This window comes from Telmatherina bonti, assembly GCF_933228915.1.
Source record: "Telmatherina bonti genome assembly, chromosome: 6".
Classification (NCBI taxonomy): Eukaryota; Metazoa; Chordata; class Actinopteri; order Atheriniformes; family Telmatherinidae; genus Telmatherina; species Telmatherina bonti.
In genome coordinates this window covers 23,658,128-23,802,306 of record NC_136624.1, presented here as the reverse complement: position 1 = coordinate 23,802,306, position 144,179 = coordinate 23,658,128, and the positions used below count along the sequence as shown (strand labels likewise).

The window sequence follows — 144,179 nt, the reverse complement described above, 5'->3', positions numbered from 1 at the left end:
AGACGGAAGCATAAGAAAAGAAATAGATAAACTAGCAACTGAGCCCTCAAACGTCATATATGTATATATGGTGAACAAATGCAGACTGAATCTGCTCCTTTTTGGAGGTTGCCGATAAAGAACATCTGATAAACAATAAACGCACAAAAGGAACTGATGTATTTAATCTGTTTATGATGAATTTGTGAATCTCACAAATGACTATCTGAACAAATCCAAAGACAGTAAATCATGTCTGTACAGTTCTGGAAGTCTGTAAATGTAAAACATTTGGGAGGTGGTGTTTTGTTTTCGTTTTTGTACTAGCAATTTCCAAGTTAAAAAGGAAAGAGTGAAACTCAAAGGAGTAGTTCACACAATGTATTTGACTTCCAAGGTCAACTGCAGCTCTCAGTATGTCTGACTGACTTGTTTAAGCCTGCAGTTGTAATTGAGCATTACTTCTGCTGAAATTTTGCATATCTTTAACTGACTTAATTCGCAGACTGAAGTGCAGTCCCACTTACAAATAGCACATCCCGTGTCTGGTGCTTCACAGGGTGAGAAAGCTAGTCCTTGATTCAACATTATCTGCTCTGTCCTGTTCTTACCAAGCGCTCCTACAAAACTAACTGAAATAGTGTCACGTTTGTATGAATTACATGGTATCTGTATCCAATATTAATCCCCAAAGAGGATAATTAGGAATAAACTAGCTGGATAAGCTGGGTAGAATGTCCAGAAAGACATCCATAAACACTATTTTTTTTTTTTTTAATTTTATCTAAGAGCACGTTATTTATTGTATCTTTTTCTCTGTGTCATTTCAAAGCACTGCTGCACTTTGCAATTGCAGTAGAATTTGGGGTCATAATCAATCTCAAGAGGCAGCAGGGGTCATATTAACCCTTTATCAGGTACATTCGTTCATTAGACATACAAAATACCTCTGCATGGTAGTCCATAAAATCATAGAACCACACAGAGCTCTCCACAACAGTCATTGAAGATCAGGCCAGAGCTACTTCAGATGCCAAATACTTTATTGACATCATATTGCCATCTTCAGAATAATGTATGAAAAAAAAATCTTGGTATTGACCACAAACTACAATGTAACTTATTGTTATTTTATTTTTAAAAAAGTATTGAACATTTAAAGTCTCATATTATATTAACACCATTTTTATGGTTGAAACTTAACATTATTAAGTATATTCATAGAATCACTCATTACAGGGTAAAATCCATGTGTGAGAGATGGCTAACTGTTGGTAAACACATTACTCTACCCACTATCAGACTTTCACACAGACAGTACATGCAAAAATACATTTGAAAATAATAAATAAATAAATAAATAAATAAATAATAAAAAATAATAATAATAATAAAAAGAAAACTTAAAAGAAAAAAGTGTAAAAAAAAAAAACATAACATTTTTTTTAAAACAAATAAAATAAAATAAGAAGAGGAAAAACTACAGGTATGTGCTATTTACAAAGAAATGTCTATTTATGTCAGGGTCTGAATAGGTCTGGTCCAAAACATCAAGTTTTGTATTGCTGGTGGGTTGTTTTATATAATTCTTCATAATATATTCTGATGTTTTATTCCTCAGAAGTTAGTGTACATACACAACTTACAAATATGTTAAGTATATTCAGCTTGCTGAATTATGTCAGGATGAACCTAAAATGTACATAAACCTTTACAAGTAAGATTAGTTTGGCTTTCTCTAAAGCTTTGAGAGCAAGTGTACACCTTTTAATGTTAAAGTAAAATTATTGGTACATTATCTCCATGCAGCTTGTGGATGTGGTGTATTGGCAATGTTTTTGCAAACAAAACTTAATGGTTTATTAATTTGTCACCTCCAAACACGATTGTCTGAATCAAGGTCCAACACTGTAACACGATGAAGTGAAAAGCATCAACAATGCCACACGCAAAGCATAGAGGAAGAATAAGTGATGCTGGTCTGAACAGAGCTATTGGGATGCAAGGAGGAATATCGCAAAGGGGAGTTTCAGCTGCTATTGGGACAGCACAAAGTGTTATTTGTGCTTTGTCATTGGTGAACAACATAGAATCACAATATCTGTCCATGACAGATTCCTCACCCTACAAGCCCAAAGAAACTGTTCTTGCCTGCAGTCAGCCTGCGGAACAACAGCAGAATGCAACAGAAGTGCGTGTTTGCACTCAAACAGAGCAAAGACGACTGCATGAAGCTGACCTGAGGGCTCAAAGACCAGCAGTAAGGACACACATGCAAGCATGGCTGCAATTTGCTTGACTGGGCGATGTGCTCTTCACTGATGAGTCTTGTTTCTGCCTGGACTTCTTGGACCGGTGCAGGAGAGTCTGCAATACCCTGGAGAGTGAAATTTGCAACAGAACATTGTGCAGAATGACAGCTTTAGGGGAGAATCTCCATGAGAGGCAGGATAGATCTTGTGATTATTGAAAATGGTGGCTTCACTGGACAGAGATACAGGGATGAAATTATAGGGCCTGTTGTTCGACCTCATGCAGGAGCAATGTGGCCAGATTTCCTGCTGATGGATGACAATGCTCGGCCAATCCGGAGAAGGTTGGTTGACAAATTTCTTGAAGAAGAGAGCATCGCAAGAATGGAGTGGCCAGTTTGGTCCCCTGACCGCAACCAAGTTGAGCTTGTTTGGGCTGAATCACAGAACTGTCTAAGTGTGCAAGATGAACTGCACAAAGCTTTACAGGAAGAATGGCTAGCCATACACTCCACAGTAATGTTCACACTGCATTGCAGGCGCTGAAGTGTCAGATGTATTATTTAGTTGATTCTGACACTGTTTGAATCACCAAAGCTCTGAATTAACCCCTCTTTTTTTGGTTTCACATTGCCTTTACTATTGTGTGACAAGTAATTGTGCACTTTGCTTCAATCAATCATGTCTGATGACCATCACCGTTATTGAAGCATGATAATCTTAATTAAACACATTGCCAAGACGTAAAGTTAACATTTTATTCCAAAATTTTGCAACAATAAATTATGTCAGAATTGCGGTGATGGAACATCTTCTTTCAGCTAAGAACTGGTGAAGATGCCACTTAAGTTTCTGCTGTGAGATTTACCATCATGCAGACCATTAAGGCTGAGCTGTCGGAGCATTTCTGTCAGAAGTCTGCTCTCTGAGGCCAGATGGCAGAAAGAGCAAAGGGGAAGAAGGAGACAGATGACAGAAATGGCCAAATCAAGTGTGGTATAGGACAAGATGACAAACTGGGTGGTTTGGGGTTTCCCTGGCATTCTGCTCCATAGAACAAAAAACCACACACACACACACACACACACACACACACACACACACACACACACACACACACACACACACACACACACACACACACACACACACGGACATACACACACGGACATACACACACAAAAATCCCCATTTATAAGGTATTTGGTCCAACTGCTGGCTCTGCTCCAACATTAACACCATATAGTTTATAACCAAGCGTGGCACCATGGAGTGAGACTGGTTATCCTGCCAAATTTCTTCTTCTGTGGTAAAGCTGGCATTTGGAGTCCTCGGATAGAGCCAGCAGCATCCCACCATCCCTGCCAAACCTTACCCTCTTTTTTTTTCTTTTTTTTTCTGTGGTGGGTGTGGTGTCAAGGGAGGCCTTCACTTGACTGCATTGTCTCGTCAGGGTCCTTATATTAGAAACTCAGCAGGCTTATTATTTTTATTATTAACTGCCTGTGTTTTCATCCTAAGGATGCCAGGCTTCAGTGCACACAGCTGTTTCTCCTCAAGTCCTGTGTTTTCTTAGCTTAAGAGGTGCTTTTGTAAAATGCCACTCAGATATTTTTCTTCAATATCACCCCCTCTACATGCCTATCTTTTCACTAGTTTGGTTTGTTCCTTATCCAGGATTAGGTTAAATTGAACAGCAATGTCTTCAACTTCAAGCCAAAATGACAAGCTAGTAAAATTATGTTGAGTACAGTGAGCCAGATAGTCATTAGGATATGAAATAATAAATCAAAGTCCGCCTGGTTTGTCTCAAACAAGACACATCGGAGTGGCTGAACATTGAAAGTGATGGTCAGAAAGTAAAGCTGGCCTTCTTCAGTACTTATAAAATATACTTCTAAAAGATGGCTAAAAGAGTCAAAGGTGATAAAGGTTAAAAATATAAACACTTGCTTTTTGTCTAAATGATGAAATTATACAGAGAATTTTTATGTGCTATAATATATAAACCACATTCATTCATCATTCATATCATTCATCACACCCCCACTTCTTCTGGGACAGGGTCATAAAGTGAACGTGGAGACATCAGGCTGCTAGTTAACAACCTGGAAGTCTGATCAATAGCACAGCTCAGGTTTCCCTTCTTCATCGCAGAGAGAAAGTGAAGGAGCAGCTGTTTAGAGCTTCAGGTTTGATATGTGCAAAGCTCAGAAAAGGGTTTAGAAGCATTTTTCAATGAGGCCTGACATATGAACACGAACACTTTGCCCATTTAAAAGATGACAGTTTGGCTCAAGAGGCAACTTTTTTTTTTTCAGGGGTGCTTGAGAAAAAGATCCTCTATTTTCCCCAAAAACTATTTGAATGGTCATTTCATGACATACATGACATACAATCTAGCCACACTCACCACAGAGAGCAAACAATGAGTTATCATGCACAAACAATAAAAGAACATTTTTAGTTACTATCAGCTGTCTTCTACTCATTTTAAAACAGCAGTCTAATGAAGGCAAAATAGTTTTAACTGAAATGCATAATGCCACCCATTTTGTACAACATATGAGTATCTTTTTATGCACATGCAATGGCCTGTTGACTACAATAGGATAATTGCATTAGCTTGGAACAGGCTAAACCAGGCAAATGTTTGCATTTGTGATATTTTTGTCTGGTAGTCTTTTACGAGAAAAGTAGCTTTGGAGGTTTGAGCCTCACTCACTTCCAAAAGCACTTGCCAAAACAATATGATGTCTAAAAATGAGAAAATGTCACTTAAATAGATCCGTATTTGATTAATTGTTACATGTGCTGCTTCCCAATTAAAATCATTAAGTATGCTATATATAAATGTACAATCTTAAATAATTTTTGGCCATGTGCCAGAAAAACCTTAAATTAGCACATTTAACAAAAGACCAATTACAGCCAACAAATTATTTTATTTCTTTTCACAAGGGATGTCAAACTCCAGTCCTTGAGGGAATTTATCCTGCAAGTTTTGAATGCTTCCCTGCTCCATCAGCTTGTTGTCAAGTTCTGCACAATGACAGTTAACTTGTTTGAGCTGTTGAAGCAGGGAAAGCCCTTTGAGGACTTCCCTGCTTCAAACCAACTATATTTTCTAACCAGGTTGTTATGGTGATAGTGCCACATCACCAAGTGGGAAAAAGAAAGGTCAATTGATGAATCCCATTGACTCTAAGGTTTTTTAGTTAGCTGATAAAGCTTGTGTTTGTGCAGATTATACCGTGACATACATTTGGGCCTCTTACCAGAGAGTTTTCTGATATTAAGTATGTTTGTGATTAAAAAAAAAAAACAAAAAAACATTAAATTTACAGGAAAGCAATGTTCGAATTACTAGTTTAGATGAAAAGACAACAGACAAAAATAGCACCAATCAAAGCTCCAAACCACAGTTAACCTTTTAAAGATGTTGCAAATTTGATTAATTTGATTAATCTGACACAAATTCTGTTCAAACCACACAAAACATAAGCAAGTTCATGAGCTCCCTCACACCATCTGAAGACAATGAAAGCAGATTCAATTCATGAAGCGCAAGCTGTGTTCAGAAGCACAAAACATGATTCACACACTTAGACATTCAAACACCCTTGCAGCCGTAACTTTATATGAATCCCAATGGTCCCATTTTCACTATTTTCTTGCCTGAAACAAGCACATATTCTCCAAAGCCTTGTCACTAAGCCCAGTGAGTCAGGCTTAATACAAACTGTTCCACTGTGCTTACAGTCCTCCCAAAACTGTTCAGACTTGTTAAAATCTCTGCAATTTCAGCGTGATTTTAATCTTAGAGGGACTTATCGGTAAGCGGTCAGACCAGAGCTTAAATCAAAGAGTGGAACTGGAGTGAAGAGGAAAACCTTGTTTCAATAAGGTAAATGAAAGTATAATGTTTTCCATTGAAAATGAGCACAAACCTTGAGTATAGAAAGCCTGATAGAATTACACAACTTTTTGGGGGAGGGGCCACCATGTAAGTTAACATTTTTCTGAACGTCTTTATTTTTGTTTATGTGTGTGTGAGAGTATGTGTGTGAAAGATAGTTTTTTTTCCCCCTCAAACCAGGCTATAATTAACTACTGATTCATACTTTTCTCCTCCATCACCACAACTCGATGGTGGTAAGCCTAGACTTTGAAAAGCTAGGGGAGGTGGCCAGAGTAGACAGTGTCCCAGGGTTGGAAAAAAACACTCAACATCCATCAGTGGTGGTCCCAGGACAGCTGGCTTTCTATACATCCTGGTGGTTTGTCAATAGGGGGATTAGCTTAACAGAGAAACCTGTTTCTTTTAAAAGCCTCATTACTTGTGACATAATTAAACCAACCAACAGAGAGGCTGGTCCTGATCAGATATATGAATTATTGATAAGCTGGTGGAATCATGGTTTCATTATGCATTGGTTTATTGATAATTCATGCCTTCCATTTCGATTAATGTGCATGTGTCATGGCATTTGTCGCTTTGTTAACCAGGAGAGAAGGTAATTTGTCATTCATCCAGTATTCTGAACATTTTGTTTGCTTTTGCTGTCAGTAGGCCATCAACAGCAGCAACAAAAAGCAAAATGCAGCAACCATGACTTTACATGTTCGTCTGATTTCAATTGCTTGAAATTTCCCTCAGTGGTGTGGAGAGTTACTGAAACCAAGCCTGTGTCCTTCAGTTTGAGTAATAACAGGGTAATGCAGTAATTCAAACAGCCTTGTTCTAATTATGGGTGGTTGCGTGTGGCGTTCCAGCTCTTGTCAACTGCTTACAGACATGACCGTAAACATGTTGGCCTCGACACTTAGTGGAATCATAGCACAATCCACAGGACATAGATGGATCTCATTTAAAGATTTTTGTCTTAAGTTTTCTAAGGGAGAGAAACAGTCATATGGAAATACTAATTAAAAGAGAGGAAGTAATGGGTCTAAATGTTTCACTTGTAATCCAGGAGTCCGTACTCATCGCATCATGTTTTAATTGTAAAGTTTTCATTGTTCATTACTCCAGATCTTGAAAAAATTAAAGTCACATGAGGAAACTGGATCTCAAATTTAGCCATCGATCAGCTTGCTTGCACAATTTGTGGGATCTCACTGACAAGTGTGGTTTTGGTTTTCATGTGTTTTGCAAAATGACAAAATGACACAGCGGGCTGAAGCTGTGAACTGACATGATGACAAACTGCCCAGAGCCAATGTTTAGTTAAAACCAAAAAACCTTTGCTACATCCTCATATTTAAATGATTACAGAAACTAGTGAGTTTTTTAAAAACTGAATTATATCTACAGTCATCAAAGCAGTTGTTTATTAGACTAAATGATTAAGGGTTTAAATTGTTTAATTTAAATCATTCATCAAACAATCCCCAGAGGACATCTGTGCAGCTTTGACATTGTTGCATTTGGGGACCAGAAAATAGGTAATTTACAATGATTTCCAAAGCAGCAGTTTTCAAACCAATGGCTAATTAACAAACTACTCTTTTATAGAGAGGGGGCGGGGCAACCTTAAAACAAGGAGTGAATTGTGTTATTTAGACAGACAGACAGATAGAGATAGATAGATAGATAGATAGATAGATAGATAGATAGATAGATAGATAGATAGATAGATAGATAGATAGATAGATAGATAGATAGATAGATAGATAGATAGATATGGTTTGTGATCATGTGGAACCTATTTCAACATTTCCACGAAACACACTGATAATAGCATGCAAATCATTCTTGTGCATTACTTACGAGTATTATATAGCTTTTTGACTGCCTCAACTAAAGGCTGGAACATTAGTCAACCCCCCCCAGGGATAAAAAAAAAAAAAAAAAAAAAAAATGGATGGGGGGGGGGAGTGCAGTGCATTAAAAGCATTAAAACCATTTGACAAATTATGATGTTTCCTGATCATACTTATAAAACCTAAAAAGCAATGTTTTGTATCCAGCGTTACTGAAATAAGTTTGAGTCAACAAAAGTAATAATAAATAAAACTTTTATGAAAATCATGATCTTTCTTTTGAATAGTGGTTCAGTTGTGGTTTAGTTGTGGTTAAATTAAAAAAAAACAAAAAACAAGCAAACAAACACAAAAAACAAAGCTTACATCATTCATTAACTAATATTTTATTTTGAACAATCCTGCAAGGCAATTACTGCAATCACTAGTTTTCTGTGACTCTCAGTCAGACTTCTGTACCCATCGACAGGTATCTTGACAGGTATCTTTGCTTAGAAGCAAAGTGCTGTAATTTATTCCCAGACTGGTTTTTTTTTGTTTGTTTGTTTGTTTTTGTTTTCTTTTAAGGTATAGTGTGTAGCTTATTTGGGCTTCTTTACACAAATATTTTATCAAAGTCTAATCACAATCCCATCCAAATGAAAGCATTCTCGTAGCTTAGAATGAGCTGCCAATGAATACACAGGTGGCGGCGTACAAAATCAAAGGCTGTCATGTTGCATCACCATTGACATACGGTAGCTGAAAATGGACAAAGTTGTTAGTCTTACATGTGTTAGCTGCAAATCTACATGTGTCATTGTGAAAGGAGGATGGAGACAATTCATGAGGGAGAGGGACTTTAAAACATCAAACCTGACATGGAGGTTGCAGCTTTCTGCTGGACAGGTATGTTAATTCAATCTAACAGTGAAGTTTATTTTGGGATTATGTTATAAATGTGGCAGGTAGCCCAGGGAATACTTTATCCTCCCATGCAAGTTGGATAATTTACTGTTACTTGTTATATGAAATGCAGAGACAACTAATTTGTTAGTCAGCCTACAGGGAAACAGCTCCTTTACAACAGTTTTTGGATGCTGTTACACTTCACAGAAGTCATACTAGCAGAAAAACATGTTTTTCTTTCAGCCATATTTTCTGAGAGTTTCTTAATTTGTTTCAGGGGATATGTTAATGAGGGTGGGGGTTGATGCCCTTCCTCTAATCAGACAGAACAGACCAAAATAATACCAGTTCAGTAGGTAACAACTACATGGAGGACATGCTTAGATGTTATCCGCATCAATAAATTTTTATGAAAGTATAAGTAACCCCCCTTCGTTTTGCATCATTCCACCCACTGTTAAATTTTTAATATGTCCAAAACTGCTGGTGTGGGGTTGCAAGGTCTGAGGGATAGTTTAGAAGGTGGAGAGACAGAAATTATTGAATGACAGACAGCAACTCAGTGGCCACTTATGAACTGTAAAGCAATACAGATTCATGGAGCACCTACTCCAATGAGCAATCTTTGAGGTTGCAGACTTTTCCCAGTCAGAATCCCTGCAGCTACACAACACAGTAGTGGAAAAACAAGGTGGTCCTGAAACAAATCCGTCTGAGCTGTTTGAACTGTTGTGCTGGCCTGTGGCACCACTGCAGTAATATTTTCTCAACAGAAGTGTAAAACGCTGAAACTCTAAATCTTCTGTTATCTGACATAGTAAATCTATGACAGATAATAAGTTCACATCCGCACATATGTGTCAGTGGGCACAGTTTTCATGCCTGCAAGGTAAGTACCTGCCTTTTTGGTATCTGGAGGGAGTGGTTGTGTGTTTCTAAAAAGTTTCTCATGAGGTAGGAGACGAACCAAGCAGCTACTGCTCCACAGTACAAAAAAACCAAAGTTGGTTTTGTTCTGCAAAGGGAAGTTTTGAGTACATTTTGACCCAAAAGATCCTCACTTTTAAGGAAATTTTAAAAATACTGCATTGTCAACAGTAGCTGTTTTTTGTCACAATTAGGTAATACTATGTTGCTGACAGCTAAAGATAAACACTTTATAGGGCAGTGCCTCTTTAAGCCTCACAAAGTTAAACATTGAACATTCACAAACATCAAATTATTAGGAGAATTACAGCTGATTTTTATTTTTAAATACATTATATAACATTTTAAAGAGACTAACCATATAGGTTCATATCTGCTGCTCTGGTGTTTGGTGCTTGCATACTACAGTATTTTATTAAAATATAATCTGTGTGCATATTATTGGGTTTTACTAAGATGTTCGACATTTTTGTCAATTTTGTTTATTATATCGGTGGACTAACGACCATTTCTTCCCATAGATTTTGTTCCCCATCTTTCTCAGAAAATGTCTTAAAATATCCAATTTTTCTGAACTGAACATCCAAGTAAACTAAAAGAAAAAAATTAAAAAGAATGAATATCATCTCCCTCTTTGGTCTTTGAAAGAGCACATTAAAAATGTATTGTTGTTAACTTATATAAATGATATGTGCAATAAAAAAAAAAGCACTAAGCTACCAGTTCTTAGTTACATAATTTAGTTCATTCTTTCACATTATTTTGTGAACACCATTGTTCATGCAAGTGTTCGCTCTGCATCTAAGTGTTAAGTTAGACAGTCTTGCTTTCGTTCCCTATGCTTTCAGCTTGTTGTGGGTGGAGTTTTCACACACTTTGCTTTGACAAGACAATGCTCAACAAGGTGAGGCTTTGGTGAAAATCCACTGCCTGAAGCAGAGTGGAAAGGAAATGAACACACTGCTTCTTTACCTTTACCCAAACCTGTCCCCACCTCTCGTCTCCTTTACTCCCCGTCTCTCTCCCACTCATTCACCCCAGGCAGTGAACTGATAATCTGAAAGGTCACCTGTGGCCTCCTTTCTTTCACCCCTCCCATCCACTGCTCCTTTACAAAGAGGAAAAATAGGGAAAGAGAGAAAACAAGCCTGAGGGAGTTTCAAAGCTCATCATTCTATGCAGGTGACTCTGGCAGTCAAACAAGTGTCTCCTTTTCTCAAACACGTACACACACATTTCCTTATTCTGTGAGATTCTTTATTCTTCATTCATAAAGGTGAAAATGTGACTAAAGTCGTTTCAGATTTTGCTCAGATAAGATCACTGCCTGCTAGTATCAGTAATAGCCGACATGAAATTTTTCTCTTCTTGACTTTTACCTTTTATGATAATATAAATCCATACAATAAGTAACATCAGATACTTCAGTATATAGTACACAAACAATGTCAGCATTCATAGTTTATGTTTCTATTCGAGCAATAAGAGGAATATGGGAGTAATAGGAACTTTAATAATTTATTTTCCATTTTTAAAAGCTTGAATCCAGGTAAATGCCAGTCTTTCTTATTATTGTCTCGTGGTTTTTGCCATACCTGGCTTGTATGTGCCTTTGTGAGTTTTCTTTTGGAAATTGTCAAATCAAGTCTTTCAAGAGGGAAACCATATATTCTCTTTGTTACTTTTGGAACAACCCATGTGTTTTTGTATCTGGTTTATTTCTGTAAGACCACTGAAATTATCACTGCATTGTTTTCCATCGGAACATCTGTACGTTACTATTTCATTACACTATTATTTGCAGATACAGTGCTGATGCTTTTTTAAAATTATTATTATAGATTTGTGTTCATTTTTTGTTGTAACAATGCTGTTTCTATGTCTTTTTGCACATCTGTATCCAGTCTTATTACTTTTATCACCTTATTATTTGCTGTTACTGTGAAGAAAAAGTTAACTTCAGAAGATATATAAAGTATCCATCTATCTGTCTTATAAACATGAAAAAGTTCTTAATGAAACAGCTCTAAGGAGCTTCATACCTTAAAAAGCATGGTTTCATTCTCATATTTCACATTATGGACTTGGAAAGATCAATTATATGGCTTTGTGTAAACTGGTTGGGATAAAGGGTCAAAGGATGAGGTTAAGTTACCCCCAAAAACTTCATTTGCAATAAATCAATATTTACATAGTCACAGCAGATGGGTGATTTGGCAACAGTAATTTGTCAGATTTGGATTTTCTATAGATTATCTAATCACATTGTTAATTGCTTTTGGAAAATATGTACAAGATTTTTTCAACCTGCTCAGAGACACTTTGAAAATAAAGATATGTTTAGTCATAATGCCAAGATAAATCTGCAAGCTTTGTTGCCTCAGATGTACTGCAGCCTTTTTATTATCTACATCTTTGATGAGCAGAAAGTATTTTGCACATAAACCCTCAACATGTTGGACAGGAAAAACTAGCAGTAGCAACTGTAACATTTGTCTCATGACAAACTTTGGAGTATCAAATTGCTTTCATTGTTTCCGTAATACATTTAATCATTTTCATGCAATGTAAAATCAGAATTCTGACAGCCATCTTCTGCCTTTTTGTGATCATTTGTGTCTTGATTCTGAGCGGATTTTTATTTCTTTTTATCTTAACTCAATATGATTTCCTTATTTAATTTTTATTATTCTGTCTTTTTTATATAACTCTTGAACCTCTACAAACCACTTCCTCTTGCTGACTTTGATAAAAACTCTTTGCTTGCCTTCAAATAAAGGCATGCACACACAGGCCATGTAATGATATCTTGCTTCCTTCAGCCTTCTACCCTTGGGAATCCAGCACAACTTTGGAAGTGATGCTATCAGGCAATGTTTCAGGGGTCATAGATTTGAACCTATTATTGCATTAAGACACCAACCATCAAAAAGGTTTTGTTTTAAATTCATGAGTAATTAATCATGAATGTTGCAGATACCTTAGCATACTTTTCCTACAATAGATAAATGGTGCCACCAGGCTCATGTGATAAATGTTTTCAGAGGTTTTCATCTTTCTGCCATTTCACAAAACCCTGAAAAAGTGTGTTTTTAAGCAACTAAATCTTACCATACAAGTTTTGCAACAAACCTCACCTAACAAAGACTCAAAAATGATGTACAACTAAACAGATATTGAAAAAGAAGGTAATAATATGCCTATAAAATGAGTAAGCAACAACGCAGAAAGCAAACCATTTGTAAGCAGCCTGACAACAGTTAATTACATGTCACAAGTATGCAAGTGTTGAGACGTTATGGTTATTTAACTTGTTTCTATGAGATCATATTGAATAGACCATGACCCATGTATTTTACCTGTTACTAGTTTACCCCAACTGTGACCAGTCCATCCAGTTAAGGCTTCTACAGCCCAGTCTAAAGCAGCTAAACATGCTTTATTATTTTAGGAAAAATAAGTTTATGTATTGCATGTTTAAACATAATACATTTTAGGGGGACTCTTTGATCGTAACACTTTGGTACAACTGCTTCAAATAAACAACCACCTATATTCCATTTATCCTTTGCATTTAGAGATAGGTATATATTTACGTTTATGTTAAACTGTAAAATCTATTCAAACAATCAGAGCTGATTTTCTTTGTCAATGTGGAGAATGGCTTGTTGACTTATTAGGAAAATATTTCATTTATAAGAAGAAGTCTAACAAAATGTGGAAGACCTAAAATATCCTCAATTGTATTAGAATAATATCGTAATGCTGTGATCCAGCAACAAACATAACTCACTCATTTGTTAAGAATCTTTATCTGTTCATCACAAAACCATTACAAACTGAAAATGCTTTCAGAGTAAAAATAATTACTTCTTCGGTACAGCATTTATCTCTCATCTTTACCCCCCACCCCCCCACCCCCCCAACAAACACACACACTTACACAAAAATCATTGTCCCTAAAACAATAGACTGTGTTCTTATGAAAGTATTTCACACCATTCCTCAAGTCGCATGGACAGAACAGAAACACAATACTCTCAACACGCCTGGTTTTTGTCAGACAAGACAAAAGGGGAGTTTCAGAATTTCCCAATGCTTTCAAGCTTGCTTCTTCAATCTGATGTGTTCTCTGCAGTCGTGGGAACTTGTAACACTACGTGTGAATGAATTTGTCTCAGCCCTGAGCCCGTGTGCTGAAATGGAAGACCTGGAAGTGTGTTTTTGTGTGTCTGTTTGAAGTGTGGGTAGTAGGTTTCAAAAAGCAAAAGGTTGTGGAATTTTTTCAGGAGATCATCAATCATACGAGTCTAGCTGAGGTTTTGCTTTATTTTTTGTTCATAAGGGAATAATAAATCAGCAAAAGTGAGAATAAGTGTCAATCACCAGTGTTGGCAACTGTGTTTCTGAGACATTCGTAGTATTCATCATGACCGAGAGGAGTTATATGTACCCTAATGTTGGCTGCACTCTTTGCAGAGAAGGGCTTTCTCTTATTAAAAGCAGTAATTACTGTTAACAGAACCACGTTGATGAACCTGTGTTGATACACACATGCTATGTAACACATGGAGCAAAAATGCAAGCTATTTTCACAGAAGCTGACACTGCCACAGTTTTGTTTTTATGCATGGGAAAACGCACAGAAGAGTCAAATGAATACCTACCCTCAGGATGTGCAGTCTGACATTTCCACCGAGACATTCCTGAACCTTTAATACAGTGTACAACTGTCCTTGTCTGTGGTGAGAAAATTTTCATTCAACCAAACAGTTTCCCACGCTTTAACAAGGAACCCAAGGGCAAGCCAAGCAGATGAGTTTTATACCTGCTGCTTGAATTAGAAATACCTTTTTCATGGTTGTGGAGATTTAATGACAGTTACTGCGGCAAGAGTATGATTTAATCACGATAAAACAAATAGACTTTTTATCCGTTCTACTGATGAAAATTGGTTAAAGAGAAAATATTAAGTACAAAACAATAGATCAGACACACAAATGATTAAAAAATGACCAGCAAAACAACTAAAAACCTAATAATATTTTTATAAATTGTATTGTACTGCCCAGCAATGGCACGCTGCTGGGAAGTACAATTAAAGTTTGTATTTCAGTGCACTTCTGCTGTGTTTGTGAAAGTAGACTAAATAAAATAACATGGGCACCATTCAGTACATCAGAATACAGTCCAACACTGCAACACAACAAAGCAAAGACTCACAAATGACATAACGTGAATTATCACATTTTTGACATAAAGCTGAAATTTCTTGCTGGTTAAATTCACTGCATTTTGTCATCATTTCGTATTTATGTCACCAGGACAACACCCATCCTTTATGTTAGTTAAAAAAATGAAGTCAAAATGTCTTGGCAGACTCATTTTCTTAATGATATTAATTCCATTAATGTACATTTAATAACAGCCCAAACTGTTTACAAATCCTTTGTTCACTCATATAAGGAGTAAACTGGAAGACCTTACATGCAGTGTTGTTGTACATGCGCTGTACAAACATGAGCCTTTTTATACAGTATATCAGACCAGTGGCAGTTCCTGCAGACTGGGATTTCATCCTGCTGTGGAACCAACTCTGAGCCTGAAACATCTGTTGTAATTTCTGTCAAATTGAACTTTTATTACCTGGTCATTAAAGCCTCGGCGATGGCAAAACCAGATGGGTTCTTGCTGACCTTACAACTGCTTCTTTTTTATGGTGTTGGTGAAAATTGAACCAAAGGAAGCCGTGCGCTTTATAAAATTAAGGCAATCATTCCCACATTCCTGAGACATGGGGGAGCACTGAAGAGGGCAAAAGGGGGGTACAGAACTCCAGGGTAGGAGTATATTTATGTATGAGTTTGTGTGTATGTGTCCCTGTCCAGACAGAAAGAGAAATATAGCAGTGATAGCCTACAGTATTTTAAAGCTATAAACTGAAATAATCGCAGATTACCTGCAACATTTTCACTTGTAGATAATCACAATATCTAACATTTGGAAAACACGCGTTTTTTTAACCTGTACATGCCTGTGTTCCTGAGCGCCTCTGGTTAAAGGCTAGGGTCAGTTAAATAACATGCACAGCATACAACCAGTCTTGATTAAAGCTGTCTTATTGGGAAGGAGAGTCGCTCCATCACCAATCCCAGTGGGTGGAAATGGTGGGATGCTGGGTGTTTATTAGAGACAGAGAGAAGAGGGAATACTATGAGAAGAATGGAGGGAAAATACGCCTCCTGTCTTCTTACTATATAATAAAGTTAGTTGGTTCTTCCAATCATAATTAGCTGATTCTTTAATAGGATGTTTGCCTTTACTAAATGCTCTATGCTAGGAAACATGTTTATAAGATTAGAAACACAATAGAAATATAATAATTTTAGATCCTTGCATCAAACCGGATTGATCAGAGAATACTAAACCTTAACAAGCCATTGCAAAGTTAAAATTTAGCCCAAGGACTTATTCTCAAAGTACAGTTTGGTGATTAAAGGAAAAAAGTTAAATCAATGAAAGGAAAACAGAATGAGTCCATATGCTTCCACACAGGACACAAGGGGCCCTGGATGTTTGGAGGAATATGACAGTGATGGTAATCATGTGCATTGACATTCATGACTGCCAGACCTCGACCAGAGTGGGGGTCAAAGCTTTTACTAATTTATCTCATTGTGATATTTTCTCAGTCTTGTGTGAACTATAGTGTTTTAAAGGATTGTTTAATTAAAGTGAAGTTATCTTAAGTTAATAGTGGGACTGAAAATGCAGTCTAACTAAAAAAAAAAAAAAAGGAATGAGTCACTCAATAGAGAACTTCATTCAAGATAATCTGTATAAAAGTTATATTGCCTCCTGGCATAAATTTGAAAAGTAATGAGTTTCAGCAGGACATCGTCATTCTAAACTTATGTCTGTAAAGCTGAGGTATGGATCTCAGCAGCGAGTAATCCAGTTATTATAGGATCAGTTTTGATGCAAACCATAATATTTATTCTAACCTTAATGGTTTCAGTTTTAATATCATCATAGCAAATTTCATATTAAGTATATTGTGTCTATTATCTTAATTTTTCATACCTGAAGTAAACAATTTAACAAATATGATCATTGACGATTTCTTTTTGTATACTACTTTTACCAAGTAGTTTAAAATCTGAAAAAAGCAACACAATTAGTGCAAGCTCCCCTAGTGTTAAGTATTTTCCTCTTATGTGTGAAGCAACACACATCTGGGGATTATTAGACAACTTTCTGAGATACAAGTTTACTAATGCTGAATATCTGAAGTACATTTTTCAATAAATCAGATTCCTTCAAACACAGGCCTTTAAAGTTAAGATACTTAGGCACAGATGCATTTCCACTGTTTGGTACTGCACAGCCAAACTGCAACGACAAGTATTTGTAAACTCAATGTAATAAAAAAAAAAAAACTGTGTATGTGTAAAAGAACCATTGCATTGTGGAAAACGACATCTGGAAAATGTTGAAAAGTCACATGACCTTATTTTATTTAAGCGCTACTCGCTGTATTATTAGGTTTATGTATCTCAGTGGTGTGAAACGCCATTCCTCGAGGGCCGGTAACCGGCAGGGTTTTTTTTTTTTTTTTTGTGTCCCTCTACTAATACAACCTGATTCAAATCCATCCAACAGATTCTTATCAGCTCTTTGTATTAATTTCGGTCAGGTGTGTTGGAGCATGGAGACAACAAAAACCTACAGCATACCCCTCAAGGACTGGAGTTTGACACCTGTGATGTATCCAGTTGGAAAAATTTAGGTCACACAGTTTCCTGGTGAAGCTTTGTAAGTAAACCTGCAGGTTTAGGGGGGGAAAAAAACCTTATCATATCACTTTAAAATGTTAATCCAATCTACTGGGTAATGATGCCAGCCCACACCAGTTCTAAATATTTATTAGGTGACAAAAGCATAAGTAGGCTGTATGACACTATTGGAATGAAAAATTGCTTCAGAATCCTAATCTTGCCAGTGCTAAAGCCTATTAAAATTCTGTTTTCTACAGAGAACTAGGAATTATTTTATGCACAAGAGCTCTGCTGGTTTAGTCTGTTGCAATTTGCTGCAATCCAGCAAACTAGCAGGCAGTTGACGAGATTGATTTCAATGATTTATGCAGGTAAAGATGTTTACAGTTGAATTTGAGTTTGATGTTGCAGGGTAGATGATTGACCATGGTTTTACAATCGTGCGATATAGCTTTTCTGTATAGATATTTGAATACACATGCGGTTGCTATGGGCTTCCTTCTTTTCTAATAGCCCTGAATGGTTTAATTTTACATCTTTACATCTCGTAAAACCGTCTTTTCCAGGTTCCAGCATCCGTCAGATCCTGGTCATGTGACATTCACAGAAATATTTCACACAACAAAGTATCTGCCAGCAGGTTTACAGTTCAACACAGATTCCTTTTGTTACTTATAGTCCCAGCTGACACTCAAAACAGTCAGCCAGCCTTTTCCCTGTAGCACAACGGGAGGAACACTGACGGCCCACAGTGACAGTAACTGTGTGTCAGTGAATAGACAGACGGCCAACTGAGGCCTTCAGAGGAAGACAGAGACAATGGCAGCTTTTATTTCTGCACTCCACATTCCAGTCAAAGAAATGAAAGAGTCATGCTCGCCTGCTGTGTGAACCAAAAGCAGACCAGTTCATCATGCCTGAATTTCTGTATATCCCAGAGCTATTGTCATTCTGTGCCTACAAATGTGCTTTAATTTCAAGTAGTATAATTTTCTAAAAAGCCTTTAATTGCTGGTATATTTAACCTTCAAAAAAACTTATTCAAATTGAGTATGGATTCTGAGATTCACATCTTTCTGTTAGGATGATTTTATATCACTGGTAATTATTGTCCATTGTTCCGTTGAAACTGAATTGAAAGAACAAAGCAAACAAAGGTTTTACTAAGAATTTGGCACATTTTCTGCAAAGTTAACAGAGAAAAATATTAAAGTAACCCAAAGTAGCTTTAGTGAATGATCTGTTCTTACCCAAATTCCTATCCCAGCTATTAACAGGCGAGAGGCAGGGTGCAGGTCACCAGTCTATCACAGAGAGACAAACGACTATTCACACTCCCACCTAGGGAAAATTTAAAGTGGCCAATTAACCTAACATGCATATCTTTGGATGGTGGCAGGAAGGCAGAATACCCATAGAGAACCCACAAATACCCAGAAAAAACGTGCACACTCTGCACAGAAAGGCCACTGTTCAAACCTCCCTCCAGCAGAGGCTTGAACCAGCGACTTCCATAATGTGAGTCTGCGGTGCTAGCCACCACATCACCATGCAGCTCGCATGTACAATATTTAGAGCAATATTTGGTGGGGTGCACAGAATTTTGTTTATGACCAAAACCATAAGCCTTCTTTTATGCTTTGTCTCAGCCTGATTATAGCTTACTCAGCCCAACTGTGGCCAGGAATTATGTAGTCTTTGGACTTTTTCTTAGTCTAATGTTGAAAATAGTTTACATGTGGTTATTTATCGTGGTCATCGCTGTCACATGTACTTTTGGTTTTGAGTTATTCTGGTAAACAAATCTGTGACACATTTTGAAGTTTTGTAGAAATGGCTTTTAATAGTTTTCCTAGTTGTTTATTCCTTGATTCATCTGATCATATGTACACAGCATCTTGGTCACATACAAAGCAACATACCATCTTTCTCCACATAGCCTGATCACGTGATCGCTATTATTATCAACATTATCACACATTATCCACTTGTGTTCCATACACTACCTCAACATTTTACCACAAGACTGGCACACTTAAAAAACACACACTTCCACTTCGTGGACTTTTATTATCTTACTTTTTAAAAATCACAAATCGCCATCCAACTTCTTTGTGGACAAGCACAAACACTCAGGTTGCTATACTGCATCACAACATCTAATGCCCTTATCAATAACCCTTTCATGTTTCCACTAAGAAAATGTTTTATTTTGGGTCTTTCTTTTTGCATTGTTTTATTTATCTGTGGCAATAACAATGAAAAAAACATTTTTTTTTAAAAAAAGCTGAGATAACAGTTAAATATATGGTAACATTTAAATGATTCAAATATGAAAAACAAATGGGATATAAGCCATTACTTTTGGCATTACATAAGCAAACTTAGTGGTAAAAATGTCTCAAGTAGCTTTACTACCACTTTTATTCTTCAATTTTGGTAAATGAACAATGGAGCAGTAAAGCTTAATGAGCTCTTTACTCTGTTGTGCAGGGGTGGGCAACTCCGGTCCTTGACGGCCGCAGTCCAGCAGGTGTTGGGCGTTTCCCTGCTGCAACACACCTGACTCAAATCAGGTAATTAGCAGACTTGTGAAGAGTTTAATCTGAAGTTCTCCACAAGTCTTCTAAGTGCTTGGTCACACTGGGCTTGTTTTCTCAACAGTATTTACAATTTCAGCTCAAATGATCAAACCTGTGTCTTAAACTGCATTGTTTCATCTTCTGCTGACAATGCAGCCTTGTTCATCATGAGTAATGTCTAATGTAAAGCATGTCATTAAATTTATATGGTTAGCTGCAATGGTGTAGTCCAGGGTATACACGGGTATGGGGAGTGTAGCCACTTCTTTTTAAGTCAGCATTGAGTATACCCACTTCTAAACTCCCTGTTATGCTGCTTTTACAATTACAAACGTCCCAAAGCATGTACCAATGTCTATACTTTTTTTTTCTGGGTTTAAAAAAAAGGATGAAAAACTGAGAATGTAGCCACTTCTCGATGAACCACTGGTTAGCTGCAAGAGCTGGTCTGGAGAATTTTTGAATGGGGGCTGGCCAGGGGCATAGACTGGGTAAAGGGTCACACACATAAACGTCACATAAAATCTCAGAAAGATTTAAGAAACAATGAACATTTCAGTTATGCAAAAACTAGTTATGCAAGTAATCATCTCATGTGAAAAACAAAGACAACCTTAGACAGTGTAAAATGTCAGTGGCAGAGGTGGGAAAGTTACTTTAAAAGAGTATTTTGATGGAGGTTTAAATTATTTTTAGAGATCTGACAGTAAATATGCAGAGGATCGAGCTGCAGAACCGTTTTTTTCCGTGAAAACACTGATGTTTGGGGTGTCACAAATACCAGCTGATTGGTCGAATGGCACACTGGCATTAACAATAGCAAGCTTGATCTCCACTGATTGACTAGGTCAAATTACATTATTCTAAATGCGTGCAAAAACCCGTGGTCCCGTAAGGTAGGACGACTGAGGAAGTGATCAAAAATAGTCACTTGCCCTATAAAGGCTTTGTCACAAGTCCAAGTCTTTCGCCAGTGAACACAAAAGGTTGCTGAAGCATAAAACCCCTGCATTTTCTGAATAATTTTTTTTCTTTTCATTTTTGTGGAGCTTTCTTTAAATTTGGTAAAAAAAAAAAAAAAAAAAAAATTGTGCTATGATTGGCTGCCAACATGGTTGTTCCACATACATCAATAGATTATTCTGCAAACGACCAAATCAAAACACAAAAGCTTAGAAAAATGTCATAACTGCCCAGCAGCTATCAAGTATGTCAATGCTGATGGTAGACCTTAAAGTCTTTTGAATCATTTGAGTATTTGTTTAGATCTTTTTGTGACAGGTAGGTATACCATTCATTATTATATCAGTGTTTAAAACTCATGGTTGTGTTTCATAGATTTTTTTTTTTTTTTTAACTCTGTGAAAAAGCTGGTTACTGTAGCGATAAAAAATGTCTTTTAGTGGCATTTGTGAAATTCTTGTTAGCAGTTTCTTCATGAAGTAACTGCAGATAGGCCTGAGGGCTTTCATTCACTCCTGCCACTAGCATCGCCTCGTATCTCACCCTGCACTGAGCTTCTCAATATTACTCCATGCCTTTATGGATCATTTTCTAAGGCTTATGGAGAAAAATTAAAACTATGAAAACAAAATGCACATTTCTACACAGTCACTGGTATGACAAAGGGGTTGGTTTCACCAGCAGGTTGTTCATGGTCACATGATCATTGGGTTGTGATGTAGGATTGCACCTGCCATGGGGATATTTTCTATTAGAGCTTATAACTCAAAACCTAATGCTCACTGTAGTTAGCAGTATAAATAAATAAATAGACATATAGAAACAATAAAATTTATTTGGAATTTATTGGTGGGCGCCCCATTTAGCTCTAATTTGTTTAGTAACCTCATAAGAAGAGGCTGAGCTGGGTTGTAGGCCTGTATAAAAAAAAAAAAAAGCTTGTGTTCCTGTCATTACTCCTGCAAATGTTTTCATTCTTGGACAAAACAATCTTGTGCTAAGTGCAACATGTTCAGACTCATGTTTTGTGGATAATTTAATAAGATAATTCTTGACAAGTGTGAATGAAGGACTGAGGTTGGCAATTACAGTGAGACATATAATGCAATCTAATGAGGCAGGAAATTCCCCCCTGGGGTTTAACTAATACCACAGAAACCTAAATAATCTTTCTTAGGCTGAAGCTTCTTAGGAATTATGGATGATTTATTATGCTTTTATACCAGTTCAGTTTCTGTATCTTTGTTTCACCTAGTTTTGCTTGTTTTTTTTTTTTTTAAATCCTCTTTGTACCGAAGTCAGCATTTCTGAAAGTTACATTTCCCTCCAAGATGGTCTTTTCTTTCATTTGGAAAGGTCAGCGATGCCAGCATGACCTCAGATATAAAGAAGCATGACTTTTTCCTTCCTGGTGCCCTCACATATTCATGTCTATGACTGAGGAGAGGCTGTCAGTGGGCGCATCCTGTTGTTCCTGCTCAGGAGAACCTGTTTCCTCCTGAATCATGGCTCTCAGCTCCGACCCAGTCCTCCTCATATTACAGAAAATACACAGAGACAATGGCACATGCATTGGTCACACATAAAGAAAGCATAAACACGTACATTCTCATTATATAAAGAAGAAAAAACAACAGATGGGCAGAGGATGAAACACCTGCACTGTGCTTCCTCAGATTTAGGGCAGTTTGTTGAAGATGGTTGTCTCACACGGATAAGAAAAATACTACTTTCCTGTTCAGCAGGTGCTGTTAAGAACCCACATCCACGCAGCCTGTTATTATAACCTTGGCAGATACATCATTTTTCCATAAACACAAGCAAGACCAAATTCTTCAGAATGTCGTAAAAATAAAATTACCGTTCCAAAATAAATAATCAAATAAAAATAAAGCTAAATTTATCCCTGATATAGATGTGGAAATATTTATAATCTAATATTTTTGTCTGTAACAAATATGGAAATGATACATTTATATATAATTAAATATAATAAAATTAATATAACTTTACCCATCTGTAGCTTTCCTTTCTTTTCTTAAACAATGGCAAAAAAATAAATAAATAACGTTTCAGTTGCCAAGTCCACACTTTCTGAGGAATTGACATTTTTGAGATATTTAGGGCATTTCCTTGGGTTTAGAAATATTTGTTTGTTTGTTTGTTTTATTAAACTTACAGTTTAACTGTGTTGCATATAAAGCCATTTTTTTCCATGTTTTTTTTTGTTTGTTTGTTTGTTTGATTGATTGTTTGTTTTCGGGTTTTTTTTTTTGTTTGTTTGTTTTTTTGTTCTTTTTTGTTTGTTTGTTTGTTTTAAGTAACGGCTTTTCTGAATCTTTTTGCCGTAACTGTATAGTTTCCATGACTTTTCTGTGAATTTCCCTGCTGCTCCTGTTGGGCTATAGGCCTACTGGTAGCATGGCCAGGAGTTTACCTTGGGCAAGACTGACAGAAACAAAGGGTAATAAAAAAAAAACAATTATTTTCCACTTAAACACAGCTAAGATAAACTCTCCTGATAAACCTGTCAACAGCCACAATCAGGGAAATCTTCACATCTGCAGCTCACACAGAGTCTGCATCACGCAGTCACGGTGAACACTTTCACACAAGAGTCTTCAACCAAACAAAAATGTGACGTAGAGATACCGAGGGAGGAAAAGCTGAGAAGGGGAACACTGCTGCCTGCTAATAAAGGGGGCACGCGCACGCACACACAAACACACGAGTTCAGTCTGCGCGCTGTGCTTTCAGAAGGAGGAGGAGGAGGAGGAACCAGAAATCTTCCCTCATTTACTTAACATCACTTCCCCATCGCCGGGAAAGCAAAACACTCCTCCTGAAGCTGCAGAGAGACAGAAGTGTGAGATCGATGCGGGCGAAACTGTTGTGCAGAGAGCCGTCACCCGGAGACTCTGGAGCTGCGTGCGTCCGTCGTCACTGAGGCAGCGCGAGCGCTCACTTCTGCGTTGATTTGCGGGAACTCTTGGAAAACCCTTCTGCGGGTATGGGGAGCCAACTGTTGTGATAACCGGATTTTTCCAGCATTCGGTTTATTATAATGGTAAGTTTTTTTTGTTTACAAATCAAATGAATGCAATAATGCAACGCGGTCACAAACCCGTGAGTTCACTGATAATTTAAAAGCACAACTGCCTCAAAAGACCGGCTCGTGTTGAGCAACCATATGTGCCTCCAGGCTGTTTCTTGTAGGACATAACACGGAATTGATCGAGATCATTTGATCAATGAACCTATTTGATTTACTTCCAGACTGCATTTATCTTATCAGACTGAAAATTTAGTTTATGGAGTCCATATATGAACTTTTTGATGATCACAGTATTTTAAAATAAATTAGTGAAGTTTAAAGTAAACTGAAATAGTTATATGTGCTTTGGGAAAAGAAAAAAAATATGTAGACCTTATTTAATATTAGATCAATTCTTAAATGCTTGACGCAGATGATGCAGTTGATTTGAATATTCTTGAAAATAGCACAAACTATGTTATTATTATTATTATTATTATTATTATTATTAAAAATATGGTATTGTTTTAGTCACATTTTCTTGTAGTAAAATATGAGTTATTATTAATTCTCATATTCTATTAACACAGAAAAGCTTACAAGTGGTCATCTACACAGAGATTTTATTTGTCTTAGTGAAAAATTTAAAGATCACAGGTAAGCGTGTGTGAAGTTCCTTATCTTTTAATTGAGCCCTTTTGTTTTTCTTGGTGCCGGTTGAATCAGTGGACACTTTTTACTCAGACCTAGCTACAGAAGATTACGCCCAAATCACTGACACCCCCTTCAACGCCCATGCAGGGACCCTCATTAAAGGAAATTAGGGGCACCTTGCTAAGCATTTTTCAAAGGCTGGTATTCATATTTTTCAAGGACCCCTTCATTGCTTCAGACTAGAGAGTCAGTCTCTGTGTTTTGCCAGCCATTTAAGGCCCATTCAGACATTTCTCTCCGCTGGAAGAGCAAGAGGAGCAACAATTAATGGGGCACACTCTCGCTTTGGTGGAATGGTGAAAAAAATTCAGTTAAATGAAATGAAATGACATTATACTGTCTTGTGTAGGACTTTGTGCTGTTTTGGATGTTTATGTTAAAACAAACTTTTTAAAAAATACTCATTCAAAAAAAATGTTTCATTGCAAAAAAAAAAAAAAAAATTGTGGTATATTTAGGTCTCAAGAATTATGATATGTTCAAACAAATTCTCAAAAATGCTATTCCTACTTTGTTTTATCTTAGTTAATAAACTGGACACAAACCATTTTCACTTCCATTTCATTATTTTAAATAAACCAACAGATGTAATGACCAGCCAAAGAAACTATTTCGTATCATATTCAGACCCTTAATGAGCTCTAAATCTAGCTACATATCCTGTATTTTAACCCTTGCAAATAAAGTCCAAGGATTATGTGTAGACAGTCCAGAGTTGTGCTCTGACTGCATACCAAAGGTGTGTGGTGGAGCGTATTTGATTTAACACTGTGGTTCGTCTCCTAATAACATTAGGTCCCATTTCTCGACTCCCATTCTGTAGCTGACCCCAGAGCCTCTCTGTCTTTCTCCCTCTCTCCCCTCCACCTTCATGGTTCTTATTACGTGCTCTAATAAATTGTGAATAAGCAGCAGCCCAAAAAGTCCCAGCTTGTGGAGAATTCCCCATCCTGTAGCACAAGGCACCCCCTCTTAAGAAAACACAAATTAATTCCAAACCCCTCTGTAGCCAAACGTTTCTGGAATGATAAATATTTTCATAGGAAGTTCTGCTCTTCCTGACTTTATCTGCACCAGTTTTATTATATTTCTCAGCTGCTCGGTTCTTGAAGTTTCGCAGCTTCTGTATGTCTCCCTCCTCCACCTCATCCTGTCTCTGTCCTACAGAGTCATGTGGTCACATTTAACCTGAATCTACAGTTAAAACTGGGATGTCAGGTTGCGACTAAATAGCTTTCATTTTCTGCCCTTGAGGGATTGTACACAGTTGATTTGATGCAGAAAAGTTTTAGTATTACTTGAATACATATCTCTATTTCAGCTCAAGTGTTCATTTACACGTTTTCTTGTGTTGTTTCCTGAACATCACGTAGTAATAACACATTTTCTGACATGTGTAGACAAAACAATTCCACTGCAGAATGTTAAATTGTTGGTTTTATGCTGCACATATGACAAAAAAAAAGTCTTGAGTTTTGAATAATTATTCACTTGTTTCCAACCTATATACTGACATGACACAATTTTTTACAAGTGATTGAGGGTATGAGTATTGTACCCAACAGATTTATCAGGTTTTACAACTCGGTTCCTTTTATTTGGTTGACTATTACATAACAGTCCAAAAACTGACTGTAAAAGTGTGAACAATCTCTGAAACAGGCCTAAACAAACTGCCTTTAGGTGAAAACATCTACCTAGTGTGTGGTTGAACCTGGATTTCCTTCTTTAACTTTTTTTTTTTTTTTATTTGCCTTTGTTTTTAATATTTGACTGCTCCTTCTCAAGTTTCTTGTCATGAAATGAGTGAAAAAAAAAAAGAGAGAGAGACAAAGCCTGCCAAGAACTAAAGAAAGGTAGGCCTACTCTGTAAATGTTAAGTCAAACGTTCAGCTAATAAAATCACAAGTTTAATTTAGTTGGATAAGTTGAGAGTTTAAGGTTTCAGCTCATGGAACAACTGTTACTAAACTTCATACGACTTCAGACGAATCCGTCATGACTGTAGGCTGTCATGTGCAGCTGTCTGCACAAACAGCAAATTCAATCATGTCAAAACTGCTTAACCTTTGTTAAAGGTTTCGTATAGGATGCTGCTGAATAAAGACTTTCATTTTTTTTAAATAAGAGAAAGATTTCAATATACTGAAGATCAACATGCTGTTCTCTAAAGCCCTAGTTTACCATCCACATGCATGCATGGCTTGCTTAGTTAAATTCACCCCACTAGTGTTGAAATGTTCCTGCTGTGTCGCAAGAACGTGTTTCAGGTCTGCACATAAAACTGCACCTTTGCTGATAAGAAATGTCAGTTGGTTCTCAAATAGTTTGATGCACAGAAAAAAATCAAACTATCCTCTAAATATGTTCCCCTCTCCCACCCCAACTTATTTTTTAATTCCCCAAAGTCCCACGGGAGCTCTTGGGGAGGCCCCATAGAGATGTGTGTGTGTAATAAACCCATGTGCTGTCAGCAGACAGCAGCTGTCTCTCTGGCTATCTCTGCTTTCCTTATCTCATCTTGAGAATAGTAAAGCCACACACATCGCAGCAAAGCCTTCGCTGACTCTATTTCATTTTTTGGGCTTTCAGTGGCTACTCTCCAGAGAAAAGGAGAATTTAATAATCCTCTGTGGTTCTTGGAATATTTTCTTAGGTGTCAGAAATTTTCTTCAGGATTGCTTTTTCTTGGTGAAGCTTGTCTATTTTTTGCAGTTTTTTGCTCTTTACATCGGCAGATTTAATATTGTCCCATTTGTCTTCCATTCTTACATCACAAAAAATATCTTAATAACTTATCTCACTCTCTACATCCCCCATACACACACACACACACACACACACACACACACACACACATACACTTACACACCAAATATACCAGTAAAAAGGTAATTGGACCTCAGTTTGAGCGTCACTTACCAGTGAGTGCTGTCTGGCCAGCTGTTAGCATCCACGGCGGCCACTTGCCATCATGTGCAGATTAGACGGGTGGAGGACAAACCTTTTCATCTTAATGACTAATAAAGTAGCAAGTCTGAGAGTGTGTGTACACACGTGTGTGAGAGAGTTCATTAGAGAAGGCAGGAGCACTCATGCACTCAGGCGTGTGTCACTTGTGAATGTGTGAGTGCCTGTGCGACCACCCTCCCATCATCTGACCAGATGTTTTTTACCTGGGAGCCAGACCACCATCTGACTGGGGTCAGCCTAGTCTTCTAACCCCACACCCGCTCCTCCAGGCTGCTGGGAGGTCTGCCAGCTGTCCCTCTCTGTGACCCTCGTCCCGGGGCACTGATTCTGGGTGAGACAGGAGTCTGGGCCTTGGGTAGGTGGTCCCGATTGGATTTGGCAATATTACAGGAAGAAATGGTTATGGATCTTATTAGTGTTAGCTCTCAAACTCAGGCAGTGAACCCAAGTGTGGAGGAATGAAAGAAAGAATTGGGAAGAAGGGAAAGAATGCAGTGTTTCCTGAGAAGTAATTTAGAAAAGGAGCAAAAAGTGAGTGCTGGAGAAGCAGGGACATGAAGACGCTGGCATTGTCAAATAAGGAGGTTTTGATTACTAAGAGACACAGGGGGCTTCTGGCATTAAAGCAGTCTTGTTGCAGGAGTTACTCAAGTGAAAAGGAAAGGCCATCAAGTCTGGAGGTAAAGTTACAGAGTGGAGACAGAGTCGACAACAGGTTCACTGCTGCCAGAGATTAATTGGAGTCTGTTGTAAAAGGAAAAAAAAAAAAAAAACCTTCTGCTTCTATCAAAGGAACTCTATCTGTTGATAAATGACTTCAGTGTTCATTTACTTATAGGATTAGGATAAGTGAGGCATGTTTGTATGAATGTGTATTTTTGAGTCTGTCATTTATTTGCACAGATCTTCAACTGGTCTCTCAACGTAACTTGTCATTTAGTTGATTATGCAAACATGATAGACCAGTTAGAATAAGCTGAGGATATACGCATGCCGGCAAAACAAGAGAACACTTTTAGTCAGCAGATAACGTAAGGATGGAGAAGATCTATATCTTTGTTTTTTTTTCTGCCTCAGCAGATGTTGGAGTGTGTGTGTTTGGGGTCAACAACTTGATGGTTGGTTACGGTTCAGTTTTGCTATTTTAACCAGTGTCAGACGTAAGTCGTTGCTTTCGTTGTTTATTTGTTTTTACTTATCTTGTAGATATCTCTGTCTATCACAATATTTAGTTCTTATACGTGGGAATGGCGACAATGGTCAGTGATGGTTAATCACGTGTGAACAGATGAGAAAAACAGGAATATGTTGTAGTGACACCTCCCTTACATCTTAAAGGGAAAAGTTATATTTCTCTGAGGTGGGGTTTTTATCACGATGACTGGTGGAGGTGTGGACCCAAATGCAGGACGGGAGGCAGGAATGCAGAATCTAGATGGTTTATTCCAAGAACTGAAGCAAGACAACACAGGAGGCATGAAAGCACAAGAACCTAACATATGACTAAGAAAGTGAACCAGCAATGGGGAACAGAAACAAAGGCGTATAAATACTGAAACACAAAACAAGAAACAGTTGAGATGGATTAAACTAATGAGACCAGCTACATCTAATTAACAGGAACAAAGGCTACACAAGAAACAAGACACAAATGAACTAAACAGGGAAACCTACAACATAAAGCAAGAAATCAGGAACTAAAGAGAACACGACACATCACATCATGACAGTTTTGTAATAAAGCTGCAGGATTTTTCTTGTGTTCATAAATTAGTTTTGTCATGTTGTATATTTGCAGTTAATAAAATTTCCAGGAACTTATGATGCCTAAAAACATATTTCTCCTTAAATTTATTTTTACATGAATGTTTTGACTCTTTATTCCAGCTGCTCTTACTATGGTATCAGCTTTGTGTGAGAGGTGTATAAAGAGATCAGTTGCTGGCAGATGGCACTGCTTCCTCTGACAAAATATCATGTCAGTGTGCATGGATACAGATAGTTGCCCCTTGTTCTACGTCTTTTATCAGCAACTGAGAAAAGAGGTTTGTGCGCAGTCGCGATTCAACCCCCAGGCAGTTTTGCAGACTGTGCAAATTAAGGGCTCCAGGTGGGGTCCCATATGGTGTGATTGCACACCAATGAGTCCCAAGGTTTCAGTAAAGGTCATTGGAGGGTCTCTGCAGTGTGCTGCAAGAATCTTCCTTGTTCCATTAAGGCACATAATGACACAACTCAAATATTGACAAAAAACACCTGCCTATCACACCAGCATAAGATAATTACATGGGATTTTTTGAGTGATGCAAAAAACATGGAAAAGGCCAGTCGGCATTAACCAGCAGGATGTGATGAAGCAATTGCAAGAGAAATCTGATGAAGTACTCAAATTTGACAAAACTGACAGATCACTTTCTCTTAGTTTTTACAGATCCCTCGATACCCATGTTAAACGTTGAAGAGCCAGATACTGACTGTGAGAACTTGTTGATGGTTTTTTTCATAAGCGTACCACTTGATTAGTGAATAATGGTGATAAAACAAAGTCTAAGCTATATCAGCTTTGATATCATGTATTTACAAAGTGCTACTCTGGGAGTAACAGTCATACTTTACCATCGCAAGCCTCTTTCAGACAAGAACAGCTGTAATGAAAACTTTGAGATGTTGTCTGGAAAAACTGCATGGACTGGGCTTGATGTGATGTTTACTCAGCTAGAAAACACTGCTCTTACTTCTGACTGTTTTTCTGCTGTCCACTCACTTATTGATATTGTGAGTAGAGTTCACCTAATTTACTGTTATTTACACAACATAGTCCTTTTTATGGCTAAGTGGAAACCCTCATTATTCTTACTTTACTACAGAATTGTAGTTTCCACATAGTTTTTGTATCATGTCTTGTGTCTGTTCTTTTTTGCACAAATGGCATAGTTGACAGTGGATTTTTTTTTCTTTATTTCATAGAGGAGCACTCTGCTGTGGATGCTGATGAGCCAAAACCCCACATGATGGACAGTTATACACTATAAGTCATATATATATAAGATATAAACTCAAAGTTTACGTTTACCTGAAACAAGTTCTTCTGATGCAGCCACTCCTATACCTTACTGGTGTTAAGATCAAATCCCCCGCCTGAGTAAAAGTGTGTAAAACCTGTTTTTAGTTTAATTAATGACATAATGTCAGAGATGAGCAGATAAATGCCTTTTAACCAGGAGAATCTGGTTTGAATATTGGAAATAAGTTTCAATTAGTTTCTTTACATTTTGGAAAATTGTTGTTTTTCTGTTGTTTTCTTTTTCTCTAAGTATTGTTTTATTTTTAAAAAATTAAAAGAAAAGAAAAGGAAAAAAAAACCACAAAATTGCATTTTCCCTCTGGGATTAATATTCATGACATTTTCAGTTCATTACTTCTAGGTGTTTAAGTTTAGGGAAACATTTGGGTCAATTCTCATCACTAAGAAAAGTCAGAACATAATATTGTCTTTTCTCTTACTGATTTTTTTTTTTTTTTTTATTATTCTGATGTTTTAAAAGAAGTAGTGATGTTTGGTCCTCTTACTGTGGTAATCAAATCAAACTTCTGCTGATTTCATGGCACTTTGATGAGATATTTACAAATTACTCCCCTCTCCCAAAGAGTATGATTGTAAGAAGTCAAACTTATTTATTTATCAATGAGATTACTTTGTTTGGTCTGAAACACTCACAGGTTACGTTCCTGCTGGCAGGCAGTTCTTATAACATTCCTGCATCATTCCTCCATCACATTTTTGTTCCATAAAAACAAACTTTGTTGTTGGTTTTTTTTCTCTACTGTGTTTTAGTGGCTAATGTTAAGAAATGTTGCTTATACAATACTTAACCAAAGTTTCTGGTATTAATGCCTAAAGGCGGGACATTCAGCAACCAAACTAAACTTACAATCTCTGACTAGGAAAATAATGAAGAAATAGAAGTTAGATTTCCTGGACTGTAAATAAAACATTGAAGTGCTGATATATTCTTAAAATCTAATTTCTTGTCTAAGTTAAGTGAACTATAGAACTGCTGATGAGAATTTGTTGTTGAAAGCAGAGATAAAGGAAAGATCACCATTTATACAGTGAACGCAGCATGATTTGAACTTGTAAATGAGAAGAGATAAAGATGTGGAAGATGGTGAATTTGCTCTGGTTTGAGCTGAGTGTTTTCCCCTTACCGTTTCATGGCATTTTACCTAAAGAGCTCCTGTGCTATCTTATGTATGTTTTCTTCACCATTAAATGTCCCCTTCAGCTCTGGAGTTTGTATCAGTATCTTTTGAATTAGCACTGCTAAATCTGTCCAGATCAACACAACAGTACAAATGATTTTAACCAAAGATCGTTGGATAATGCTGCCGTTGCTGCTTTTGCAGGTAATCTTAGTGGTCTTCAGATGTTGTCAGCTAACTTGTGATTCCATTATTGATTCATAAGTGAAATTTAACAGGTAAATCTGAATAAACTCTGTGTCTCACTTTTAACTGTATCAAAGGTTGTTTCAACTTAAAGCACAATGCGCAGCACAAAGGCAAGAATTTGATATCCGTGAAAGAAGCAGTGAAGAGACCCAGGTGAAGCTAGTGGGACTGGCCCTGTGGCCTCCTGGCCCCCCTGTGGCCCTGCTGAGTTTGTTTTAGATTTGGTTTCAGACCTTGGCGCTCCACATCTCTGTTGAGCTGTGCTCATCTTCCCTCCGGTGTCCTGTAGTTCCCATGGCCTTGGCCGCCCTCCTCCCAGGCCTCACCCTGAACGAGGAAGTGCCTTGACTGTCACACACAGTTTTTGTGTCTTTGTGGAATTGCATGTTTGTGCTGTGGTTCAAGTCAAAAGGACGCTGAACAGCCACTGCTTTCATTTTTCATCTGGAAAAATGAAATACTGGAATACTAAAAAGTACTAAATGCAAAGCACAAAAGCATTGTCTTTACTTTTCCTACCTCTGTAAGATGCGTGTCATTCTTTTGCTCCTCAATTTGTCTGTGATGAAAGTAAAATTAAGATTTGTTGTCACTCTGTGATGTTTTACACCAAATATAAGGACTATTTGTAAAGTGGAAAACCTCACTTGGGGGCAAAAGAAATTCCTAAACTCAGGGCTTCGAGTACAACTTCCAGTTTTATGACACCAGTAGAGTGAACTCTCAGTCTGTCATTCTTCCATTCTCTTGGTTCAATGTCTCATCTTGATGTCTGTGCCGCTTTGAAATCTTGGTGCCCTTATTATTCATGATTGTCATCTGTCTCTGTCATTGCGTTGTTCGGGAGGTTAGAGGTCAAGCAGTTAGCTGCAGCTTTGCCCGAATGGAATGACCCAGAGGCGGAAAGGAGAGGAAAAAGCAGAAATGAGCAGAAAGAGTCTGGAAGGAAAAGATATGGGACTAACAAAAAAGTCAATAATCGACAAACATGGTGGCACTTCAGAGTTTCTGAAGTGTATTTTAATCATGAAGAAAGCCTGAATCTGAACAACGACCACATGCTTTAGTGTTTTCAGGAGTTTCAACAGCTCATTAAAGAAAAACAAATGAATATTGTTCCTTTGTTGCTTAATGAACATACACAAATGCTACAGGCATATGAGCAGCACATGTGAAATATTTATGTAATGAACTTCTTGTTCAGAAATAACTGAAACTAACAATTTCCAGTAATTGCTGCAACATTTCTGTTAATATTTAGTTCAACTTCATGTGTTACAGTGGGTGTCTTTTTTTTTGGAGATCATTTTTTTTGGTTTGTGTTTTATGAGATTCCCTTCACAGACAATGATTGTTTTACTTTACAATGTACAGGTATAATTCAGAAATAATTGTTCCATAAATGATTGCAACTTTTCCAGGCCCAGATGACAGTGTGTGAAAGAGGTGGTTTGAAAAAGAGTTTTTAAAAAATGTAATGCAGGTTTTAAATGAATAAAATATACCTAAATCTGCATTAAACATAAACCTTTAAAAAACTAAATTTTATTATATTTATTGATATAAATACAAATATTATTATTTCATTTGATATAGAAACCAGTACTACTGACAAACTATGCTAGAGGTGTCCAGCTCCTGTCCTCAAGGACCACAATCCTGCAGGTTTGTGATAAATCCCTAATCCAACATACCTGATTCTTAATAATGAGCCATTGTGCAGAACTTTTCAGGCAGATGGAATCCTTTCATTTCAGTCCGGTGTGTTAAAGCCGGGATATAGAAAAAAATCTGCAGGACTTTAGCTCTTAAGGACTAACTTTGGACACCCCTGGAGTATAATATTAAGGTTTGTGGTGTTGCTAATAATAAAAATTTCATAGAAGTCACATATTAGTGGTATAAAAACAAAAATAGCAAAAACAATCAGCATGATATGTACAGTAAAGGACTCATATCTATGATACAATTCTTGATTGTTAAATATCTGACTCATTGCATTGAAATATGGGGAAGAACATGTAAAACATGCAATAATCCAGTTTTCATTCTGCAGAAAAGAGCAAAGCCATTCGTCAAAGCACAGAGACTCATCCAGTTCATTCTTATTAAGTTAAATTATTACAATTTAGTGATCCAGTTGGTAATAGTGTTTGGAAATTAATGTGTATAAAGCTCATACAAATGTTTACACAGCTATATGAGATGAATAAAAATAACAATATTCAGGAATAAAGTGTCAGAGCAATATATCTCACTCTACTGAGTCACTTTAGAACAATCTAAGCAAAATGATTGTGATTAAAAAACGGAATCATAATGAATAAGGTTCATTTGTTTTGTTTTGTTTTTTGGCATTTTTGTAAATAATAATCAAAGACTAAAATAGAACGTATTTGTTGGAAATCAGTGGCATGTCGGCCTACAGCATTTTACTGGTTAAATTTTATTACTTTAAAAAGATTGACCTGTATGAGAGAACAGATCAAATAATGATTTTATTCTTACTCTCCCTTGCATTCAACTGTCTAAAATGTATGTCCTATTGATTATTTAGTTTTAGTTAATTAAACAAATACTTTAAAAAAACAAAAACAAAAACACACATTACGCCTTGATAATATCATCATTGTGTTTTGCAGATTAGATAAGCTTTTTTGTGTGTACAATGTTCTTTTTGATACCAAGTTGTAAAAAAATGATCCAACTAAGCAAATGAACAGCTCGAACTGAATCTTCCTTTTAATGGGGGAAAAAATCACTAACAGAATCAAAGTAAGGATGGTTGATTATCTGCTTCATATAATATAACAGCGTAAAAGACACAGATCAAGAAACACAAGGCCGGGGATAATTGCTGTGAGTGTTGAAAAGGAAAAACCCAAAGGAAAGTGTTCAGCCTCCCCCTGTTGCTGGCCATGTGAGCATTTTTTAGTGTGCGAGAGCTCCATTGAGTCCTCACAAAAGATCAAATTCCTTGCTCTTGAATTGATATTTGTAGGCTGTACATTTCTGGGATTTCCTTTATTTGTATACAATCTGTCGGACTGTATATTTACTGAGTTCAAATACTTTACAGATGGTTTTGGAACTTATTCCAGCATGAACGACCCTTTTCCTAAGGCTGTCGGCAATCTGCCCTCTTTCTGTCATACGCTTCCACAAATAACTGAAGCTCTAACTTTAATGGACTCCAGTTCTTGTGATAAAACAAAAGCGCATCTCGTACCAGAGTTTTTTTTTTTTATTTATTATTTCATCATATTATAAATAAATAAAAAAATAAACACATGGGGAAAAAAAACTTGAACTGTAAATACAAGTGGCCCTTGCACTGATCAAACTCTAACTTTGAACCACATCCTTGTTCTGGCTGTTTTTCTCTTGTGTATCCCTTCTGTGACTATACACACAGTATGACCCAGGTGCCAAAATGTCAGAGTGTCAACAATGGTTTCTGTGGAAAAAGTCTGTACCTGCCGCAAGGCTGTAATTTATCATCTGTCTGACTCTTTTATTACAAGACTTGGCACCAAATTGAACTTTATCTCACCTATTTTTATTTTTATTCTTTTCACGTTTACCTTTTGACCTTTTAAAGAAACTTGTTCTTGTGAAGCAGCTATAGTAGTCAACCAGGTAAGGATGAGTCAGTGGAGTTCTGTGTGCTGATCTGTTTATTTTCGATTGCTTTGACAGGAGACTTGACTGCTTCAGAAGAGCTTGATTGACATCAGAGCGACAAGAAAAAGAAGACCCAGCTGTCTCCACTGTGGCAGGTTAGAAAACAAAACTGCAAAAAGCCTGTAAAATGAAAACAGACTGTAAAGTCATCCAACAGGTTCTCTGCCCTAAAAGTAAACCCACGCATTATGAATAAACTACTCATCAGACTGTACATCCTTGTTTTATATAAATGAGGATGATTTTTTTTTCCCCTATCATTAAAATAGGCCCACATCAATTTTTTTTTGTTATTCATTAATTTCTGTAAAATAGTTTGACATTTTTTTGAATTAATTTCCTAATGGGTTTTACTGCTTGTTTTCAGTTCCCAGATTTGCCTCGTTCACAGGGTTTCCAATTACATATTGTAAATTCATCGCACCTTCTGCTGGTGAGTTTTTACTTCTCATTAGCTGCCGATTGAGTTATTATATCTGTTCATCTTTGCTATAGTAGAGGAAGCATGTTGTGTAATTTTCATCAGATGTTCATGCCAGCAAATCGTCCTTCCTCACAATCACTTCATGCCAGTAACAGATGTTACATTGTAACAGATACATAAGGAGAAGAACCAGTAACAAAAGCTCCCTCGTTGTCTGTGCTGCTTCTCCAAGATCAGTGTCATGGCTGCATATGGACAGACTCAGTACAGTCCCGCCCTCCAGCCTGCAGGACCATACACACCATACACTCACCACACACAAGGCTACAGCATGCCGTCTTACAGTGAGTACAAAGCCTTATGTTTGGACAATTGTACATTATTTTGGTAATTATCTTGAATTATCAAGAAGTTTGCAATATGACGTGCATGCTATAGCTAGCTTTTACTCACATCTGATTGGTTGATTTGATGATGCTTTTGTATTTAAAATGTTGAAAAAAAAAACACACATAATATAGCAGGAAATAGCCATTATATTATAAGGATGTTATATTGTGTTTGTCAAAGCATTTTTTATTTGCAATCTCAGACTACTATGTTCTCCAGGCTTTGTAATTTAGAGCTTTTAATCTGTAATAAAAGTTTTTTATGACATTATTCAATGGTTGCTGATAGTTGGCATCAGTAAACCAGGTTCTACTGGTTTCACTCTGCTGGTTTATCCTGAATGCAACATCAACATTGTGCTGTTTTTTTATTTTTTATTCTAGACATTAAAACAGAAGATGGTTTGAGTCACTCTCCAGGACAGACAGGACTACTGGGCTACTCAAACTTCAGCAGCACACCCCCCAGCCAAAGCCTCTACAGCTACTCTCACACACATGGTCAGTCTGACACACTGTATGTGCTGAATTTTATGAAGCATTATCAAGCACGCAGTGATTCACTGGGATACAAAGGTTTTGAAAACCATGTTTGACGTGACCTCACTGGATGGAGCATCCATGCATGCTATAGCTCTCCTCTCCTCGCCTCTCCTCTCTGTCACACCTGTTCTCCATTAGCTGCGGTCTGGACTCCTGGCGTCAAAAGTCTCTCTGCCCCTCCTCTTTTCTTGGGGTCAGGCCCCCTTTCTCCACTCAGACCAACAACACAGCATGAAAGCCCATGTTTCTGTTACTCTCAAGAAAGAAAAAGTAATAAAATATAAAGACAGAAGCAGAAAAATAGAACAGGTAGAAAGAATAAAGAAAAGAAGACTGAAAAAAAAAAAGGGGGGGGGGGGGGTGTCTTAGTACACAGATGTTTCAATGTGGGTACATTATGCCTTAGAGAGTTTGCAGCTCTCTGCATGTCAGCGTGTGTCTGTGGTTCAGTGTCTGCGCTGTACACACATTCCTTAGTCGCCCAGCACCCAAAGCATGACTCGCTTAGTGCAACTTTATGGCTTTGAAACCAGCATGAAATTGACCTTGTGTGTGACAGGTGAGAGGTTAAGGGGCATTTTATGGAGGGGTGAGCAGGTTTGATGTTGCAGACACCGCATGACTTTTTTATACTGTGTGGATGAAACACAAGTGAGACCAAACTTTAGATTTTGAAACAAATGAAGTGTTAAAATGACTTTCATTATTGTAAAAAAAAAAAAAAAAAAAAAAAGCTTTTAAAATATCAGAGATATAGTAAGTTGTATTTTTCTCCCTGATCTGACTAAATACTGTTGGCCAATTTGCTATAGACACATTATGTAGCTAAATACCAACTGACATTAGTCTTTTAAGCTAATTTATCAACCTTCATATCTTAAAAGCATTTAACTGAGTCTTTATTTTACTGGTCTGCCAAAGCAGACAATCAACACGGCTTTTCAAAAGCTGCTGATTTTAAATCATATTCTTCTCCCTTTCTTAACCTGACTATTTTTATTTTCAAACTCTGAAGCTACAGAAAAAAATTTACTTCTAAGCATGAAGCCTCGATTCAGAACATGTCAACTTGACATGACAAGCCTGCCTGCTTCTTTCCTTGGATGCTTGTCAAGATCTAGAAGGAATAAGGTTACAGCATTTGTTGCCAAAAACACAAGTGGCACAACTGCGTTTTGAACTCACAGTTATTCAAGATGTGTGTGATAGTAAAAAACAAAATGCAAATTACTAAAAGTTGGTGCCTGCGATGGACTAGCAACATGTCCAGAGTGTACCCTGCCTCTCATCTGCTCATTACTATGATGGGTTGAATCGGTATAGCAAGAAAAAAAGAAAGAAAATTTGCTTTATTTTCTTTTGCTGTAGCAGAATAATACAAAATATAGTTATATGTCAGTAAACAGCAGAAAACACAAAGTCATGGTCCAGAGCATTTATTGGCATCTTGAAATTAATCAGATATCAAAGATAATGATTAAAATGCTTGATAAATTTGTGCTTTTTTATAGCCAGAGCTAAACATCTACAGAGCACTTTCTGCTAACCTTTCCAGCTTTGTTGCCTTTTATTTGTTTTTTTTAATGTTATGTTAATTTATTTATTGTTTTACTTAGATTTTTGGTTGATCTGTTGTATAGACATGGACTTATTTCAGTTAAATACTTATTTGAATGCTTTTACACTCACTGGACCAAATAGACTTAATGAAAATCATCTCGTCTTTGCCAAATAAAACATACAGTTGACAGTAATTTCACCATATGAAGAGAAAAACTTTTCACAAACAACCGATACTTGCTTTGTAAAGTGTGTGTTTACGCAGCAGAGTTGTAAACTTGATGCCTCCTAGCCTTGCTTTAGATAAGAACGAAATAGATGTTCAGACTTAGCTAACGGTATTTATTCTGTCTCACCCTTCTGACAGTTTTCCACCTCGTTGTGTTTTTTTCTGAGCTTTAAGAAAACTTTCTTCTTTCATCAGCAGATGAATTTTTCTCATTAAATTTCTCCTTTTTAATGGTTTTCTGGTTATGTTCTGGGAATGCCACCCTCAATCCTCATACACTGGCTCCTGAACCACAATTTTTCATCCCTTTGAAGGCAATTCATGTTTTCTATTTACTTTTTTTTAAAGGAATACTCAGATGTGAGACATTACCCTGGAATGTAAATATTCATGTTAACGGGGTTTTGATGAATCCATGTGACAAACTGTGCAGCCATCAGTGACTTTAGCACCACTGCTGAACCAATAAATTTTAGCAGAAACATTAAAGTTTGAGTCGAGGGACAATCTTCCCAAAGTAAAAAAAAAACAAAACAAAAAAAAAAAACGTTTATAGATCTTTACATCATTATCTGTGAACACAAAAAGACAATAAATTGCCAAATGTTGGAATGTTTGAAGGACTGAAATGTTTCCATGTCATCCATTACACTTCACACAGTACACAAACATGCTATCACAAACACATACACACACCACAAAAGCTTTTGAAAAATGTACTGTACACTGTGTGTGCAACTGTAAACAAATGAAGGACTTTCTGTGTTTATTTGAGAAACTTCCTCTATTTTTCTTGTAGTCACTCTGGGGGCTGTTGTGTTGTCTGGGGAAATTTCTTCCATTGAGTCATCACCACTTTTGTGTCATGCAGTGTTGCTGAGAGAGAAATCCATCGATGAAAAAGAAAAAAGCAGTTGTGAACTGTGACCTGAGGCATCTATGAGGAAGGGAATCTTTAAATCTTTATTCAAGTATATTATTTGACCTCATTTCAGGTTGAATAAAGATGCTGGTTATGCAGACATCTGTGATACACAGCACATCGTGTGGAAGAACCTGTCCATTTTTTAAGCAAAATTGTTTTCATTTGAGATGAAAGGGAGTGCCCAAACTAGAGCAAATTTTTTTTACATTTCAGCCATGCTAGAATTCCAGTATTTTAATGAGACTTTATAAAGTCCTTAAGCTGGTAAAAGACACTCAGAATCACAGGGCATTGCAATATAATTCTCCACATTCAATCATTTATTTTGTGTAATATGTAAGCCTTTCTGAAATGGATCAAATTATACACATGGAGTTACAGCTTCAGGTGATTCAGAACCTGTGAGACCTTCGTCTCAAGCATCAACATGAGGCCATCGTTGATATTGAGTGTTTAGTGAAATGTCTCAGTCTGGATAGAAGAAAGCTAGATTATACTTTTTTTTTTTTTTTTTTTTTTTTTTTTTACAGGATGCTTCTCATGTTTGGACTTTTTACCATGTTAAAAATATTTAAGGAAATCCTCACTCAGCCTCAGCTGTGCTGCTTGTGTCAGGATCATTAGCAAAGGCTTTGATGTATACACGCTACTGAGCACTGCACTAAGTATTAGCATGCAAGCATTGTCACTGTGTAAGTGTTCCATGTTGCTAACCACTGGGAGAAAGTTAACCATAACAGAGTTTTTTTTTTTACTGATTAATGGATGGTATAAGTAATGTTTTCTGCTTGTGAGCTCTAATGTTTAATAGGAAGTTATATTTCGTTTCTGAGAAGCTACAAACTGTGCACTGTTTTGCCCATTTGTCATCAAATACTCATTTCTTCCTCTTTGGCTTGCTGCCATCATTTCTGCGCATTTCTTGTTTATTCAGATTTGAAACATCCAACTAACTGTTAAACAGAAGGAAGAATATTGAAAGGTTAATAGACAAACCTGACAGAAGGAGGCAGGTGGGGAGCGATTGCTCCAAGGAAGACATTCTTGCCTTGGCTTGATTAGATTAGAAGATTCTCAGGGCAGCAAGAGGAGCAGGAACCACAGACTTTCCCACCTGTATTGTCATGTCAGTCATAAATCCAGTTATAAGCTCCTGCAGCTCTGAGCTGTCACAGAGAAAAGAGTTAAAGTTCTCACTACTTTCTCCGCACAACACAGATCAAATACTATGTAGTCTATTCATCAGCGCAATAGGATGCCAGTTTATGATTTATAATTACTTCTTTAATCCTGTATGGTTATCACTGGGAGTTTTGACCTATTTTCTTTTCACATTATTTTATAGGTGGTGGTATTTCGTCTGGGATTTTTCAAGGGACCCATGCAATCTCAAGTTCAGCCCCATTCAATCCTACACAACAAGTGAGTAATGTCGAGTCAGAGAGAGTATATTATTGGATGTCAAATTGCAGCAACCTTGTAAAACAACATGATTCATCTACTTCTTGTTTTTTTTTGTTTTTTTTATAATTAGTGCATGTTGACACCACTAAGATTCTCGTTTGTGTTTTCAGGAGTTTTCTGCCTATTCGAACTACAACCAGAGTCAGTACTCACCATATTATAACTCACATCACTACAACAGCCCTTACCTATCCGGCAGTAACATCAGCCCTGCTGCCATCACAACTCCCTTAGCCTATCAGCACCCAGAGCACCCAGTCATGATGTCTAATCACAGCCCAGAGTCACTCACAGGTAATGGACACTTTCTTCCTATCATCCTAACTTTTATTTGTATTTACTCTGATCTATCTGCCAAAAACCTCGGACTACAATTTACAAGGTTTGAAAAGAGAAACTGTGAAAAAAGGTGAAAGCATCATAAACGTTTGCAAAAATCCAGCTGCAGTTGTCATGACAGTTTTAGGGGTTTAATGGTTTTTTTTTTATTAGGAATATCAAGTAGAAAAGGTGACAGTAATGCCATAAACTCCCTGTACATTTGCCACAAGAGTTTCAGGCAAAAGTTGGTGTAGCTTTTTTTTTTATTTGCCTATTTTGACAGAAACAAAGGAAGTGAATTATAGCTGCTTTTTCATTTTAATGCCTGATAGATCTGAATCTCCCAACACTCAGCAGCTCAGTTGTCTGTTCGGCTGCAAGCAAATTGATTCAGACCCATAAAATCACCAGAATCCAGCCCTAAAATGAAAAATACGTTTTCGAGAGATTTATGATTATTGCTTGGGTTGTTTCAGGAGAGTACCACCCACCACCCAGCCCCCCCACACCAGGTAAAGAAGATGGGGTCCCAGCTCGAAGGGGGTCAGATGGTAAGCTGAGAGGAAGAAAAAGAGTCAGTGACCCCGCTCCTCCTCTGGATTCTGATATAGAGGTAAACACACCCTCACACAGTGTTGGAAATTATCAGTATTTCTCTACAGTATTTATCTTTCGCTCTCACACACATACACATAGGCTGTCATGTGGTTAACATTACATATCTGTTATTTCACTGCAGCGAGTGTTTATCTGGGACCTGGATGAAACCATCATCATTTTCCATTCGCTCCTCACGGGAACTTACTCCTCGCGATTTGGCAAGGTAAGGTCATGTCCTCGCTCCCTTCCATCTACTGTAAGAAGTATGTTCTGTAGCAAATCTTTAGCTCGCAACAGCTGATTGGCACAGTCCATTTGGCACAAAATCCTCCCAGCAATCACATACCCCTGCTTCAGGAAAGCCTCTTTTTGTCTTTGTGATTAACTGATTGTTTAAGTAACAGTAAAAGTCTGTGACCTTTGGGGCTCATCCCTGAGCATTTTCACACGCAGGCTTTGTTTTGCCTTTCTGCCCTCTTGTTTCTTTTCATAATGCACCAAGGTTATTTGGCTACCCTGACACCCTGCAGCGTGATTGACAGCCAGCAGGACCTTTACATAACAGACAGGCAGCTGACAAAGGGCGGACAGTGGTGTTTTTCTTGTTTTTGGCAAAGGCTCTGTGTTTTGAATTCTCACGGTCCCCCAGCGGGTTGACACAAGGCTGATGGGAGTTTGAGAGCAGCGTTGCTGATCAGTTCAGCCCCTGGCAGGCTTTGCATGCCGTTGTTTCTTTTTCTTTCTTTTCTGCAACAGAGACTGAAGAGAAATGGCGAAGAAGAGCCAAAATGAGAGTTAGACCTTGTGGACGTGTTGAAATGTGACTCATGTGCCAAAAAATTCCTCCCACCACCCGAACACCCCACTGCTGGATCCAGGGGAGATCAGTTGGACAGGGTCTTACATCAAAACTTAGACACGCCTCAGTGGAAATAAACGAGTGACAGTGGAAAAACAGACTAACATGAGAGTGCATTAAGACAGCTCACAGTTAGCTACATTTGTTTTGTTTTGTGTTTCTCCTCCCTTATTTGCAAATGATCCATTATCTTGTAGCCATAATACATTTAATTTAATTGTCTGCAGGCTCCACCTACTGGATAAACACATTCAATTTTTGTCATTAGCAAATGTCTGGATGTAAAGACATGACTGGAACCAGTCTCGTGGAAGACTAATTGTTGTATTGAAACACGATTTTTTTTTTTTTTTTTTTTAACATCTTAGTGAGCCAAAGGTAAATGCATGAGAAGCTGACCTGTCCTCTCATATAATCTCATCCAGTATCTCATTGATCAGCCAACATCCCAATCTGTCCAGTTGTCTATGAATTCTTTTCCATATGTCTACAAATTTCTTTGCCTTTCATATCTGAAAATAAGAGGAGTAAAAGTGAGAGTTTTTTTGTAACTTCTTTTTGGGATTATATAAAAGATGTTTTTTCTGTATGTGTGGTAGCAGCCCCAGTTTAAAAACAATGTGATTACTGTTCATTATTTTAATTATTGGACAAACAGAGCAAACCTCTGTTAAGCCTTTAACTCCTCCTTTTATATCCTCTCCATTCATTCCTTCTTTTCTCAGTCCTCCCGCTTGTCATCCTTGTTCCTCCTTCTGAACCTTATTTAGCCTTTGTACCTAATCCTGTCTTATCTTCACTCTGTGTTTTTGGAGGGGAGCGCTTTCATAATTGCCATTATTTGCCCTACTTGTGTCTTCAAGCCCATTTAATCCTGAGCCAGTAGAAAGCACTGGCATGTCATTTTATATGCACTAATCATATGCTCACCTTTGGCTGACACCTCTCTGTCTTACCTGTCCCACTGCCAGGGCTGCTTTAAAACAATGCACCACACATAAGTTCACACACCTGCTTTTGTAGTCTTTTGTAGTCTTGAACAGCAGCATACTTGTGCTGTTTCTCAGTCTGGCTATCTGCACATTGTGATTTAGATTTTTCTGTAAGTGGGGGTTTATAAATTGCTCATTGAACTTAACAAGTAAAGTTAATGTCACACCTTTTTTTTTATTATTTTCTTTAAATAAGCAAAATAGTAAATAAGGGAATAGGGGTTAGTTTGTGTGGAAGAAGAAGTTTAAAAATTAAATTCTTGTTTGATTTCTGATTAGTTGTGTACATGTGTCATTGCTGGTCGCTGAGTTATCCAGTACATTTCATTCAACAATTTGTTGTGACTATGTGGTTTTTTCCAATACTGTTATTCCTATCAGATTTTGGGGGATTCCCCCTCTGTGCAGCTGCAGATCTTCTGGACTGTTTTTCTAGGAGACACTGTTAAAAGAGCTGAAATTCTGTGGTGTCTGAAATGGTCAGTGTATGGATACCGATCCAAGTTTAAATAGCAGCATCACAGGCTGATTTTTCTGTCCATTTTTGGTACCAAACACTTTAAAACGAATAGTAAAAATCATATGTGGCATTTAATAGTAAATTTTGGAGCAATTCTGGTGATGAAAACCATGGGATCAATCAAATAATAGAATGAATCTGTAACAAAATATTTTTTCTAAGTTAGTTCTCTAAGTCTACTGCAACACTGTAGTGATACTAAAGCAACTGAAACACATGACTAAATTCTGTGGATTGAAAAACTGAAAATAAAATGAAAGGTGGCAACAGAGAACAGACAGACTTGCCAAACTAAACTATGACAGTAAAAAACGATAATTAAGATCAGGATGGCTGATTGACAGATACATACTCACACTTGCCTTTCCCTGAAACCGGTTTATGTCAGTCCTGTCAGTAAGTAGAAAAGTTGCTACAGAGACAGACATCTGCATTGATATAATGGTATAATGGTGATAATCTGATTTAACTTTATATTCTCTAACACCAAACACTTTCAGCAAAAGGTTTCACCCCAAATTCCAAAGATTTTAGACAATTGTTTTTTGTATTTGTAACTTATTTAAAAGGGTGCAGCCCTTGTTTCTATTGAGAAAATCAAATTGCATTTGTAGCCAACAAATCAGTCATTTTCTTTGAATTTTTTAAACTGCTTCAGATAAAAATATATGAACATCTATGGTAAGATACATTTTAAGGGTTGAGAAAATACTTCTCATGCCGTTTTACAAGAGAATGCCAAAGACAACTGAAAAACGTTATGTAAAATCATTATTTACAAAATAACAAGTGTCCTTTTTGGTTTTTCAGGATTCATCAAAGGCAGTGTCTCTGGGTTTATGGATGGAGGAAATGATCTTCAATCTCGCTGATTCCAGACTCTTTTTCAATGACTTAGAGGTGAGTTCTGACTACAAATATAATTATAAATGTATTTTGTTATTCATATATATATATATATATATATATATATATATATATATATATATATATATATATATATATATATATATAATATATATATATATAAATATATATATATATATATATCTTTTTTTTTTGTGTGTGTGTGTGTGTGTGTGTGTGTGTGTGTGTGTGTGTGTGCGTGTGTGTGTTTTTACCAATCCCCTTACCTTAAACACAAATATGATGCTTAATCAGAATCAGTAATCTAGTCAGCACATATTTGCCTAGATGTTCAGTGGATCTCAATACTTTTGACTTGCAGTGAAACATTTTCCAGTGAACTGGAAAACTGGAGCACTGAGAATATATCCAGCTCTGAGTTGGCAAAACCAAACCTTCCCTGCCACATTCTAGCGAGATGCTTGTGCTGTTTTCTTACTTGGCCTAAAGCACAGTGGCAGTCATTGTGGAAATCCTGCATTTATTCTCTCTACAGTATTTTCCACACAGTTTCCCCTCCTGTAGTAAAGAAACAACATGATTATTAAAAGTACGAGTTTTGCTGAAGTAAATGTGTCACAGTCAGACTTAAATGCAAGTCTGCCTATTTATATATGAGCTTTGATGCAACTTCTAAAAGTGATGACTCCCCAAAAAGAAGAAAAGCTGCTCCTTTAGTACCTGCTAGGTTTTTCATGCCACATTCCTGTCCTGTTCTGACAAAGGAAAAAGATTAAAGAGTGACACAGAGAAAGAGAACAAGTACACATTGTGCTGTAATTGTAGGTGTGTGTCTGAGTATCTGAGAGGAAAATTAGTCAAATGGGAGGAGGAACAGTCAAGAGGAGGGAAAGGAGCCAACAAAGCCATTTGCAAACCCAGTTTTTATCCCTCCTTTTGTTTTCAGGTCTTAGTAAATCTCCTGAGCAGCAACCCACAGTGGGCTGACATTCTCTATTAGATCTTGAGGCACAATTACCTTGTCAGCAACCTCACCACAGGCTACAAGTGTTATGACTGAGATCCCAACAGAAAAGTACGGTGCCTACTTGTAAATGGCCACTAAGGCTATCCGACCAACCAATTTCTCAGTTTCTCAATTAAACAATCATGAGTGCATTACACTGGCACTATTTATCATATCTTAATTGTAAGAATTAATTATTTTTTAAAAATCAGTGATTTCTTCTTGTCATTTATTTATTTATTGTGTTTTAATATCAGTGTATATGCCCTGTAATAAAGTGGCCATTTGCCTTAAATGGCCTGTATTTGCAGCTGCGTGGCGGTTAATGACACCTGAGTGGAAGGAGGGGTCTCGTCTGTGGGGACTGAATTATGTTGCAATGTATGGAAGATGAGGTAGCGTCTCTGTCTGGGTGACTGTAATGTGATAGGAGAGCCTGACTGTCCTGGGTCACTGTGTGAAAATTAGAAGTTATTCCAGGATTCTGTTGTTGTGCACTTGAAGCTGTATCATTTGCATCCCTGTATGCATATTCTGTATATGTGACGGACTGATTTGGTTGCAGGATTTTATTTTCAAAGTTCAACCTAATGTCATTTGTTGTTCTTTAATCTGCTTTGAACAGGTGATTATTGTCTCTTTTTTAGTCATTGTTGTTGTTTGTAAATTTGCCTGCATATTGCCGAGGGCATTTTTGCTGAAGAACATTCAACAAAGAAGATCAGCATGGAATCCATGCTAGATGTTGTAAACAGTAGTCTATTCTTAAAGTTGCATTGAAGTTTTATTTTTAAAATGTTGGATATAGTATAAAAGACAAAAGGGATTTTCTTTAACTAACTTTTCTTACAGTACAGTCACCATCTTGTTTGTCTTCTTTCGGTGCCTCACGATCAAGTGTTTTGTCACTTTACTTCCTTCTTCCTTGTCTGTCATTCAATTTCATTTTATTTTTTGTATCTCTAAGAAAATGCTACACTCCCTGAGGCTGCCTTACAGAGAAGAGACCTGCCTGTGCAGAGCTTGACTCTGAAATGGATCTCTCAATATATTCTGTGTCTTTTTCATTTCCCAGGAATGTGACCAGGTTCATATTGATGATGTAGCATCAGACGACAATGGACAGGACCTGAGGTAAAGTGTCTGCTGTGTTTCTGCACTTAGAGCTCTGATGAGTGACTATGTCAATTTTTTCTGCGGCTCATGAACCAGACTTGCCCTCTGGGTTTTAGTGTATGGGAAGAAAACAGCTAGAAGGAGAACCAAGGAGTGTGAGCATTTATGTGCATCCGTGTGTGTTCAGGCATGCAAGCCTGTGCACAACTTTTATTTTTTCTCTGCTTGCACAGCCGTATAGTATGTCGCAGGATTATCCGCTGCTTTCATTTCTCATCAAAATATCTCTTTTTTCTCCCTCAGTCCAGACTTTTTGTTACATAAACTTTTTTAAGAACTGTAGAATACTTTTAGGGGTGATTTGAGAAAGAGCCAGACCCTACCAAAGTACTTTTTGACATATTTATTTTTATTGAACTGGGCCTTTTCCATTCAAAGATGTTTTTATATTTATCCTTACCTCACCATTTGTATATACTAAAGACAAAGGCTCATTCAGCGCTTCATTCGGTTTAAAAGGGTTTCCTCTTGTCCCTGAAATGTACGCGGTCGCACTGGCTCATATTCTTACATTTGATGAATGGCTCGGTCACTGCTTTCTTTTTCATTGGGTACTTGGATATACTTACACAGAATTTTAGAGCATCACCCAGAGACACTGATGAAAGTGTGACAGTACAATGGTCTGGAAAAATTCCATTGTGTCTTTATGAGCCACATCCTGGCTGTTTCCTGCTTTGCGATCTTGCAGCACTTACAACTTTGGGTCAGATGGGTTCCAGAGCCCAGCAGGAGCAGGCTCTTTGTGCCTGGGGTCAGGGGTCCATGGAGGAGTGGACTGGATGAGGAAACTGGCTTTCCGATACCGAAGAGTCAAGGAGATCTACAACATATACAAGAATAATGTTGGCGGTAGGTCCTTCTTTCTCCTTTTTAAAGGAGATATTTTAATGTCAGTTGATGTTTCCTTGTTTGTTTTTTTTTAATATAATAATATATTAGTACCACAAATTAAGTGAACAGTTAACATAAACATCAATGTTCTATAATCTAATAAACAACTAAGATGTGCACTGCAGTTCTGTTGAGAAAAAATCCAATCCTTTGCAAACTCAGTATTGCCGTTTGCTGGACCAAAACCCTGTTTGAAAAACGCTGTGTGGTCAAAGCTAAAGTCCAACTTTTTGGTTTTAATTACAAACTTCCTCATGGGGAGAATTATGTAGTCATTATGTAAGTCAAAGTATACAAGTGTTACAAAAAACTGGCACAGGAAGAATCAACCAAATCAAGATTTATTCACAAAGGACCTTTTAGACTGAAGTAATTCAAAGGGCTTAAAACAAATCAATTGAGTGCAGACATTTACATTTAAAGAAATAAGACAAGTTTCAACAAAAATTAAAGCATAACAGGGTGCATAAAATTATAAGCAACGTCTTCATGCAAGAAAAGCATATACTAGAGGGACAAATTAGAAACCAATTTAAACAGAGATTTACAAAAGGCATAAAAGCTAAGCATAAAATTACATAGTTTAAAACAAGACAGAAACAATAGAAAAATTATAGACTAGTTAAATGCACCAGTTAAAAAAGTAAAATTCAAGAAGCGTTTGAAAAGAAGCCAGACTTTAAGCTGAGCAGCAGTTTCTGGGGAAGTCTATTGCAAATGGGTGTTGCATAAAAAGTATGTCCATATCACAAATGTCTAAATAATTTTGAGAATAATGTCTTTGTTTAGAAATGTTTTAGTCAGAATCCAAACTTATATGCACATGAAATCACTCTGGAAGAACCTGTGTAATTTGTGTAAGGAAGCCCAAAAACCAACCCAGTTAGACCTGCTCTGTGTGAAGAAATCCTTTTCTGCAGTTACTGAAAACTTCATGTGTTTATTGCTGCATAACAAGATCACTGCAGAGACTGCATGCAAAGCTGGACTGTAATATAATGTCAACATGGATCATATATTTGTCTAATTTGTTTAATTGGATCTCATTTTTAGCTTTCGGACTCTTTTGGAAAATATTTAGGGAGTGATATAGAACATTCTGAAGTTTTCAGCAAATCTTAAGCCCTATTGTAAATATTTTTCAGGCTTGCTGGGCAGCCCCAAGCGAGAGGAGTGGTTACAGCTGAGGAGAGAAATGGAAGTCCTGACTGACCTATGGCTGACTCAAGCACTCAAAGCGCTGGCTCTCATCAACTCCAGGTCGGTTCAGGCTAGTGCAGCTTAATTGTTATTAATAAGGAAATTTACATAAGATGTCAGCTGTGATGAAATTTGCTCTTTTGTAAGGTTTCCCTTTTTTTTTACATTCTGAAAGAGAACGATAGTTCCTATAAACACTGAATGTGTCCCATCTGTCCTCATCATTCTGTCCAATTTTAGGCCAAACTGTGTAAATGTGCTGGTGACCACCACCCAGCTGATCCCAGCCCTCTCCAAAGTGTTATTGTATGGACTCGGCTCAGCCTTCCCCATTGAAAACATATACAGCGCTACTAAGACGGGTGAGGAAAATGCCTTTAAGAGATGATGCTCAGGACTGAGTTACATTAATTTATTTACTTAAGCCATGTATTTTTACAGAATTTCTTATACCACTAAAGTAACAAAAACAAAAAAATAAGAATAAAAAATTGTAATCTTATTTTTATGTTTTTTCAGGTAAAGAGAGTTGTTTTGAGCGTGTGTCTCAGAGGTTTGGTCGGAGAGCGGTCTATGTGGTGATAGGAGATGGAGCTGAAGAGGAAACCGTAGCCAAAAAGGTATAAATCAGTCTGGTTTTAAGACTGGCCGCTGAAAAATAGACCACAACAAATCAGTTAAGGTTATGGCAGTCTCCATTCCTGCAGCTTCTGTCTGTTAGATGTGTCTTGAGGTGACTGAGATGTAAGAATTCCCCTAGTTTTGTCAGTATTTTATTGTTATTGTTGTTATTGTTTTTACAGGAAAAGACAACTTCTTGTCCTAATGTCCTTTGTCACATTGCTTCCCCCTCTAAACCGTTGCATGTTTCCCACATGCACTGTAAAGACTGCTAGCTGTGCTTCCCTTACAGCAAGTTTTCATGGTACATATTAACCCTTTCTTTAAATTCATAATGTGTTTGGCTTCCTAGAAGAACATGCCTTTCTGGAGGGTGTCCTGTCGGGCTGACCTGGAAGCTTTGAGCCATGCACTGGAGCTGGACTACCTCTAGAGGGTGCCAGCAATCAAGTTCCACTACTCCACTCAGATGATGAGAAGCTCCTGAACTCCTGAGAGGATCCTGGAAGGAGATGGTGGGTGTAGAAACTGAATTCAGAGTCAGCGTTGCTGGTTTAAGGGTGCACCCAGATGGACAGTTTGACACCAGAGACAAAGGAACTGTGCAGAGTTTGAAGCAAGGCTGCAGCAGGACACACACACAAGAAGCCCAAAGTGCTGGACTTAAAAAAACAAAAAAAAAACCCCAACAAAAAACAGACCAAAGTAAAGTGAGGGACCAAAGCTTCATTAATCCCAGGGAATTCTACTTAATGTTGCAAGTATTACAAACAAATGCATAAGAATAAAAACCACAGCGATATGTTTTTCCTGCTTTTGTGCCAGTTCATCTCAACTTTATAACCGATGTCCCATTTTTGTAGACAAAGTGTTGCACTGAATGCAAATCCTTACTTCCTGTTTTAACAGTAGCTGTGTCCTGATGGATGAAAAGTTCAAATTCTGCTGTGGCTTTATATTTGTTTGAGGGTTTTTTTGTTTGTTTGTTTGTTTTTTTTAAATGCCTTTACCCATTAAATTTTTAAAACAAAATTAAAAAATAACATGAAGCATTACATGCATCTTTCTTCCACTATTACTTTTAGCCAACTAGATTGATGTTGAATAACATTTTCCTCATAGCTAGAGGCTATTAAAACCGTCTGTTTTTTGTATTCTAACACTATTTATTATTGGTTCATCTCTAAAACACAAAATGAGGTAGTATATGAGCTGAGCATAGAAAAATATCCCTAATAAAAACCAAAGTTACATGCTTGTAAAAATGTTTTTGTAAGATGTTTCCTTGCAGATGCTGTGCTATAGACTGGTGCCTGAATCCATACTTTGATTGTGGGGTGTATATTGTTTTCTTTTTTTTTATTTCCATATTAACGTGTTTGTAATATAGATGATGTGGTGTGGTTGTGCATGTGCTGATAACACTGCCTGTCAGCTTAGCTATGATTTGTATATAATGCTTTATTGTTGATTTGTTATGACAGACAGTTAAATTAGTAGATTAATAAAGATAAATTAATTGCATTTTGGGGAAAGTCTTATAAAGTTTCTTCTCAATTCACACAGTTATGAAGCCTGAAGGCACAGAAGGATTACATGACAGATTATGAGTGATAATACAGCTTGGTGTAAATTACATATTAATATCTTGAGGTATGAAAAGTATTTAATGCAAGGGGCCTGTTTTATCATTGAGGAGAAGTCTCCCTCTTCTGGCCAGAAAAAAAAGTGCAACAAGAAAAAAAAAAAAAAAGCACAATTCTTCAAATGATCATTTATTGCAGTTTTTTTTTTTTTTTTTTTTTTTTTTTTTTTTTTTTACATTTGAAGTATTGCTGCAAGTTTTCAGGCAGAAATATTATTTTAATGGCTCAAACAAGTAGACAGCAAAAAATAAATAAATAGCAAAATAAATAAAGTTCACTTTTACACTGATTTCACTGAACACAACACAATACATGAATACATTACAGAGTTAAATACTGTTGACGGACACCATCTTAAAGCCTCTGAATGTGACATTGATTTCTGAGAGTGACAGACTGGCCTGCAGCATCTTTACTCCCACCATGCTTGGTATGAATGTAATGCGCTGGCTCACTCTCTCTCCTGGAGGCAGTGGCGGCATCCTGCAGGAAGACAACAGACAGAATATGACCCAAATGTCTGCAATAATCATAAAGCAGTCTTTTGTAATAACTGTGACAGCTGTGACCTGTTTTACACAACGCTGACACACCTACAATGCTTTGGAATGGACATAGTGTTCTATTATGCAGTGTTTGATGACACTCCTTTATTTGAGCATTCTTCCACCAGCATTCAATCACACATTTCAATTCCTCTTTTTTTACCTGAAGTGAATCTTGTGCATGAGCCCCGCTCCTGCTACAGTCAGTAAACCGCTCACGGTTTGAGAGAATGGGTTGGTGAAGGAAACTGTGGCAGTATGCTCTTTGTTGGGCACAATAGCGTCTTCATCTGCAACCTGAAGGAGAAACAAGATATTAAAGTCAGAATATTTTCTTAGAACAGGTTATTTTCCCTCACAGAGAAATTGCACAATTCATAATTATTGTTCATAAAATACCTGGATGGAGAGCTCTCGGCTTGCAAAGTTAAACTCCTCTGAAGCGAGTACCCGTTCACGACTGGCCATGTCCTCCAGGACCACTGCCAAGTTGATCAGATTATCATCCATAGCGTCGACATACTGCACTGAGAGGATCTGGTCCCGCAGTACCTTGACTGGAAAGAGAAAGCAAGTGTGTGGAATTCATCACCTGATCTGCTCATAAAGAATTTAACCAGTATTTATGTGTAGTTAAAAAAATAATAATAATAATAATAATTTACCTTCTCTGGGTGCTAACTGTATGACACCATGCTTTTCCCAAAAAGTATCCAAAGGACTGTGGTTGTACTCTTTTGCCTGAGCATTGAGATGCACTTTCATCATTTTGGATACACTGTGTTTGTTTATTATCTTCACAGTAAAGCAGATTGGCTCCCCGGCTACTGGAGATTTATCCAGGGTCAGGAAGACTAACACTCCTTTGGGTGGCGCAGCTGAATATTAAGAAAAAAAAAAACATGTTAGGAGAGGGCATGTTTAAATAACTAATTACAAACATTATTAGATCCAAAATGACAAGTTACCTCTCCTTAAAGCTGAGTCCTCTGAAATGGTGGAGCTTCTTGATGACAGTGTTGAAGATGGACCTTTCGAGCAAAGATAAAACAAAATGTGAGTAAAACTGCTTTCTAGATCAAGCATAAACCTGACCTCAAAAATTAGTGATTTTTGAGGTCATACTTTTCACATATTTGTAGTCTGCTGTGATGTTCTGCAGTCTTGGGAGGCCAACAGCTTTAGTGCAGATGAAGGATCCAACTTTCTCCTTGTCTTTGCTGAAGCTGACCACCTGACCCTGGCCCAAGATGACCGTGTGTACGTCGGCATTCACCTCAGCATAGACAAATGGGATGTCGTATAAAAGATTGATACGCTGGCTCCTGATTGCTTTGACTGGAGCTGGGCCACAGCAGAACACTCCTAGTTGGATAAGCAGAGAAGAAAGTCATGGAAACGTTTACAGACGCCTATGAAAAATACGACTGAATTAATGAAAAGCAGTAAAGCAACACTTCTTACACACCTCCACTTCTCTCTTGTGGGGTCGGGTCAAGAACTTGCCAACCATCCATTTCAGATCCAACATCCCTGCGAGTCATCCAGCACTCCACCCACACATGAAAGTTCCTTTTTACCAGATTAAGAAAAAAAGAAAAGATTTATTTACAAAATGAAACAAATGCCGTGAATGCCAATGAGTTGATTCAGATGTTGATCATTTCTCACCATATGCTGTCTTTGCTGAGGTTCAGTTTCTTCCCAGTTTCGCTGTAGTATTCCTCAATCACCAGGTTGCCGTTGGTGTCATGGGCAGAGTTGAAGTTTGTGACAACGCGACAAGGAATGCCAAGAACTCTCATAACTAGAAGATGTAATAAAAACAGAGACAGGCTCATAAATTTATGTGAACGCTGCGTTCCGGAAATGCTGATTCAGGGTTAACAAATTTAATTATTGAGGACACATTAAAAAGGAAAGGAAAGAAAAGAATTAATGACTGATAAATCTGTCTAATATTTAATTCCATGCATTCCATGTTGATCTAACTACCTGTGCACATGACAGCAGCAAACACCCAGCACTGTCCGTACTTCACTGGGTGATAACCAGACTGGGCCCATTGTTGCAAGATTTCTCCACTTCCTGTCCACATGGAGGGATGGATACCTTGCCTGTAGTCACCTGACCAGTTTCCCTTCAGTATGCCGCGATCATCTTCACTGTTGATCTAAATTTGAAAGACAGCAGAAACAGAAAGTTCTAAATTGGCGATAGAGCAAGTTTGGGCTTCACAGACTTCATGTTCTGTCATGGAGCTGACAAAGAGTGGCAGTTTAATGACTACAGCGACTCGCTGACTCACAGATAATTACAGTGTCCCTAAAGGTAATTATTTATTACCGAGAGCCTCTCATTGTTTTTATGATCTGCAGAACATCATGTCCCAGTTCAGGCCTCAACTTGTTTTAATCAATAGTTATGATGCTGGTGTCGTCATAGTCAGTGTGAGATGGAACACATAGTTTCCAGAAGTTTTTTTGTTTTTTTTTTTTTTTTTTTTTTTTACACTCACCATGGCAGAGACCACCCGGCTGATGTAGACCGGATTGTTTCGGTTCAGGTAGTCCAGTCTTCTGTTCTTTTGGTGTTGAGGGCTGACTTGGAGAAGATTCAGGCACCACTCCAGAACACCAGGCTCGTACTTTTATAAAGACAGACATGAGAGTATTAACAGGATTTTGATCTGCGAAGCATGTTTTGTTTCTGTCAAATATTAATCCTACACATTATGTCAAATTTAGGATAGAGGTCTGGTTCAGTTTTTCATCTGTCAGAGTAAAACTGTTGTAGTTCCACGGCACCAAACTGTCTTCCTCATTAAATTCTTCTAATACGTCAGCGTTTCCTTGAGACGTTATGTTGCATGGTTCAATAAAGCTTAAGATCTTAAAGTAAATGAGGGGCATACTTAAATGCAATTCTACCTTGTAGTGCAGAACCTTAAAATAATAACGACACTACATATTTACTGTAGAGTTGAATCTGCACAAATGTTGCAAATAATGTACATTTTTCTCAATAGAAATAACTCTCATACCTGATCAAAGGACCACGGTCTTGACACGAGGTTCGCAGCTGTCCCCATGAAGAGCAGCCCAGAGTCACTTTCGACATATTCTTTTCTCTGGTCCTCATCTGGAACATAAACTGCATCCTCTGAAAGACATGAACATTAGATTTAGCAAAGTTCTGCAATTGCTTCTTGAAAAACGTCTCAGTGTGAAGCATAATTACCAGATAAGCAACCATGTTTTTGAAGCAGCAGCATTCAAAAATCATTCTAACTAAGGAGAATTTTCAAAGATATGAAGTCTGTGGAGTTGCTGTGAAAGTGGAGTGGACGGCATGTTCATGCTTCTTTTGGCAAAACACTCAACCCCTCACTGCCTCTGATGTATCGGCATGTAACAAAGTCTAAATAAGTGAATGCGGCTTGTCCTGTAAGGTTCTACCAGCATTTGTCTAGATTGGATAACAATGTAGTCAATTTCAGGAGACAATTTGTTACTTACAGAGCAAATTCAAACTTTTGAATGACCTAAATTATGTTATGGTGTCACTGGAAGCAGGGGTCTTAAACTATGGCACTGTAGAGTCGTTGTCTGCAGGTTTTGATACTTCCCTGCTTGAGCCCACCTTATTATGGATCAAACAGCTTGTTGTCAAGTTCAGTAAAGTGGCCCATTATTTTGACCCAGGTGTGCTGAAGCAGAGAAACATCTAAAACCTGCAGAATAATGCAACTTGAAGACTTAAGTTTAAGATCCCTGACATTAAAAGTTAGGTACTTTCCTGCGTTGCCTTTTGGTGTGTATGTTTTTAATCCATGGTGGCTTGAAGTATTTGATATACCAATCAAGTATACCAAATCAATCAGAACTACAGAGTTTCTGTCAGTACAGTGAAATGTCAGACTTTACATGGTGGATGTTAATGCAATGCTCAGACTGCAGCTTGTGAGTTCAGGTTGGATCATTAACACTGGTTTCCACTTGATTTGCATTTTTCAAGAGAAACTCATCCATCTTGTATGATTACAACAGTAATACTTTACAATATTGCTGTTACAAATAATGTTAAAAAAAAAGAAAAAGTTATTTTAATCCTTCTTTGCATATGCACATATAACATATTTATTACGGTTTTATAATCTATGCTGATGCAATTTTTGCTGCTAACAAGAGAAAAAAAAAAGAAAAGATTTCTCCATTGCTACAAGAAATGGATATTGCCGTGGCCAGAAAAACAATCTGATAAGCAGCAGTAACATTTTCATTACTTCACTGGGATGTACTCACCAGAGCACCAGGGGTTGCAGAGCAGAATGAATTTGCCAGAGGCCTGACTCCTCTGGCTGCCCTGTGTGAACACATACAGCTGAAAACTGTACAAGCCCACAGATGCAGAGGCAGGAGTGGAGATGAAGATGGAAGGGTTCAGGAGGTTTAAGCCATGTGGGTTAACATAAGCATTCCAACCAGAGGAAGGGGTCCTCTTTGAGAATGTGACTGGCATTATTACACACAGCTGGCCTGAGGGGGAAAAGAAATCATTTACTGTGCTGGTTTAAACTGGATGCAAGAGAGAGACTGCTAAAAACAGTCCACCATCTTCAAAAAAATTCATGAATCTAAGTATATAATACCTAACATGACTTTGATCTTCAAAGAGTCAGTCATGGGGTTGAAGGGTCGACCCTTCAGCCCCACACTGATTCTGAACGGAGCTCCTCTTCGCACCACCAGGGCATCGGCACTGTTAAACCCCGCTGTCCTGTGTCCCTCCAGGTTTTCAGATTGTTTCAAGTTGACATACTGTATTTTCAAGTCTGGAAAAAAAAAATTTCAATGATATACATTGCAAACTGGATGTCATTCAGCTGTCAGGAGGCAAACTTGTAAGAAACATAACAGCAACAATAAAAAGAGAATAAAAAGCTCTGAAGACAATCCTCACCTTCCATTTATCAGCGTCAATGTAGCGAGTGTATTTACTTCTGCAGTCACCTTCATCTTACATTTATACATGTGCCCCTCCCTCTGCAGCCATCCCTCAGGTAAAATGAGTGAGAAAGTGAACTGGTTTTCCTTGCATGTTTCCACTGTCCTTAAGCAAACTTTAAATGGCGCACACCCTGTGACAGTTTTGATAGTTATGTACACTTTTGTTAAAAGGAATGGACAGGCTTATGAGTAATCACATTCAGCCACTTATACAAAAGAAAAGAAAGCGCTTGTTTAATGTTACTGTTGCAACATGCAGGGACACTTGCAGAGAGGAAAAAATCTGGTTAGTAAGCAGCAGATACTTTAATCAGTGAGCAGAAAACCGACTGGCTTTTTCTACACAGGAATATTGTTGTGCTGTCGAATAATATACACTGATTAAAAACTTGTAATTCTGTGTTTAAATTTTTCTGTGCAGTTTATTTTGTTTCCAACTTTTTAATTATGCTCATTTATTGATTTGCACTCTAAAGTTTGGTCTTTTCTAAACGTATTCAGTACATTGATCTATTTATACTCGTCTGACAAGCTTGAACGAACAGTTTGACCCTTAGTTATTTCACAAGTTGTAGCAGATTGATTCTTTCACTTTCCACTGAGGTTTTTTTTTTTTTTTTTTTTTACAGCATACGTGGAAAATTTAACTGATGTAACAACTACAATTTAGGTACTGCACAAATTATATCTATTAGAAATATATGCAGAGTTTTAATCTACTTCAAAGCAAATGTTCACACATTAACCTCTATACTGGGGACTGAAACACTGTGTTTATTAAAATACTGTTCTGTTCCTGATGCTGCAGGGCTCTTGCAGCTTTCACAATAAAAAAAAAGTACCAAGAACCACAAATTTTTGCAGGTGTGAAAGCTCCACATACAGGACACTAAAACACAAACGCAAAAGTAAAACAGTCATGTATTAGCAAACGGTATGAGTGATAGTGATCAGCCAGTGACCTAATTAGAGAACGAGATAAGATTAGCCAGAACAAACCCAGGCCATAATTTAATGACACAAATGTTTTCACAAAAATTACACTTGCACGGACAAAAATTGACAATTCTTATGAAAATCATTTTGCATCTGAGATGGAATTTTTCTTTTTGCAAATTCTCTGAAGATTTCCGTCTGACTTGAGTTGAGCAGTCTGGGTTTCCTTGTTTGGAAGAGTGGACATATTCTAACTCTCTTGAATGTTTTCCATTTGTGAATAATCTCGTTGTCTGTAGAATAATAGCTTCCAGGTTGTATGGAAATGGACTCATAGCCCTTCCCAGATAAAAAGCAGCACGGCGTGCTTCTTTAAGTTCATGGTGGATGTTTACTCTGCTTTTACTAAATGACCAGCGAGTCACCAAAACTTATAGACATGCTCACACTCCATTATCAAGTGGATTTAATTAGCAGCGCTTGGCTGATTTCTACCATTTGAAATGGAAACAGTTATGGTGATCTAATGGTTTTTCCACATACAGTTTCTGCTTTTTAGCCATGTTTTTATTCAATAAACAATGATACTGTGTAATTGTTCATGTATTATTCAACTGTGGTTTAATATGCATGATTTTAAGAACTTTAGAACTATTTGATTTTGTTAGTTAATGACGTAAAACTTTAGAAGTTGGGTGTGATTTTTTCACATGAATGTAAACTTGTCATAACCACCTTTTATTCCCCCTCTCTCTCTCTCTCTCCAAGAACATGCACAGTTTAATGTGCAAAGAACTGTGCAAGTATTGCACAAGAACAGACGTGTCGGGCGGTAGTTCCTATGAAACTTATGATTGTTCACTGACGTTAATGCCTGCCGCCTCCAGAAACTTGTTTTGGAATTAAATTGAGGCATGCAACAGCTGTTGTCATGGAAGTACAGTGTATTCAATTAGATGCATTTTTGGGGAATAAGTAACAAATCATTAAAAATAGTCTGTCCATATCACCTTACTGAAGGTAAACTTGATCATTTTCCACTGTTTTAGTGCTGATTATTGCATGCAACGCTGACTTCATTTGTTATTTTAGGAAGATGTCACAAATAAGTTTATTTAAAGCTAATCTTATTGAAATATTTACCATGTTCATAGAACATTTAATTGAAGTAGCATCATGAGAGTAAAGTCTCTTAAAACTGACCATTAAAAGAAAACTGGTCACATAATTAGGCACAGAGGTGTAAAATTGCCAGAGGATAAACCCTAATCTTCATGATTTCTTGAAAACGAGGTTCAGAATTGTAATTTTAATGTTATATATGTTAATTGTCATTAGATTTTCTTTGCATGAAATTTCTCCTCCCTTCCAGAAAAAACGTTAATTTGTCATCCTTTTCGTTTCTAGCACAACCTTATGACAGCTGCCTTATGAACCTGCAGCTGACAGCGGATTCAGGTTTTAGCAGGTCTGTTTTAGGTGTAACTAAAGTTTAATCATCCAACAAAGCAACCAGTTTAGGAAAAGACATCAGTCCAATGTTCTAACCAGTTATTACTCATTCAAAAAAAGAGTTCACTATTTTTTTTTTTTTTTTTTTTAAATTTACATAAATTTACAATTTTATTCTCACTTCAAAAAAATTTACAAGTGAATGAAAATTGTTATGGAAACAAAAATATACAACAGCAAATAAAAAAAAAAAAAAAGATCTAAGCTACAAACACAGACAATTAAACCAAGGACAGACTAAATTGCATGGTTCTTTGTGTACTTCTAGAACAAAAAAATATTGTCTGTACAATGTGCAAATTAAAATGAAGCGTCTTGTGTAATTATTTACATCATGGAGGATACATGTAATTTAGTTGGGAAGGGCTGCAAAAGTGATAATTCAGCTTTGTAAAAGGTAAAAGAGAACAGGTTTAACGTAAGTGTGATTTAATTAAACTCTTACACAATAGCAGAAAACTTTAAGGCACTTGAAATACATGAATGAAAACGTTGACAGACACTCAACATGCCTTTAGACATACTTGGATAAGGTGCCTAAAAGCTCACGGTCTTTCAGAAAAATCAGCAGTGTTAGGGTTTCCTCATCTCATAAAGAATAATGCAGAACATGGAGGATAGCGCTTTATTGTTCTCCATTTAAACATGAATAGTGGTTTGAAGGGAAGAAAAAAAGGAATAGTCATTATATTTGTTACTTATTAGGCTAAATGTGGGGTTATTTTGCAAATTGCAATTTATGTAGTGAAAAATTCCAAGGAGTTGTTATGTTTGACCAAAAAATTCAGATTCTGCTAGAAGATGTAGCCATGACAGGGGGACCACGCTGCGGATATATTTGAACAACTGTGATCACAAACACTCATTAGGAATAGTGGGTGTGAAATGCAATGTCCCTGTTAAACTTAAGGGATTTCATAATAATTAGCATATCAAAAAGTAAGAGATGTCTTTAGGATGCTATTAACTTTTTGGGAAAAAAACAAAACAAACTAATTCAATCATATATTTATTTAAAAATAAAACAGGAGGAAGTGTTTTACAAGGCAAATGTACATATTTTAATTTAAAGCAGTAGTTTTAAAAAGGTACCATTTTTTATCATTTGAAATACTGATTACAAAAAAGATTATTAAGTAATGACTGAATCGTAAAGAGCAGATTCACACCCAAAAACGAAAGCTTTATTTCTGAGAGGCAATCCTTGGCTTGTTATATATAAGGAAGTCAGAGATGTCATGCCACACATTACTGTCATGATAGAGGTAGTTCATGGATGACTGCAGTGAAGGCTGAAGAGTGTGTGGGTAATACTCAAACAGCCACAAGACAATTCCCCAAACCAGTGTGGCAAATACTGGGAAAGGGTCATGTTTGGGTGCTGGGATAACTCCTTTCTCCACAGCCAGTCGAGACAAGGCAAACAGGATTCTGGACAGTAGGTACATGTTGATCTAAAGAGATAAGTAAATAATTGTCACTTTATTTTAGGGGACAATACTGCTCTTACAGCTGTGATTTGGGAAAAAAAAAAACAAGCATGACAACATGTATGCAAAATCTATACCTGGCTATTAATGTTGTTGTTGTCTCCAAACACCAACCATCCTCCAACACAGGCAGCCAGAAAGGAGTGAGACTGCAGGCTCTTCCCTTGGATCCTCTGCTGGAAAGCTTGTAGTCCTTTGTACGTGAACACGAAGCATGCCAGATTCCGCGAGTGGGTATATGTGGCCTTCAAAATGGCTTTAAGTTTGTCTTTCAAACTGTTAAAAGGAAGTGGTAAAGTTAACAGATCCGAGATACAGTAGTATGTAATTAAAAAGTAGTTTTTTGTTTGTTTTTTTTTTAAAAGTTAGTTTCTCACCTGCCACTTCTAAACAGAAATGTCATAACCAGGGCATGCGGTGCTCTAATCTTGGCCCCATATCTGAAATAAACATAGTATTCTTGCAATTATCACGGTGTCACTGAGTTCTGGATAAATAGAATAACGGAGGTCAGTGCCATCATTCCTGCACTGATTCATCAGATCCACAAAGCCACGAGCAGCTACAGCAGTTTAAAAAGCAGAAAATGACAGCTGAAATAGACGCTAAGCTAGTTCGCGGCTTTAAATGTTACTCACACGGCCCCGTTTCTGAAGCCTTTCACAACTGCCAAGCCGGCTTTGTACTTCTCCTGCTGCAAAAGGTTATTGATTGTGTACAGAAGAGTTTTTAGGAGGTCAGGACCTGCCATTGCTGGTAATTCAACCTACAGGACACAAATCAATGCCGGACAAGGGTGTTACACTGAAATACTTCCTGGTGCCAGAAGTCATTTCAAGGTTCCTATTGGTCTAGGAAATATAAAAATAATATAATACACAGGAATTAGTTCATTTTTAGACTTAAAAAAGTCTGTTGACTTCCTTAAAAATGTATTTATCCAACATCCTTCAGAAACCAAGATTTTTTTTTTCTGATATACAAGTACTAATGTTACTAAAAGCTTTAGCAGCACTTTATAAATTAATTTAAAAATGAAATTCATGACTTGACTACATTAAATTACAAATGAAATATTTGTGTAGGTTGTTGGAGCATAAGAATGAAACACAGACATTGCACGATGGTGTTTTAAATCATTTTTATTGTTTTTGATCAATCCAGACCACTATTACATAAAACTTATCCTAATAAATATTGTTCACCCCATTCACTTTCACTCATTAAAAAGATAGAACTTAAAATAAAAAGAGACACTGAGTTACAATTCAATTAATACAACCAAAAATTTTTGCATAATTTTATATATTTATCTGCCCCATAACCAGGAACACAGTGGTATCTGTAAAGAGAAGTGGTTAATTCAACCATTTTGAGTGTCAGTGTGCTGTTAGCTGTAACCTGCTCGTATAATCAACAGTAAACATTATTTCACATTAATCTCGTAATTAGTGAGCCCAACAACAGCTAAACACTAAGATATTTGATGTGCTTTAGTTGAATTTATCTCAATAAGGGATTAGATGAAAAGTCGTGTGAGGCAGAGGACACAGCTAAGGATGAAATCAGCATTAACTGGTTCAGTACAAGTGTGCTTATGAAGCGATGGACAGTAGGTCAGAGAGAACAGAAAGAATCTTTGGATGCAGTGCAAATACTCACATTGCAAAATGAAAAATTATTTATACATTAATAAATCTCACAGTTCTTTTTATTAAAGGGCAATTTAAAGGGAGTTTGCAGAAGTCCAAGGAGTCCAGTTCTGCCTTCCTGTTAATGATAAACACATCTAAAGACTGCAAAAACCTGCCTGTTACAATTATGAGTTTTACAATTCGAAGAAATTCAATCTGCTTTTTATTGAATAAAGTATTTTAAAAGAAGAAAAAAAGTTATTGAAACTCACAGTGGCATTAAAAGCCAATTGTTCCACTCATTTACTGGATACTGAAAACTGATTAAAGGCTTTTGCTCACAAAGTCTGTATTTGATGTCCGAAATTGCTGTATGTTCAAAAGTAAGATGATGGGAAGTTACATCAATCATATTTATACATTTCTAACAACTTTTACCCAATATAAGTAATTATAAACCAAATTATAAATCCTGGTTTTTACAGTCATTTTGATAAATTATTCTTTCACTTTGTTTTATTTAGTTAAGAGTTATTATGGTCTGGAGCCTATCCCAGCTGTCACCAGAGGAGAGGTGAATACTCTGGACTGGTTAACAGTCCATCACAGGCTTAACAAAGAAAGACCAGCTGGATCATCAAACAGGCATTCACACTTATTTAGGGTCAATTTGGAACCACCAATTAACCCAGCATGTGTGTTATTGGATGGTGGGAGGAAACCAGAGAATCCTGAGAGAGCCCAGAAAGAAAGACCCCTGTTAAGATTTAAAGTAGAGTCCTTCTCACAGCGATTAAAACAATGCACTGTACTGTTGGTTGTCAAATTTAAAGCAGAAAGGAAAAAAAGGACTTTGTGTGCAAAAAAGCCTTTACTCCTGTTTCTTCTTTATGCAACTGAAAGTTAAAAAAAAAAAAAAAAAAAAGTTGGAAGTTAGCAGAATTGTTGAAGATGACCAGAAATATATTCACATCTGAAGGTCTCCCACCCTATAAAACTAGGGTTCCTTGGTGTCATATTAATTAAACTACTACAAATCCTTTTTCAGTCTGCAACTTTATGGGGTCTGCTGCACTTTTTTTTGTCTTTCAAATAGCAATAAAAACAATAATAGATTAACCTGTGTTGCCAGTCTGGTGACTAAATCAAATGAATATTAAATACTAAATGGAGCCACATGATCCATCCATCCATCCATCAATCACCTATACTCGCCTATTTCAATGCAATATGAGCCAAGACAGGGCACACCTTGGCTGGTCTCCAGTCCATCAAAGGGCCAAAAAACTGCATTAGATTGTATTTATTAATGACTCGTCTTGGATAAACATGTGGCTACAAGAGCTCAACATTAGCAAAGTAAGATAAATTCATCTGTAGTTGCACTGCTTGGAGCTCTCACAACCAACATAAGGAGTTCACTTTCAGTCTGGACAATTCACAGAGAACTGACTACCAGTCAGTAGGAGCCAACATTTAACAAATCATTGCTCTGTACAACACAATACATCCATTTGCTCCCACATCATTAGTAACAGCTTATTATCATGAAGAACCTTCACAGTTACTGCCTCCCTGACTGGAAATGAGGTGTCACTATCATAACCTAATATGATGATATATACATCGACGGTGAAGAGAAACGTCCATTTTTAAACACATCAGTCTCAAATAGGCTTGAAAGTACCCACATATTCTGTATGTAAGTGAATTTAAATTAACGGGACACACTAAATCACACCAACGTCTTACAAAAACTAATCAAACGAATCACAGTTTGATTCTATCGTTGGCAAAAATGTCTTCTAGAAAACTATTGCACATAAAAATAGCCTCTCTTAAGAACAATCGCAAACAATCTTAGCATTCAAATAACCATGTGCAAACTAGTTTTAACTCATTATGAAGTTAAAAAATAAACCTGCCAATGTAAGAGAAATTATTATTGCAGTTAACATGATCACATTCATCAAAGTTAATTAAAAAAAAAACTGCATATATGCTACAGGAGTCAGTACAGTGAGTTCTTAGGGAAAAAAATTATCCTCAAAAGCAAAAGATAAAAGTCACAATGACTCAAAATAAAAAAAAATAATTAAAAAAAAAAAAACTAATGTTGGTTTTAGATATCAGCTGTCACATCTTTCATCAAACACACACCCTTGGTTCTCTCCTTATGCGTCATTTTGGTGCACAGACCCAGCAGGACGGCTCTTCCAACATGACTGCACAGAATCAATGTTGTCATGTAGAAACTGCACCAGGGATCCTCCATCCTGGTACTCCAACGCCGGTGTCCTGTAGGTTTTCCAAGTGTCCATGCTGCAACACACCTGACTCAGACTCGGACAAAGTCTGCACATGTCTTCTTAATACACATTGATTTGAATCAGGTGTGTTGCAGCAGTAATACTTGGAAAACCTGCAGAACACCGGCTATCAAGAACCAGGATCAAGTATCCCTGAACTGCACTATGCTTGAAATACTGCAAATACAGCCATGACAGAAGGAGAAAGGTGTCTTTTTTGGTCTTTACTGCCTGATCATGTACCGAGCGCAGCAAAGTGAGATTGCAGGTGGATGAGGGTGGAGCAGATATAGGTGAAAGGTGAACCTGGGTGTGAAGGATTCACAAAACCATTGTAAAAAAAAAAAAAAGATCTATGATGAAACAGCTTAGAACTTTTCATGAATATGCTATTAAGACAGAAAATATCTACCACATTATAACCTCTCCAGGCAGCAGGGAGAGCCTGTTGAAAAGAGTGTCGTTTTTCCTAAATGCACACTGCTTAAATCCAAGCCCACTGCTGTCATCTTTCCTCCAGCAGGCACTGCTCTTGTTCCATCACTCCTGCCCAAATCCTTCTGTCTCCTCTATGGCAAACATGAGTTTCTCCTTCAGCTGCTCATAACTCTTATAAGGTGGAAGGTCCAGGCGATTAAAGCTAAAAGTGAAAAAAGAAACAAGGTGATTTTTTTCCCCCCATATATCTGATGGAATTTAAATGGAATTTCTCATATTATTTTTGGATGCAGTGGGTTTGTCTGTATGCAAACATGATGTCATTTTAATCCAACTCCATGTCGCGTTACAATGGTGTACATTACAAAGGTAAACCATTGTAAATTAAACAATATCATTCACCAGAAGAATGCTCATTGGGTTATTTCAGAGTATCCCTGTAGAACATTGCATTTCACAAATATATAATAAACTACCTTGAAGGCAACATTAGAAGGTAAACCCAAAGGAAGTCTTTAGGGGCCGAGTTTGTTCACAACATATCAATTCATCTACCTGAAGCTTTCAAACTTTTATGAAGTTAAAAAAAAAACAGGATCTCACCATGTGTGGCTTCGTGGAAGCCAGTTTTCTTTGCCCACTTTCTCAATGCAAAACTTCTGTGGCCCATTGCTTCCTGTTTTCAATCAAAGTGGAGAAGAACTCAGAAAAGAGATTCTCACATCACACACTGAAATACTGTTTGTGTGTCCACTTGGCATACCCATTAAGTCAGCAAAGCCACTGAGAGGAAGACGACAGGTTCCTGTAACAAACTGCAGGAGTCTCATTCTTTTCTCGTTGTCCATTTCCTTCACAAACTGGAAAAAAGATCACGTCAAAAGTAAAGAGATGAGTTGAGGTCGGGGTTGTAGATGTTTGTAGTAATGAGCTTGGTTTACCTGAGAAAAACCTATTGATCTTTTTTTTCATTTGACATGTTTCACTTTGGTTTTGTTTTCTATGCTTTTTTAAGACCAAAGTAATGGATCTTCAATAACTTCCAGTCAAAAAAAATCTTTGGTTTCATTTTCAGCCACCGCCATCCCTCCTCCTCTGTCTTTTTTCTTTTTCTAACAACCGAAGACCCAATCCTCTTTTGGCCATTTTATAGTGCGAATCTCATCCTCTCTGTACCTAAATTGTCACGTCACACTTGTTTGATTGTTCTCGATAAGGTGCTATAAACACTCACTTGGATGGATATCATTTTTGTCTCAAAACATAATTTTAAACAAACCAGCTTGAATATAAATTAAAGTACAATTTCCTTCTTTTCTCTTTTTGTCTCAACATTTTGAGAGAAGATATTGTTTTCAGTACAAACCTGCCAGAACCAAAGGATCTGCTTGCTGCTTCGTGCATAATGTCTATAGATAGTATTTCTCTGCCAGTCCACCAGATCAATCTCCTGCATCCCACAGAGCATCACCTGCAGATACAGTAAAAAAAAAAAAGAAATAGTTCTTACATATAAACTTCATTTTCATTACAAAAACTGCTCTGGCGTCTGAAGAATTAAAATGTCAAAATACAATTACTAACTGAGGCTTCAACATGAATATTTAAGCCATATAACAAGATGTGCAAGGTCACAAATCTGTAAATTACAATGTTTGTAGGAAAACTCAAATAGGTCACCTTTACTTATAGTTCCTTAGATATTCACAGAAGACACTGCTACTAAATAACACACAGGGTCTCCTTACATACATTAAAATGTGTAAGGGACTTGAGAAATACATCAAAAAGTAAGATCTGTCTGCAGGATCAACAGACTGGAGACGAGTCAGTTTAAGATGTAACTGGGAACTCCTTTGCTAGGAGAGACTGAAGCCTGTGAGAAATGTTACGTTACTGCTTGCTCTGAAATTCTTTCACTCCTATATGTTGGTCCTTGTTGCCATCCTCCTAAGTAAAAGGGATTGGTTGGTGAGACTTTCACACCCCATGCCAGATTCTTTGCTCTCTGACTGACAGATCACTATGCATGCTGGTAAACCTGCAGTTCCTCTGATGCACTGCAGTTCTGCTACAGTAACACTCTTCTGAAGGAAGCGGAAAAAGCTTCCTCCTCAGTGTTTGGTGGATTTTACAAATTTTTTGGCATAAGTTTTTCTTTTTGTTTGTGTGTGCTTTTTAGTTTTCAATGTACACACACACACTGACAATGCTCCGTATCTTTTCATGTTCCAGTATATGATAGGGTGTGTTTATTCTTTCAGACATGATGCAGCTCCAACACCGGCCCCGAAACTCCTCTGCTTTGAAATGACAGTAGAGAAAAACTAGAGATGTCTGTACCTCCAGCTCCTTAGCATCAAAGTACTGAAGATACTGCTGGGGAAGAACTTCGTTGAAGCCCTCAAAGAACGCTTGTGTCTGCTCCTCCACACCTCTGGACAGCCTCCATTCTGCCACCAACCTGCAAGCAAGCATATGACACTGCAATCAAATCAAATTAAATAAAAAAAAAAACACATTTGCAACTAAAGACACTAATATGATACCAGCCATCTTTAAATATTGTCACTCAGCTACATGACTTGTCACTTCTCTACATACAGACAAAGAGAATAAATATACTAAATAGTATTAAATTACAGAAATGATAGCAAGTAAAAATGCTATTGCAAGCCAGTTATCAAGCAGGACAGCATTTAATGTGTTGCTTATGAAGAGGATGCCAAAGTGGACATGCATAACCGCTGAGCTGAAACAACAGTACCTGATGTATTCCTCCTTATTTTCCTCAGTTACTTGGATGTTCCCTCCATCTGGTTTCAGCTCGTGGGTAGTGACCTCACCCAGGATTTCCTTGTCAACTGAGAAGAACATCTCCAGACCACACTCCTCTATATTATTATCCCTGCAGGCCACAGACAGTCACTGGCATTATCGATGTGGTTCAAATAACCAGGGAAAAGCACTCAAAGAACCAAGATCCACTCAGGGTGGCTTCACTATGTAGCATCCAGAAAGTTAAGACATTTTTTTTTAAACACCTGTGGGTTTGTATTATGTTTCATGTGGTAGGCTGACTCATAAAATCTCTAAGTTATTAAGAATATTGGGGATGACATACATGAAAAAAAAACTATGCATGTCAGACATAATATTGAATTGCTCAGAATTTCCACATGCATGGATTCTTTGGTTGCAACAACTTCTTCTCAAGTCAGCCACACAATGTGCACCAAATATGGTTTTGACTGGCTAAACTTTGTGGCATAAACAGACAAAACATCATGGACTCCTCCAAGAGAAAATGTCTTCTCTTCACTGGCATGTGGCATAGGAAACTTTGTGATGGAAAATTGTGAAGTAATTAATAAGCTTAAACTTATTAATAGTTTCTACAGCAAAATTAGCAACTTATGCACAAACATGATCTCAGTTTAATCTGACAAAACACTGTGTGCTATGTTTAAAATAACTTATCAATGTCAGTTCTTGAAAAGCACTTTGATTATCAAAGAAATTGGGATGGTTGAGAGCAGGTACACTGTTAGAATATCCCACATTAAACAAGCTCTGTTCATCCTACACATACATCAGATACCTACTTGATCCAAATGAGTGAATTATAAAACTCTGGATCTATGGACTCCAGATCTTTAAGAGCCAGAGGTTTGTTCAGAATACGCTTGTAGAAGGGCAGCGAGAAACCTGTGTCGATGAATTTGCCATGGAACAAAGCCTGGAAAGAAATCACAAACACAAGTTAATTAATTTCCTATAAAACCTACCAAGCATTCAGTTTCCCCTTCAGGTGCATTCATCTTGCAAATTTTAATTTAAATCTAATAAGATTGAATTGTGAGAATTAAACTTTAAAGCTGATCAGATGAATATTGGATAAATATGATCATTATGTTTTTAAATCAACAGACACTGTAGGAGCCATATTATAAGTCATGAATGTCTGCGAATATGCTGATGTGTGCAGGCTTGATTGGCACTTGGGTGGAGGGTGTGTCACTTTGGGTGTGAACGCACACATTACAAATAGTTGCACTCACCTGAGCGCATCGTTTTGGCTGTAAGGACGCAGAAGTGGGGTGAGCTCGGGAGTAAAGTTTTTGTTGACCACAATTAGATGTTTTTGCTCTGCGTATTGTTTGTTCTTTGTAATTTATTTAAAGTAACTATAAAAATAAACAAACGCAATAAGGAGAACATACATCTTAGTGCGCGTTATCAATATCTCCCGTGTTTAGCCTGCAGCAGCTAAGTAGATAATGGCGTTGGACAGTTAGCCGCAACAGACACAAAAAAAATCTGTGGAAAAGTAAAACATGATTGTATGGTTTAAAAAAACAAAACAAAACAAAAACAATTCCAGGTACCATGGCAATGAAGCGTCCTATGAACTTGAAGTACTTCAGGTGGTCGGGGTTGATGTACGAGGCAGGGTTGATCTGAAGACAGTAGTTGTCCTTGCCAGCATACTCAAACAAACAGTACATCGGATTAAGCACTTCATGAGAAAGCAAGAAGAACCATTCCCTGAAAGTAAAATAAAACATTACAAAGCAAGAAGTCATACCGGCTTCACAGCACCTTAAAACATCTTGATGATCAGGATTTTAATTATAATCTATAATCTGTTATTATAACAGGGTTTGTGCTTTGTCATGGGTGTTGTCCCATAAATATAAAAGTACAAGTCAGATCATAACATACTTGACTGCTCACAGAGCGGCACACAAATGCAAAAAAACATGTGATCCAAAAATTACCTGGCTACACCTCCGTAGTCTAAACCCTCCTCTCCAGGAAAAATGATCCACAGTCTACGCCTTAAATCTTGAGGGTGGAAACTCATGATCTTTGAGGACCAAACAAGCATTAAATCAGTCACCCATCACAAGCAGCCGCATTAAAAAGGAGGACGAACTTGAAAAGCTAGACAGGAGAGGATGTTACTATGGTTACCTGCTGAAATGAATCCTCAAACAAGGTTTTTCGCGAGACAGTAATCTTAATGTGCTGAGGCATTGACAATTGCTAAGGAGGAAAGTCGGATGAAAAAAGTGTTGAGAAATCCAGAAAACTACAATTATTTCATCACCGGCAGGGAGATTAAAAACAGACTCAGTTAACAAAGTAATACTTGCTTGTTATGAAATGTTTATAAAAAAATAAAAAAAAAAGGACATACCTGACACCAGAACCTGAAGTATTGCACTTTGGCTTTAAAGTCCCTGACGTAGGTTATCTGCGGCCCATTTTCACTGTGAAACACAACAAAGAAATGATTTGCTTTCTCAAATGAAAAAGTCCATTTTGATAAGACACTGTATGCACGTGCTGATGCCCCTCCTACAGATACAAATAAAATGCTATTCTAGGATGTGTTAGGAAAATAATATCTACTTAAATTAAATACAATTAAGCTATAATAATCTTTTCACAATGACATTTTGTGATAGTGACTTTTGCTAAAGGAAACCAATGGCTTCTGTATTTGGATTACTAACCTACAAACAGCTGTTGATTAGAGTTACATATTAATAAAGCTGCTGGACAGTCTGGCATCTGTTCTAGCTGTATTCTGGTTGAGCAACTCACAGTGAGGATTTTCCTGTGCGAGGGTCAATATAGGTTGTTGTTCGCCTGTTGTGATCTACAAAATAAGGAATACCATCCACGGTGAACCTCATCTCCCAACCCTCTGGCAAGGGCTTGTCATTCAGCAGCCTAAGCAAAGACAAATCAGACAAGCATATAAATATAAAACACATCAAACCATTTTAAAAACATCAATGATCAATGCTCAAAACAAAATTTGTTTGAGTTTAACATGAGAATAAATCGTTTTGCGGATTTTATCAAACATCATTACAGGTTTTTCTTAAAATGATTAAATAACTGTAAACAAAACTAGTTAACAAGTGTAAAAAGAAACCAAAATGCACAAGAGAAACAGAATAAAACACAAAAAGCAGGCCTTCTTCTCCACTGCCTAGCAATGAGCAGTAAGAAGTTCTTTCTTTCTGAAGACGTCCTGATTAACTTAACTTTTATTAAATTTCTACTGCAGATTATTTGAACGTTGCACAGCATCTGAATGGTAGAAGCGGAGTGCACAACAGGCCAGCATACACTCACCCTTGCGTCCTTGGATCTTCCCACTGTGTCGTCCGAGTCGGATGATGAACAAAATACACTCTGCCGTTCGTGTCTGTTCTCTTCTCTGGAACGAAGCACATGTGTACATAAGTCCGTGTCAATTCATTGCCATGAACTTCTACTGACATGACAGCCATGCTACTGATCCAGATGCTTACTCTGTATTCACACTACTCCAAGTGAACTCTACTATCTGTGGAATCAGACCATGGTTTGTTTAAAGGGGACAAACTAATAATGGATTCGATTTTTATTTAGCACTTTTCAAGACACCCAGAGCGCTTTACATTGAATCAATTATTCAGTCACTCCTCATACATACTTGGCAACAATAAGCTACATATGCAGCCACAGCATGGGGCACACTGACACCCACCAAGGAAACTTTCATTCACATAGACCAGTGGTGCAACAGTGGAAGCAAGGAGGGTGACATGCCTCGCCCAGGGACGCGACAGTTTGACTGGGGAGGAGGAATTTAAACTGCAAACCTTCGGGTCATTGGACGAACTACTCTGCCTCCTGAGCAACTGTCGTCCAAAATGCGAATGCATCTTAAAATTGCAGCAATAATAACTAAACATTTGTCAATGATATTTACCCCAACCATGTGGCAGAGGTCCCAGCGGGTCAAACTCTTTAGTTGCAGTTGCTGCAAACTGGTCTTGGAGCTGAGAAAATGGGACACATGGTGAGTTTAAAAGAATGCTAGGCTATAAAAAAAAAAAACCCAGAACTCTGGCACAATAGAAACTTCTAAAACAAGCAAGTGCAACTCACCTTCAATTATTCCTACATCTACTTTGACTCATCCTATCGTTTAACCTTTGAAAAAAAGATTCCAGCTATAGCTTTTCACTGCTGACTTGTTGCTTTCAACTACAGCACCACACTTCCTAGCTTCCATGCAGGTGGCACTGTCTGCCTTGCCATAAGAGATCCTTTGCTGCCATCCTACTGTAAATAAAACATGATCTAATACAGCTCATTCAAAGAAACTAAAATCCCAGTGTCAGCTAAAGGAAGTAAAGAGACCGTGCTCACCCCATAAATGAACCTCTGGTTAAACTGCTGCATTGCTCCCTGGAGTTGGCTGCGCTGGTTCTGCCATTCCTCATAGTTTCGCACCGACTCCTGTGTGGGCCGTTGCCATGTTGTAGTCCGTGTTATGTGGTCGACATAATACACTCTCCCCATTGGGTCCACCCTTCGCTCCCATCTGCAGAAAGAGAAGAGAAAAACCAGAAGGGTTTAGCTAATGATTTACATTCTGGGTGTTCGGCAAACAACACAAATTGCGATTAAACATCATTGAACCATCATTTAAACTTTCACATGAAGAAATATATTTGCACTCATTTCAAAAGCTGCACTAAATATAAACATGCTTACTACTAACCAATAAATCCACATTCAAAGATTTTTTTTTTACCCTGCAGGCAGAGGCTCAGGTCTGTCCCAGGTTGTCCTTTTCTCAATGTGGTCCACATAATACACTCGTCCATTTTGGTCGACTCTTTGTTCCCACCTTTAAAGACAAAACAAATAACATAAAACAGATCCTGATGGACGTCATCTTTAAGAGACTAAAACTAATTGAAAGCGCTACAGCAAAGTTACAGCACGTTGAGAGTTCATGAAGTAAATATTTCTAAAGTTGCACTATCATTTGCCTTTTAATAGGAACAAGAGGGGGGGGGGGGGGGGGGGGGGGGGGGAGATATGTATCCACATCTATTATGAGTTGCTCTTTACCCTGGTGGCAAGGGGCCATTGTTGATAGGAGTGACTCTGGGAGCTGCTGTTGCTGGAGTTGCTGAGGCAGTAGGCCCTGGTTTGGGGCCGCTTGCCGTCTGTGAGGAACCTGCTGTTGCTGCTCCTGCACCTGATTCATCCGGCTGGTCTGAACAACCACTTGCTGATGCCTGAGAGGAGCCATCCGATGCCGGGGCTTCACTCAGTTCACTAGGGGAAGAACTGCTGGAAGAGGCTATGGAGACGAGTCAAGGCAAGGAGAGAGAAGAGAACAGCTGAGTCTGAATAAAGCTGTTAATTGTACATGATCTGCAGTCAATAAACATAACAACATGAGGAGGCTGAAAGTTAAATCTGGTTGTTCTCCTATATAAATTTAAACAGGACTCTAGTGTGTTACCATTCTGGTTGCAAATGCGGCCAAAAAAAAATAGCTGAATGCAACTAACTATTTTTCTTGGTCATGCTGGTGTGTCTGACATTTCTCAGATCTCGGTTAAGAACATTATCTCTCTGAATGCCTATCTGCATATTCTGAGTTTCCTCCTTACTTTCACTGCAATAAAAAAAAAGCCCAGAAAAGCAGTAGGTCTGGTCAGTTTTAGTTTGAAATGAAGACAGGCACACATTAGGCCTGGAAACTGGGATAGTTGTTAGTTTTAGAGTTCTTCACCAGGCCAGGGCAACATGAAGCGGAAAAGCGAGATAAGAAAAAAAAAAATTGCCAATAATTGTGGTGCACCAATTAACAAGTTAGGTGCACCAGTGCAACCGGTGGATAACAATAACTGAAGCCCTGCTAAATAAGCAACTGTGAAATGGTTTCATGTTTCCCATACTTGGTGAAGCTGCAGGTCTGTGTGGCATTGGTGGAGGAGGTCTGGCAGGCCGAGGAGGCCGTGAGGAGGTGGAGCCACCAGGAGACGGTGAAGGAGAACCTGTACCGTTTGCAGTATGACCATTGGGAACAATGACCCAATCGTCTGAGTCACTGGATGGAGATGTGTCCCTGCTTGATCTAAAAGGAAGCAAAATAATGATCATGCTTTTTTCTTTTTTTTGTTTTTTTCAAAACTTGCTTAAAAATTCTTTCCTTTAGAAAATGAACAGATTTGAGATTTGAATTTGTTTTAAAATGTAAGTTTAATAATACCTGTTGCATGTGTTGCCTCTTTTTCTTGAATTTCCATTTGGAAGAACAGCTAGTATGACAAAAGGAAACAGGTGACATGATTTATAAGAATGTCAACTAATGCACTGTGCTACAGCAGCCAGATTACAAGAGAAAAGTTCACTTTGTCTATTAGTTTGTAACAAGGTCAACAAACTAAAGAGATAACAGATGTTTTAGTTCAGCTGTAAACTAGTATTATACTTAAAGCAAAGCACAACATATAATACTGCACATATCACAACAACCATATGTGTAAAAGTTGCACTGAGGTGAACAGTTTGCTGTCGAATAACATATTCATAGTGCACTCTGGTGGCTAAAGTATGTATTACAACACCACCTGACCGTTGGACTGGATGCACGGTGTGTCGGTGGGTCTAAAACTTTGTTGAGCAACAAATGTAATGACTGAGTGCAAGGCTTGGAAACAGCCAGAATCTTCATAAATGTTGTAGATAAAGTGGTTTTTAGTGGTTTCTGCTCACTGCTGTCACAACGTACTAAGATGCCCAGAATTTGCCTTTTTTACCACAATGATGTCAAATTTGTATTTTTAAAATAATGCCCACTATAAATATTTTTTGTTGTTGTTGTTTTGTTTATAAAAAAGTCTAAATGTAAGGCCTAAAAACTATTAAAAGCTTCTTAAATAAAGGAGGATAAAAGGGATTTTGGTGGATTTGGTTCATCGCGGTAAACAAATCACCTACATGGCCAAAATGAGCAGAGCTTGCTGAGATATGCCAATTTTGATTGTTAATATTGCATGACTATTAACTTGTTAATGTGTATATGTTTTGTAAAAATAAATTACACATTGATTTTATACATTAACTTCTTTGTATTAATGTACACATTTTGACATTTCTAATAAAAATATGGAAATTTGTAGAATAATTTACTATTATTTGGCAACTCCCAGAAAAATTCTTAGAACCCCCAGTTTGAGAACCGCTGTGGTATGTAAATGTGAGTATAGGTTACACAATTGGTTTGGACTGGACACCACTGTCAATGGGATATATCAGTAATACTGATATTTCTGAACAATTAAATATCACTCAATCTTATTGGGATTTTTTGTGAGGTCCCCTACCTTGTTCACTCTCTGCCAGAGCAAGGGCTTCTGAATCTACCTGCATGCCATCCAGGCAGACAGACAGATCGCCGACAACATCACGAGGGTCTCTGTCTGAGCACAGCTGCAGTGTCTGCACTACCTCACACACTTAGAAGGGGACAAAACATAGCACTAAGAAAATGCCTTTAAGATACAAGTAGAGAAAACTCATGACAGAACCACATTTAGACCAGTGAGATAGAAACAACGCCTCTTTAGGAACAGATTTTTACTCATGAGCCATTTAGGACCCAAATGAAAAAGTTCTAACATTTTCTGAAGATCACGTGATTTTTTTTTTTTCTAATTACTGAACTTTGTTACTGCTTCAACCCTGCTGGTAATGTGGCTTTAAACACACCAGCGTCAGTCATTCTGTGAGCTCAAGGCACTGCGTCACATGGGGTGCAACTAGCGCTATGGAATAGGATTCTTGCTCTGTGCTATCAAATTGGCTGCTGTAACATAGCAGTTAGATGAGATTTTGTGGTCACATAATTAGTGAATGTTCACTGGCTCTGAGACGAGTCATTGTATGAGCTATAAACCCACTTCAAGCACAAGAAAGTCAAAAGTTTAGGAGATGTACAAAAAGGAAACCGAGTGAATAATATGCATGTCAGCTGTTAATCTTATCAAAGCCCAATAAAATGTTCCCATGATAAACACTGGCAGATCAGCACTCTTGCATAACAAGTGAGTGCAGTGTCTCAGGAGTATGCAGCGTTTGATAAATACGACATGCTGCCACTAGACATATAATCCTAAATAATACTGAGAATAAGATATTGAGATGCAACGTGTTATCCTGACAAAATAACTAAATAAACAGTTTACTGTCAGGTTTGTTTAGACTATCTAAAATAACCAGAATACAAGAAATATGATAGTATCAACTCACATTTTAGGTCGTTATCCTTAAGAGCTTGACTAATCTCCAGAGTGGCTATACCCCACAGGATGTCTGCCTTTAGGGTCTGATGACTCCAAACACGGAAGATCAGCTTGCTCACTGGAGTCACAATTCTGTAAAATTGGGAGAACATTACAGTAAAAACCCAACCATCCATTTATTTTCTTCACCATTTAGACCAATTCAGGTGAGCTGGAGCCTATCCCAGCAAACATTGGGCAAGAGGTAGGGTGGAGTAAAAACATATATAGAAAATAATTAGGATGCACACATACACAGAAAGTCTCCATGAGAAACATCAAATAATGACTTTTAATATCTCATTTTTTCAGTTATTATTACATTAATATTATATTTCAAAGCCAATACAATATAAAGTTATCTAAAAACTGATATAAAGACAACAGTTTAAAAAAAAGAAAAGAAAAAAATCTGTAATTAACTGTCGCACATACAATCAATCACTTCTGTACTTGGGTGGTAAACAAAGAAACTTTTAAGTATATCTTTGGTCATGTCTTTGGTTATGAGATAGTAAAGGGAATCAGTTATAAAACTAACAGGGAGTCAAAAACAGCTCTTTTGAAATCAAGCTTTGGTTAGGGGGATCCTGTGTGCATTTCTGGTTTGTAGAAATGTAAAATGGCACCTGTGCAATATGCTTATAAGTTAAGCCAGCAGAGACAATTTTGGAGTAACTTAACTGTTTTTAGTGGTTTTACAAATAGCAAGTGTAACATCTCTAAATAGTGCATGACCATCGCAGGGCGATGCACAGCTAGTCAAATGCAATCCTCTCATCATCGTACCAATTTCCTAGGCATATTACAGCTTCTCAGTCATTTGAGGACTGTCCGTGATGATGTTTAGAAAATGCAAAATGACTTCAGAGAGGAATGTACGTTTAAAATCATGTTAAAATTATTTTGTCATATAAACATTCATTACATTCACACTGTAATAAGTAGGGTTCCTGTTACAGCATTATAGTTCTTTGTGAACACATTAATTACCCGTATTGAGTTTGAAAATGCTGAGATAAGTCTGACTTGTGTATCAAAACAGACCAACTATGATGTAGGAAAACATAGTTTTACCATCACATCTGGTTTCGGGGGCAAACTATTATTCTATTTCTGAAAGCAGGAAACACTAAGACATTGTTTTAACATTTTACATGATGAATATGATGAGTCTACTGTAAAGAAGTATGTGTTGATTACACTGACTTTATAAACTCAATAACTATTTTGATTCAATGTGACGTAAAACCCTTTAAGCATTTAGCTCAAAATACATCACAAAATAATACGTTTACTATCAGGTGTCATCATCTCAAATTTAAACCATTTGTAAACCAGCTTCCTCTTTCATGACAAACAACAATTTGTACTCACACAGTGAGCGGCTGCTTCCACTTGGGACTGTGTGTGTTGTTGCATTTTTCAGTTCTTTTTGACTGGCCATCCACAGCTACCTCAACATATGGACTCGGACCAAACCAGTTCTTTTTGTTTTCCTTCAGCTTGGCTGAAAGCACTGGAAAAAGAGAGTAAAAACACAATAACTACACATCAGGAACCAAAATCAAATCATAAAATTATCATTTTAAAGTATAACAAATGATTTTTTTTAGTGTTTTCTAGGCTCCTACTTCCAATGAACTTTCAATCCTGATATTAACTTTCAGTTGTTATTTTTTTTTCTCTTTACAACAGGGATTTGGCCTGTCATGACAATGATGTTACAAAGTACTTGAACAACAAAAGTCAACAGCCACGAATGAGACGTGCAGCACGACAAAGGAGTTTTTCAACAGCAACGCAAAAAGGTTATGAATAAGGTTATCCTGTCATTTTTCATGTTTTATAATCATCTAACAGAAACGTTTGCAGGAAAAAAATCTTTTTGTTGCCATTTCAGTGAGGTTTTCATTCATTTATTAACAGAATTTAGTGAGATCTGTCATGTTACTCTGCATTGGTGACCTTGTATCATGTTGTGTTTTGTCAGACCTGAATACAGAGAACCAATGAGGAAAAAAAGGCAGAAATGTTTGCTAAAGCTTCCAGTTTCCTGCCATACCAGTTTGTCAATATCTATTGGTTTAGCTTTTCCAGTATATTTACAAAAGTTATTTTTGTAATGAGAAAGTAGACATTTGTCTAATGTTGGTTTAAAGTAAATGATGGACACAATATTCTGTTGTTCTTTTCAGACTGATCGAATTTTGTCTCTTCATTTAGTTGCTCTCTACCAGCCCATTGTTTTTCTGGTTATTTATATGTGCTGTGATTGCCAATTAATGTTATTGCTCCCTTTTCAGATAAACTAAACAATCCTGCTGCATCTGTTTGCCATTTTTAATTTATGTTTGATCTCATCTAGAGGAATATAGATTACAACCGCCTGAGCTAACTCTTTGCAAAATCTTGGTACATTTTCATATTAACATTGTATAAGTGGAATAACACTAACTCAAAGGGATATTAAAATCAGTTTAAACTACATTTTGGAAATTACATTACAAATTCAGTGTTTTATTAAGAATAAAAGGCCCCGCATTAATTTACAAACCTGTAGGTTTCTGAACTGATGAAAAAATAAATAACAAATACAAGACATCGAAGCCTTCATAAACTGTAACAACACTTGCCCATTTATGTGGTCATAATGAGATAGATTACCTGTGACTTGCAATTGGGCTTTCATGGTTCATCCATAACACTTGATGATAGTTTGGGCACAAAGAGTCAACCTGCAACCAGTGACATCAGATGTAAGAAGAGACACTTAATGGATGTAACCTACTGAGAGTTATTAAGCTGCAATAGACACTGGAAGGTGTAACCTGACTTTCCAAGCAAAGGCAATAACGTATATTCTATCTATCTACCCATCAATCTATCTATCTACCCATCAATCTATCTATCTATCTATGCATCTAACTACCAATCTATCTATCTACCCATCAATCTATCTACCCATCTATCTATATAGCATGGTCAACCACAATCTAGATAGATAGATAGATAGATAGATATCGTCTTGGTGTGTGCTAATTTGACAACTCATGATCATGTGTACTTCACGGAGACACAATTTTAGTAGTTGATCCTTCAGAGCATCACAGTTCACGTTACCCAGACTTGGTTTAATCTTTGCTATTTCTAGAACCAGTCGAGCACCTTCTATAATAGAAAATACCATCATCAATTTGGCTAATTATGTCTCACTCAACCTACCTCCCTTGACAATACATAATTTGGATTCTCCAAAACACAAAAAAAAAAAAAAAAAAAACTACTTTGACTGCAACATATGCATGTATAAAGTTAATGCGGCGGCATGGATCATGATGGCAGTACGTAGCTAAGTAGCTTTATCTGTCATAATAGCGAGGGATAGCCAGCAGGAGATTTGCTGCCTAGACAACATCAAATGACAGCGTTTTCACAAAGATTTTTATAATTTTATAAAACCAGATTACCAAAAGGAAAACGCCGTATTATTATTAGTAATAGCTGATGTGTTTCACCACCTGAAGCAACTTTGCTCGTTGACGTTGAGAATAACAACGAGCGTGAGCTAACATGCATGTCAGTCTCACGCTAACACCCGGCCCTGGCTGCAACTTCGATCCTTCAGTGAACCCCTGTCATTCAATATAAGATTACTTTTCCATACCCGACAAAAAAAAAACCAGGCGGTGACGTGCCTCGGGGTTTTCTCTTTCAGGAATGTCTAGATTGTTGACATTTACTAATCGCCCACAAGCACGAACTTGTTATCCGCTAGCTAAAAGAAGCACTGTACTTCCGGTACATACTTTTCCAAATAAAACATAATGCTAGGTTGACTGGACGTAACAATTATAATGTTCATATGGGTGTGAGATGTAGTTAAAGGGTTTTAAAACACTCAAAGTCTGCATCAAGAGATTGATTTGATTTTGTTACTACAGATAAGGCTCGAGAAATATTTTAGTAATGAAAATTCCTAAACTTGTCTGGAAATGATTGCCTTTCGGTCTCATCCCATGGGACTAAAAGGAATTATTTTATATTTATGCTTAAATTCAGTATCAAGCTTGTTGGAAATTCATCAATGTGAGGTATTTATTCACAGATTTACAACATTAATGACCGTGGCTCTAGTTCTTCAACACTTTATTTTGAATGTTTTGACGACTAACTCGATGATGTCATCATGATGATCATTTTTTAATTTAATCAGTAACCATACGCATATAAATCCTTTTTCGGTGGACTTGTAGAGTCCACTACCTGTCCAAACACACAGTTAATGTTTTAATTCAGGTTTATTAATTCCTTACACAAATTACTCTAATAACTGACGGCATGCCACGCCCATATATGACACCCTCTCGCTTGGTCTCGTGACCAAAGCTTTACTTTGACGCTGCTTGTCACCTTTTGTATTTATGTGATGAAAAACCAGCTTTATTCCTTAAATCATTCGGTATTTGTGATAAAAAGTCACGACAGCCGTTGAACCAAGATGCTGTCTCGCCTTTTGAAGGAGCACCAAGCGAAGCAAAACGAGCGGAAGGAGCTGCAGGGTGGGTCAGAGCTAATAGCTGGAAAAGCTACAATGCTAAAAACATACCTCAAACATGAGGCCGCTGCAGTTTGTACATACTGGTTTCAGGTGATTTCCCATGTTTTGCCGCAGAGAGACGCAGACGTGAAGCGATTGCTGCAGCAACCTGTCTCACGGAAGCTCTGGTAGATCATCTCAACGTTGGGTATGAAAAAGCATTATGTTTACACGTGAGATTGTTTGTTGTTGTCACAGTAGTATTTGAAAACAGACTTTCCCTTTTATTCATTAACTTTATTATAGCTATACAGTATTACCTGAAGGTTTGGACACACTTACCCGTTATATTTAATGAGAAACTGTCCAAACTATTGACTGATATTGTATGTATGAAGAAAAAAAAGATACAAATTTTAACATATTTAAATGTATTATCATTTATTATGTAAATGATAATACAAGCAGAACTTGTATTATTGTTTAGCTTGAACAATAGTAGTAAATAAATTATAATTATAAACTTCAAGTATCCAAGCGCATTGTATAATATGCCATACCAGAGGCCGACAGTGAATCAGTTTTATCCACGTATTTATTTTAATGATTGAAAGTCTTCATAAAATCCAAGCATTGACAGAAATACAGGTGCTGTCATTTGGTTTTTTAGAGTAATTGCTTCTGTTTTGACCATAGTTGTTGTAGCATAATTGCAATAAACATGATTGTTTTCATTTTAAGACCAGTCTTTTCAAATAATCTAACTAGCCTAATGCAATGATGCAAAAAGCTTAATTTAATGCTAGCCTACTCTCCTAACTTCTTCAGGACATTTGTTTAAGTTCAAGTTCATGTTCAAGTTCATTTATATAGCACATTTCTACAGCAGCAGCTGCCCAAAGTGCTGAACAATAAAACAACAAACAACAACACTCCACAATTTAAAATTAAACAGTGCACATTAAAAATAAAATCTGGACTCAAAACAAAAATCTAAAATAAAAGTAAAAAAATTAAAATACAAAAAGAAAAAGAAAAAGCTCAGGGATGACCAAATGCCAGCGCAAAAAAGTGGGTTATAAGGACAGACTTAAAATCAGAGACAGATTGAGCAGCTCTGATGTGAAGGGGAAGGCTATTCCATATCTTAGGAGCAGCAACAGAAAAGGCTCTATCACCCCTGGATTTTAATCTGGCCAATGGGACCTTAAGTAAAATTTGAGAAGAGGACCTAAGAGTCCTGGCTGGAGCATGTTGATGTAACAACTCTGACAAATACGAGAGAGTCAAACCATTTAAGGCTTTAAAAACAATCAATAAAATCTTGTACTGAGTCCTAACTGGAAGCTGGTGCAGAGAAGCGAGCACAGGTGTGATATGATCATAACGTCGTGTTCCTGTAAGCAACCGAGCTGCAGTGTTTTGGGCAAGCTGCAGTCGGTGCAAAGTTAACGCCAAAATAGCATGTATAATGTAAGGTGAAAGGTATAATGTATGCTAATCACAAAACTGACCTCAGCTCCTTCATTTCTGAGAGTAGATTCTAATATTTAACGACTATTAGTATATGTATAATCAAAAATGATAGGGATGTTAAACTTTCCTGTGGAATTGATAGAAAATATGAAAGGTTCATGCTGCACTGTTATTATCATGAATATCACCACTATGCCACCAAGCAGCAAGTGTTGATGAGCACTTTATACATCTGACTTTGTTTACAAGTGAATGTTTAATGAAAAGAGGTGTCATATCACACTTGTACTTTTGTTTAGAACAAAATAATTTAGTCTTCAAGCTTCAACCAAATTGAGTCAGTTAAATGTTTGTTTTCTATCTACTCCCAACTGTATGATATATTGACTTTATTATTAATATGATGGGAATTTCATATCTTGAATTTCATATCTAATTTAATATCTTGGGAATTTCATAAAATTTTGTGTATGGATTGTATGTGTGTTTTCTTGTTTCTATTTTATTTCAATACATTTTATTAGGTGGATGTTTTGAAATATGAAAGTGCAAATTTATATATAAAATGTGTGTCTATATGTATATACATATACATGATGATTTCACTTTAAATATTTTTTTAAATATATACTAAATAATTATTATTACTATTGTAAGTCATGTATTGCCATTCATGAGCATTTCAATCTGCTGTTATTTTTCATGAACTGCACTCATTTTGGTTTTTTTATTAATTTTTTTTATTTTATTTTATTAACAAGTCTGTTGTGGAGACAGTGCATCTCCTGTGTAGAATGTGATTAGGAGTAGATCAGATCTTCAGAAAAGATAGCCATGCTGTCACACCTTGGTAAAGAAACTAAGAAACCAACCAGGCCAGAAATCTGGGTGCAGTGATGGACTCATACTTAAATTTTGAAAAACACATTTAAGGAATGACAAAGTACCCTAAGAATATATCAAGGATAAAAAAAATAAATAAATAAAAAATATGACATCACAGCCAGACCTGGAAAAACTAGTCCATGCTTTCATATTTAGTCGGCTTGATTAATCTAACTGTTTTTACGAGTCTTCCCAAAAAAATATATCGGACAACTGCAACTAATTCAGAACTCTGCTGCTTGGGTAATCACAAAAAACCAAGAAAGTGGACCGCATTAGTCCAGTTCTGAAGTTATTATACTGGCTCCCTGTCCGCCAGAGGATAGACTTTAAAGTTGTGCTGCTGGTCTATAAAGCTCTGAATGGTTTAGGACCAAAGTATATCAGAGACTTTCTGTCCCATCATGAAAATACCAGACCCCTCAGGTCATCTGGATCAGGGTTTTTTTGTTTTTATCAGTTCCTTGAGTCAAAACGAGACATGGAGAAGCTGCTTTCAGCTTCTATGTTCTTCATATCTGGAACAAACTCAGATCAGCTGAAACGCCCAGTTTATTTAAATTGAGGTTAAAGACCCACCTGTTCATTTCAATAGTTTTTATTCAAAGCTATTTTTAGTTTATTTCAAGTCCAAATCTGCATGTTTCTTTATTTGATGGTATTTCTTTTTCCTTCCTTTAGTTATGCCTCTATTATTTTAATGCCCTATAGTCCCTGTAAAACACTTTGAATCCCCCTGTTGTTGAATTGTGTTATATAAATAAACTTGCCTTGCCTTAAGGTGAAAACAAACTGTTTCTCTGCTTTGCAGTGCCGGCCCGAGCCTTTCCTTACCAGATATTGACAGCTGGTGTAAACAAAGGCATTTTATCCCTTCCTTTTTGCAGTCAGCATATTAGCAATTTGAAAATGTAATTTTCTAAAGCAGACAAGAACCTGTGAACTATAATGTACACACTCTAACAACTTTTACTTAAGCTGCTTGAGTCTTTCTATAAGAGTATTTGCAATTTTTTTGTCTCATAGGTATGGGCACCAGCTCAACTTTAACAAACTTTTACAGGGGTACCTTACTTGTACATATTGACGATGTGCCATTGTTCAAACAGATTTTACTAAATCTGTATCACATGGAGTACAGATCCACTACATCTGTTTCTGAGCCAATAAAGTAACGCAATCCATTCCTGACTGGATAGAATTGGCTTAATTTATAACACAACCTGAAATAGCAAATTACACTTGTTTTAATTGTGAAAGATCTGAGGGGGAAAAAAATCAGCTTAAGTAATGAGAGAGGGATGCAAAGACCATTACAGTAGTTTCTGTATAAAAAGATTATGACTAACAAATATATATATATATATATATATATATATATATATATATATATATATATATGTATATATATATATATATGTATATATATATATATATATATATATATATATATATATATATATATATATATATATATATACATTTATTTATTTAGTTAGTTAGTTAGTTAGTTAGTTGCCAGTTTTTTAGTACCTACACACCAGGTTGTCAAAATACAAACTAACCCGTACGTGACATGGAGGCAATACTCTACGAAATGAATTGTTTTCATACAATAGAAATGCTGCAAAGCTTATTGGTTGTCTCTTTTTTCACCTAAGTGTTGCCCAGGCATACGTAAACCAGCGCAAACTGGACCATGAGGTGAAGACGCTTCAAGTGCAGGCGACCCAGTTTTCCAAACAAACCGCTCACTGGATCAGCATGGTGGAGGGTTTCAACCAAGCTTTAAAGGTAGTCTACATTGTGTGCAAAATAGGACTAAAGTCTTGAATTGCAGACTTACTATTTTGTTTTTTTTTTAGATAAAAACTAATTCAAGTGATATTCCCTTGTACAGCTTTGTTATTTGTTTGAATAGTAAATGTAGACAGATTGTCCAAATAATAAACAACCTCATTTCATACATTATTTGTTTAAAAAACAAACAAATTTTGACCGGTTGAACCACGAATGTTGTCTCTTCGTGTTGTGCTTCTTGCTAAGATAATATAACCAGAAGTGTCACATTAAATTGCACATCGGATACGTAAAGATGTATGACAGATAAACTGGGACAAAACTGAAGCTTTAGTTATTGGTAATGAAGTTCAGAGAGAGATACTTTCAGTACATTACAATTACTTTCAACTCACATAATCCTGTTTTGTAGCAACATGTTAGAAATGTTATTAATACTTGTTTTTAATCATTTAAAGAACGTTACCAGAAGAGGCACTTTCTCTCTGAAGCCGGTGCAGAGACACTTTTTATGCATTTATAACTTCCAAAAGAGGTTATTACAACCCTGTTCTTTTGGTCTCCTGAGTTAAACTAGTACTCCTCTGCAGTTCCTCCAGAACCCTGTTATTAGGGCTCTGACTCGGACCAGAATGGGACAACATGTAAAACCACTTTTAATGTCTCTGCATAGGCCTTCTGGATCATTTAGTTTCAAGATTGTTTTTAAGTTTCTTTGACTGGTTTTTAAGGCTCTTAATGATCTTGGTTCTGAGTATTTTTCTGAACTGCTTTTATATTATGATCCATTTAGAAATCTCAGGTCCTTCAGGACACAAACTTTCTATTATTCACAAATAATAAACCAACATCCATAAGGACAGAACTATTTCTTCTTTTGGTCCATGTTTGTGGAACTACCTTCCTAAAGACCTGAGGACAGGACAAAAAAAATCACCTTTTTAACTCTGCTTTTATTTGGATTTTTATTATCTATTAATTAATAATTTGTTTGTTTTATAGTCTACTGTTGGTTATATTGTTTTTTATTTTCATTTTGTTTATGTTATCTTCTATTTTTACCTTATTTATTTGATTATTATTTATTTAATTTTCTGTTTTTAGTCTGTTAAAGGATTTTTTAATCTTACTTTATCCATATAATGTATTTTATTTCCATCATATTATTCTCGCTGTTGGAGCTTCCTCAGTTCAGTTTTGACTCAAATTCTGTTGATTTCTGTGTGTCTGTGTGTGTGGTCATGATTGTGTCCGTGTGGGGTGTGTGTGTGTGTGTGTAAAAAGGTGGAAGACTGGTTTGTTTTGTTTTTTTTTTAATATTTCCACAAAGCACTTTAGTTATTAGATTGTATAAAATGTGTTAAATAAATTAATTGATTTGGTTGATTTCAAGTCTACTAATATTAAAGTACAGTTGTTTCCTTTGATAGACAAAAAAAAAAAAAAAAAAAAAAAAAAAAAAAAGATTAGTTGCATTCAGGGACCTTGACGCAGCTGTTGCATCTGAGCATATTAGACAGGTGGTGAGAGCAATCCTTAAATGAGTTTCCACTCCCTCCACACTTGTACAGCTTGCATAATCGCCATATGGTTAGTTCGAGAAAAGATGCTATACATCAAATAATCTCATGGTAGAATAAAAATGTCTTGATTTGCCAGAATAAATGGATATTTTTCCTTCTCAGGAATGTATTTACTGGAAAAATCAGAAAATTTTAAAGATTTCTTTTTCATGTCAAGAGTTAACAGCTGGTTAGAAATATGTCTTGTTAGTGTTTGTTTATACAGCAAAGATGTCAAGTTTCCACATCACACTTGTATAAATCACATTCTAGATTTGACTGTCTTTAAAGTCTGATGCGATGATAACAAGGTAACAAGGTAGCAGCCGCTGACTTTCTCCTTCCCCTCCCCTTTTATCAGGAAATTGGAGATGTGGAGAACTGGGCCCGCAGTATTGAGATGGACATGAGGACAATCGCCACAGCTCTGGAGTATGTACACAAGGGTCAGCTCCAGTCCAGTTGCTCATAAAAGACACATGTGTTTTAGACCCTTACACTGGGAACTAAACACACGGAAATTAAAGGAAAACGCAGCCCAGAAATGACTTTGCTCCTTTGGGTGCACCCCTCTACACAGACTGAAAATGACCTTTTGCTCAGATCAACATCAGCTGGTCTGTATAACTTTAAAACGGCACTGGTAAGAAGGAGTTCGCAGTTGTTTTGGAGAGTCTGTCACGAGGTGTGTAACACTTATTTTTGACAATAAGTTATTCGTCATTAAACAGAGGAAGATTAAGTATTATATGTAAAAACTTCTTGCAGGTTCAAGAGCTTGTCAGAATGTGTTTTACTTGTCTTCTTGTTTGAACTATCAAAGCCTCTAATACGACAGCTTTGTGTTTTTTGGGACTTAATACCAACATTTTGCTTGTCTGTTCATACATGTCAACAGAAAGGACTGTACTTCTTTTGTTTCCATTTAGAGATTGGATTTTGTTTCTAATAAACATGAAAAAAGCTCAAATTGTGTTTTGTTTTGTTTTTTTCAAGTGATGACCAATAAGAAACTTGAATTGCAAAGAATGGAAAAATTATACAAGGAATTTAATTAGAAACTGAGAAACTGGAGAACACAGAAACTAAATATCAGTGACAGCATGAATAAGAGGTGTAGGGTTTATTGTTAAATCCAGTCAAGTTGGAAATAAATATAAAGAAATGCAAAGAACATCAAGGTCCTGTGGCTTTGTCCATGGCCGGTGGCTTAATGTGCCTGTTATGACACTAAGTGGAATAAAAGAGTCCTAAGTATAAGTACAAAGTTTTGCAATAAAAACCATGTGAGCCACTAAGTACAACAACTGAAGAAATATTTGGTGTGATTGGACAATCCATGGAATTTGTGACGTGAATAAAAGTTATGTCACGGTAACTGTGGCCGCTTAACTAATCACGTTTTAGATCTGCTACACATGCAACAGGCGTTATGCTTTTTTTTCTCCCCATCTGGAAATATTTGTGTCAACATTTTGACTGACATGTATCCAAATCTAAATCTCCATTTCTGCATTGTTTTGGTACTAAATATCTTGTGTCAATACAAACACAATCAGCTCGTTTTATTTGAGCTGTGTAACTAATATTCTTAGTGAGAAAACAGAAGACCCTCTGAGCCTTCATGAACACAAGGCTTTTGCATGTGGGATTATCATAACTTTGTATTAAAGCTCTGAAAACATAAAGGTCTTATGTTTGTATACTATGAACTCTACAAATAGTTTTTCTAGGTTTTTTTTTTTGTTGGGTTTTTTTTTTTTTTTGTCAACTTAAAACATACAGACTAAAGTTTTTATCCAGATAATGTGGGGTGTTTGGTTATTTTTAGAACAAAAAGAAAGAAGAAGTTTAAAGTTTAAAGAAGTTTATTCTGCAGAAAAAAGAAATTCTTAGGGATTTCATTTTTGACCAGTTTTTTTCTTCAACACACGCTAAATGGTTACGGAAGAGGGATTACTAGTAGACCTGTCTTAAGGGATAAACCACAGGGATAAAACTTCTCTTTGACCAGCCTCTCTGAGACAGAAGCATAAAGGAAAGATAAGAAGACGGATAACGTGTGTTGATCCATCATTTTTTAAAAAGAGAAAAAGGTAGGATGATTAAGTCTTCATATTAGCATTCATCTTAGCATTAGTTTACTCCAGTGATTAATAAGCTACTTTTATTTCATACAGGTGGTGAACATGTTTTTTTTTTTTTAATCCGACTAATGTTAAATGACTTATTTTAAAATTAAACTTAAATTGTCAATTTTTAATGAATATAAATTCTAATTTCTTAACATTTTTAAAGATCTGACATGTTTATCAGCTACAAGTTACACGTTTAACATCCATTAAATGACCAACATGTCACCAACACAGTTATGTTGTTGTTTTTACTGTAAGTGGACACATCTGGTGAATTTCAAGCTTTCCCGAAGTAGTGGCAGTATATTTGGCCTTAAAACTTCAAAATAAATGCAAACAGTTTTTGTTTTGTTTGTTTTGTTAGACCTTTTGTAAAGTTCATGCCAAACTATGATGGATGATGTGAACACTGTGCTCATCTTTCGTTACCATTTGAAACTTAGAATCTGGTTTTAAGGAGGTTTGAGTCATCTTTGTTTGCCCCAAATTTGTCAGGTTTTTTAAAAGAAAAAAAAAACAACTAACCACATAAATCCGATAGATTATCTTGCCATAACATGACAGTCATGAGTAACAAGAATGTAACAGACAAGTTTGTCAAAAGGCCATCTTCCTGTAGTAGAGAACAACAGAAAGGTTTGTATTAAAGAAGAGCATTGTCTCCAGACTTGTCCAATAACCAGCTGGAACAAAATGAACTGGGCTGCAGACAGTCACAAAATTTTGGATATTAACCTTAATTTACAGATGACTGTGTTTGCTGATTACCATTTGAGTCATTTGCAGAACAAACTGTGATTAAAGTTAATTTAAAGAAAAAAAATTGGGACATATGAAAGTTTTTTTCCTAATGTTTGATTGATTGATTGATTTAGTCATTTTCAGATATTTTTAAGGTTTTTTGGTTTTTCTTTTTTAACCAAACACTGAATAACTAATTGGTTTTCATTTGTGATCAGTTTAAGCAGCTCTACCACGGGTATTAAAATAATACCTCAAAACACTGTAATACCCCTGCCTGGGTCTAGCTCCCCCTCAATGCCTTTTTGTCTTCCCTAAGAGTATTATCCAAAGATTTGTCACATGCCCAAAGCAGCTAAAACTTTCCTGTGATACAGGCGCCTCTTTTACCGTGGCTCTCAGTGAACAAAGTCATTGTTTTCAATGGTTGTCAAATATGTTTGAAAGAACACTGAATTAATAAAACAGCACGTGATGAAACACAGGAAGGTTTTTCGTTATGGGGGATTCCTGAAATTAATTTATGCCATTCCATTTCCTGAAAGCCTTATTTGGTTTTTGTGCAGCATGTTTTTCCAGCAAGCTGACCAAAAACCGACTTCTGCAGGCTTCCTGGATACACAGTTTATCTACGATCTATTAGGGTAAGAAGTATGATTAATAACATACAACCACCTTCAAAGCAAATTCCTGCAGCTAACTTGTTGCCCTTTCTTATTCCCCTCCGCTCTTAGGGAAAATGCCTGGTTTTACATTGCTGCTTCTTTCATGGTATTGTGGATTCTCGGGTGGCTGTACAGAGACAGCCTGGAGATTGAGAACGTCAGTGACAAATATGTGTTTGTGACCGGCTGTGACACGGGGTTTGGTAACCTTTTGTGTAAGAAGCTGGACCGAAGAGGTTTTCGTGTGCTAGCTGGCTGTCTCACAGAGAAGGGAGCTGATGATCTGAAAAGAGTGGCAGGGCCTCATTTAAAGACTGTTTTGCTGGATGTGACCAGTCAGGACAGTGTCCAGAATGCCATGGAGTGGACCAAGAAGGAGGTTGGTGAGAAAGGTGAGAGGTGATAAAAAGTTGTTAAACCTAGGAAAACTCAGTCAATCATATGTAACTCCCCCAATGTCTAATATCATCTTGTCTTTTCTTTTTTTTTTTTGTCTTGTATTTTTCTATCTAGGACTTTGGGGTATTGTGAACAACGCTGGACGCTCATTGCCAATGGGTCCTTCTGAGTGGATGAAAGTGGAAGATTTCCACAGCACACTGAAAGTTAACATGAATGGAGTGATATCCATGACAATGACCTTCTTTCCTCTCATCAAGAAGGCTCGTGGCCGTATTGTAAATGTAGCATCAGTGCTGGGGAGGGTGGCTGCAAACGGTGGTGGATACTGCATTTCTAAGTTTGCAGTGGAGTCTTTCTCTGACTGCCTCAGGTAAGTTTCAACGATATTCATCAGTCAAAGAGATGGTTTCTGTGAGATTGGTGCTGAAATGAGAGGAATTCTCTACCCTGTTAGATTCATTGAATCTATTTTAACAAACAACAATCAGAACGCCATGCAGCCAAACAAGCCGTATTATTTACTGTTTAATAATGGAAAATGGTTTGGAGATTTGTGATATTTGGTGTTATTTGTGGAGAAGTAAAAAAAATAACCCAGCAAGAAAATAGATTTTGAGAAAAACAAATTGTACTAATGTAGAAACCCCTTGGCCTGAGCAGCTGCCTCAATGACATACGTTACCTTTTACAGGAAACAGGGAACACTGTTGTCTTCCTAATGCTTTATGAAAGCAAGTATCTTCTTTCATTGTTTGTGTTTTCATTTGATTGCAAATGAAAAGCTTTAAGCCAAAGTTCAGCCGCAAGAGTTCACAAAGATACGTTTTTGTTTTTTGTTTTTTTTTTACTTTACTCATAGCCAGTCATTCATTCTGTAACTATTGATGTTTTATAAACCATTCTCTTGAACAATTCTGAAGTTGCCAGATTGGGAGGCTACTTGGAAGGCTAAACTACTTATGTTTGTTATCCAAATCTGACAAAATATATCAAAGACCAATCAAAGACTGACTTGTTATAAAGTGAGTTAAAGTAGAGTATGAAGAAATATAGTGGTATAGTGTACATGAACTATCTGTTCTCAGGAGAGATATCAACTACTTTGGAGTCAATGTGTGCATCATTGAGCCAGGATTTTTCAAGACAGCTGTAACCAGCCTCGATCCCCTGGAAAGGGAGTTGCATCGCCTGTGGAACCAGCTCACTCCTGAAGTAAAAGCCAGCTATGGGGACAAGTACCTGGATAAGTGTAAGTTTACTGGAAATTAATGTCATTTCAGTACAATTAAACACTTCTTAAGGCTAAATATATTGTGAAATTGATTTAAAACCATTGTACGCTTCCAGTAAAATGTTAGGACACACTTACCCATGAGACTGAATGGGTAACTGTGTCCAAATTTATGAAAGGTACTTTGTCTTTGAGTATTTAATGTTATATGATTAATGGAAAAAAAATCTTTCCTCTGCAACAAATTTATAAAAATTATTTTGCATAAAACATCATCAATTTTCAGGTTATGTAAAATTTATTTTTTATAATATGCATTCACAATATGTGATTCTTCCGTGCAGACATCAAGGTCCAGCGTTTAATCATGAATGCTGTCTGCGACGCTGATCTCACCAAGGTGACCAGCTGTATGGAGCATGCTCTGACTTCTGCTTACCCACGCACCAGATACAGCGCCGGCTGGGATGCCAAGCTTATCTGGATCCCCCTCTCATACATGCCTTCCTTTGTAGTTGATATTGCATTGAAACTGGTGCTGCCACGTCCTTCAAAGAGTGTGTAACTTCTGATGACTTTGATAAAAAATGATTTCAAAGTTATAAGCCTTTTCATGTCATTCATCTCATTTGATGTGACATGAAGCCCGATACCAATAATCCTTATCAACAGAAAACATGCATATATATATATATATATATATATATATATATATATATATATATAAAAGCATGTGTGTGTTTCTCGATGTGTTTGTGTATGAAAAAATATGTGCATTGTCTATAGGTTAAAAAAAAATTTTGTTTGTTAACATAATGCAGTGCCTTTTAACACTGTTGTATATGTTGCTTGATATGGATGTTGTTAGCCATCAAAGACTGAATAAAGAGGATCATTTAAAGAAGCTGTGTTTCATACAGTGAAAAGATGCATTTAATTATTTATTATAACCCTCTGATGCATCATGTCCATGACAGTGGACACCTGTTTAAGGACGATTTTCAATTACATTCATAAGTCAGAATGGAATCTTTACAATTTCGCCACTTTGGTAGACATTGGGACAGTCGTCCAACTCACCGCAATGTGTGCATTCAAAGTATAAAATTTTATATTTACACAAAGAACTAAAATTCTAGTAAAATTCTTCTAGCCTCACAGCTAGAAGGTTGCTGGTTCAATCCTTGGCTGGGGCAAGGTTTGGACAGCAGCTTTTCTGTGTGGAGTTTACATGTTCTCCCCATGTGTGCGTGGGTTCTCTCCAGGTACTCCAGCTTCCTCCCACCATCCAAAGACATGCATGTTCGGTTAATTGGTTACTCTAAATTGCCCATAGGAATGAGTGTGAGCATGATTGGTTGTTCATCTCTGTGTGGCCCTGCAATGGACTGTCTAGGGTGTACCCTGCCTTATGCCCAAAGTCAGCTGGGATAGGCTCCAGCTTCCCCATGACCATGAATTGGAATATTTTCTTTTCATAGAATAGATTAAATAAATGAACTAAGTAAAAAGTCAAATAATATTAAAGACAGAGTGTATCCGTACATGTCTGTAACAGTAAAATATTGCATGTAAAAAATTTGGCATTGTGTTTTAATAGGTCATGCGTCAGAGGGTTAACTGTATGCCATGAGTTTCTGTGATGGGGAAAATGTAGAAAGACAAATAGACTGCGTACAACTCTACTTCATATTGTGATAACAATGCCAAAATCTTAATTTCACTTAAAAAACAAAACAAAAAAAACTTTTTTTCCATATTGACACTCATTTGACCTTTTATCTGAAACGTCAAATTCTTTCACATCCAAATTAAAAGGTTTTAAATTCCAAACAAAAAAGAAAAGCAAGAAAAGAGATGACTTTAAGCAGCCACAGTCACAGCATGCAGGCAAAGAGCAAAACAAAAGTTGTGCAGCTTGTAGACAGCCCAGACTGCACGGTCATAGGCCTATTTTAATTCGTCCACGAGACATAATGTACACATGATCTAATGATAATGGATTCGATTTATGTGGCGCTTTTCGTTGCTCCAGAAGAGCTTTACATTGAATCCATTATTCATTCACTCCTCATTCATACTTGATGATGGTAAGCTTCATGTACCCACAGCTGCCCAGGGACACACTGACGGAAAAAGGGACTGACCACCACAGAAACATTCATTCACATACCAGTGATGTCGACACTGGTGAAGTGTCTCGTTCTGCACAGACAGGGGGAACAGGATTCACACTGTGTGAGGATTTGTGCTTACAATTAACTGGATAATGCTTTCATGTCTTGTTTTACTATTTTATATGTTCAGAAATATGTTATTATAAAGGTTTATATTGGTTTTCTTCTAATTATTTTGCTTCCTTTTTCTTTTTCTTTAATTTTTACCTTTCAGGGTAAATGATTTATGTATAACTAGTTTATACAAACTAGTTGTGGTTGGGAATGTGATGGTCATACTATTTACCTACAAGTAATTTGGGATATTTCATTTATACCATATTCTTTTGGTTAGATAAATAAGAAATTCAAAATGCATTCAAAATAAAAGCTTGGATCCTGGGACCAGAATTGTATTTACAAGGTACATTAACCTTTAGTTTATTTTTTAATTTATAATAGGTTCCTCTTATTGACGTGGTTGGTATTTATAACCCCGAGCTCTGTAGCATTCAATTGCTTGTGGTAAACCGTAAATATTTTAGTTTTTTTTTTATCATTTAAATTCTATTATAAGTTTTTCAACATTTTCTTTGTTATTGTAATTTTTAAACATGCTGAAACTTATAGAATAAATAGGCTTTAACCCATTACACATGTCTATTTGACTTGAGGAGGGTCCACCAACTTATTGAACAATACCGACAACCCTTGAACGCAGCACCATGTTAACACCACCACGCTGCGACCCCGCAAGAGCGGTCGGTGTGTCCCGTTCAACAGCCGCGAGTCTGTGTTTTTCTAAAACATACTCTTAGGGGTTTGTTTTTGTTGCAGTCATGCACTTTTTAAAGACGCTGCGTTTACCAAACATCATACAAGTTATTTCTAAAAGTAGGCCTACAGATGCTTCCAGGAAGGTTTTTGTTTTCCATCCAGCATGCTGTTTGAGCTCAACAGTTGCTTTTCAGCGACAGTCCGCTTCCTCGGATCATTTCCATCTCAGAATGTAAGTGTACCTGCGTGATGAGACATTACCTAATCTCTTGATGTTGAATCACGTTTTTATTCTCTGATGTCATGATAAAGAATAAAGAAATTAATCAAACAGTCAACACCAGCTGTTTTTGTGGACACAGAGCGTTAATGAAGCACAGAAGTGCAGCTCATGTTTCAGTCAGCTGTAAATAAATATACTCTCCCTTTGAGTTGTGTAACTCACCCATTGTTCCCCTGTCAACTTTAGATAAAATGAAAATCATATATGACCATACCCTTATAGACTAAATGAACTTTCATTCATATGATTGCGTTTCTTTTCTCAAAACTTTACCCTTTACTTCAACAGGAATTTGCATTCCAAGCCCCCTGGCTTTGGAGTGGAAAATATGCTTTTCTACACCATCACAGAAGGCAAAGAACAAGTGCCTGTATCACATTTCATTGCAGTGAGAATCCATTTCTATTCAACAGTTTAGTTTTCTCTGACTCCATATGCTCAGCCAGCCATGCTTTATCATGTTTTATCATATCGTTTGCACTGGCAGACAGTTTGACTTACTCAAAATTCATGTTTGCAGGCCTTGAAAAAAGCTGGCCTTCACCCATCTGACCCTCGTCTGAGGGAGTGCATGGAGAAGCTGCGGCAGGCTGTGAGGGAATCTGTTGGTGAGGTGATGATGGACAGAGACCTTTTCCATAGGTGAGACAGCAGCGTCCAGGAGACATGGTCTTGGATGTTTAAAAGGCAGAGCAGCCTGTTTTTGTTTTGTAACCTCCAAAGACAGAAGCAATTATGATTGGCATAGAAAATGAATCAGATCATAAATAATGTCTTCACTCATATATTTGATGTTTCTGGGATGAATTAAACAACCAAATAAGAAAGGCAATACTCATTTTTATGAAGTGCATTTTTTACATATGAAGAGAAGAAGAGTACAAATGTTAAAACTAAACTTGGGTTCTGATATACTTGCAACCTTGTTGTCATAAAGTAATGTAAAGGGTGTTCATAAAGTCACTTTATAAATTAACAAATTTATTTAAAAAGCAAATGAATAGATAATTGACTGAAGATTATTCCAAAAGGAGGAGCAGACATTTAATTTGTTTTTTGTTTTTTTTTTTTGTCCGTTTTTCTACACCTCTATATCTGTTTTTCTATGGAGTTGTTGGTCGTCCACTCCTCTCGTTATCCTGCACTGTCCCTGTCGCCTTAATTTGTCCCTGTCGCCAATTTGTTGTGCCATGCACAAATTGAGGGACGTGATGGTGATTGTCATCCATTCCTGTAGTCTTGTTGACTGTGTGCATTCAATTTTGTTTCAATGAACCACAATACACATTGTTTATTTTCTTATGGAGCAGACATTTTTAGGACCCCATTAAACAGAAGCTCTTTCTTTAACTATGACAGCCCCTGAGTACATGGAGAAATATACACTGTCACTTGTTTTTGTGATACTTTTTTTCAAAACTGTAAGGGGAATTTATGGACACCATATATTACAGGTACACTACTGTGCTTTTCTTGATTTATAAATAAAAAATTTAGATAGCAAAGATTTTATTTAATGTAAACAGTATTGTTATTTTGTTTTAAAATACATTGGCTGTACAATTTAAAGGATTTTATTATTCAATTTAATTTAGCCTGTGCCTTTGGTTTCAGTAGGAATAAGATGGTTATTATTAAACTAAATGCTTATATGTAAGATGTTTCCATATTCTTTTTTCCTTTTACTAAAATATCCCTGCAATGTAAAGGAATGATCAATTTACAATGACCTGTGACCATTTTTCCTAAATTAACCTCACTTTTATGCAGTTTTTTTTGTTTTGTTTTTGTTTTTTTGTTTTTTTTTGCAATAATGGGCAAATTGCCCTTTATAATGTTTGCCTCTTTTGCATAGAGACCATAGAAGTTGGGGATCAGATCGGCAACATGCACTCTCACAGCTGCTTTCATACATTTGAATATATTTGGCAATATGCAAATATGCTCCAAAAGGCTTACTACAGGCTTAATCAGCAGAAAGCTTGGTTTTATTGTATTGGGTTGATTTGCTGCAGTATCTGCAGACCTCACTTCTGCATGTGCAGTGCTTGGCATTGAACTTTTCGCCTAGCAACCTCTGGTCTGGCTCAGAAGAGATAACATGGCTCCCTTTGCTCTTTATTCTTCATGAAGTATTTTATTGTGTTTTTCTGAAGGGTAGCAGGCTCTATCTACGGCCTGAGAGGTTGGATGTTTTCTGAGTTAAAAGTCAACTATGAATCAGTAACTCTGTGCCATTGCTGATGATGTGCTTCAGCTTTATTTCTCATGCTGCTTCACATCATTAACTTTAATTTTAAACAGAAAATTATACACAGGGAAAATTTTCAGCAGTGTTGTCAACACAATTTATTCTTATAAATTTATGTTGGACACATATCACAGCACTAATAGTGTTCTGTTTTCATTCTGCACCAGGCATGGAGGCTGTACAGGCATTATAACAGGCTATTTTTAGTCTGACCTTCTGACAACAATCCATTTAATACAGGATTTGTTGTATGTGGCATGCTGCTTAATTGCCTGTCTCTCTGCCTCTTTCTGTCATTTGCCATAATGGGAGTCAGCTTTGTAGAAAAGGGCACATTATTTTATTTATGGGTTGTAGTCCAGTACAGGGCTTTCATATTTCATATTTGTTGATTCACCTCATGGGGATTAACCACATTGGGAGCTATGTCTAGTCTGCCGGATTGTTGCCATGGAGATTGTCCTGCTCTAGGTGGTTGGTGGGGTCCTGCACTGCCGCCTTGGCAGTGGTATCGACTCCAGCCTGCCCTGATCTGGGCCGTGCACGCCATGACACCTTCCACGGTCCTTAGTCTGGCAGCTCCTGGTGTGGTCGACTCCTAAAGATACGTTTCCCTACTTCAGCATCAAGCCAGATGTTTATCCTATGATGTTTATTTCCAGTTATGTTTTTATATTGATGTTATAATTAAAGAGACAGAAACTACAAGTTAGAGCTTATATTTGTGCAAAGAAGGGAGGGGGATGGGGGGATATATGATACATGCACTATGTAGATGTGAGTGTGATGATGTGTGCATGTGAAAGAGACTGTAATCAGGTGTGCTTTTGAAGTCATGTTTCATACTTGTGTGTGAACATTTGATATATTTCCAAAATTAGATTTTTTTTTTTTTATATGTAGAAAAGTGCTTTGTAAGTAAGTAAAGTTTGATTTGATTCATTGTTATTCCATTGGAAGCTATGGTTGTGATGTCCTTCTTTATAGATTTCATATCATTGACAGTTATTTGATTTTGATTCCCTGCTGGTCTGGATATTGATTAAATCATAATGAATGATAATGAATCTTTGTTCATTATCTTTCATTGTTTATTTTTCCCCTTAATTAATTCCTCCATCTAGCCTTAAATTGTTGTAGATGTTACACTACACCTTTGCCACATTTATTATATCTGAGGTCTTTGAATATGGACAGGAAATCCCCCCCCTTTTCCTCTGTTACTTATCACTCTCACACTCTCTTCCATCTGAACACTGTATTTTAGCCCACCTGTGATGGACTGGTGACCTGTCCAGTGTGACCCTGCCTCTTGCCCTATAATTGCTGGGATAGGCTCCAGCTTCCCTGCAACCCTTAATTGGACTAAGTGGTTAAGAAAATGGATGAATGGATGGATTTCAGCCCACAGATGATATTGCACTACTTAATGTCAGCCGGAGGAGTTCGTCCATGTTGGCAGATTGAATTAGAATGTTGTCATTGGTGTGTGCAGCTAGAAGACAGATTGCTCCACCATATTGTTGACGGCTTGTTTCACCTCTTTGACGTTTTCTAACATGTAAAAGAAAGATATTTTAATTCACTTTAAGTGATCATGAAAATTCTTAAATTTTGCATGGATTATTAAATCTATGAACGGTATGAACCCATGTAAATCATATATAAACCTAAATACAATAGTCACAATTTTTATACAAGTTTAACACTCAGAGTCACTCGGAATAACATCTGACTGCTGCTATGATCCACTCACACTAAGCACTGCAAATATTCACAGTCACATTGAAAGTACTTCTATTTCATTAAGTAACCCTGGGTAACTCTGTCATGGTGGGGTTTTTTTTTCCAGGTGTGTTGGTGGTAATGTTCTTCTGCTAATCCAGGCTTTCAGAAAGAAATTCATCATCCCTGAGTTTGATGCGTTTGTGCAAAAAATAGATGAAATCTTCAAAACGGTGCAAAAACAAAGTGATGGGAAGGTAATATTGCTTTTTTTTTCATCATTTAACATAAAAGCATTGGACCTTTTGAGTTTTACTACACTAACTTACACATTGTGACATGTTCTGTTTGTGCTGCCAAGATTTATTAACATTGTCACTTCCCAATTTTTGTGCACCAATATGTCATTGCATATATCATTTGTATCGTTGCATATATGTTTTAGTTAATTTTTTTTTAACACATTACATTTTACATTTAATGGGCTTTTAAAGGTTTTGCATAAAAAAGATTGTCACTGTATTACCTTCAAATAATCATATTGAGTAAACATATCTCACCTCCATTGGTGTCTTCAGTTGTGACATTGTTAATAAGCCTGTGTTATAGAAATTATGTTTTCTCTTGTAAATTGCAACTGCAGGTTGCAGACTACATCCCCCAGCTGGCCAAGTTTAACCCAAAACTGTGGGGGGTGTCCCTGTGTACAGTTGATGGCCAGAGGTATGGTTTACACTTAGCAAACTGAGTGACCTTTAAACTTCAGTACAATAAAATAATAAAAAAAGAAGTGTGTTTGAGGTATTAGTAGACAAGGTGGTGTGATGAGTCTGGTAGAGATTCTACTCTGATTACATGTTCTAGCTCATCTTACCATTGATGAACAACAGAATCATATTCTCTTATGTGTAGAGATGGAGGCACCACATGATGTTCCTAGGTGTAGAGCAGTGGTTGATGATTATATGCCTGCTTAGCTGATACTGTAAGACTTAGATAGCCACTGGATTTCACTGCAGTGTTATGTGCTCTTTTCTTTTGTTAATCGAGCTGAGCACCGTCTTGTTCGGGATCTTCTCTATAGGTTGCTGCTGTGCGTCCCTGGAGACTTGCTTCTAAGCACTTCAGTAGTCCAGGCTATGGTTAAACATGGTCGATAGCAAGAGCTAAGTGACACCCTGAGTCTGATTGTCTGATTTTCTTTCTGAAGAAGCAGAATATACACAAAGAGACTGTTTTAATGTTCATATTGCGTTTGATGAATTTATTGAGTGAGTTATCAAATAGATATTCTAACATAAGATCTAATTGATCTAAGAATCACCTTGTAGATATGACAGAAACTAAATTAGATTGGCACCTTTCAAAAAATTAGAAACTCCCTCAAAAGGTCAATATTTTTTGCCATTTATTTCAGAAAAAAACTTGAAGAAATACTTTAAGTCTTTATTTCTTGAAATCATGATTATTATGGCTTATGAATTTTTTTTAAGCTGATGGATTCTGCCTTAACGGTCAGGAGTGAGGCCGTTTGCCTCAAACCTGGTTGATTTTCTCAAGTGTTACGGTGTTACCTCGGACAAGGATGCCAGACAAGAGAGACCAAAACAACGTGACCAGACAGAACAAAGGAGAAAAACTGACATAGAATCACCTCAACCCGAAGACCCAGATACAGGAAACTCCAAAAGCTTTCCTGACCTCTTTATCTCAACTTACTACCTCTCATGGACTTCACTACCCAGATGAAGGAATTAGTCATCATAGCAACCAAACTGAGCCTGTGCCCCAGTCTTCTCTTTCCCCCCAGAAATGTCCCACCTGATGTCTACCAGTAAGGTTTTCTGCAACACCACAGCACTGAGACCAATGTAGTTAAGGTCAAAATAACATCTGCTTGACCACAGAAAGTGGAAACATTTCAGTCCTGGTACCACTGGATTCTAGTGCTGCATTTGATATGGTTGAACATCTTACTAGACTGGCTAAAAAACTGGGTTGGACTTTTTGACACTGCAGTTTATTGGTTTAAGTCCTATTTAAAAGACAGGTTCTACTTTGTGTCTATTGGCTCCAGCTTCCCCGCAACCCTTCATTGGATTAAACGGTTAGGATAATGAATGAATGAATGTTCCTAAGCAAGTTCCCTAAGGCTCCATTTTGGGCCACTGCTGTTCAACATCTCTATGCTGCCACTCACTCAACTTACAAAAAACAACTAAATATGTTACCATATTTATGCTGATGACACTAAAATCTACATAACCATCTCACCAGACTATAATCTGATTCAAACTGATTGAATGCATTGATCACATTAGAGTTGGATGTGCCAGAACTTTCTTCAGTTAAATGAAGACAGAACAGAAATAATAGCTTTTGGAGCCAAGGAAGGAAGATTAAAAGTCAGCAATCATAAGCCATAAATCTAGGTGTAATCCTGGTCTCAGACCTGAATTTCTGCAGTCACACTAAGACAGTTGTGAAATTGGCCTTTTATCACTTAAAGAACATGTCGAGGATTAAAGTACTGATGTCTCAGCAGGATTTAGTAAACTTTGTCCACGCATTTATCTTCAGTAGGTTAGACTACTGTAACGCTGTGCAAACAGGTCAGTATTCAGTTTGTCCAGAATACTGCTGCAAAAGTTCATTGCTATATAAACTGGTTGTTCACCTGGTTCTGCACCCAAACATATTCATGGGAAGCTGAGTGCAAGGAAAAAATGTGATAGGAATTGATGTACCAGCAAAAGGGATAACCACAGTCTTGAGAAGATTGTCAGGCAAAAACTTGTCAAGAATTTGAGGGCGCTTCACAAGGTGTTGCCTAGGGGTGGACTAAGCGCATCAAGAGCCCTAGACATGGGCTACAAATGTTGGATCCCTTGTATCAAGCCACTCCTAAACCTGAGGCCACATCATCTTGGCTGTGGAGAAAGTTGTCTTTTCAGAGTAAAGTAAATTTTGCCTTTCATTTGGAATCTAACATTCAAGAGTCTGGAGAAATAGTGGTAAGGCACAGAATCCATGTGCTTGAAGCTTCCCCCTGCAGACAAGCTTAATGGAGATGTTGATTTCATTTGCCCGCAGGACTTTGCACCCTAGGCTGGGTCACTGATCATAGTATTACTGTGCTTGATTGGCCAGCAAACTAAACTGACCTGAACCCCATTGAGAATCTATATGGTATTCTCAAAAGGAAGATCAGAGAAACCAGACACAACAATACAGATGAACTAAAAGCTGCTATCAAAGCAACCTGGGTATCCGTTACACTTGAGCACTTCCACAGGCTGATCGCCTCCATGCCATGCCACACTGAGGCAGCATTTCATACAATAAAAGGAGGCCCAACTAAGTGTTCATTGCATAGGAATGAGACTGACAATTCTTTTTTTTTTAAATAACTTTTTTTTCATTGATCTTATGTAATATTCTAATTTTCTGAGACTGAATGTTTGGGTTTCATTATCTGTAAGCCATAACAGGTCACAATTTCAAGAAAATAATGGCTGAAATATTTCACTCCATGTATCATGGATCTGTATGATATTAATGTTTGCTTTTTTAAATGAGTGACAAAAAAGATTCACCTTTTTCATGAAATTTTATTTTGTTTAGATTGTGTGGTTATCTGGTTGAAACAAAAGATACAGATAAGCATAACAGTGATAAGAGAAAGTGTTAAGAACATGGCTAGAAGACTTGAACCTAGGAAATGTGCTGTGTGATTTAAGAAGTCAAATCATTTCTTTGGTAAAAACAGATTTACCTGCAGCTGTGAATGTCAGAATAAATCAGTTGTATGTTTGTGGAGATTTAAACATTATTTCCTGGATCCTGTAGGCTTTGAAGGCCTATTCTGCCCTCTCTCATCAGGCACTCTGTGGGCGACACAAAACAGCCATTCTGCCTGCAGTCATGTGTGAAGCCCCTGCAGTATGCCATTGCTGTCCATGAGGCAGGAACAGAGAGGGTTCACAACTATGTCGGTATGGAGCCCAGCGGACTTAAGTTCAATGTGCTCTCACTTGATGATGAAGGTGTGTAAAGCCTTGTTGCTGGCTTAACTCTTTTTTTTAAAATCACAATGCAGTCAGTGTGCATTAGTTAGCGTATAAATCCTTTGTTGCCCCTGATGGAAGATAAGTATCTTGGTAGCTGTGCTACAACTGTCAGTGACTGGATTAACTTTATAATGTGAAATACTGTCATCCTATGTAACCTTACTTTTCTCAAAATTTTCAAGATTTAGAAATGTGTAATTGGTTTCCAGTTAATACAAAGTCAATACTTAGTCCAGAGTGGGGTTTTTTTTACTCAACACCTTATCTCATTGCACTTTCTGCCAGATAAACCCCACAACCCGATGGTGAATGCTGGAGCCATAGTGATCAGCTCTCTTATCAAGGTAAACATATGACATCTGATTTATGAGTCCATGCAAAAAAACAAAAAAACAAAAACAAAAACAATTCTCTTTCCAGTAAAAGTCAAAAACAGAAAAAATGTTACAAACCTTATTTGTACTTTGAAGTTACATGAGTAGAAGAATAACAGCATCTGTGGAGGTAAATTTACTCAAAAGACCCTGGAAAGCATATTGACTGTGGTTGCATCATAATGAAGACATCACAACAGTAGTTTTTTTCATAGATAACATTTTGTTTGCAGTCAAGTATTTGTATTAGTGATTAAGAATGACTTGACTTAACTAATAAATTGATTTTTAGATAGACCAATAACAGGCAGTGTGGCTCAGTATGTCAACCAAGAGCAGTTTAGTCTTTAGCTGTGTTTATGTACTCTGTGACAAAGTTTAAGGAATATGTCATAAGAAGGAGTAACAAGTGATTAATAACCTTAAAGAAAAAACTAATCCTTATGTATTGACTTAAAATGGCTGCTTTTCTTTAAAATATTCAATTGTGGACTAATTGTGAGTTTGTTCTCTAAAATACCCCTTGAATTTTATCTAAGCTTTATGATCGCAGCCTATCTTTTCCTTTTGTTGTTTCCACTGATACTAGGAAACTAAATGCTGCAATCAGTAATATATTAATGGATTTTGTCAATGCAATAATATAGTGGTACATTTCAGATGAAGAGACTGAATAAACATAAACAGTTGCAACTAACATATTTTTGCACAAACAAATGACTCTCTTTGTTTTCAGCCTCACTCAAATAAGGCAGAGAAGTTTGACTATGTAAGTAGTGTGACTCAGACCGCATCATCTATTTAAAAAAAAAAGTAAAAATATGACAAAGAGGACCTCAATGTTCAGAGATGTGCTGTGGCACACAGACAATTTACCTTTTGTTTGCCAGGTTATGGAGTTTGTAAAAAAGATGGCCGGCAAAGAATATGTAGGATTCAGTAATGCCACGTAAGTATACTGAGAAATGAATCATTTTACGTTTTTATAATCTCTGTTAAATACTACTAAGATGGAAGACTATCAGTGCCAGAGGAATTACTTAAGCAGTGCCTTATTGCATTATTGATGCCTCAGTATTGACTTCCACTGCTTTTCTTTCTCAGGTTTCAGTCAGAAAAAGAAACAGGCGACAGAAATTTTGCCATTGGATACTACATGAAAGAGAAGAAGGTCAGTTACAGGATGATGATTTTCTTTGTGTTTCAGCAATTTTGAGGTCCAGTTTAATTCTGACATTTCTATCTCCATCTTAGAGCTATCACCATCATAGTGATTTTTTAAAAAGTTGACACATAGTCAAAAGAGAGGAACTTTTTCCAAGAACTTGTGCTGTTTTCTTCAATATTACTTTTCCTAATTGCGATAATCCTGTAGTTTCTGTGTTAAATATTAATGGATTCTTTCATTTATATTTGCACAATGACAGAACTTATATTTAGCTGATGATCAAAATTACTTTCACCAGTGTTTTCCTCCTGGAGCAGACATGATTGATGCCCTGGACTTCTACTTCCAGGTGAACTTTGACTCCATTAAACATTCTTGTTTTTTTATAAGCTGAGACTCACCTAGACACAGTAAAGTTTGTATAAGTAGACTTTTTTTCTTTTACTCAGCTTTGCTCCATTGAGGTGACCTGTGAGTCTGGAAGTATCATGGCTGCCACTCTGGCCAACGGAGGAATCTGTCCAATCACAGGGGAGCATGTCTTGACTGCAGAAGCTGTGCGAAATACTTTGAGCCTCATGCACTCATGTGGCATGTACGACTTCTCTGGCCAGATGGCTTTTCATGTGAGCGACGTCAGGATGTAGCACAAACATTCTAACACAAAGTAACTGATGATATTCATTTGATAAATTTCATCTGAAACCAAGAGCTCATCTGTCTTGCTCACATCTACCAGGTGGGCTTGCCTGCAAAATCAGGGGTATCTGGTGCAATACTGCTGGTGATCCCCAATGTCATGGGTGTGATGTGTTGGTCTCCCCCACTGGACAGAGTTGGAAACAGCGTCCGAGGAATACACTTCTGTCAGGCAAGAGCAAAACATCTGCATTTTTGCAGCTGAATTTCTAATGATGCCATAAGTGCTTTAAATGGATTATTTTATGCTTAGAAAATGAAAATATTCAGATAGTTTAAGCCATTGTTGTCCACCACACTGGCTTTTTAATGCCTGTGTGACCGTGTAATTATCCTATCTCTGTTCTTTTTTTTGCAGTGGTAAATATTTGAATCTCTCAGGGGATATTCTCTCAAGTTGCCACAGATTATTACTTGGACATTTTACAAACGCAAATTTGTGAAAATATATAATTGAAAATATATAATATGAGTTGTTTTTATAAACGTATGAGACCGATAAACACTTTCATACATCACCTACTATAGAGGAATGGTTTCCTGTAAATGAAGGGGACATCAGAAGCTTTTCCATGTCTGAAACATGAGAAGAAAACACGATATTTCACTTTGACTCACTATCACCCGACATACTTGCAATGGAAACAAAGGTAGACAATGTATAGATGTCAGGATGGTCACCATCCCGATTAAATGTTGGTGGACAAAGTCACCATCACTTAGACTTAACAAAACATTATTTTGGCCATAACTTGAAAGCTTTCTTTAGTTTTCAATTTTCTCTCAGTTGTTTAGAAGGAACATCAATAAAGCAGTGATGGCAAAAATATCAAAAGTCAACTTTAGTGTGACATTATAACCTTCTGTGTTTTTAGGAGCTTGTGTCACAGTTCAATTTCCACAATTATGACAATTTGAGGCACTTTGTAAAGAAGCAGGACCCCCGCAGGCGGGATGGAGATGACAGGGTGAGTTGTGAATTGTTCCTAATGTTGTATGTCTTGTGACTTTATTTATGCTGCTTCCATGTTTCTCTGCAGAACAAGTCCGTTTTCAACGTGATGTTTGCTGCCTACAGTGGAGATGTGTCGGCTCTGAGAAGGTACTAGCAGCTTCTATTCTTGTTTGTGTAACATAAAATTACCTTCAGGGTGTTGGCTCCAGGATTCGGTCATGAAATCATACAGACAGATGGCAAATTAAATGAAGGACAGACTTTACTACTTTACTACTTTACTAATAATGTGTCACATTAATGTCGAGTTCATTATTGTGTAGGGCTTATAATAATCTCTGCAATGTATTTGATAAGTGATAGTACATAGTACTATTGGAAGACAAAGGCATTATGGCAGCCAGCAAATGTTACAGTAGGAATAATGCTTGTTCAGTCTTAAACATATAAGTATTTTGAACATTTCGAGCAAAACTTTTTTATATGTCTATGATTAAAAGGGACAGAAACATTTGGAAACGGTCCAATATTAAGCGAGAGCATTACAATGCAATGGCAAAATGGCTGCAATGTCATCTGCAGGGTAATTGGCCATTTTCAAATTTGAAGTGCTTATTTCTCAGATTTTATGGTGTGATACTGATGTCACCTCCCTGACTTAACGCCAGCCAAGCCCCTACTTTATTCTCAGCAGGTCTTTCCACTCTTGGAACTGAGGAAAAGGTGCTTCATTGTCTCATACTGTCACTTGAGTTTAGAGCAGTTTCCTTTAGGATCAACCAACAAACTGTATTTTACAGTTGTTATCAGATACAATGCAAAGTCTTTCACCCCCTTGATTCTTCTGAGTTATACATCTTACAGCATTGTGCATTTTATAGGTTTTATCTAAATCATTTGATCAGTGTGTACATTTTTTTGCATTTGTAAGAAGTTGCTTTGTGAGCTGTTAAAATGATTTTTTTCTGTAATGCTGTAGATTTGCCCTTTCATCCATGGACATGGATCTGAAGGACTATGACGCCCGAACAGCACTGCATATCGCTGCAGCAGAGGGTGAGCTCCACCTGTTGAGGCTACTCGTGTTCCTGGTATTTCTTTTAATCCTCAACTGCATATCTTATATCATAAGTTATTTTTAGAAATCCAGCGATTTGTCTTTGCTCTGATGTTAGAATGTTTGACACCACAATTCAACTGGGAATCACAAAAGGAGAAAGAACTAGTCAGGAAATCTCACATAGTTACTACTCCTGTGCCATGGCAAAACTAACAAAATGATATAAAGTGCATTTTTGCTGCATGCAGAGTTTTTGTTCAGCTGTGGCTAGTGTTAACGAGTGCTTTATAGATAAAATAATGTGTTGTTTTAATCATTAAATTAACCTATTAATCAATAAATCTCATGGCAAAGAGTCATCTGACAGTTCTTCATATAATGGACTAAAAGATCTCTTAACTTTTTTAAATTTCTGCTGTCACATTCGCACCTAACTGATCAGGTTTTGTTTTCTTTTGCAGCAAAGGGAAAACTGTGTTCTTAATCAAAAGTTGTTGTGAATGGCCCTCATTCAAAGCTGGAATCTGTTTATTCTCAGGTCACATAGATGTAGTGAGATTCCTCACTGAAACTTGCAAAGTTGATCCATTTGTGGAAGACAGGTGAGACAAAGTCTGTGCATCTTTCATTCCATCTGTTGGAATCCGTGAACTTTTCTGAACTTATGTTGAACTTAAGCCTGTATTTCCAGCATTTACTCTACATGTGCATTTGTTATCATCACATGCAGGTGGGGGAACCTTCCTGTTGATGATGCCATGCAATTTGGACATGAGGAAGTTGTGAAAATGCTCAAAGATTACCAGCAAAGCTACAAGCAACAGGAAAAGCAACACAGTGAGGCAGAGCATCCCCAGAAACTGGACACCATCGAGGGCATGGTGTGATGTCTCTTTTTCAGACCTGAAACTGTAACCTTTAAGGGGGCATTTGTGCAATCTGTTTAGTAATCAAGAAGTCTATTTGCAGCACATAAGGTAAGTGCCAAACAAATAGCAGAGTGTGACTGCAAGAATACAAATAAACCGTGCAAAATAGCAACTCAAGACCCATATAAAAAGGGAAAAAAATACAATAAAAAAATTGTACATTTGTACAACAGGAAAGAATGTATTGTAAATAAAATGAAACAGATGTAAATGAACATTTGCAGTTTACATAAACAATGTGCTGCAGCATTTTGAGATTTATTTTGGTGCTGCAAAATACTAAATCAACCTGCCTACACAGTCAATGACCATAAAATTCTTGTGTTTTTACTGAGGTTTTTGTTGACTTAAAAAAATTGTGTTTTATGGACGTTTCTTTCTGTCTTTGACTTTTTGGATTAATATTTTTTAGATTTCTTTTATTGTAAAAATAAATTTAATTGGACATTATTGAAGATGTATCATGCCCTCAATCTTACATTCTGTTTGAAATAATGGCAGTGGATTACTAAATTTAATACGTGTCGTGCATAAAAGAACACAAAATTATGTGAAATATTTTCACATTAATTCCTTCCACTGTACATTTTTCTGCTTGTCATCCAGAGTTTGATTTTATTCATATTTTTGTGAGGTTAGTCAGTGTGTCCTAGAGTTGGCCATTTATGTTTAAATATCACACAGCACCACTAAATCACCTGAAAGTAGGAATGCATGATGAAGCAGCAAGGAGAGTGCTCAGTGCTGAACTGTTTGAAATGCCATCACTGCAAGAGTGCTTTTTGCATAATTACTACATTGTATTTGTGGGTGACAGGATGAATAAAAATCAACTTTGACCAAAGAAGATGTAACAAATGTACATTTTGAGGTCATCCTATTTTAACACATTTCTTCTTGGTGAAACATCTAAACATAATGTTAGCCAGTATTGACAGATTGACCTTTTACTGACCTGGCACATGCTGCTAATGAAGAGTGAAGCAGGCAAATGCTGGTCAGCCTGATGCTCCTGTTCCTGCAGTTTAGATTTTTTAAGGTCCACCAGGTGGCACTGTGCACCCACCATACATTATCTATGATCTCACCACTGAACTGCACACTTCAGGGCATTATGTTGCTTTTATTAGACTGGCTACAGCCAGAGGGAACGCTGCCACGTAAACAGGCTCCAGTAGTCCTAACAGATCCTTCACTTTCAGACAGAGCAAAAACTATTTGGGTATTTTCTTTGGGTACTAGACTGATGTGACCTCTATAAGGAAAACTCATGCAGTGAGCAGGATTACATCCAAATGTTCACCAGTTCAGACACCAAATAAGTGAATACAGAAAACAGTGCCCAGTCCATTGGCTTATTTATTAGCTGAGTCCACTGCTGGAAGACAATGGGACAATTTTCTTTGTAGACAAGTGCTTTTAGTTTTTGTCAAAAACATTCAATAAAATTGATCGCTTGTTGGCAATCACTACATTGTGGAAGCTTTGTGTTGTTATATGGATGAAGCATAAATCTGTGCTTTCTGAATGGGAAGCAGCTTTCTTGCTGCTTTTTCTAAGATAATTGGTCTTATGGGTGTTCCCTGAAGAAAGCAGCTAGTACCTTGTTAATATGTTCTTTGTTTGGGAATTATTTAAATTTATAGGCCTATATTATAATGCATTATCTCAAAAGTGCTTGAAATCATTTAAGTCAAGTCAAGACAACTTTATTGATCCCAAAAGGGCAATTCATTTGTAGCTCACCTACATCCACATCACATATCGACAACAGTCAAGAAACAAACAAGATCTGGAATTAAATTGTATCCAGCAATTTTAACACATGAAGGACAAGGGGGAGTAAGGAAATGTCAGTCATGTTGACAAAAAACATTTTCACCCTAATGGATCAGGCTGCAGACTGGTGTTTTTAATTATGGCAGCGGCAGCAATGTTCCTAGGATGTAAATACTGATCTTTGATTAGGTTGGATTAACACCTTTTACCAGCTTTCATGGATATAAGGCGCCTCTTCTTACTCTTTATTTATAAATTAGCTTATATAGAAATGTATTTATGTTGTACCTGACCTGGGGAATTTGCCTAACAGAAGAGGGGGAACAAAAGAAAAAAGAAGGAAATAGTGAAGAAGGGAGAAAATGCAGACAGTGAAACAAAAGATGAACAACCAAAATCAGAAAAAAAAACAACAAATACACAGCTCTTACAAAGCAACAGAAAACGTCCCATGGCCCCTGTAATGAAACACAACAGACAATCAGGAGGAGTACCTGCAAGGAGACCAACTCCCTGAAACAACAAGATGCAGTCATGCAATAGTGTGACAACTGCAAAAGTTCAGGAGATCTTTTGCGCCCACGGCCATTAGACTCTTCAACAGTTACTACTGGAATATTAATTGATATTCTTATTTCAGTCACTTCAATCATATATTGAATATGTCATTCTTTGAATTGTGAGCTGCTCATAATTCAGTTCAATTCAATTCAATTCAGCTTTATTTGAACAGTGCCACTTCACAACAATGTTGTCACAGGGCACTTTACATACACGAATCAACATACACATCATTTCAAGCCAATTCATACATAGTCTATAACAGAAACCAACTGACTGCATTGAATCATGACATCGATCCAAATGCAACTGAACCTTCTCCAAGGATAAGAAGCAGACCGAGAGGGCATCGGGCAGCAGACCATGCACCCACCCAAATGCAGGCCACAGTTAGGGCCCCCGTGGCCATGGAGTGCAGACCAACCCCAGGGGACAAGGAACAGCAGTCTGCCAAGACTGCCAGGCATGGAACCCAGAGTCCCGCAGGCCAGAGAGTCAACTTCCCCACAAGGAGAGGCCATACCCAGCATCCAGGAGAGCCAGTCTGCCCCAAACGCCCACCTGACCCGGGCCGGCGCCCTTATTATGGATATTATTATTATTTTTAGTAGTAGTAGTAGTAGTAGTAGTAGTAGTAGTATTGATGGTATCATTACTATTATCATTATCAATAATTCATTACTTGAAAAAATATTTTGAGAAACTACTGAAGAAGTCAACGTGCTGACATACTTTGATTAAGCATCAAATGCTTCATGCTAATGGTTAAAAGAAAAAAGTTGAAGTATAAAAATAAACAGTTTTCAGTGATTGAATTTAAAACGAAGAGTTTCTAATTTTCCTAAATAATTGCCCCTGATTTTAGTGACAAATCCAAATCCCTATTAATAATATTTATTTGGGTTTTTTTTTTTTTTTTTTTTTTTGCTAAATTGTTTTCATTTTCTGGCGCTATGAATGATTCAAACATATGTAGATGTTGCTGGTAACAGAATCCTCCCTGTGGATTCACCTGCCTGCAACATTAATCTACTGAAAAAAAACATTGTAACACTTCATGGTAGTCAACCCCCTCACAGTGAAGAGTTTGTAAGTTGTTTAATTCTCATCACAAGATTGTGATTAATCAAGCAGAGAAGCTGGTGAATGCATTGTAATTGGCCCTACAAGTGATCCGTCTCTCATCAAAGCAGGAGGAATATCCTCCCTGCAGAGATATTACAGATACAGTGACCTTTTGATATGGTTCATCCAGCTGAGAAAATGGTTTTGGAAAATGCCACAAAATTGAGAAGTCTGTGTTGATTGTCTTGAATAATAATTTTTAATTAGATTGGTAATCTCAAGTTGACATCTCAAATTTGTGTTGAGATCATTTAATGTTTATAGGACAACTTATGTTTGTTTTTCAGATAATTGGGGATTTTGAAAGAATGACATTTTCTTGACAGTTTACGCATCCAGAAAAACATTTATTAACAAAGCATAATTTATCAAATGTTTTGTTTATCCCTTGATCAAAACACAGTATGACCACAGGTCGCTCTGTCATAACTCAATTCTGGAGCTTTCATATGAACAAGATTTCCTAATGACACAAAATGTAGTACAAATAGAAGCAATGAATACACTAACTTCTTATACGTATTAGCTGGCATCAGGGGTTGTGATCATGTATAACCATCACTTATAACACTTGTAGTTCTAAAACTAACATCCAATCATATTCATGACATTTACCTCACTATCACCCCCCTGATACACTCTTGCTATTGAGACAGCTCTCATCATCACCCCGGACTCCTCTATATGTGCCTCATCATTGGTGTTATTGAATTAAAAGCTCCATGAAACAGCTTGCACAGAAGTAAGGAAGGTTGAATCCCTCCTACAAAGAACCAAGTGTACTCCGACTGTCCACTCCAGTGGCTTGTTTGGTGGTGTCAGATGAATTTTTCATTCATTTAGTCATTTTCATTCATTCATACCGACAGTGCTTACCATCTCACAACAGTTGTGCAAATATTGGATAAAAAAAAGGATTTATTTGAATGTAGAATTACATTACATCCATAACACTCCTGCCTCATTATCATTGTTCCCTACACAATCTGCTTAAACCAAATGTAATATTAAAAGGAAAACTCAGGTTAACAGTCTGTTGTTGGGGAAAGATTTTAAGCACCATGTACCTTGGTGCTCAAGAGCAAATGAAGGTAGCGTTAATAATAATGGGAAAAAATTCTGTTAGATTTACATAGTGCTTTTCAAAGACCCCATAGTACTTTACAATTCATCCAATGGTTATTTACTCCTGGTGGTGGAAAGCTACTTGTGATGTTTCAGCTACCATGGGGCAGACTAACAGAAACGTGGCCAATCCACACCACACCGACTATTCACAGACATCCATACACTGGTAACGTTGACACTGGAAGCAAAGAGGTTGAATGACAGATTGACTGGGGGGATTTTAATACCATCCCCCTGGTCATTAGACAACTTGCTCTACCACTGGAGAACCTGATATGTTTTTCTACAATACTTTGTTCTTGATCGTAATGCAGCATATAAAGCATCATCTCAACATTTGCCTATATAGGTGATGTTTATCTGTCCAAACTGTTTACATTTTTATGAAAATTATGTAACTGTCAATAAACCATCAGATGTGATGTTTGTGTGAAACTAAACAACCAAGAATGCCAAAGAAACACGAAGAAAATGGCTCAGTGTTTGCACTAGTTATTAAACCCATATAATACTGGATGCTCCTGAGAAACCAAATGTTGATGAAAACAAAAATTCATTAGTTGTTTGCTTTTATAATGTACATATTATATATATATAAATATATAAATATATGTGTGTGTGTGTATATACATATATATATATATATACATATATCTATCTATCTATCTATCTATCTATCTATCTATCTATCTATATATATATATATATATATATATATATATAGATAGATAGATATAGATATATAATATATATATATATATATATATATATATATATATATATATACACATATATATATAGATATAGATAGATAGATAGATAGATAGATAGATAGATAGATAGATAGATAGATAGATAGATAGATATGCTAAAAGTACAGTCTTCAATTTTTCTCAGATTTTGTAAACAGCCCGAATCTGTTCTGTTCTTTTACCTGTTTATGTTTTCGCATATTTTAAAAAGCAGCATTTCAAGGACAAACATTTTGATGTATAGGTATAGGTTATGTATTCTCTCCTGGATATGAAAATATCGGGTCATTGTGTAAAAGATAAAAACAAAAACAAAAAAAACAAAATACAGTTCTTTGCCATTCCTTTCCAACCTCAAGTCAGCTGAATACACTACAAAGAAAAGATAGTTAATCTTAAAACTGATAAACGTTATTGTTTTTTTGTTGTTGCTTTTTGCTTGTTTGTTGTTTTGTTTGTTTTGTTTTCATTTTCGTTTTTTGTTTTTTTTTTCGCAACTGTTAACTCATCTGGAATTTGATGCCTACATCAGGTTCCAAAAAAGATGGGACAGAGCCATGTTTACCATTGTGGTGTATCACATTTCTTTCCTCTTGGCCCAGAGGACACAGCTTCCATGATTTGCATAAACAATTTGTAATGTGGACTCATCAGACAACAGCACACTTCCACTTTGTGTCAGTCCATCTCAGATGGCTTTGCCTGGTAGCGTTTCAGCCTGCAATGGTGGATGTAGCGATGTACTGTGTTAATTCACAAAGGTTTCACAATGGTGTGAGTTTTTAATACAGTACCCCCTGAGGGATTGAAGGTCATGGGTATTCAATGTTGTTTTTCACCCTTGCTCCTTACATTCAGAGATTTCTCCAGACACTGAATCTTTTGTTGAAAAAATGGACCGTAATAAAGGAATCCTTGCAATTGTACACTGAGAAACATTCTTAAACTGTTTGACTATTTGTTCACATGGTTGTTCACAAAGAGAGGAACCTTACCCCATCCTTGTTTGTGAACCCCTGAGCCTTTCAGGGATACTCCTTTTACACCAATCTTGACATGTTTCCAATTGATCTGTTCAACTGTGGAATGATCCAAACAGTTTTCTGAACATTGCTAAACTTTCTCAGTCTTTTGTTTCCCCTCTCCCAGCTTTTTCTCCAAATGTATTGAACGCATGAAATTAATATTTAGTGAAAATTTACCAAAAAAAGAAAAGTTTATCAGTTTGAGCAATTAACATCTTGCCTTTGTAGTGTATTCAATTAAATATAAGTTTAAAAAGATTTGCAAATCGTCAAATTCTGTTTTAATTTATGTTTCACACAACGTGCCAGCTTCACTGAAATTGGGGTTGTACATAATATCAGTCATGTTGAAATGTTCCATCCAATACAAAAAGCATCCTGCTCTCTTTCCATCTCCGTGTTCGGTTTCCAACATTAAGTCCACCTGACCCTGCCAAGCAGAACCTGTAGGCACACTAATCAGAAATGACACTGACTCACTCACTCAAAGCTGACAGAGCTGTTGGCAGTAGCAGGATGTGTCAGCATGTCTGGGTTGTAAAAGCGTGTCGGAGTTGGCAGACATCACAGCCTCAGAGTGAATATGTGCTTCATACTGTGTAAGTGTTTGACCTGTGATGTTTCAAATGATGCATGCCCAGTGGTAACTGTGCTGTTTCCTTCCCTTTAATCCAGATGTGTTCTCTCTCACCTCTTTCACACGTGCATCATGTTTCAGGTCATTATGTGTATGTGTCTTTTTCTGTATGTGTGTGTCTATTAATTTTTTTTCATGTTTGTGTTATTTCATTCATATTCAATCTGCAGTTCAAGCTCTGTTCTGTATTTCAGCACTTAAGGCCAAGCACACACAACTGGGTCTTTGCAAAACCAAATATCCTCCCCCTTCCGTCTAGAAAAAAAACCTTGAGTATGCACCGCCTTGTTTGTAGAAAAAAATATATCCACCAAACCACATAACTGCATTGTACGAAAGCGTAGAGCTGTCATCCTCATAAAAAAAAGTTTGGGCCTTATTACGTTATAACGTGATAGTTTTATTGTAAAAACGTGAAACGTATCACGTTATAACGTGATAAGTTTATTGTAAAAACGTGAAACATATCACGTTATAACGTGATATGTTTTATTGTAAAAACGTATAACCACTTGAACGCTGGAGGGATTACATCTCTCAACTGGCCCGGGAGCGCCTTGGGACCCCCCGCAGAGTTGGCGAATGTGGCTGGGGAGGGGGGCTTCCCTGGTTATGCTGCTGCCCCCGCGATCATAAGCGGTAGAAGAGGGATGGATAGATGGCACTTGGATGCACCGATGATGTTTGCATTCATAGCGATTCTCGTGCCGCTCAAGTTTCAATGAGAAATGATGCCACGTCATGGGGATTGGACTCATTTTTCCTTCTGTACAGACCGATGCCTTTTAAAACTGTCCTTAAACTACGCATATTTATTACAATGGATCGAAAGTGTTCCAAAGCACCATAATTTCACAATGTCTCAACCCAAGTATGAAGAAAAACTCTATCAAGTCCTGTAAATGAGCCATTTGTGATCTCCTACCCACCCCGCACACAATTTCCTCATCTAAAGTCGAAAATTACCAAGTTCACGTTGTCAGATACATGATATGTTTCACGTTTTTACAATAAACTATCACGTTATAACGTGATACGTTTCACGTTTTTACAATAAACTATCACGTTATAACGTGATACGTTTCACGTTTTTACAATAAAATGATCGTTATAACGTGATACGTTTCACGTTTTTACAATAAAATGATCGTTATAACGTAATAAGGCCCAAACTTTTTTTATGAGGATGACAGCTCTACGCTTCCGTAGCTTTGTTAAGCTTCTTGTGACGTCAGCAATTTTTTTGTCGCAGGAAACCAAAAACTGCTGTTATGTATGTCCACATGCAGATGCACAAATGGAGTATTCGCAAATCTTCACTTTGGTTAAAGAATCTTTTTTAATGCCAGAAATCTTCACTGCCGTGTGGATGACTGGCCAAATTGTAGAAAAATATGTTTGTCTTGTGAGCTGCAGAGGACAAGGCCGTAATATGCATATTTTTTGTCATGAGGATCGATTGGATTTCAGTACCTTTCTGCATTTGCTTATTTTAAAATATTTTTAATAAATCTTGGAGAAATTTAGTTCTCTTTTACTGAAGATGACAGATGACTAAACTTCACACATCTCTGTTGCTGAATAGGAGAGTAAAACATACCAGAGCATAAAATGGAAGAATGAATTACAAAACCCTTGTGAGAAAAGCTCAGGTGGCAGCTTCTTTATCTCAAAAAGAAAAATGTAACTCCATGTCTCTTGGAGATTGCCAGGATGTCTTATATTTACAGTTATAGGGGTACAATTCATTTCACATTGTAAAACTGATGCTTAGACAACATGGAAATGATCCACTGAAATCCATCTGATTACTTACTGTCTAAAAAATTTCGACATGCCTACTCATTCATCTTGAAGGAATTGTCATGCCCATGTGCTAACCTTTAAAGTGGAACAAATATTCATTAGCACTCAGTTTGATGTCCAATACAGCATCTGCAAATTCATCAGGTTTTTGGAAACTAAATGGCCCACTTTATTGATTGTAGGACATCCAGATCATCGTGGGTGAAAGTAAACACTTAAGTTTTGGAAATTTTACATCTTCAGATCATGTAATACACACAGTTTGGCAATCTTTTTCTAAAATCATTTAAAAGGTTTTTTAATCACTCTTTAAACAAAAATGTTCCTAAATTTTATTTCTTGTGTTGAGCTCTTTCTGAATTATGCTTATCCTTTAAAAAATTTCAATAAGTGAAACATGTTGTTTTCTATGGTGTGGACAAAAAAAATGAAGGAGCAAAGGAAATACATATGAAAGGACTCTTTATTCTGGTGGTATTACAGATGAATCCTCTTGTTTCCATGGAGATCGCAACTCTTCTCAACCCATGATCTGGAGAACAAAGATAGGATTGAGTCATTGAGTGATTATCCACAAGGACTGATCAACCAGTGATTGCATATAACTGTATGCGTGTGAGAAATGAGTATCAAAAAGAGAGAATGGTAAAAGAAAATAACAATTTAAACATGTTTTAAAATGTTACATCTTTAACACTGTGTAATTTGTGAACAGTTATCAAATACTGACGCTATTCATCCAGCTGATGTAAGCAGAGACGCGGGTGAAGACAGTGGGCTTCTTGTAGGCATTGCACCCAGAAGCAGACACGAAGCTGGTCACACCATGGACAACCCACCTACCGTTGACACTGCAATTCAGGGGACCGCCAGAGTCACCCTAAGTACAGAAACAATAAAAGCAAAATAAAAATTCATTAACAGCTTTAAGTGAAGCTAATTTTCTAAATCCCTGAACGCGTTCTCTTCTCTTGTTTTCGCTTTTAATCTCATTCAGCCTGGAGCAACTTTGTAAAGAGCATGAGCTTGCAAGACTTTGACACTTCATGCAGCTTAAGCAGTAGCATGGATCATTGCAACTGACTTATGCCCCTGCTGATGCAGCAACTAATCCTGCATGTGGCCTCCAAAATATCTTGCCTGACAGGAAGGGGTCAGCCCACAGCTCAGTGGGAGACGTTTAAGTTTACTCCATCACAGTAGCGTTGCACTAGATTCTGACAAGTTCCTCACAGTTTTCCCCTGAGTATGATTATATCTACACATTATCTGAGCAATGACAATGTGGTTTAGTGAGAAAGTCTCCAAGCAGCTTGTCAAGCATCCTCGCTGACAATGTTAAATATTTATAAGTGGATACTGATGACTCTTTTTTTATGTTTTATAAACTCAATGTTTACGTTTTCCAAATTATTTTTTTTAGAATTCATGCTTGATGAATTATCAGTTTGATTCACTAAAAAGAAGTGATGGGTTATCAGGTTGTGAAAAGTGACAAAAAATTAGGGCAGTGTTTATTGTTTCTTGTTTCATAATGTGGTCTTCAGGACCTTTATCAAGATATTTTTCCTTGATGCAGCAGAAGATTTTCTGTGTTGAAATTGCACAGTCAACTTACCTGACAGCCAGATTCATTGAAACCACCAGCACAGACCATGGAGTCCTTGACAGTGCTGCCCCACCATCCGCTGCTGGAGCAGGTCCTGTGGTCAACAACAGGCAGGGAAGCCTGCTTCAGCTGAGCAGACAGCTGGCCTCCAGCTGGGTACAACAGGAAAAAAAAATATTACATCTGTGTTAAATCTTGGGAATATTTTTATATTTACACAAAATGAAAAAAAATGGGAAAAAGAAAGAAAGAAAAATCATCACATAGTTTTGTCATAATATTAAACTCACTCTGAGTGCGGCCCCATCCAGTAATGTAGCAGGGGTTGTTGTTGGGCAGAACTTGGCCGGAAGGAGGCAGAGCACCAAGCTGGACGTAGTTGTTCAGAGAAGCATCAGAGGACAGACGCAGGAGAGCAATGTCCCACCTACAAGTCAGTTCAACATGTCCATGTGTCAGTAAATAAAAACTCCGTTCTTATTTTTATAAGATGTCATTGTAGGGATGTTCACAGCTGTCACTGAGATATGGTTTTAAAAAAATGTACAAATTAATAATGCCCTTTGTTAACAGTAACAAAATTTAAAAAAAAAAAAAAAAGCTGCAGCTATATATATATATATATATATATATATATATATATATATGTATATATATATATATATATATTTGGAAATATTTTTCCAAATAATCTAATGGGAAAATGTCTCCAAACTTTTGACTGATAGTGTACATTTTGTTTTAATAGTGTGCAATAGGCAAAATGTTTTTTAATGAGTTGTGTTTGCTCTTTATGTATGTGCATGTCTCCATTACTAACCCTCCAGCAACACTGCTGGGGTTCCAGTTGGGGTGAATGTAGACACGGCTGACACTCATGTACTGCTCTCTCCCCTCATTGGTGTTGATGTTGTGATCTCCAAGAACAACACGCCAGGTTCTGGTTCTGTAGCCATTCACAAGAAAAAACAATGAAGGAAAGATGTAATGAAATGAAATTTAAAGTTTTATTAAATCAGATTGTAAAAAATAAAAAGGGAAATATGAACTTTGGATTTTTTCTAAACTGATGAAATGCAATGACCCCATCATGTTTCTATCTTTCTGTCAAAACTTTTATGTCACTTTACCTACATCCCTTTTGAGATTAGACTTGCTAGGTATCATGTAATGTATGAAACTCCCACCTATCCACACAGTGAGCAGCAGTCATGACCCATCCTGTTCTGATCAGGGTTCCTCCACAAGTGTGGTAGAAGCTGCTGCCAGATTGGTACTGGAGAGAGATCTAATAAAAACATTAAGGCAAGCTTTATAAACAGAATTTTAGTCACTAAAAGACATTTAAAGCAATGATGTTGTGTATGTGTGGTTGCACATGTTAACGTTACACATCTGACGTGTTGTTTCAACTACTGGTTACTTTTCTCTTTGATGATACACAAAGATCATAGTCTAAGGAGTAACGTGAATGCATGAAATATGACATATATATATATATATATATATATATATATATATATATATACATATACATATATATATATATATACATATACATATATATATATATATATATATACATATATATATATATATATATATATATATATATATATATATAGATAGATAGATAGATAGATAGATAGATATAGATATAGATATAGATAGATATAGATATAGATATAGATAGATATAGATATATAATATATGACAACATATGAGGGAAAGAAAACATTTTATTGGAAAAGGAGTGATAAGTGTGGCGGACTTTTAGTCACAGCTTTGTGTGTACTGTTGATTCAGCTCTCGAGTCAAATTGTACCTGCCAGGGCCAGGAGTTGGGTCTGGCCACTTCACCCCCAACAACTCTTTCCTCAGTAATGTCTTCCTCCAGATACCTGGGCTGGGGCTCCAGCTCAGCCAGCACTAAACAAAGCAGAGATACAGAGAACCAAGTAGTCAGAGATTATAAGAAGAATGTGTGGAGAATTTTAAAGTGGAACGAGACAGTTCTTACCCAGGGCTGCAAGAGTGGTCAACACAAGAAACCTGAGCATGTCTGCAGTCTTCTGAAAGTTCCTGCTGTGGGCACGTCTGCTCACTTTTCTTTTATACCCTCAGGACAACTTCTGCTGAAAACGTGAGAGCTTATGTGTGTGTACGGCATGTTCAATTCCAGCAAATGTCCACCTGTGTTTCTCTCACAGTTATCGCTGCAAAGGGAGTGGCTGGAATCACTTTAACAAAAACAGCTGGCATTTTTTTCCACTTAATGTAAAGACTCACCGAAAGTATTCTCTCATTTTTTGATAAAGCTGTACTTCCTCTTTACTTTTTATGTGCCACAACAGATTTTATGTTTGTTTCTTATTCCTTATTGAGTATCATTATCCTGCAACATGAGTCACATTCCTATTTACCAAAATGTAGGCAGAAGGTGCAGTTGTTAGATTTTTTTTTTTGGATCTTTTCTTTAATGTTAGAGGTAACAGGTTATTCATGAATATAGATTAAGATCAAAGTTTAAGGAACAACCCAAAGGATATTCCGCTTTAAGCCTTTGATAAGTATTCATGAGGCCTTGTCGACTTGATATTCTTAGAGAGCATGTTCACTGATGCTGTGAGTTAGGTTGCTGAAGGATGGAAACATCCATTCATGTTAAATGAAAATCCTCAGCCATGTGAGCAGACAAACAACATTTTGAATTTTATGATTTTATTTGAAATATCTGTATTTCTTGACATGTTATTGACTATGATTTTCTGAGATTGTATGTCTTCTTCACCAGCAGTGAATGCAAACATGCAGTATGCATCAGTGCTGTGCGTGTCGTTGACTTCCTGGTGGTGTTGTTGAACCTACACTGTTGCACCTGCTGAGTATGAAGGATGGTTTTTGAAAATATAGCAGTACTTAATTTTCATGAAGTAATGAATTTTGAAATAAAATATAGTTTGGTAAATATAATTTTAAAATCAGCAATTAAATCATACAAAAAAAATCAATTTGCAAAGTTTTTTAATTACACATTTTAAATTGAAATAATAAAAAAATAAAAAAATAAAAAATTGAAATCTTATTTAAATATCATATCCAAAAAAAATAAATGTATTTTCAAAGGCTACTTTGAAAAGGAGAAATAAATAATAAAATTCCTAAATTTGGTTAGAAATACCTTTTCGTGTTTTGCATTTAATAGGTGGTTTCTTTTCCCATTCACACCTCTACCCTCTGTGAATTTTAAATCCTTTTTGCAATTGCATTTTTTAGTAGTTTACCCTTTGCATTTAGCTTTTGTATGACAGTTAGTGGGGGATGTTTTGTAAAAAGCTTTAGCAATAACACCACACAGATCTTCTATTTACAGCAAAGTCCCATGTCTGCTTCACCTCTCACTTCACATGGGTAAAGTGAAAAGAGCTAGACTCAAAGCTCACTGGTGTTTCTCACTGGTGTACCAGCAAAAAGATTAGATGAAAATGTGGAAAAATAACTGGTTTTGTTGTAACTGAATGCTTCGATTGGTGCTATGTTTGATCCCTATAAATCAAGCGAAACCAAGTTTTTTTTTTGTTTTGTTTTGTTTTTTTATCCTGTCCTGTCCATCATCATGACAAGAGAAAGATGGTCTGGCTGCTGTGATGTGCTGAACAAATTAAGTCTTCCAAGAGCAGCCTTTGAATATGAAGCTCCCCATGAGTCTTAAATTGTATTCTTTATCTTATTAATTAATTCATAAAAATGCTTTTTGGGTTTTTTGGTTTTTTTTTTTGTTATTAACAGCTAGACCAAGTTTAATCATAATGTCTCCCCTGTGTCACTTTCTTATCTTACTACTGGACAATAAAGGACCCTGGAACCCAGGAAACATGATCACATTAGATCCATTTCAGTATAACAGTGTATCAAAGTGGTTTGCTTGTGCATTTTGGGAGTTACTTTGTCCAATTACTTTTAACACTGTGATTTCTGTCCCTGTGGTATCACAGATGCTTTTTTAGCACCTAACTTTAAAGTCCTATATGCATCATCCTCAGCAGAGGTCTTGTATCTTTTCCAGTGGCTCAACAAAAATAAGGACGGAGGACGGAGATTTTTTTTCTGGTCCACATAAAGGCTCTGGAAAAGCCTTACAGTACTTATCAGGTTAACAGACTAGGTATTATCATTTAATAAGTTCCAGCCAGTGCTGTCTTTTTGTTTTGTATTTAGTCTATTTCTTGGTATTAAATTTATCTCCAGATGTCATAACATGATGAATAATTGGTCTCAATTTAGCCTGTAGAGCACAATCTTTATTTGAAATTTAAAGAGCCCTGCAAGAAACATCAGCTGTATCTCTTATGAATATTAATTAAAGTACATCTAAGAGCATGTAACCAATACCCTATAGTGCTAACTTAACACTTATTTGTTAAAATTTCAAGGTCAGATTTGAATAGAAGCTTGCAATTTTTACTGGCATTTACCAGATTTGACTTTTATAAGGGAAACAGAAGTGCAGTGTTAAAACATAATGGAAACCCTGTAAATATATTTAAGTAATGCAAATTCTAAAGAAATGTCTCTAGTCACGCCAGTCTGAGTGGTTTTTCTATTTTCATTCTGTCTGAAAAGCAACATGTGTGCAGTTCCCATTACATAGGCAGCCACTTATCATACATCTGCTGTGGTCTCTATTAGCGTCTGAGTGCTTAATGCACCCCTTCATCTTGTAAAATGGCCCAAACCAGAAGACAAAAAAAAAAAAAAAAAAAAAAACAGGCAAAAGATAGAACAAAATAAACCTTTTGAATTTTCAACACAGAGCAAAGAACTGCCTGAGTTGGGAGGAAAAACAGCTGAAATAGACAAAAAGCTAAAACTGAGTTTCATTGTGCTGCAGGAGTCATAATCTCAACATTATGCATTCCTTCAAAAGAAACATGTGTCTCTTTATCCCTCCGAAGTCTGCTTCTCTGTTTGTCCCATTTCTGTCACACAGATGCAGAGTGCTGGCTCTGTTCACGTGCAGCTTTGAATTGAAAAATGTGTTTGTGGGAGTTCTGATGAGACAGGCAATTATTAGCCCTTTATCTGAATTCCAGGCAGTATCTTCATGCTGCTGAATCATCCCATCTACTCATCTGTCCAGTGTGTCATCTATGTCATCACAGGCAAAAATATACTGAGATGATTCTAGTAGAATAATATAGGGATTACATCAGGAGATTTAAAAAAAATATTCAACACACAAATAGTCATTCTGAGCAAGTTTATTTGTAGAACATCTTGCCAAGAAAATGAGTTGCAGAGGAATTCTTATATTTATATTAGACATGTAGGAATGTTTCCTTTCTTTATCATATTTGAATGGCTTTACTGACAAAGTTCATTCATGTGATGTAGCTGAAATGAGCATTTCTTTTTATTTTATTTTTTTTTGCTTTTGGGGTCCAAATCACAAAGTTGACACAAAATTGACAATCCAATGCACTGTTGTTAAATCTCCTCCTGGGCCACTTAAGTCATCTCGAGATAAAAAATGATTTACACAGTTGTGTATTTACAAACGTGGTTAAAGGACTACTTGCTGTCATTTTTAATTCTTTATTGCTTTTTTTTTTTTTTTTATCAAGTAAATGCTGTGTTCCTGTGAGTTGCAGGGAATATTATGGCGATTAAAGCCCAAGTTGTGCAGTGCAGGTCTCAGGTAACTTCATTGAGCCGTTAGCAACCCTAAATATTTGCTTGTCCAAGATTAGGAACAGACTTTTAATGCAGTCTTTTCTGCATCTCTGCTAGGCACTATGTTGGACTATAGCAAAGGAAAACACTGCTATTGATGTGAAAAGTAAAATGATTAAGTTATTGTAATTTAGCATTATATAGGCTTTTTAACTCATTTTTATATTATTTGTATAAATATTGTTTTCTAAATCAAAATCCTCCATCCATCCATTTAATGATTATCTGGGACCAGGTTGCAGGATCAACAGTCTGAACAGTGGATTGCCAACTTATCTCTCTGAGCTAGAATGTTGCACTGTTCACCAAACCATCTGAGAGAGATATGCTTCATTTCTGTTCTGGAGCCTCATTTCAATGGGACATGTCAGAATGTGATGTGTCTGGAGGGCAAGCTGACCAGAAGCCCACATATTTTCTCCAACTGGTTCCTTTTGAACAGGAAGGAAGAGGAGCAGTGTCTCATTAGACCCGACATCCCTGACAAGAAGCTAACTTTTGCTTCTGCAGACAGTAGTAATGCTAATGAGGAATGCTATCTAGATCAGTTGGTAAATCAACAGGTAAGCGAGTCACCAGCAGGAACTCAAAGAGAATATTGTCCTGGCCTTTCTCATTTAACTCCCAATGAAGAATTCTGGGATTCTTTTCAAACACGAGCACTACAGTGAGTGCTGACAAAACCAGTCTCTGAAACCAGTGGGAACAAATTGTTGTGAAATGCTACAAAAACCTCTTCAGATCATACAGTAAGAAAAAAATCATTTCTTTTTCCAGCTGTTTAGAAATAGAAATAAACTTTACATTAGTTAAATATTAATGTTCAATTACATGCAGTGAATGATCTACTTCATCATTGCACATGCAGAGCTGAGGATGAGAATGCTACATGTAACAGTTTTGCAACTGAAGTTCATATGCTGTGAAAAGCAATAATTGTTTTTTTTTTTATATATATACATAGTTATGTGTATTCTTTTGGCATAGTGCATCATAGTTTTATATCAGTGAAGCAATACAACTCATAAGATATGAGTCAGCATGAGAAACAAGTGCAGGTAAAGTCTGTTTTCAAACTTCTTTTCCCTACTATCATCACTTTTGAGGAAAAAAATACTAGGTATTGCAGTCATGTAACCTTTTATGTAACTGTGTGATAGTGTACCTACAAAGACTTGGAGGTGTGATAAGAAACTGTTTTACCCCTCTCCCTCCATGTACCAGGTCTGACTCTTCAGTTCAGACATCACTGAGCTACAGAGCGAATATATCAATTAAAATTCAATCCTGTTTTTTTTCTTAAACCTCACATTATTTGTGTCTACGTTGAAAAGTCAGAGAAACTGCATCTCTTAGAAGTGACTCATTAACAACACAGCCTTGACATTTCTACGTGCGGCTGTGAAAGCTGTAAACAGCAAGAGAATGAGCATGCTGGCAGGGTCTCAGTGCTTTCAAATGCTCATCTTTTATTTTTATACCCTGAGCTGAAGACTTCAAATAGGAAAGCAGCAGGGCTCTTCACTGGGTATAAGTGCATCTGTTGACCGTGTCAGACTTCATAGTGTCCAGTAAAGTGTCCTGCAAGTAAGGTCGGATCTTCATCAGTATTGAAATGTTGAACATTCATGTTCAGTCTATGCCTACATAAGAATTTTGGTGCCTCTTTCATCAATCAACTTGAGAATGTTTCTTTGCAAAAACAGTTTGATTCATTAAAGATGCAAGAAACGGGATCATTTACCTTCGTGACAATACAGACAGAAAACAGAAAATTATTGGGATGAACATTAAAGAAATCCATCATACAAAGTTTGAGTAAGTTTATTTTTGTAGAATGTGACTGGCAATCATGCAAGCGTGGCTAAATGTGATCTCCTTTTGCAGGATGCAACCCAGAAGACTCTTACACTTAATACAAGATCTGAAAAAAAGAACATATAAAACCCAAATTAGCATCAACTTTCTTGCATTCCTGTACAGAGAAGCATTTAATGTCTTGCTTTATTGCATATTTTGCATACTGACCGAGTTCATCCAGTCAATGTAGGCAGACACACGGGTGAAGACAGTGGGTTTCTTGGGAGCGTTGCATCCCATTCCAGACACGAAACTGGCAATGCCGTGCACATAGTATTTGCCATTGACCTGGCAGTTCAGAGGTCCGCCAGAGTCACCCTAAAGAGATGCAAAATTGAGGTAGAATTGTAAGATTGCAATTTATTATGTATGTTCTTTCTAGATATGTAGTTTCTTTTGCATGAGAAGACTCACATTGCATCCAGCCTCTGCACCGCCACCACCGCACACCATAGTGGTCTTCACCGTACTGCCCCACCAGCTACTGCTGGAGCAGGTCTTGTGGTCCACCAGAGGAAGGTAGGCCTGTTTGAGCTGAGCAGACAGGCTGCCACCAGCTATTCAAAGTGGAAAAAAAAAACAAAAAAACTATCAGCATGGGCATTGGCAGGAGTGTCAGAGAGATTTGTAATGAACTTACTGGAGGTGCGTCCCCATCCGGTAATGTAGCAGAGGTTGTTGTGGGGCAGAATTTGGCCTGAGGGAGGCAGAGATGCCAGCTGGACGTAGGAGTTCAGGGAAGCATCAGAGGACAGTCTCAGCAGAGCAATGTCGTAGCTGAGATACAGGAGAGTATAGCTGAAGATTAGACGACCATTGCTCTGACATCACATGAAACCTCAACCATCAGATACTTTCCTTTCAGAATCAACAAAAGAACAGAAAACAGTCAACCCTCACCCATTAGCAACTCTACCAGAATCCCACTGAGGATGGATATAAACACGGCTGACACCGATGACCTGCTCTCTGCCACTGTTGCTGTTGAGGTCATGTTCACCAAGAACAACACGCCATGTCCTGGAGCTGCAATGTTTCAACAGAACCAAAGAGAAGCACAAAATTGTAGATATACTTACAAGTCAGCGTGGCCTCCTGACTTTTCATTACAGATCAATAGAGAAAGTAGATCAGTTTTGTTTATTTTCGGACTCACTTCTTTTGATTGACATCTGCCTCTCTAATCATGTCTGTGATGGGTATAAGGTGATGTAATGAGGAGTTGGTGACATGCTGGTAACATGTTAAGTATTTGAAGTAACTCGTGCATCAGTGATGAGATAAGACTTGCCGGGAGACATTTGAGTCAAAGTAAACATAAAAATATGCACTAATGAAACTCACACAGCTGAAGAATGCTGTTTCTAAGTCGGTAGTTAATCATTATGTTACCTGTCCACACAGTGAGCAGCAGTCATAACCCAGCCTCTCTGAATCAAGCTTCCTCCGCATGTGTGGTAGTAGCTGCTGCCAGATCTGTACTGAAGAGAAATCTGCGGAGACACAATGAGATCTGAAATCTTTGGCGAGAAAAACTTAATTTGAATTTAATTTATCACATTCCAGGGTTTTTTGTTTGTTTGTTTTTTTCCCAGAGAAAATACACGCAGTCAAAATATAGTCTAAATATAGAGATGAGAGCAGATTACCTGCCAGGGCCAGGAGTTGGGCTTGGCCACCTCACCTCCAACAACTCTTTCAACAACATCCTCAATGTACCTGGGTTCTGGCCTCAGCTCAGCCAGCGCTGGTTAAAATTACATAAAAGAAAATAGTTTGTCTGCAACAGATCCAAAAAAATCTTCTCATGCAATTTATTATGTAATGATGCAGGTAACAAGAGTGTAATGTTTTTTAGAGCTAGTCGTATAAAAAAATAACAATAATAATAATTAACTAGACAAACATTAGTCAAACATGGGAAAATAAATTAATTTCTTACCCAAGGCTGCAAGGCTTGTCAACACCAAAAACCTGAGCATGTTTGTGTTCTGTCCAAACTTCTCTGCAAGGACACAAAGATTTTCTCTCTCTTTTAAGCGACAATCTGACCTTGAGCTGACGTGGAAAAGAGTGACTGTTATTTCTCTCCGCTGACTGAAGCCAAGTATGCACCTGTGGTTTGTCTCACACACCATTATCAGTTAAACCAGTCAGTTAAAACACGCCTCTCCCTTTGACCAGTTTAATGCAGAAAACTGTATCTGTAGATGACATGAGTCACTGGGATACATTTATTTTAAGCTGTTAGGGCATGACACAGTTATTTTGGGCAAATATTTAAGGGAAAACATATTTTCTATTGGTGAAGAAGGGGTCTTCGATTAGATCGAAGACCCCTTCTAATATCAAAACTACATTGGTCATCATACTACGTAAGGATTTTAAATTGGGAACTCTCATTCGGTTTTTGCTAAAAGAGTTTGTATGTATTTGACAGACTCATAAGATCATGCGTGCTTTCATCACATCTTTATTTAAGGCCCATGAGAAACAACATGAATTATGTAAGGATGGGAAAATTAACAAATGTGTCTTTAAGATGGAATTAAAAAAAAAAAAACAGGCGCACAGAAAAACTATGAATCTCATCTGATCTTTTTTTTTCTTTTAACTTGTCCTATCCAGCAATAAAGCAAAAAGCAGAATGATGGTCTGGCTGCTGTATTGTGCTGAGCATATTTGCTTTTTCAAGAAAAGTATATATATATATATATACATATATATACATATATATATATATATATATATATATATATATATATATATATATATATATATATATATATATATATATATATATATATATATATATATATATATAAATATATATAAAGAGTGACTGTTGTTTCTCTCCGCTGACTGAAGCCGAGTATGCACCTGTGGTTTGTCTCACACACCATTATCAGTTAAACCAGTATATATATATATATATATATATATATATATATATATATATATATATATATATATATATATATATATATATATATATATATATATATATATATATATATATTTTAATGTTTATATATTTTATATATATATAAAATTAGTAAAAATTAGTAAAAAAAAAAAACTATATGTATATATATATATATATATATATATATATATATATATATATATATATATATATATATATATATATACATATATATATATATATATATACATATAGTTTGTTTTTTTTTACTAATTTTACATAGTAATGGTGGACCTGACTTAAAAGGAGACAGAAAAAAGATAGAATGAGAACAGAGTAGAAAAAAAACCCAAATAGAAGTCAGGGAGGAGAAAGAAATAGTCAACATAGGAAACATTGCAATGCAATCACAGATTCTAAACCCTTTGCTGTATAGAAACATAAAGGGCATCTCTTGGTCCCTCTGCAGGAAGACAAAGTCAGCAACTGTAAGGAGCACCAGAGATTAGCAAAAGCAGAAACACATCCAATCTTATTAGATCATTATGATGAACTACTTATGGAATCTAAAATGTGGTTATAAAGTATTTTATGACATTTCCAAAAGTGTTAATGTTCATCAATGGTTAGAAATAATAATTTAATTATTCAAATAATTGGCAGTATTTGCAAATGCAATAGTCTGTTTGAATGAGTGTATCTGATTTTTTTTTTTAACATCATGCAGTTTTCTTCAAGAAGTTGGTAATGTATTTCTTTAATGTAGAGAAATAAATTAATAAGCTCGAAAATGAAACCTTAATTTTAATCTATTTTAAATATATTTATACAGTTAAGTTTACTATGTTTAATTAAAATCTCTCATTTTAAAGGACTCAAATCATACTTTTTGACTGAAGGTTCCCTGACATGAAGCTGTACAGTGACCACCAGCCGGACAGTGTTAAAACCAAACACTAGAGGGGACTAGAGACTGTCAAACGCATGACCAACAAATGCAGCATCTTGACTTAAGACAGACACTGGAGAGAAACTCAAACTATTTAACCTGTGCTCACAGAATACAGGCATATGACTTGTAGCCTTGATTACAACTGACTTCATGTAAGTCGGTAGTTGAAAAAAACAAAAAAAAAAAAAAACATTTTAGTGCTGCACAAACAACATGGTCATACAATAAGAATATTTTAGGGCAAAGTAAATATCTACATTGAGAGCTGAAGAGTCCTAAATTCAGTGTGAGAACTGAATGAAGATTTCTTTTCTCCAGTTTGTTCTGTCCTTTCTGACATTGAACAGTAAATCATATGGATTATTAGCTGAATTTTGCACTGTAAGACTATATTGGGCAAATATTATTATACTTTTTAAAAGCCTCTTAGTAGTTCTTAACTGGTACACTGATATTTCTGACAATAGGTTTTTGGACAATAGAAGGGCCTCGTATGTGCCCATCTTTTGTAAAACAGTTCTTAATTAGACAGAAAGTCATTAAAACTGTATGGATTTTGGATTATTGCTTTATCAGGCAATTAAAGAGATAGCTATGCTGGCTGGTAATTGAGCTGGCCCCATGACACTGAAGGAAAAGGTTCTAATGCTGCAAGGCTGTCTGAACAACTAGAGCACTTGAGTTTCATTATTTTCTCATAGAGCGCATTCGTCCCCTCCAAACTTCTCGTGTACTCCTCCACCAGCCTCTTTTTGCAGAGGCATAAATCAAATGGTGAGATCAAAGACAGGAAGTGGTGGGGATGTTAATTAAAGATGCTTCTTCTTGATACAGCTTCCTTCCATTAATGAACCGTCGATTTGGTTCCCATAAAGATGTCTCACACATACGGTTTGGAAATTGAGGTTCTAGAAAAAATTAATAAATAAATAAGATAAAAAAATTAATGGGATGCACTGATTGCGTGCGTGATAGAAAGCCATTAAGGGTTATCACAGAGTAAAAGTTGATTATGCCAGTGGGACACTATTTGAGAAACAGTTGCAAGACTCAAGATGAGAGATTGAAATTTTACTCATTTTGATTTACCAGCTTGCTTTCAAGTCCCAAAAAAAACTAACACTGGGTAACAAACAAGACAGTTTCAAGCAATATTAATACATACTGCCACCACAAACAAAGAGATGAAGCTGCATACACAATACATAAGATGTCATAGTGAAGACATCAAATAAGCTTTTGAATTAAATGCCTATTTGAATTTCCAACCAAAATATCTGTATTCATTTTATCCATTTTTTATGGCTTCCATTATACATGCATGTTCAGCAATTGTATTTTTTTTCCTGCCTATTCCTGAGGTGAAGTACTTTGGCTGGTGACCTTTACCATATGCTCAACAGGTACCTGCGTCTGTGTCTGGCTAATGCTTGTTGCTGCTGAGGTACTTCATAGTGAGTTTTAAATAAAATGTGTTTGCTGCTGTTAAATAAGGTTGTTGAAGTGTTTTAGAAATATCCAATAAATCATTAAATATTCAAATCTTGATAAGTGTAGGCAAGCTAAAAAATGCAGTTTAAACCTCTGCACCAACAACATTTTAGTTCCCTCGCATAAAATAATATCATTCACGGATCCAAAAACAAAGACATATGACCACATTTGCATTTGTTTTGATCTTCATTGTAACTAGTTGCTGTAACATCAGACTAGCTGTTACTCAGTAAGGAGAGTTCAGAGAAAAAACGGCATGCAAGACAGTTCACTTAATTCAAAATTTGTTGATGACACCATTACGTAGCCCAGACCAACAATTTTCCACATTCTGGTGATTGACTATGTGACTAATTTCATGATTTGACAATAACTACTAAGGGTATTTACATATAGGGAATTTAAGACAGATATATCATAAATAGGAAAAGTCAGGTGAAATTTACAGATTCACAGAATTTTTTTGTGCGAAATCTACTCTTTTGTAAAAGTAGTTTGACTATCTGCAATCTGTTCCTATTTTTTTTTTTGCAAACAGGATAAATTAGTTAACATTTATATTCACACTAGTCCTCATGCAAGTTTTAGCAAAACTGACACTAATATTTAATTATTCAGGTTGCTCTTACTCTCAGAGGATCAAATAATATTCCATGTTTTCAACGGTGTTGACTTTAAATCGTTATTAATTTGTCCCCGCAGCAAGTTACCTTCTCTGGGGATGGAATGGTTTAAGGTAAAAATTCCCACGTGGCCAAATTTGACTTGCTTGCCGCATATCAATTTATTCATGTGTTGTGTTTTCAAGTGCTCACTGAGGTCAACAAATGTGAATAATTCAAACGCTCCAAATCTGCAAGGATTGCTATTATTGCTGCTATATTTAACACCGGTATTCGCCCTTTCATCTGCTTGCAGTTGTGATGATCCTCCTCAGAAAAGTACTTTGTACATAATTATATCTAATATTTTGGAAGTTGCACAACACTGCAGCAGTGTACACACAGTCCTCAGGGTTTTTGTGTTTTCCCCCGCTGGCCATGGAAATGTGTGAGGATGCTGCCATGTGCCTTGCTGGGTGACAGCAGTGAAACTGACCCACTGGGTTGTTTGCAACCTTTAATTGCAATTAAACCAAAGTGAAAACAATCAATACATCCTCATACTACCCCCCAACCCTCACCCCCCGTCTCTCCAGTGTCCTTACCAGCTTGTTTTTCTCTTCATGTTCCCTCCCTTACTCTTTCTGCCTCTCCATAGATCTGGTAAAAAGGTGCCATAAATGCAGCAAAGAGATGTGCTTAATGGGGCAGGAGTTATATTGTGCAGCAGTAACTTGCTTCTGAAGAAAGATGATCTGCTGTGGTTAGGAGTGCCTGACTGATCCCGTAGAGTATTACTCGTCTATCCCATTCTTCTGTGACTCCTGCTCCCTGCTACTGTTTCTTTCACTTCCAGTTTCCTGCGTATTCCTTCTCCGTTCAGTCTCAGCTGCTGCTGTGCTGCCTGGTCCCAGCTCTGGGTTGCAGCAGTGATTGGGTCTAGTGGAGTGGAAAAGGAGGATACAGCTCTGAGCCTCCTTCAGCGAGTGGTGAAGAAAAAAGGGATAGATGATTAAAACCTGACCTACCGTATTGCTCTATCCTTGTCACACTGTGTGTTCATGCAGTTGGGTTTATCACACGGCCTTCAAGAGTTGATAAAAATCTCATTAATGTCCCCAATGTAAGAAAAATAAAACAAAAATTGTATCACCTTCAGATAGAAATAAAAGAAATGTTAAAATGAACCAAATGAAATTGAATGCACTAAAAATTAAATGATGAAAAAAAAAGCATTTATACTGATGTATTTGTCACACAGGGGTGTCCAATTAAAACAACTTGCACTGAGGAGAACTTGTACAGCTGTTCTGTAAAGATTTTGGGGTTTTTTTGCATTATACATTTAGTGTAAACGTGTCACTGACTGTCAACATAATTATTCCCAGAGGGAAAGAGTCAAAAATAACTCTGTCAATTAGCACAATTTGAAGACCATCAGTCAGTTTAAATAAGTGTGCTGAATTCATTGGTCGATGAATGTGTCAGGAGATTTATTTATTCAATTCTTTTATGGCATAACAGATTTTTTTCACAATATCAAAGACAATGAGAGGTAGAAACTGAGCTGTTTGATGTCTAAAGGTGATGTGAGTTGAACAACACAGGTCTGATACTAAGCAAACCTCTGATTTTTAAGTCTACGGTGTATTCTGTCCGTCACTTTCTACCACTGACAATTGGAAGCACAGAGACTAAATGCAATCACAGAGCTTCACTGGTCTGCATTACTTTCATGCGTGGCTACAGTCTGCTTTATGAGTAGAAGTAAAAAAGGAGCAAATTAACTCAGTCCTTTTTGTAGAAGTTAAAAAAATAAAAAAATAAATCTTTTACATGATCATTAGTTTGATGACAGACACATCTTTGCAAGTTTAGACTGGGAAATGTGTTATAGACATTAGTGAACCTAGATAACAGAGATAAGTGAACAGATTGGTGTTTAACTTGTTGCAGTGCTACAAACTCATAATGATGCACATTTACTGACATTGCATACACTTATTTTCATCTTCTGCTCATCTTCACAAGTAGAGTCAAACATTTTGATTAGGTTTGACAAAAAATACACAGACACATTCTTAAGAGTAGTAGAGGACTTTACAAAGCTCCTGATTCATTACCTAATCCTGCCTTATAGAGATCAAGATAAAAGCTAATGCTATTGATTCTTGCCATGCGCAGAGGAGGCTTTTTGGTAATTAATAAAATTGAATTGCCAAAATATCTAAAGATTAATATCTTAAGATTGTTTCCTGTATCTCAGAATCAAAACACTATTTCAAATTTAAAACAAAATCAATGTGAATTCATTCATAATACTGCAAGATTCTCTGTTTTATGGTCAGTGTGGACAAAAGTAAAATGTAATTGTGAATAACGTCCTTTTTCATCACTGCTACAGTAAAAACCCATTCCCTTCATGTTATAATACATAGAATGTACCCATTTTCTTAAGCAAATATCTCATAAATGCAGAATAAAACACAATTTACCTCAGCTTCCCTCTCAAGTAGAATGCTGTGCGGCATCAGACCAGCACTAAAATAAGAAAAAGAACCACAGACATCCTGGGGGGTGGTGGTTGCAGTGAGGCCTGGATGTGAATATTTAATTAGTTGTTATTAATAAAGAAGTCATGAGGATTAATTTCTCTTGGAGGATAATTTCAATGTTCCTTTGCACTTCACACATGGGAGGAAGAGATTAAGGTGGAGTTACACTGTCTTATAATGAGGCTTCAGCTGTGGACAATAGCCAATCACTCAAAACTGGGAAGTGGTAATGAGCCCACAAGTCAACAAATACGCAATCAGCGCCAATTCTGAGCAGTTTGCTGTGCTCATGAAAACTATAAAGCAGCAGCATGATGATTGGCTTTCTCTGTAAATTATAAGACGTAAATGTATCTGTGCTATTCCTCTGTTCTAAGTACTGAAAGTAGATCTGCCCGAGAGCCAAAATGTTCGTAACAGCTTATTAACTAAAACATTTCATTGGCTTTGACCTTGGTTTGGTCAAATGCCAATACACAGTAAGAACAAAACAGGTCTAAAGGTTTCTGCTTAACCATAGCCTTAAATGTCATATGACACTCGGGATGCGATTGCACAAAGTTTATTGATGGTAATTCCAAAACTTTTCTTCCAGGGGCCAAGAATAAATCTTGCTGCTAACTTGATGCTATATTGAACTGGTGACACAGATGAATAAGCCATGTTCAGACACAATCAACTCCACTTAGAGGGGCAAAAATACAAGTGAAGAGATGGCACCACTTTCTTTTCGACAAATTGCATTCCACCATGTTCTCAGTCTACACCAACTGGATACTGTTGTTAAAGTGGTCAGGATATAATGGCTAGGCCCTTCACGGACAGCTCTAAATAAATGAACAGGTGCATGTCATACTTGAGATTCATGGTGAGAATAGACATTTTATACCAAGAAAACTATTGTTCTCTCAAGACTCTATGCTATTACTTTGGTGTGAAAAGTAGCTCTGCCAGCAATTTCCTCATGAATCTGACCTGGCAGTTGTCTAAAACAGATTTATGGAAGTTTGCAAACTTTCTGCTGAACATTACTTTGGACTGACTAGCTCTAGAAACACTGAATGCAGCAGCAGTTTATTAGCATGTTATGAGGCAAGTAGAGAGGTATTACCCTTACAAACCTGCACATGCCTATCTGTGGCATCACTTAAGAGCAAAAACATCTCAGTCAAGTGCCTCATAAAAAGCCAAAATTGTTAGTATCAAGGCTTTGTAATGATGGACTCCCCTGCTGTCGATAAAAGTGGCCTTGACTGATAATGATCATTGCCCACAAAGGTAGTAGGCATTTGTCTGGGCTGGAACCTGCAGATACTCATTATCAGATCTAATGACCATCTGTCTATGAAGACCTTCTCTGTCACCCTCTGGTGATGTCATCCTCTGAACCTATGCCAAGACAAAAAATAGTTGCTTGCAAGCAGGTCCTGGGTGTAGTGTAGAAAGACTCAAATCTTCAGGGTCAAAAGCTTTTTGCTCCCTTTGTCCTGCACGCCCAACAATAACTTAAAAGACATGTCAATGGGACCCCTGAGTGTATTCATATTCTCTGCCAGCTCTTTCTGAGTTTGTTGGCAGACACATGGCCTTGGCCAAAGTATAAGCCAGTTTGCATGGAGTGAGCTGAAAGAAGAAGACACAAGAGAGAGGAGAAGAGAGATTGAATAATCTTGTTTGCAACCCCACTCTCTCCTTATATGTTATCTAAATCAAATATTAAGTGACTTAACTTGACAAACTCTTATAAAGACAAACTACTTGTCTTCCCAAGGGACAAACTTTTCTTTTCAAATGCATTATCGTACTCTTGCATACACTTTGATGCAATCCTAAAGATGTATTGACTACGACTGAAACACTTGCCGTGAAGTTTAGCATCGCACATAAACAATGTCATAATAGAGGTTACAAGTTGTAACTTAGTGGATTTTCTGAAAACAAAATGGTTGTTAACAAAGCAGTTTCTAGCTGATGCAAAAGAGACTGAAAAGCGGATGATCTCTAACAGATTTGATCAGCTGTGGCTAGCTGACTTGCTAGAAATGCTAACAGATAGAACAATGTCCTGGTCCTCATGCCACTTCCACTTCCATCTCTCCAACACACCTGATTCACATTAATGAACCTCCTCTCAAGTTTTTTGCAAGCCTGTTAACAAGATATTTCTATAATTTAGGTGTGTTAAGGCAGCATTACCTCTAAAACATGCAGTGGCAGGCCTACTTGAGGACCAGAACTGGGAAACACTGAGACAGAAAATAATCATAAAAAGGAGTTGGAAACATGGAAAAGGCAGCAAAATGTGAGAAAGGCATGGTTAGGTTATATTGAGTATTATATTTCCCAATTTAATAATCTGGGAGGGATCCAGTCGCCTGTAACCCTCTGAGGTTAAAGTGGAAAAATAATGTAACAGATGCATAGATCTAAGATGGTGTTTTATTAAGGAGATTTTTTTTGTACAACTGTTAATAATATGCTTCATAATTCCTTGTTGTTGCCAGCTTCTTAGACCATGAAACATGTTTTCATTTCTTGCATTTGAAACAAAGAGCTCATTTCCTATTTTTATTTGCATGTGTAGGTCTCTGTGTACAAAGCAAAGAGTATTTGTCTTTCTTCACTAACAACAATTGAGAAACACAATCCTCTCATTTGTAAGAAAATATGGCTTAAAAAAAAACCCGATAGATTTATTTTTGGTCTCATTACAGTTTATAAACTATAATAAAAAATTAAATCCATTCAAGACGAAAACTTTTATTCTAATTCTATACTTCAATTTATGTTGTTGAACGCCCTTCACATCTCAGTAATGTAATGCCCCTTTAAACAAGCATCTTTTACACCTAGAGATAATTAAAATGTCAAACCTATTGCAACATACTGAAAATAACAAAAAAGTATCCTGCAAAAATTCCTGAGTTGAAACACATGGACTGTGAATAACAAGTTACCATTACTGTGTATTCTACATAATAATTAAGATGGATAGACAAATTCTTTCAGTGAGCAGCTCCAGGATTAGTGTGGCACTGTCACATGATCATTATAAAGGATAAATGTACAGTACTTGTTATCAAACTGCAACCCAGAAATGTAATATCTAGTGTAATATCAAACCCATGTTTCCTGCTGCCTCACAATGTCTAACCAAAAACTCTTTTCTTCACTGGATGAGAGTAAAGCTTATACCTTCCCAGCACTGGTGATCAATATAAAATTCAGGCTTTACAGATGCTGCCACATTGTCACAGTCGGAACTATGGCAAATGGCAGTTATTGACGCATTATGAACAATTTCATGGGTGAGCTCTCTTTGCCTCTTGGCAGTGTGGTTTCTGTGACAGATTTGGCACTAGCAATCTTGCAACACATCTGCCTTATTGCCTGTGTTTGGCTCACTTGTTCACAGTGACATAGCTGGATGCTCCATTTAGCCATCTATAAAGAATTGGTCAGAACATAAACAGATTTGTTTGGGGATTTGAATGAGCTTGTCTGTGACTGCGTATAACTATATTGGAGCATGCATTCATGTATTAACAAGCACAACATCCGTGTGCTGCACAGTACTTGCACATATTCTATTACATCTGTGTAATTTTATATATTTTTAAGTATTTGCTGGCAAACGACAAATGACCAAGTCTTCCTGTGCTTGGCTGCCTTTATTTTAGGAATGTCAGTCATTTAAAATATTTAATGATTAATCACGTGTGTCCTGAGTTAACTTGTGATGAATCATATATTATTTTCTGATTTAATCTGTTCCTAAATGTACAATACCAGGTATAATAGCAGTTGTTTTTTTTGACACTCCTGTAAGCCGTTTTGAACCTTTGCACCAAGTTACTTATTATATGGGGGCGGCTGTAGCTCAGGAAGAAGAGCAGTCATCCTTCATCTCAAAAGTTGGGGGATCCAGGCTTCCCCTGACTGTGCTGAAGTGTCCATGGGCAAGACACTGAACCCTAAGTTGTCCCTTGATATGACATGCTCCTTGATATATGTACATTGATTTGGATAAAACCGTCTGCTAAATGACTGTAGAATAGAATAGAATATTTACTCACGTGAGGTTGAATGACTTTACACACACACACATGCAAACTCTCTTTCAGACCACTTCTGACAGCCTCATCCTAGTTTTAAAACAAACAGACTATAAACAAGAATAAATTGAATGCAGTGATCCAGCACCATTTCCACCCTCTTTAGTTTACCCTGATCAGCTGTTTAACGTTGTTGTTGGTGGAATTTCTGTGGGATTTGGTAACTATCAGGATGTCTCCATCTCTGAGCATTAAAGCTAAACCTGGAGAGTAAAAGACCCGTTTATGTCCATTTCTGCTTCAAAACCATATTATTTCTGCATCATTACCTAAAACCACAAATTAATGCTTTCGTCAAAAAACTATTGCGTCAATTAAAGCAATTTGCATTAATCGATGCCCTAGTTTACTTACAAACTGAACTAGTGACAGATTAAAACCATTTAATGTAATGTGTTGTAAAGCAAAATCTGAAATTTAGATACATCTGGGAAATGGGGCCTCCTTTTGTCTTACTTTTTAGGTAACTATCCAAGTTTGAAATACATGAATAAATAAAAGATTAATTCATTTTCTATACCGCTTAGTGCTATGAGGAACCTGAAGCTTAAACTAGCAATCATCAGGCGAGAGGCAGGGTAAACCCTGGACAGGGGAACAGAGGGACAAACCACCGTTCATGCTCACAGTAATTCCTAGAATGATCAATTCCACTAACATGCATCCCCCAAGCAGAGCCTCAAACCAAGCAACCTTTTTGTTGTGAGGCTGCAGTGTTAGCCACTACGCCACCGTGCAGCCCCAAAGAAAATATTGTACTATGAATTTCCTTAAATTTGCGACTTTATCACAAATGTGTTGACTCAGTAAAAAAAACATTTGCAATTAGGAGAAATCATAAAGTGGGCAATTTAAAAGTTTGTAAGGCAATGCTGCACATGTTATTGGACTTATTCTTTGTATAATTCAGTTTCACCAAGTCTAACCATTTTAACCCTCTTTTAAGCTAAATTAAATTAAAGCTAACCAAATATGTTGGGATATGAAGCAGAAAAGCATTTTCAACATGGTTCTCATCCCATGCAACCTGTTTTGACTATATATTCTCGTTACTGTAGTTATTTAAGCAATAACTGAGTAATTTGTACAGAGGTATTTTTCTTTTCTTTTTTACTCCCCGTAGCCCATTGCTTTTACTATTATTATTATTACTATATTATTGTTATTCTTATTATAATTATGGCCCTTTGAGGCCACCATACAATACCTAAATTACCTGACAGTGCCGTTTTAATTTGTCAGTTTTATTTATTTATTTATCCTACAACAATATGTCCTTAGTGTCTCCATAGTTACCGAACTCGACTCACTTTTTCCGTATTAAAAGGTGTTTTGCAGAGAAATAGTTTCGTCCTGCATAATGAAAGTAACACAGAAAGCCAAACTTGATGAAGCTAACAGTTTTTATCATCTGAGCTAGCTGTTCTTGAAAGCGCAAATAAACCTGCCGGCGGATAAGACAGCGACTCGCTTTGAGTCACACTTCATGCAGGTTCGGTAAAGCAGCTCGCTTCGGGTTCAGGTTAGACATTCCCTGTGTACCGCCAACATTGGACTCCGTCAGTCGGTGTGAAACGCGCCGTCCTATCCTGGCTCTCTTCTGTTTTGGGCGACTGTAATTGATCCGGACGAGCTGTCATCACAACTGAGGTGTTTTTCTTTTTCTTTTTTTTTTTTTTTTGGCTCCATTGGATTCGGAATCAGAGCGTTTCAAGGAGGGGATAACTTCTCATGCACAGGAGCAAATCTTTCCTTCAAAAAGGGATATGTAAGGAATCCGACTAAATTCCGGTTAATTATTCCTGCATGGTTGTGAAGGCAGTTCGGGGGAGGGAATGGATGCAAGCAACCGAGCAGAGCCACACCGAGGCAGCTATCAGACAGACCCAGCTCCTCTGTGATGCAGCTGTGGATCCAGGCTGTGGCAAACACACGAGGACGACCGCTTTTCTAACATTAACAACGAAGAGATCTGCGGCTACTTGTCATTCAGCACGTGTTGGGATTGCTTAAGAAGAGCTGGTCAAGCCATGTAGTCACTCTGCTAGAATAAAATCGCCGCTCAGATCTCCTCATTTCCTTTGCTTTTTCTCCCTTTGCAACCGTGAGTAGTTTCTCAGCTGCGCTCATTGTTTCTGCTTTTGCTCTGCGTGTGCAGCAAAATATCAACTAGGCGATATCACAGAAGTGTGCAGGAGAGGTCAGCTCTGGCATCAATCCACGCGCGCTTCACTCTTGTTTCAGTATTATGGAGCTGTGAGCCGAACTGAAGCAGCATTTAACGCATGCTTCCTACATCTGCCCCCTGCCCGGGTGTTTATGCGCGAGGATCGGGCTTTTAGTGCGTATTTTGAATGAAATGCTTTGATTTTAGGGCTGTTTAGCCGGTTTGTTACTGACGCAACATCTCAAACAGGCTGCATGAGACATGCATGCGTAGAAGGGCGTGAACTTGCAGCCACAATCCTCCTCTTCATAACTAAACACTACACTCTGGAAAGACATTTTACAACCTCACAGTATCAATCCACCTGAACTCATCCACCATGGATCTCAAAGCGGACTCGGACGACATGGACTACAAGCGGCCCGCTCCTATTGAAGTTTTTGCCACCAGGTCCACGCTCCATGGCATCTCGCACATGTTCACTTATGAGCGAATGTATATCAAGCGCACCTTGTGGATTTTGTTTTTCATGGCCTCTTTGGGTGTGTTGGTGATGGTCTGCGTGGACAGGGTGCAGTTTTACTTCGAGTACCCTCATGTGACCAAGCTGGATGAGGTGGCCGCTTCGATGATCGTGTTCCCCGCGGTCACCCTCTGCAACCTCAACTCCTTCCGCTTCAGCCGGGTGACTCGCAACGACCTGTACCATGCTGGGGAACTCCTTGCCTTGCTCAACGGCAGGTGTGTAACCTATGTTTCCCGCTGACATATAACCTACCTGTTAGTGCTTTTCCACCAAAAACACTTTTACCAGCTTGTTTTACTCATACCATGTGAGTTAAACCAATCTACTAGTCAGTTTATAAAGCGGATGATCCATCCATGTATATGTATTTAAAAAAAACAACAACAACCTTTGTCTGTATAAGAGTAAATGCTTTACTTGTTGGGCCTGGCAGCAGCAATGTGTTTGACTCTAGCCTGAACTTATGTTGGTGTTGAATCCTGTTGCTGATGCTCAGTTTAACTATGATGTCCCAGGTGAAGTCACTCAGAAGTGCAAAGCAGTGTCAACGGCTGTCTCACTGATTGTCCATAAAAGGCCACAGGGAGATGTGCATGCACTAACATTGACAAAACATGTAAAATCTTTTAAGGATCAGGAGATTATGAACTCTGCTTCCTATAACCTAACATGACTGAAGGAAGACAGCAGATCATGCATAAATGTCTGCAAATAGGAGGGCAGATTAGAGTTAATGCTGTTGCTGTGCTGCAAATCAGGTAATCTGAAAATGACACTGCACATTAGCGCTTTCACTGATCAATGGCATATTAAATACGCTGACAGGTAAACTGAGTGCTTATTTGTAAGAGTGCAGCCTGGAAAACCTCCATTGTGGTGTACATGTGAATGTTACTCTGACATTTGCCAGTTCCTTAAGCAGCCTTTACCCCCCTCACATGGCAACTAACACTCTCCTGCAGTTGCAGATGTTAAGGTTAATTATTATTTATGGATAGTTTTCTATGTCCTTAACATAAGGGGTACGATAATGAGAGAGGGAGAAAATAATCTGATGCAGATCAAACGAATCCCTCAGGTGACAGATCCTACATGAGCTGTTTCTGAGTGTCTCGTGAGATAATGAAGGAGAAAAGCGTACCAGTGCTTATCATCTTACTGTTCAGCTGAAACAAATATCCCAATATTAGATTAGGTAGATCGCTATATGAAAAAAAAAACCCTCTGCTGACAGTGTTTGCAGAGATGTGTGTGATTCACAACTGCCATCCCCTCCCTTCACACTTGTTGCTCTCTGCCGTGCTTTGATCATTTAGTGTTTTGGCAGCCATGACAAGCTCACTGCCTCATATTGAAACTTCTGACTCTGAATGTCTTTGTCTTTTTTTCCTTCCATCCCACCCTTCTTATTCTGATCTTATTCACTAGAACAATACAGATGACAACCCTCTCCTCTCTATTTACAGCTATAGTAGTAAACCCCTCTAAACATGCACATGCAGTACAACATAGTCACGGACTCATTTGAAAACAAACAAAAAAGCTAATTTTCCCTAACACATCTAAATGCCATCTTAAACATATCACAGTTTATTTTTAGCATATTGATCCACACAGCTCTGCAGCCCACAAGGCACAGAGTACATCTTTGCTTGCTGTATGTGCTTGACTGACATAAATCCAATC

The 144,179-nt window shown here is 37.0% G+C and overlaps 10 protein-coding genes across 11 annotated transcripts in view; 5 read left to right on the top strand and 5 right to left on the bottom strand.

The window, feature by feature from the left end:
• Positions 1–24,114: 24,114 nt before the first annotated feature.
• Positions 24,115–51,354, top strand: eya2 (EYA transcriptional coactivator and phosphatase 2). Its single transcript, XM_079242637.1, has 16 exons — positions 24,115–24,202; positions 36,008–36,087; positions 36,360–36,425; positions 36,649–36,760; positions 37,190–37,306; positions 41,408–41,484; positions 41,637–41,820; positions 42,324–42,460; positions 42,587–42,670; positions 45,629–45,718; positions 47,767–47,825; positions 48,559–48,719; positions 49,907–50,021; positions 50,202–50,323; positions 50,481–50,581; positions 50,935–51,354. Exons 4-16 carry the CDS (start codon positions 36,658–36,660, stop codon positions 51,013–51,015), a joined length of 1,431 nt encoding a protein of 476 aa, XP_079098763.1. The 5' UTR covers positions 24,115–24,202; positions 36,008–36,087; positions 36,360–36,425; positions 36,649–36,657; the 3' UTR covers positions 51,016–51,354.
• Positions 51,355–52,557: 1,203 nt separating this feature from the next.
• Positions 52,558–57,742, bottom strand: tgm5l (transglutaminase 5, like; the record flags this gene model as incomplete). Its single annotated transcript, XM_079242047.1, has 14 exons — positions 52,558–52,711; positions 52,937–53,070; positions 53,173–53,330; positions 53,439–53,651; positions 53,742–53,804; positions 53,899–54,138; positions 54,242–54,345; positions 54,445–54,580; positions 54,769–54,946; positions 55,292–55,420; positions 55,817–55,935; positions 57,078–57,311; positions 57,425–57,607; positions 57,736–57,742. The coding sequence occupies 14 exons, from the start codon at positions 57,740–57,742 to the stop codon at positions 52,558–52,560; spliced, it is 2,052 nt and encodes a 683-aa protein (XP_079098173.1).
• Positions 57,743–61,041: 3,299 nt separating this feature from the next.
• Positions 61,042–62,493, bottom strand: pxmp4 (peroxisomal membrane protein 4). Its single transcript, XM_079241628.1, has 4 exons — positions 62,359–62,493; positions 62,098–62,160; positions 61,798–61,996; positions 61,042–61,684 (listed from the first exon to the last, which is right to left on the bottom strand). Exons 1-4 carry the CDS (start codon positions 62,469–62,471, stop codon positions 61,415–61,417), a joined length of 645 nt encoding a protein of 214 aa, XP_079097754.1. The 5' UTR covers positions 62,472–62,493; the 3' UTR covers positions 61,042–61,414.
• Positions 62,494–62,854: 361 nt separating this feature from the next.
• On the bottom strand, positions 62,855–81,025 carry itcha (itchy E3 ubiquitin protein ligase a). The gene is made up of 24 exons (XM_079242228.1): positions 80,925–81,025; positions 79,925–79,995; positions 78,635–78,776; positions 77,226–77,350; positions 76,301–76,432; positions 75,184–75,232; positions 74,870–75,048; positions 74,031–74,265; positions 73,708–73,803; positions 73,320–73,494; positions 72,877–72,946; positions 72,255–72,339; positions 71,715–71,843; positions 71,305–71,377; positions 71,079–71,150; positions 70,883–70,971; positions 70,490–70,649; positions 69,707–69,840; positions 68,869–69,009; positions 68,445–68,565; positions 67,468–67,572; positions 66,865–66,961; positions 66,705–66,777; positions 62,855–66,303 (listed from the first exon to the last, which is right to left on the bottom strand). Exons 2-24 carry the CDS (start codon positions 79,947–79,949, stop codon positions 66,204–66,206), a joined length of 2,607 nt encoding a protein of 868 aa, XP_079098354.1. The 5' UTR covers positions 79,950–79,995; positions 80,925–81,025; the 3' UTR covers positions 62,855–66,203.
• Positions 81,026–81,641: 616 nt separating this feature from the next.
• On the top strand, positions 81,642–88,445 carry bloc1s1 (biogenesis of lysosomal organelles complex-1, subunit 1). The gene is made up of 4 exons (XM_079241720.1): positions 81,642–81,819; positions 81,933–82,005; positions 85,820–85,952; positions 87,882–88,445. The coding sequence occupies exons 1-4, from the start codon at positions 81,759–81,761 to the stop codon at positions 87,990–87,992; spliced, it is 378 nt and encodes a 125-aa protein (XP_079097846.1). The 5' UTR covers positions 81,642–81,758; the 3' UTR covers positions 87,993–88,445.
• Positions 88,446–90,963: 2,518 nt separating this feature from the next.
• rdh5 (retinol dehydrogenase 5 (11-cis/9-cis)) lies at positions 90,964–93,259 on the top strand (the record flags this gene model as incomplete). Its single annotated transcript, XM_079242046.1, has 5 exons — positions 90,964–91,040; positions 91,131–91,453; positions 91,575–91,833; positions 92,549–92,712; positions 93,039–93,259. The coding sequence occupies 5 exons, from the start codon at positions 90,964–90,966 to the stop codon at positions 93,257–93,259; spliced, it is 1,044 nt and encodes a 347-aa protein (XP_079098172.1).
• A 2,410-nt stretch (positions 93,260–95,669) lies between these two features.
• Positions 95,670–110,513, top strand: gls2b (glutaminase 2b (liver, mitochondrial)). 2 transcript variants are annotated; one of them, XR_013771357.1, is made up of 18 exons: positions 95,670–95,859; positions 96,199–96,298; positions 96,431–96,552; positions 100,014–100,143; positions 100,530–100,609; positions 103,769–103,932; positions 104,242–104,300; positions 105,067–105,099; positions 105,221–105,279; positions 105,435–105,501; positions 105,797–105,847; positions 105,948–106,124; positions 106,238–106,369; positions 107,073–107,165; positions 107,238–107,299; positions 108,132–108,243; positions 108,751–108,814; positions 108,943–109,015. XR_013771357.1 is itself a non-coding variant. In XM_079242665.1 (18 exons), exons 1-18 carry the CDS (start codon positions 95,690–95,692, stop codon positions 109,097–109,099), a joined length of 1,797 nt encoding a protein of 598 aa, XP_079098791.1. In that variant the 5' UTR covers positions 95,670–95,689; the 3' UTR covers positions 109,100–110,513. The 2 variants fall into 2 exon arrangements, 1 of the variants encoding a protein (XP_079098791.1); XM_079242665.1 differs by having other exon boundaries at positions 108,132–108,208; positions 108,943–110,513.
• Positions 110,514–118,672: 8,159 nt separating this feature from the next.
• Positions 118,673–121,635, bottom strand: LOC306757460 (elastase-1-like; the record flags this gene model as incomplete). The annotated part of the gene is made up of 7 exons (XM_079242509.1): positions 121,584–121,635; positions 121,389–121,492; positions 120,751–120,851; positions 120,384–120,509; positions 119,854–119,990; positions 119,573–119,715; positions 118,673–118,834 (listed from the first exon to the last, which is right to left on the bottom strand). Exons 1-7 carry the CDS (start codon positions 121,621–121,623, stop codon positions 118,673–118,675), a joined length of 813 nt encoding a protein of 270 aa, XP_079098635.1. The 5' UTR covers positions 121,624–121,635.
• A 5,665-nt stretch (positions 121,636–127,300) lies between these two features.
• Positions 127,301–129,138, bottom strand: LOC306757082 (elastase-1-like; the record flags this gene model as incomplete). Its single annotated transcript, XM_079242045.1, has 7 exons — positions 127,301–127,474; positions 127,571–127,713; positions 127,797–127,933; positions 128,057–128,182; positions 128,549–128,649; positions 128,806–128,903; positions 129,099–129,138. The coding sequence occupies 7 exons, from the start codon at positions 129,136–129,138 to the stop codon at positions 127,301–127,303; spliced, it is 819 nt and encodes a 272-aa protein (XP_079098171.1).
• A 13,208-nt stretch (positions 129,139–142,346) lies between these two features.
• Positions 142,347–144,179, top strand: part of asic1b (acid-sensing (proton-gated) ion channel 1b) — a gene marked incomplete at its 5' end in the record, with an annotated part of 186,608 nt that continues 184,775 nt past the window's right edge. The window contains one exon of the mRNA XM_079242426.1: positions 142,347–142,708. Coding sequence (XP_079098552.1) covers positions 142,347–142,708 — 362 coding nt within the window. The remainder of the gene's footprint in view (positions 142,709–144,179) is intronic.

What these genes read in the sequence shown, in the direction of transcription:
- itcha (XM_079242228.1), bottom strand. Translation starts at nt 79,949, where the DNA reads ATGAAAGCCCAATTGCAAGTCACAG. An exon ending in TAGGACGCTTCATTGCCATG is followed by an intron (nt 69,841 to 70,489) that starts GTACCTGGAATT and finishes ATTTCTTTCCAG; the next exon opens with GCTTTGTTCCATGGCAAATT. An exon ending in TTGATGCTAAGGAGCTGGAG is followed by an intron (nt 67,573 to 68,444) that starts GTACAGACATCT and finishes CTGTATCTGCAG; the next exon opens with GTGATGCTCTGTGGGATGCA.
- gls2b (XM_079242665.1), top strand. Translation starts at nt 95,690, where the DNA reads ATGCACTTTTTAAAGACGCTGCGTTTACCAAACATCATACAAGTTATT. An exon ending in CCCTGGACTTCTACTTCCAG is followed by an intron (nt 105,848 to 105,947) that starts GTGAACTTTGAC and finishes TCTTTTACTCAG; the next exon opens with CTTTGCTCCATTGAGGTGAC. An exon ending in GATCCATTTGTGGAAGACAG is followed by an intron (nt 108,815 to 108,942) that starts GTGAGACAAAGT and finishes CATCACATGCAG; the next exon opens with GTGGGGGAACCTTCCTGTTG.
- bloc1s1 (XM_079241720.1), top strand. Translation starts at nt 81,759, where the DNA reads ATGCTGTCTCGCCTTTTGAAGGAGCACCAAGCGAAGCAAAACGAGCGG. An exon ending in GTAGATCATCTCAACGTTGG is followed by an intron (nt 82,006 to 85,819) that starts GTATGAAAAAGC and finishes TTTTCACCTAAG; the next exon opens with TGTTGCCCAGGCATACGTAA. An exon ending in GTTTCAACCAAGCTTTAAAG is followed by an intron (nt 85,953 to 87,881) that starts GTAGTCTACATT and finishes CCCTTTTATCAG; the next exon opens with GAAATTGGAGATGTGGAGAA.
- pxmp4 (XM_079241628.1), bottom strand. Translation starts at nt 62,471, where the DNA reads ATGGCAGGTCCTGACCTCCTAAAAACTCTTCTGTACACAATCAATAAC. An exon ending in GGCTTCAGAAACGGGGCCGT is followed by an intron (nt 62,161 to 62,358) that starts GTGAGTAACATT and finishes TGTTTATTTCAG; the next exon opens with ATATGGGGCCAAGATTAGAG. An exon ending in ACAACAACATTAATAGCCAG is followed by an intron (nt 61,685 to 61,797) that starts GTATAGATTTTG and finishes TTATCTCTTTAG; the next exon opens with ATCAACATGTACCTACTGTC.
- eya2 (XM_079242637.1), top strand. Translation starts at nt 36,658, where the DNA reads ATGGCTGCATATGGACAGACTCAGTACAGTCCCGCCCTCCAGCCTGCA. An exon ending in CAGCTACTCTCACACACATG is followed by an intron (nt 37,307 to 41,407) that starts GTCAGTCTGACA and finishes ATTATTTTATAG; the next exon opens with GTGGTGGTATTTCGTCTGGG. An exon ending in CTCTGGATTCTGATATAGAG is followed by an intron (nt 42,461 to 42,586) that starts GTAAACACACCC and finishes ATTTCACTGCAG; the next exon opens with CGAGTGTTTATCTGGGACCT.